Source organism: Candoia aspera, chromosome 2 (genome assembly GCF_035149785.1).
Source record: "Candoia aspera isolate rCanAsp1 chromosome 2, rCanAsp1.hap2, whole genome shotgun sequence".
Classification (NCBI taxonomy): domain Eukaryota; kingdom Metazoa; phylum Chordata; class Lepidosauria; order Squamata; family Boidae; genus Candoia; species Candoia aspera.
Genome location: NC_086154.1, coordinates 233,345,291 through 233,467,565, shown reverse-complemented (window position 1 = coordinate 233,467,565; position 122,275 = coordinate 233,345,291). Strand labels below are relative to the sequence as shown.

Genomic DNA, 122,275 nt, shown 5'->3' with positions numbered 1-122,275 from the left:
TAATCAGAGTCCAAACCTCTAATACTGTAATACAGTTTCTTGGATAACTGTATTGGGCTAGACATTTTGATTTCTTCCTAGTGAACTCTTCTGGTGTCATGAATAAGCTTTTGGGCTTCTGTCCTATTTACTGAATTCAACATTAAATATTAATGGAGCATACTATATTTAATATTGTTGTATGCTTTTAAACTGTTTTTATTGTTTCTGGATTTGGTAAGCTGCCCTGAGTCTACCAAAGTATAGACAAATAACAAATAAATACATTTAAATAAATAAATAATTTTGTACAGTATCATCCTGCTCACATCCTATTAATGACTAATATCATACTTATTTAATACAAAATGAATGAGGTTGAAGTGAAAGCAAATATTATTTACAGTGGTAAATGAAGAATAATGAAGCAGGAAGCCCCTTAGTTTTGGTCCCTCCAATTCATAATAATGGAGATATCTGTATAAATTATCAGATGGTTAAAGATTTGCTTTTTAATTGCCAAGTGATCCTTTGGCACATCAAGAGAAAACAGAAATGCATTTCAGTGACAGTGTCTAAAATTAAAACCCAGGCAACCGATTGAGGCAGAGAACAAAAAGGAGAATGCTGGTTTGTTGGTACCTTGATGGAGGTCTAGGGGTGAGACGGGCAAGCTGCTCTCCTACTTTGAGCAGTCCCTGTCCTGCTATGTATTTATTTTATTTATATTTCGAATTTCGTCACCGCCCATCTCATTCAAAGAGCGACTCTGGGCGGTTTGTATGTGGTGAGTCAGGCATTTTCTATTGTCTAGGGCAATGTTTCTCAACCTTGGCAACTTGAAGAGGTGTGGACTTCAACTCCCAAAATTCTGGGAGTTGAAGCTATACCTCTTCAAGTTGTCAAGGTTGAGAAACACTGGTTGAGGGCATCCTCCTTCTCCCATTCCTTTCCATCTTCATCAGTCTACTTTGCCATACCTATCATACCCACTGAAAAGGCCAGGGAACAATGCTCCCTTCTTTTGGAGTAATCTATCTATGTAGTGACAGATGCATGCCCTGAGTATGCTCTTTCCTAAATATTGTACAGAGCACTGAAAATAACTCATGTGGCTTGCAGGCTGTGAATTGAGAGTCCCTCTTTATTATCTGTCTGTCTGTCTATCTAATAATTTTTATGGAAGAAGAATTTTGTACAGAATTTAAAACTACAGAAACATAAAAAGAAAATTAGAAAAGAGAAAAAGATATGAAAAGATAGAAGAAGTGAAAAACAGAAAAAGTCAGAGAAAAATTAAAGAAAAAGAAAAATATTTAAAGCGACTTCTGATTTTCTTTCAGCAGTTACAAAGATGGTCAATACTCTTTCCACCCTCCCAAATTACTAGCATAGTTCCCATCTTCCCATAACAACCCTTTTTAGTCAGTAAATCTGCTCAGAGTCCCTCTTCGGGGGGAGATGGGTGGTAGTATAAATTTGAGAAATAGAAATAAATAAAAATCAAATCCCAAAATCACCAATTCATTTTTGTCCATTTTCAGCAAAAAGTCCATAGTTTCCAGTCTTTTAAAAAGTAGTTATTGTTCCCTCCCTAATCAAACAGGTCGATTTAGCCATTTCAGCAAGCTGTATCGTCTTCACTGCCCACTCCTCCAGTTGAGAGCCCCTCTTCTAGGAAGACACAGACTGGGTGTGTGATGTATTTTTTTAGTATCTTTTACTAACAGGATTCTTAAGCTAAAAGTTTAATGACAGGGTTCATCCATTGTGTATTATCTGATTTGGGCTTACTTGGTCTTGGATTCCCAGCCATTGTGATTTGTGTTGGAAGTTTTGGCAAATCCAGCATGCCTTATTAACATCTAAGTTGCCCCACAATGCACTTCAGAGGAAGCTGTTTGTTGCCACTTCCACTTTCTCTCTTTCCCCCTTCTTCACCCAGGGAAAGGCAGCATGGCTGCTGCTCTCTTCATCAGGGCCATGTGCTTGGGCCTTGATGAGGGATTCTGCCCCTTTCTTTCACATACCTCTTGGCAGTTGTAGGGCTGAGAGTTTAGGGCAAACTATGTAATCAGAAAGAAAAGAAGAACAAAGGAACTTCATCTTTTTCCACCAAGATGGATGTAGCAGAAGCAACAAAGAATAAAGTCAGTAAGCCTCTTTTTACTTCTTAACCTAACGTGTCTAAGCGTGTGATTCTTTATGCTTGGGAGGGCTGTGTTTCTCTGGCATGCTCACTGAAGCTATCTAAGATCATTTCCTTTTCCAGCTTCTAAACTGTATTAAGCTCTGCTCCATTTCAGTGGTGGGGACGCGGTGGCGCTGCGGGTTAAACCGCTGAGCTGCCGATCGGAAGGTCGGCAGTTCGAAACCGCGCGGCGGGGTGAGCTCCCGTTGCTCGTCCCAGCTCCTGCACACCAAGCAGTTCGAAAACATGCAAATGTGAGTAGATTAATTGGTACCGCTTCGGCGGGAAGGTAACGGCGTTCCGTGAGTCATGCCGGCCACATGACCACGGACGGGTCCTTAGGGACAACGCCGGCTCCAAGGCTTAGAAACGGAGATGAGCACTGCCCCCTAGAGTCGGACACGACTGGACTTTACGTCAAGGGAAACCTTTACCTTTACTTTAGCAGGCCACTGAATTGGCTTCAATTTGTAAATCATCAACATCCCCCGTTATTTTATTTAGAAAATTGGTATGGCTACCTGATTTGCAGACTGCAACTCTCGGCAGCTATGATAGGATTAAAACCAAGAACAAAGTCATCAAAATAAAAAACATTATCTCAACAAACAAAGTAATCTGATACCTTAAAAGGGTGGCAAAGCTGTACTGTATTTTCAAATAGCTTTCCTTTCTTTAAAAAGCTGCCTGCAGTCCTGTAAGATGTGTGGAGTCCTTGGTGCTCTCTGAGCCTTGTTGTTTTCTTGCAGACATTACATTGCCCAACTAGGCAACATCTTCAGTGCTAGAAGGGAGTGGGGTTTGCTCTCTATTTATAGTTTACCCTGACAGTGTTGGTGGGGGTGTTGTTCTCTCCTTGGTAGTTCCTTGATTAGGCTGTTGTTTACTGCTTGATGGTTTGTCTGAGTTGGTAGTCCCTTGATTGGGGTATTGTATTCTGCTTGACTGGTCTTCTGGTGTTAATCCTGGTGTTAATCTTTGCTTATCTGGGTGTTGATTGCTGGCGAGGAAGTGTTCTGGTCTCTTTGTTTCCTTTTTAGCTTTTTTATTGTCTCTTTTGAATGGTATGTAAGTGTTGTTTATGTGTCTGTTGATGGCTGCTTGGTCTGAGTGCCAGGCTTCCAGGAATTCTCTGGCATTTTTGGATTTGGCTTGGTTTAGGATGCTCACAGTTTCCCAGTTGAAACTATGGTTGAGTCTGTCCATGGGTTGTGAGATTAAGGAGTTTTCATTGTGTCTTCTGACTGCTAGTTGGTGTTCGTGGATGCGCTCTGCTAGTCTGTTAGCCTGTCTGTCCTACACAGTGGCTTGGCTGTAACAATCCTTACACTGTATGTTGTAGATAACTCCTGTTTTTTCTACTTGGGCTACTGAGTCTTTTGGTTTACAAAAGATGTTTTGGAGGGGTTTGTTGGTTTGTGTGCTGCAGTGATGCTGTGTGGTTGTAACAGTCTGTTGGTAGTTCCTGAGATGTTTTTGATGTATGGCAGTGTTATCCTTTTCATAGTTTGTGTTGATTGTGCTGTAGTGGGTTGAGTGGTCAGGCAGTTTTTGATAGAGTTGCGTGGGTATCTATTTTGCTGGAAGATGCTGTATAGGCGGTCTATTTCTTTTTTCTGGTGTTCTGGATTGCCACAGTGCATTTGTACCCACCTGAATAATGTTCTTACACAGCTCCTGTTGCAGGAGGTTGGGTTATTTTGGTAATGGAGCACTTACTTAGCATGGGTTGTTTTCTGGTAGACTTGTGTTTTGTTGTTATTTGCTGTTATTTGCTCTACTGATGATGTCCAAGAAGGGTAGTGTGTTGTTGTTCTCTTCTTCCCCTGTGAATTTTATTCCTTTGAAGATGTTGTTGATTGTTTCATGTGTCTTCTCTAGTTATTCCTTTTTTATTATGACACAGGTGTTGTCTACATACCAGATCCATACTTTTGGTTGTATGCATGGGAGTGCTATAGTTTCTGGATGCTGCATTACAGTCTCTGCTATGAGTCCTGGAGTGGTGATCCCATGGGTATTCCTTTGATTTGTTGGTATATTTGTTCATCAAACTGAAAATAGGTAGTGAGGCAGAGGTTGACAAGGTCCATGATTCTGGGTATTTTGATCTTGGTGTATCTGGCTAGGTTGGGTGTCTTGTGTAGAACTGCTGCCATGGATTCTTTCACTAGTGCTGGGTCTATGGATGTTGATAGATTATGCTGATCAGTGGTAGAAATGTAAGGTTCTGCACTTAGGAAAAACCAGCTATACAGGTACTAAAACGTAGTACTTGATTTGGTAGTAGTACTTATGAAAAGGATCTGAGTATCCTGATAGACCACAGATTAAGGAAGAGCCAGAAGATGCTGCACCTGTCAAAAGAGTCTTGGACTACATCAACAGAGGTATAATGTTATTGGAAGTGATAGTTCTGCTTTATGCTATAATACTGTACATCCAGTTCTGGTTGCCACAATATAAAAAGGATGCTGAGGAACTGGAAAGATTACAGGGAAAAGCAATAAAGATAATTAAGGGCTTAGAAGCTAAATCCTATGAAAAACAGTTAAATGTGTTTAACTTAAAGAACAGAAAGCTAAGGGGAGACAAGATGGCAGTCTTCTGATACTGCTACATACTGTATGTCTGAGGTAGTCTGAGGACTTCTGCCCTGGGCAGGGAATTAAATTACATCTCCAAGTTCTCTCCCAACCCTTTGATTCAATAAATACAACCCTACTCAACTTATTCCACTGAAAACGAAGTAAAAAACAGACACGATCACATAATGGAGCTGCTGATACAAGATTATCAGAATTTCTCTTACCCTCTTTCCCATAAGCACAAAGAAAATTATTGAAATTAATAATAAAGGTACTGAGGGGCAAATGATAAAAGGGTTGGCGCAAAACTGATGAGAATAAAAAAAAATGGGCACATTGGCAGGGACTGCAAATTAGGTATTAGCATTAGCCTGGTTAAACATGTTGCAGAGAGTAATTTCTACTCTGACGCAGATTAGGTAAAAAATCATCAATAAATGATACATATACAAGATAGAATCTCTTGACAACATTGTAAATGGAAATATCAAAGTAACACTTTACATGGGACCGTCTTTGAAAAAAATTCTGGGATAGACTACGAAAACTGATGTCAAATGTTTTCTGTCTTCTTCTTAAAAAAGAATATTACCACTTTTGTGTCAGTTTTACTGACCTTTCTTCCATATGAACCTGCTAATAATGAACCATCCTTTTATAAAGACCCACTGCATATGCCATGGATGAGAATTCAGGTCAGAGTGCTTTCTGAAATAGCACAATTATGGTATTTCCTCCAAGGAATCTGGACAGGCTTCAATATTCCATTGCATAATGATTCAAAACCATCAAGGAAAGAAGTGGCAATCAGATTACTAGCTGGAGTAAATAAAGACAATCTAATTAATAATGAGATGGTAACAGGATGTTCCAAAAAGCACTGGATAAGTCCTACTACCCTCTCCTATCTGATTGTTAGGTAAAAATTAGGTGTGTCTGCTTGTAGGAGAGGGTAGTGTCCTGACCTGAATTCTCATCCATGGCATATGCAGTGGGTCTTTATAAAAGGATGGTTCATGGTTCATTTTTTCAAAGACGGTCCCATGTAAAGTGTTACTTTGATATTTCCATTTACAATGTTGTCAAGAGATTCTATCTTGTATATGTATCATTTATTGATGATTTTTTACCTAATTTGCGTCAGAGTAGAAATTACTCTCTGCAACATGTTTAACCAGGCTAATGCTAATATCTAATTTTGGTTGGTTATCTTATAACCAGTGCAAAAAACCACAGATATATTGATATATTACTACTTATTTCCCATATTTTGAATGCTGGAATTTGAATCTTGTGCATGCAATTCTAAAAGAAGAATATTGAATACCAAATGTTTTTAGAAAATCAATTTTAATTTTTATTCTTTTATTTCATCATAGGAGTTGTGAAAGAAAGTCCATTTGCATTTGAGATAACAGGTGGAATATTAATTGCATCTTAAAAGATTGCAATATCTGAGTTAGCCAACTGAACAATTTTGCAATGTATCCTTGAGTTCTTATTGTTCAATTGTTCATACTCTTCATGACTGATAGACATCATTTTGCCAGGATTATCTGTCAGCAACTGGGTTTTTTAAAAAAATTCTTGTAAACACCTGCTTCTTTCATCAGCGATGGTACTAAGCTACTTAATAATACCTACTTGCAAAGATGTTTAGCAATCCCTAAATAAAAAGTCATACACAAGTCTCTGTCCATGAAACAAAGTCAGCTTATTACATCATTGCTGACCCATTTACACTGCTTTTGCACAGAATTAACACCTATCCAGCATCCTTGAGGGATCCATCCCATGGAATTGATATAGGCAAACAAAACTGCTACGCAGGGGGCCCACCACTCCAAGGAATATTTAAATACTCCTGATGGCAGCCTGTTTTTGCTAGGCACTTTGGTCCTGACAGTTTGATTATCTTTTCTACCTCTTTCTGAGCCTCGTGCTGATCTCAGTAAGTCATCCATTTCTTATTGTCTCTGACCAGTCTCTACCTGATCTACAAAAACTTGTCAGAACTGACTCACCCAAGAGCACTTCAGTTAGTACTCACTCACTCATGAGCAACTAGATCCCAAATTTTGATTTTGTTGTAATCAATAACAGTTGCAAATCTGTGCTTTTTCTTCTTTATTGTTATAATTATGCCTTCTGCACCTTCTCTTTGGAAGCTATCTTTGCTCTTCTTACAGATATGGCAAGGTCTCTCCTGGCATTTCTGATCAAACCAAGAGACCCTCTAGCTGTCTGCCTTTAAAGTATTTTACACAACAGGAGTTTGGGAATTTCAACCACCTTGTCTACTTGCTTCTGGTGCAATAACAACATTATTTCCAGAACTGCATACTTGGGCTGAGTAATTCATCCTGCATACCTCTCTGACCTTCTCTGGCATTATCGGACATTTTTGTCTCACCCTGGAACCTCCACAAGTATGTTTCCCATGATCCTTTAGGTTCAGGGAGTACATCCTGAAATAAATAACTGGGGTAAATGATTACTCTCTTAAATGTCTGTTAAAATAATACACTAGATTGCTGGCACCAGGCTAAGAGATGTAAACATATACTCTATCACAAATGCTACTCTGTGGCTTAGCAGGTGAACCTTTGATTTATACATTAGCTCCCCTGTAGCCTAACCACCCTACATTTGTATAGATATAAGAATAAATTCTAGTCTCCTTGAATTTAGAACCAGATCATGTGAATCATATCCAAATGGGAAAATAGCTTCCATAACAGTATTCATTGACTCCCCTCCATACAGGAAATTCTATGCTAGTCCCAGTTTGAGTATTTTGGTCTCTCCCCATTAATACAACTGGTCCTCACATGACCATTGCCACAGCCCTGTGGTCATGTGACCATGATTTGGGTGCTTGGCAATTGATTCGCATTTACAACCATCACAGCATTCCACAGTCATATGATCACCATTTTCGACCTTCCCAGCTGGCTTCTGGCAAGCAAAATCAGTGGGGAACCATATGATTCGCTTAACAACCATGTGGTTTGCTTAATGCTTATCTGCCTAGTCACCACCGCAAAAAAGATCATATAATCGGGTCAGATTCACTTAATGACTGCTTTGCTTAGCAACTGAAATTCCAGTCCCAATTGTGATCATTAAGTGAAGACTACCTGGATGTTTAAATTTAATACCTTAAGTGCTGTTATGTAAGAATAATACAGTTCCAACTTAAAACTTTCAACTTAGACCAACAATTTCAACTTAGAACAACCATGTCTTACTCTAGCTTTGGAAGACAGAGAGTCAATATTCATTTTATCTTTTTAAAGATATATTGTATGAATACTTAAAATAAAAACAGAACAAATTAGATGAATCAAGCCAGTAAAAGATATTTGATATATTACCAAGCTGTAAACTATCTCCTCTGGTTTAGGGTAGTTTATTACAAAAGTATATCAGTTTTCATAACTTAATCATTTATGTAAGTTATTATTTCTTCAAAGGTAATCTGTGTAGACTGAGAGGAAAGGTGTTCTGATCTGTGTGAGAAACCTGAGTCTGGATGTGGCCAGTTCCAGCTTCTGGGCTGTGAAAGATGTCTTCTCTGCAAAGCACTCTGAAAAATGGTTCTCAAGAAACAGACCTAACCACCTAGATAACACCCCTGGTTACTATACTGTTCCAATGAAAAATACACAGATGAGTCTATGAAATCATTAAGAGCCAAGCTTGTCTTGAAGGAGCTTTATTTTATATTTACTTGTGGATAATTATTGGGGCCACAAGCAGGCCTTAAGTGGGACCACAGCCAAGGAAGGACAAGACGAACACGGGTAGTTTCCCTTCTTTTCTCTCTTGAGAAAGTGAAAGGGACAAATCACTTTTGTTACAAGAGCTTAACTAAAAATTTGGTAAAGGCTTTTAAAATTAGTTTGAGAGTTACATGGAATTAGGCTGAGGACAGTATCCCACCCTGGGGATTGGTTAATCTTGTTCTGGACCTTGTTGTTAGTATCAGGCCAGGTAATTAGCTGGAATAATACAAAGCAGCAAATATGTTTCTATTTCAGTCTTGTGGCATGATAAATACTATAATTTCACTGGGCTTAAATGCAGCTGAGAAATAGTGCCTTAGCCACTTTGCATACTCCCTCATGGAATCAATTCATTTTGCAGGATGGAGAGAAATCACCAACCAGATTAATTAAAAATATGGAGAAGACAGAATTGAATGCTATGGTTTTATTTCCTATGAACATCTGGTTCATGTATTTGATCAGCTGCAGCATAGATGACCATACAACTGGGAAGTGGAAACTGTGATGGTATGGAAATGTCCTAAGCCAACCCGTACAATTCTTAGTTTTTATGCATCTCTTTCCCTCTGTAGATCATAAGTTCCGTAAGTACAAAGTGGTTACCTTTCATGCCCAAAGTGATGTCTTTGTGCCTGTAACAATTGAGTTATACCTCAACTATTTTCCTCATCTTTTTAAAGTTATGTGTAGGACTGCAATTACTGTTGTCCTCTACCCCTTTTACTAGAGCTCTTCTCGTTTTAAAAAACGGTTGGCACCTATAGAGACCTAACCAGTGCAATGTTTCAAGGCATAAAGACTGAGGGAAGAGGATTGGGGGGAGAGAGGAGCGGTATCTCTTCGAGGAGCGCCTTGCTTGCAGCGATAGAATCAGAGGAGACTTCTTTACAGAAAAAGAGTGACATCGACAGGAATAACTACGTCTGCCACAGAAAGGGAAAAGATAACGAGACTAAAGAAATATTAACTATACATCCAATTTAAAAAAAGGACAATGCCTCACGCCTGTGTGCATTTGCTGGGGGCTGAGCGCCGTCACCCTGAACTTAATGGAGCATATTTCTGTGACAAAAACCAGACTCCACCCCCGTCGATCTCAATGGCTTTCCTATCAAGGTAGGCCTGGTGGTACCATCTGGGGCAAATAGTTCTAACTCCGAGATCTTGGACCGAGTACTGAGTCTCTCCTGATCGCCAGTTCCTCTTTCTCTTCTGCCCAACCAGTTGGCAGTCATGACTACTTTACCTCCGGGCCGGCCAAGTCCTTCGGGCTTCCATTCCTGCCTTTACCCCGATTCGCGCGGAGGCGCCAACTCCCATAATGCACCGGGCTGTTGGCCGCCCTTCCCCGAGAGTGCCAAGAGTCGTCTCAGGGACTGGGCGCGGCTGTGGGAAGACCGGCTTTGTAAGAGCGGAGAAAAGACTTGGACTGACAGGAGGGTGAGGAACAGCTATGGCGGAAGGAGGCGAGGTCTCCGATGCCGATAGCGATGAGACGATTGTTGAGGGGTCCGTCGTCGAGAGCGACCTGGAAGAAAAAGAGCTTCGTGCCAAAAGGTGACAACGGCCCACGCGGGGGTATGGGCGACGTTTAAAAGCTACCTGCGAAAGCGCCGTGCGAGGATTTCACTCTTTACATTAACATCCCTCACTCGGTGCCGTTTATATTGCGGCTTCCATCATTTTCGGCAAGGCCTGAGGGAGATTTTGGTTGATGGGAATTGTATGTCAAATGTAGAGGCTTGGGCGGCTGCATTACTCTTTGAGGCCAGTTGTCAAATATTCTTAATATTTACAGTTCTAAACAAACCTGTGCACAGTACTGAGTGTGTCCCAGGAGGATTGCGAGTTCTGAAGTGTTTGTACCAATGTACAACTTGTAATAAGAACCTTTTTGAAGGATTGCGCTGTGTCTCCTATTTATTTATTCATTTCAATTCCGATGCTGTTGGTGTCCTAACAGGAATCACGCTGAGACGAGGAATAGGTCTCTAGTGTTTATTACTGCTACATAAGACAGAAAATCCTAACAAACTGAAGAAGCGTGGGAAAAACCCAGACAGATAAACCCCAAAAGTTAAGGCGGGTCTGATCTGTGTCTCTTTGAATGGCTGCTTAATTCCTCAGTACTACGCCTGCGTTTTCCCCCCTGGATAGAGGCCCCCTCCTGCTCGCCATCAGTACTCATGACAGTTGGACTCCAAAGCAACTGTGGATGGCTCACAATATAAAACACAGATACAAATAAAATAATAAAATAAAATAAAATTACAATAACAGAAATAACAAAATAGCAGTCTAGACAACTAACATCGAAACATAACAACATCAGACACCTGCAACAAGGGGTCCATCCACCCTACCTCAAGGCCTGGGAGAACAGCCAGATCTTTGAGGCATCCCAAAATGCGAATGAGGTGGGAGCCATCCATATCTCAAGGAGAACTTCATTCCGGAGGGTAGGTGCTGTGACAGAGAAGGTGCACTTCCTGGGTCCCAACAGATGACACTGTTTGATTGAGGTGACTTTTCCATATTCACAGCTTTCACAGGCATAGCCCATGTAATACCACACTCCTGTTCCTCTGTTACAGGGATAAAGACTCTAAGTGGCTAAGTTCAGATGCTTGAGTAGAGTATATTCTAGTGAATACAAATACTGAGAATGTTCATTATCAACATGAGATTGTGGCAATGGAAGGAGCAGGTCTAGAGCATTCATTTTTATCTCCTCTCCACTGTTTGAATATCTAAATCCCTAAATACTGTAGGGCTTTGGGAATTAAAAACAATGCTTCATGCTAAGTATTTTATCTGGACCATAAGGAAGGCTGAGCGAAGGAAGATCAATGCTTTTGAACTGTGGTGTTGGAGGAAAATTCTGAGAGTGCCTTGGACTGCAAGAGGATCAAACCAGTCTATCCTCCAGGAAATAAAGCCAGACTGCTCACTTGAGGGAATGATATTAAAGGCAAAACTGAAATACTTTGGCCACATAATGAGAAGACAGGACACCCTGGAGAAGATGCTGATGCTAGGAAGAGTGGAGGGCAAAAGGAAGAGGGGCCGACCAAGGGCAAGATGGATGGATGATATTCTAGAGGTGATGGACTTGTCCCTGGGGGAGCTGGGGGTGTTGACGACCGACAGGAAGCTCTGGCGTGGGCTGGTCCATGAAGTCACGAAGAGTCGGAAGCGACTAAACGAATAAACAACAAAAAGTATTTTATAGCAATTGTATTCCCACTAGCCCAGCTAATATATATCATATAAATATCATTTGGATCAGGGGAATCCATGGGGAGGTCGATGTAAAAATGACAGGCACAACTTGGTGGTTGAAGTCCTGCTCCTTTTTAAAGCGTGTTGCATGCATCATACAAACATAAAAAGGGGTGGCATTATTACCCAGTTAGACTGCCATTTTAACATTGTTAATCCCCTGTAGATGTTCCTGATTTGGATATTACCCGGATATGTGTAATTAACAGCATTAGGTAATTGCTAGGTAAATGCTCTATTAATTTCTTCAATCTTTTTTACAGAAAGGAGAAGATTACTTTGGTTAAGATAAAAATAGGTGAAAAAGTAACTGATCCCTATGAAAAGTATGAAATATTTCATTGATATATGTTTGAAACAAGACTTGTCAAGGTCGTACGTACTGACTGCTCTGGTTTTCATATTGTATCCATGCATCTTTTTTAATAAGATAGCTTGCAAAAGTCCTTTTGAATACTTAAAAAATTACAGAGGGAATGTTCATGTATGAGTTCATTAAGTAAAGGTTTTTTATCAGTCATAGTTTGGCTGGTCGAAGACATTTACTTCCTCAGACTGAATAAGATGAAGACTCTCTCTGCCCTCCACTCTGTGTTTAGAAACTAAGCAAGCAAACAGTTCAGTATGTCAAACATTGACAGTTGAATAGGACTGTATCTTCCATTACACTTTAGAGTATAGGCAGTTCTCCAACACCCTTAAGTTGCTTATTGCCTACTCAAAACACCTCCATTCAGCAGTAACAATTTCCCAGAAGTTGTATGTCTGATATTTATTAAAATATATGGCCTGGGCTGTTTTTCTACATGCTCATTTAGAGCATTTTGCACAACATGCTGAGCTTGATTAATGAGAGTGCGTGTTTGTTGTTTATTCGTTTAGTCGCTTCCGACTCTTCATGACTTCATGGATCAGCCCACACCAGAGCTTTCTGTTGGTTGTCACCACCCCCAGCTCCCCCAAGGATGAGCCTTTCTAGTCTGCTATATTACATTCCATCCTGTGTAGTTTTTTAATTGTGGCCCCACACATACCAGAAGCAAACTGTTTCTGGTTAGCACAAAACTACATTTGAAACCATGGCTAACTAACTGGAAATGGTGGCTTCCCTGAGTTCAGATGAAAAATGAAGTTTATATAAACCCTGGAACATGATTAAAAGGTCCTTCCTGTAAGAGAATGTCCTCTACAGAGTCCTTGTAATTGTTCCTTCTTAATGATGGCCCTTTCTGTGTAACAGCTTACCCCCAATTATCTGCACTGTCCCCTTCCTATTAGGCTTTAGAAGAGCTGTGAAGACCTGGTTGTTCAGGAAAGTATTTGGAGACAATGAGAATTAACCTACTCTGTGAAGGGAAATTGTGAGATGATGGCACTTGCTAACTGATTAATGTAGAGATGCACAACCTTCTTGTGACTAGGAGCCCCACATTTTTTTTAATGCCCTTGGATGGCTGTGAGAGGTATGACAGACAAAATAATGATGCTATTCATTGGAACAGAATCCATTTTTTTAGCTTCATTGGGAAAAATAAGTCTGATTTTTGGCAGAGGTATTCAGTCCTCCTTTCCTGCTCCCCAGTCTAGCCCAGGCTCCGGGATGTGAGATTGCTGAAGGCCTTGTTCTCTCATTGGTTCTTTGAATACTATGTCCACTTGAAATAAAACCTTGCTCCTCTATGATATATACTATACTGGATAATTTTTGTCCAGTCTCTCACCTTCTCTTCATGGGGAAGGTGGTTAAGAAGGTGGTGGCATTGCAGCTCCAGAGGATCCTGGAGGAAGTGGATTATCTAGACCCCTTTCAGTCAGGTTTCAGGCCTGGATATGGAACGGAAACAGCATTGGTCGCACTTATGGATGATCTCTGGCAGGAGCGGGATGGTGGCAGTGCATCCATCCTAGCTCTTCTTGACCTCTCAGCAGCCTTCGATATCATTGACCATGGTATCCTGTTGGGTCGGCTCAGGGAGTTGGGGGTGGGTGGCGTAATTTTACGCTGGTTCACCTCCTTTCTCCAGGGCTGGTCCCAGTCGGTGTTAGTAGGGGAGGAGCAGTCGGGCCCACGGCCCCTCCTCTGTGGGGTGCCACAGGGTTCAGTACTCTCTCCCCTTCTATTTAACATATACATGAAACCTCTGGGTGAGATCATCCGTCCCCATGGGATGAGGTATCATCAGTATGCCGATGATACTCAGTTATACATCTCCATCCCAGGGGGGAAGTAAGTGATGCTGTGGCTGCCCTTTCCAGGTGCCTGGGGGCTGTTGGGGTCTGGATGGGGAACAACAGGCTTCAGCTGAACCTTGGTAAGACGGAGTGGCTGTGGCTTATCGGCCCCTCAGCTCCTAGGAATTTGCCATCTTTAGTTCTGGATGGGGTTGCACTGCCCCAGACAGACTCGGTGTGTAACTTGGGGGTCCTCTTGGACTCACGACTCCTGCTCGAAGAGCAAGTGGAAGTCGTGGCCAAAAGGGCCTTTGCACAACTTTGTGTTATGCGCCAGTTACACCTCTTCCTGGAGCAAGAGGCCTTTGAATGGTCACTCATGCCCTGGTCATCTCCCATATAGATTACTGCAACACACTCTACATGGGGCTACCCTTGAAGAGTATCCGGAAGCTTCAGTTGGTCCAAAATGCAGCCATGCGAACAGTGATGAGTGCTCCAAGATCAGCACACGTAACACCTTCACTGCGCGAGTTGCATTGGTTGCCAGTTTGCTTCCGGGTCCAATTCAAGGTGTTGGTTATCACCTTTAAAGCCCTACATGGTATGGGTCCAGGTTACCTACAGGACCATCTCACCCCCACTACATCAGCCCATCCTACCTGATAGTGCAGAGAGGGCATGTTGCGGACCCCATCTGTAAGAGAATTCCATCTGGCGGGGTCCAGGAGGCGGACCTTCTCTGCAACAGCTCCCACCCTTTGGAACATCCTTCCCCCAGAAGTGAGGTTAGCCCCCTCCCTCCTGGACTTCAGAAAACAGCTGAAGACCTGGTTTTGTCGCCTTGCCTAGAATAGGGAGGGGAAGAGCCATTCTTGGGGCTGGTTGATTCCCTAGTTCTGCAGGGACCGGTTTTACTCCCATATGGTTTGAATTAGATCCGCCGTGGCTTGGACTTTATTGCATTTTATGCTGACTGATAATTGGTTGTATTTATGATTTTACTGAAATTTTAAATTGTTTTTATTGTGAACTGTCCAGGGTTCCCCATGTGGCGGAGATGGGCGGTGATAAAAATTTGATAAATAAATAATAAATAAATAAATATTGTCCTGCTATACATATTTTGAAAAATATGCTTTGTACAAAGTAGTTCTTAGATTGTCCAAGTAAGGACTGCAGTCAGTTGAGAACTGGTAAAAACTGGAGCTACCAAAGACAAGTTGTAGTTAGTAATAGCCTTTGCTGTCAGGCTTTATACCAGAGCTCAGTAGTAAATCACAGCTCTCTAGATATTTAGCTCCTTATTTATCATTTGATTTAACTTGGCATAAGTCTCTCAGACATGACTCAGCTTGATTAGAAAATTTACTGCACACAAGAATGATACCTTGAATATAAAAATTGCTTGCCTAGTGCAAGGAAAGAGTCAGAACCTCCTGCCTTTTTGAGTTAATAGATAGTTGGTCAGTCTCTTCTATCTTGAGATTCAACTGAGATACATTTACATAATAGTTCTCTCTAGCTTGGGAATCTCTGGTTTCTGCCTTGCCTTTCTCAGTCCTTATGCATGTGGTAGAAGCTAAAACTAAGATGTGTTCAATATTTTTAGATTCTCTTTAATGGATAAAGACGCATTAGCAAGAGAAACCAGCATTACTGCAGGAGTAGCTAATATATATGGAGGTAAGAGAGTTTTTTTCTCTTTTATATTTTAATCTATAATAAAAGGAAAAGAAAAAAATACAAAATTGAATAAAAATGCACAAAAGAAAATAAAATTAAAACAAATAACAGGAAGAAAGAGGGAAAGTAATACATATTAGAATAAATCAGTATACAATAGAGCTTAAATCTTAATTATTTTTAATATAATTTTTATTGAAAGTTTTAAAAACAAGAGTAAAAATTAATACAAACCAAAGGAAGAAGGAAAAAAGAAAAAGGAAGAAATAAAAAAGACAGCTAAAGTGCAAAAAAAGTTATAAGAAAAATAGAAAAGAAAGAAAAAAGACATAAAGAAGTAGCTTCCGATCTCTTCCTTCCTCTCCAAGCCCAGATGAGATTTCATCTCTGACTCTGGATGGGGTGGCACTCCCCCGGACTAAGTTGGTGTGCATTTTGGATGTTCTCCTAGTCTTGTGGCTAGGGGGCCTTTGCACAGATTCATCTGTTGTGCCAATTGTGCCCTTTCCTGGACCAGGGGTCCTTGCTCACAGTCATTCATGCCTTGGTCACTTCCTGTTTGGATTATTGCAAGGAGCTCTTCATGCGGCTGCCCTTGAAGACCACCTGGAAGCTACAACTAGTCCAGAATGCGACAGCGCACACAGTGATGGGTGCCCCTAGGTTTACCCATGTAACGCCTCTGTTGCGCAAGCTGCACTGGCTCCTGGTTTCCTACTGGGTGCAGTTCAAAGTGCTGGTTATTACCTTTAATCCCCTATATGGCATGGGGCCAGGTTATCTGCGGGGCTACCTTCTCCTAAGGACATCTACTCATCCTACCAGATCAGATAGGGTGAGCATGTTCCTAGTCTCTTCCCTTAAACATTGCCATCTTATGGGATGTAGGAAGCGTGCCTTTTCCTTTCTTTTTTTTTAAAATAATTTTAATTTAAGATTTCAAACAAGAAGATTAAAAACTAACACAAACAATAAAGTAAGAAGGTAAGAAAGAAAAGGAGAAAGGAAGGAAATCAAAGAAAAGCAGAAAGTGCAAGAAAAGAAAGAAAGTTAAGCAAAAATAGAAAACAAAAATATGTAAGGAAGTGACTTCCGATATTCTTCACAGCAATTATAAGTACAATATATTTCAACCTCTTTCTCTAACAATACATCATATTACTCTTCTTTCTATAATCTATCTTATCTAATCATCAAACCCATAGATCATAAGTTCATTTTTTTCCATTTTAAGAAAAAAGTCCATAAGGGGTTTCCAGTTAGCAGTACACCTAGATACTGTCTTTTCTCTAATCAAACAGGTCAATTTGGCCATCTGAGCAATTTCTATCATCTTTACCAACCATTCCTTTGTTGTAGGTATTGCCAAATCTTTCTATCTTTGTGTGTACAATAATCTTGCTGTGGTTATCATGTACAAAAACAAAGTTCCATGACTTTTTTCCAAGTGTTTCTCAATCAGCCCCAAGAGCAAAAGTTCTGGTTTCAAATGTACGGTATATTAATCTTTAAAACCCTCTGAATCAGTGTATGCATTTGAATCCAAAATTTAGCTTTTTTGCACATCTGCCAAGCATAATAAAATGCCCCTTCTTCTTGATCACATTCCCAACATAGATTTGAAGTACCTTTATACATTCTAGATAATTTTTCTGATGTCATATACCAACGGTACATTATTTTATAAAAGTTCTCTTTAAGATTATCATAGTGTAAATTTCAATCCTTTCAACCACATATTTTACCATTGTTCCATCTGTATATTATAACCAAAATTTTTAGCCCACTTTATCATACATTCTTTCACTTGTTCTTCTGTTTCAAATTTCAATAAAAGTTTATACATTTTAATGATCACATGTTCATCGTTTGCACACAATTCCATTTCAAAATCAGTCTTAGAATATTCAATGCCATAAATTCTTTTGTCTACTTTGAATCGTTCTGATAACTGTAAATAGGAAAACCATTGCAATGATGTCCCTCTGCCATCAGTTGTTCTCTTGATTTTATTTTGTATTCCCTGTGACAGAATTCTAGTGTCTCATGGTATGTTAACCATTTGTGTTTGCCTATTATTTCTCATCTATAAAATGCTTCTTGTGCTGAGAGCCACAAAGGTGTTTTTGGGCACAATCTAGATTTGTATCTATTCCATATTCTCAATATGGCATATCTAACATAGTGATTTTTAAAATCTAATTTAACTTTATTGTACCACAAATATCCATGCCACCCAAATCTGAAGTCATATCCTTCTAACTCTAAAAGTCTTTTCTCAGCAACATCCATTCTTTCATCCAGACCAAACAAGCAGCGAAATACAATTTCAAATCTGGTAAACCCAATCCTCCTCTTTCCTTTGCATGTTGTAACACTTAATATTTAACTCGTGGTTTTTTCTCTTGCCATAAAATTTAGATATGTCTTTTTGCCATTTAAATGGTAAATCTATTGTCAAAATAGGTATTGTCTGAAACAAAAACATCATTCTTGGCAAAACATACATTTTTATCACAGTAATTCTCCCCAACAGTGATACTTTTAATTTCTCCCATCTTAACATGTCCTCAATTTCAACCCATGTCTTAACATTTTGTTTTTGTTGTTTTGGTTATGTTTTTAATTGTTTTAACATTGCACTGGATTTTGTAAGCTACTCAGAATCTATTGGAGTGGACAGCCATAATAAATTGAATAAAATCAATCAATCACACTTGTAGATAACCTGTGGCAGGATTGGGATAAGGGTAATGCATATATCCTAGCCCTCCTCGAGGTTTTGATGGCCTTCAATACCATCAATTATAGTATCCTTGTGGACTGGCTCAGAGACTTGGAGGCACAGTGTTACAGTGGTTCTTTTCCTTATTCCAGAGTCAGTTCCAGTCAGCATTGAGAGAGGGGAGAGGTCCAGCCTTTAGCCCCTGCTTTGAAGGGTGCCTCAGGACTTTATTCTCTCCCCATTCCTATCTAACATCTATATGAGGCTGCTAGATGAAGTTGTCTGTTGGCATGGGGTTATTGTCAGGACGCTGATGGTACTTTGTTAGACACCTCAACTCTTGGTGACCCAAGCAATGCTACTGCAGATCTGTCTTAGTGTCTGGAGGTTATGGGGGTCTGGATGATGGAGAACAGGCTCAGACTCAACCTAGTGAGACCTTGTGGCTGTAGGATTTTGGAGCCACCTGGAGTTTTCCAAAGCCTTTTTTCAGTGTATATTTGAAAAACATAATTGTCTTGTTTTTAGGTTGTTAGAATTTTCTGTAGACTGCTTCATGTGAAAATGTTACTATACTTCTATTAATTATCTTTACTTCTAATCATAGAAAAGCTATCCCCAGAGATTCCGTTTAATTGCATCAACTTCCACACCCAGAGACAACTGGGGCTAATTAATCTGGTATGTACACGTTAGGATGTGTTGTGCTGATTATGATTTAAATGATATTTGAAAATCTTGAGATCAGGAATGATTTTTACTTAGTATTATGTAGGAACAACAAACAGTGATACAAAATGGATGCATTGTAGGATCTTGTCTGTGTCAGCACCTGCTCATTCAAGCATTCTCACACGCAGTCAAGAAACTGGAGTTCTTTGAACTGGTTTATTGAAGCGTAATAAACGGTACAGAAGGCAAGCTGCGATTAAAGACTTCCCGCCAAAAACCTACTTTAAACTACATTCCCTTAGCTAGTTCCCTTTCCCACGAAACGTGTCCCTCCCCCTCCCAACCAGATGGCATTTCTATTGTATCTCAACCTCCTGTCCTTGATGCGCTTATAGCCAAAACAACCCCTTACATTCCAATTTCACATACCCCCTTCCATCTCCTTCCCATCCTACAACCTGTGAGAATGACACAATGGGAGATGTCCTGATAAGGGTTTCTGTGAAACCTTTGATCAGGGAATCTGACAGTTTGGATAAAGATTTTTAGAAAATACCCTATATTAAATATAGAGCTAAAAGCACAGTAATTTAATGAGGTTTCTAGCTTCTTATCTTGCCTCCATTATTGTGATGAAAATGGTAACCTTACTGATGGAGGAAAAGAGGTTATTTCCATGTATTATGGCCTTACCTTTTTTTAGGAGCTGTAGAATGGGAAAGTGTATTGTTTAGGATGAATAGACCATCCCACAAAATGTCTTCAAAAGGATGGAACAAATCTGTAGTACAGAGGTTAACTATATATGTTTTTCATCATATATAAAAAAAATAAGCCTGCGATCTCTGAATGTCCTTGCTGAAAGGTTATGAAAGAGATGCTTAAATATATGCATATATGAATAAAAAGGTTGCAGTGCATCAAAATAATCTGCTTGTTTTATGAAGGAAATGAGTTTGCTGAATGTTAATCCATATTACAGCAATGTGTAAAATGTGGACTGTGTATACACAATTTAAACACCTAAGCACATGTGTGTAAGGATTATGGTTTCTAGGCATGGGTGCAGATCAAAGCATTTTACTGCTTTAAATATTTGCTGCAACAGAATAACTGGAATAAGTATAGGCCTATCCTTAATAGGAAGTATTTAGATTAGTGGATTTATTCCACTCAGGAATTTATTCCAAGGGAACAAAACTTTCAGAATCATGTTATTTTCCTGATTTTAATTACTATTCAATTATTATACAGTTGCCTGTTTTGCTAAAACAAGTAGGAAGCTATGTCTGGTAGTAGATTTGGTAAGTATGTATCTGTCAGGTAGACATACAGTATATATGATATTTGCTCATCATGAAGTGTATGCTAGTTCAGTTGGAAAACTTTTTACACCTTTGTGTGTAAGTGAATGTTTTTTATTGATAATAACCACCATGGCAGCCATTCTGTGAGAGTGCCCATATAGTAACATTCTCAAAAGTCCAGAAATGCTTATTGTCTCAGAAAGGTTGGGAACCCTGTCCTGGTGTATTTTAGCTTCAACACTTCCTTAGTTTAAAATATATTTATATATAATTTTAACAGGTAAAAATTAAATTAATTTTTAATTAGGATATATGCATTACCCTTATCCCAATCCTGCCACAGGTTATCTGCAAGCGTGATTGACTGATTGATTTTAATTAATTAATTTTATTTAGGAATAAAATATTCTAAAATATGCTATAACTGTTATATGTGCTACACTCGGAAGATATAAAGATCTTGTTTAATAAATGTAAATAGTATAGCTACATAGCTACACAGAATATCTACATAAAAATATTTACTACTTTTGTTGAAATTAGAAAAAAATGCAAACACAAGAGCACTGAAGATAGAATTATACGAGATATAAATTTGGATATGTGAATATTACAATGTGAGATAATATAATTTTTCACTGTTTGACTCTTTATAAGTGTGGCTTAGGTGAGAATAGATTTATGGAAATGCCTGGATCCTGGTTTTTTAGAAAATGTGCATAGAATTTCATGACTTATTTTAATACTGAGTTTTAGAGAAGGTTTAACTTGTATTGCAGATATTATATCCTATAAAATATGCAGATCAACAATTATTGCTTGTACTAAAGTTGAAAAATGAGGTAACTGACTACATGCCTGTTTGGAATAATTATCATTGATTTCAGTATGACTTACTGTTACATAAATGTACTTGGGATTGCAACCAATTTTGTTTTTTCTCTTCCAGCCATATCAAGAGATTAATGAAAAGGACGAATCTCAATCTCTGCTCCTGTAAGTACAGTATCTCTGATAAATACAAGTGATTTTGCAAGTGCTAAATTGCCACCTATATTGTCAATGGGTTGCAGCATCCAGCTGAGAAATAACACCATTGATCTCTCTCTCTTGCTCTCTCCCTCTCTGTATATAGGATTTATAGTATATTCTCAGTGCTGTAAGAATTTAATTTTTTGCTTACATATACCTTCATCCAATAGATTCTAATGTGACATGCAGGCTTTATATCATGGAGCACTAAAAGTTACAATAAACAATAATACAAACAATAATATGAGATACAGCTAATACATGTGTGTACACATGTCTGTACATTCTTATATCCAAATCTATCTGGAAATAGAATATCCAGGGACAATACCAGGTATGTTTTAAAGTGAATGTAGAAGGGTTGGAAGACAGAGAGGTTGGAACAGTTCCTGTGGCCCACAAAATATCCTATAGGCATGTTAATTTGCATTAACTTATCTCAGAGGAACTCTGCTTCCCTTTCCTTATTTTCTCATTACTCCTTCATTTACTGCTTCATCCTGCCTGCTAACAGTTGAATGCCTGAGATGAAAATGACACAAAATTGGTCAGTAGTTCAAGCTGCTCAGTCCTCAAAAGGAGGAAAACATAATAGTGAAAGCAGCAACCTAGAGGGAGGAGCAAAGTTCTATTTTTATTTATTTATTTTATTTTATTTATTTATCAAATTTTTATCACTGCTCATCTCCCCCCACAAGGAGGGACATGTATTTATTTATGTGCTTATTTATTTACTTATTTAGAGTTTATATCCCCCTCAAATTGCAACCAACTCTTAGTAGTTTACATACCTAAATATGTAAAACATAAACCAACAAAACCCATATCATCACCTGTGCCATCCACCAAGGAACAGCCAATCTAATTTCTAAGTTCCCCTGCAAAAGAGTCAGTTTTACCCATCAGACACCAAAAACTTGCTGGAGAAGCCAGGTCTTAATTCCTTATTGAAAGCTCAAAAGGGTGGGGCCAACCTGATCTCTAGGAGAATGCTATTCTAGAGAAGGGAGGTTGTGATTGAGAAGGCCTGACCCTGCAGATGGGACTATTTAGGGATAAAGAGCAGAGGAGCACTCTCTTTAAAGGACAAGAAAAAGTTGCTGGAAGTAGGTGGCTTTATTTGATTTGCTGGTATATTGTAGACATACAGTTGTAGAAAAAGAGAACTTATCATTCATCCATAGGGCTATGTGAACTTTCTTAATACTTCATCTATGTAGACTTCTATTAGGAAATATTTCAATGGATTTGAAGAAGTACTGTAGTACAGTCATTTGAGTGCATGGGTAACTGCAGAATTCCTATCTTGTTTGTTTACCTGGATAGAATTAAAAAGAGGAACTTTAAGTATTATCATTACATGCTATTTGGAAAGAAAAAATTCTACCTTTTTTAGAAGGTACACATATATATCCTGATTGCTGTCTCAGAGTGAAGTGGATTCTTGATTGCTGTCTATTCGTATACCTTCAGATTGCCCTCAAGGCTTATCTTAAATATTTGCCCTTTAAGACTCCCCCACCCCCAGACTCTGTTTTGTTCAGGACTTTCTTTTTAAAAGCCAAACTATTGTGATCTCCTGTTTCTCAAATAATCTGGAAAAATATAAAATTATACCCATCATATTTGTTGGAGGTATCAGCAAATCAGCATGCCTCATTAGCATGTGGATGAGTTCATTTTAGGATGCAAATTCTCCATGTGCTTCTGGAGGAAGCTATTTGTTGCCCCTCCCACATTCCTCACTTCTTCTTCACCATCTGGGAAGAAGCATGCAGCTCCAGCTCTTCCATCTTGGGCCATGCAATGGGCCTTGAATCAGGAGGTTCCCCCCTTTCTCCATGCAGCCTTCAGCAGCAATGAGGGCTGAGGGTCAATTAAGTTTAGGGAAAAGAAAGAAGAACAAGAATCATTTTTCTTCTGAATGGATGTAACTGGACCAAATAAATCAGTAAAACTCTTTTTACTTACTTTTGAACCTACTTTGTCTAAGTCTGTAATTCTTTATGCTTGGGTGGGCTAAGTGTGTAAGATCAATAACCTATATTTCTTTAACGTGCTCATTAAAGCTATTTTAGATAATAATCTTTTTCTGTGCACATCTTACACTGTGTTAAGCTCTGCTCCATTCAGTGGTCCTAGCTGTCCACTAATGGCGTCAATATTATCATATTGAAATATCTATTGTCCTAACAGTCAGGAATCACACTGAGACGAGGAGTAGGTCTCTAGTGTTTATTACTGCTACATAAGACAGAATCCTAACAAACTGAAGAAGCGTGGGAAAACCCAGACAGATAAACCCCAAGAGTTAAGGCGGATCTGATCTGTGTCTCTTTGAATGGCTGCTTAATTCCTCAGTACTACGCATGCGTTTTTTTTCCCCCCTGGATAGAGGCCCCCTCCTGCTCGCTATCAGTACTCATGACATCTATCCTATCCAGAGAGTACCCCCAAGCGCAATTGTTGTATGTGATTCCTTTGTTGTACTATCCACATTCAGTGCTGCTTTTGGATTATCTTTATTTGATGTATTTGATTGCTTGAATCAAGAATATAAGAAGAGATCTGTTGAATTAGGTCAGCAGCCCATCTTATCTAGCATTCTGTGTCATGCATTGCCTAACCAAACTTATCTGAGTGCTAACTGTGTAACTGTGTTTCACTATTGCTCTTCAGCAGCTGGTATCTAGCCTAGTTTTCTGTTTTTAATAAAATAAAAGTGAAACTAGAAGCTTCTGGGATGTTCATAAGCAGGTCAGGAAAGCAATAAGTGTTTCCTGATATTTTTTCCCCCAGTATCTCATACTTAGAGGCTGGCTGCCCTTGGTCATGAAATTTTAATTACTAGACATTGCTTAATTTTATAATGTTATGGAGAAAATGTATTGACATTAAGCAAGAAAATAAATGAAGTAATTCCTATAAATGCATAATTAGATCCATTGTGTATGTAATTAAGGGTAAAGTCTTGAGTCTTAAGACCTAAATCATCCCAAAACATACTTTACTTTAATCAGAATATTTTTTCTCTAGGACTGAGATAAACAATGCTGTCAATGCTACAAATATTTGCCAGCTTGATTGCCTATCAGCTGCAACTGTACATGGAGAATCTAAACTTTGTATTGGTATGTTTTTAGGTTTTTACAGTAAAGTTTAACTTGGATAAGTGTATGTATTATGTATACACAGAAAATATTTAAAAGTAGGAATGTGTATTTGCATTGGAACATCATACAACAAAATAAGGAACTGTGTTGTTCTGACAGTTCAACTTTTTAGAAATTGAGTTATAGATCGTGTTCTGTTATTCTGCTTTCAGAAGAATGAAAAGTTGTATTACATATTTAATTAGATTCAACTATGCATTATGAAGAAAGATCTTATGTTACAGTTGGTCTTGGACTTTCCAGGTTGAAGGTACAATGTGCTCATTCTGTGAAAAATATAAAAGCTATACATTAAGGTCAGTTGAGAGAGCCAGTTTGGTGTAGTGGTTAAGGCATCAGGCTAGAAACCGGGAGACTGTGAGTTCTAGTCCTGCCATAGGCACAAAGCCAGTGGGTGACCTTGGGCCAGTCACTTTCTCTCAGCCCTGTTAAGGAGTCAATGGCAACCCACTTCTGAAAAACCCGCCAAGAAAACTGCAGGGACTTGTTCAGGCAGTCTCTGAGAATCGGACACGATTGAACGGATTAAAAAAAAAAGCTATTTGAGAATTCTCATAGATCCTAAATCTTCCTTATTTAAGAGAGGAGTTTCTTATTTGGATAAGACTCATATTGAGGAATAAGATATAATAACCCGTTATATCTTCTTCCTCATTATGAGCCTTATCCAAATATATTGTCCATACAATCCTGATCCCTCTTCAAAATAGGTAGTGAACTGCCATGATCCTGAGGCTACTTATGTTTCCCCGTACCTGCTGCTTTCACCACATCTGATCACATTTGATCATATGTTTATCTCTGCATGGCTAAGAAGTTAAGGAGGAGAGTATATTAAATAGTCAAGTAGATAGAGACAGATTCCTGGTTCAAAGTGACCTCTACCCCTAACTTTTTAAGGTAGGAAAAACTGTATAGAGTTCCAGTTGTTGCATTTTCACAAATTAAGAAAGAAAGTGGTATATTACTTGTAAAGAGTTCCTGTAAGGAGTTGGCTTCCTGATAATACAAACAGCAAAAATAATGAAAAATATAGTAAAAATGACTGCTCTTCCCTGCTCTCCCCATAACAAATGAGAGAATATTACTTTGATTACCTTGTGTCAGATCCCTCTGATCAAAAGGTTCACAGAACCCCTTATCGGAGCAACTTCCCTTAGTTTCATATCACTGGGAACAAACTCTGTGTCGCCAGGTGGGAGGGGGTGCTGAACTGGAGTGCGAACTGTATTATTATGGCTAGGAATTTATGGTGTTCACACATCAAGGCCAGAGAGCGGAGATACACTAGAGACGCCACCTGGATTGGGAAGGGGGGTGACATACTTCAGTGGGAAGAGGGGAAAAAAGTAATTAAGTGAATGTAGTTTTAAATGTAGGTTTGCATGGGAATTCTCCATTCGCAGCTTTACTCTTGTGCTGGTCATTTCACTTCATTAAAACAGTAAAAGGAGCTTGGTCTCTAGACTGTTATTGTGTGAATGCTTGAATGTGGCAGTGCTTACATCTTGATTGAACCAACAATGGAATTTGAGATGGGAAAGGAATTGACTTATTAATTGAGAGGTTTTTGTTTGTTTATATTTATTTATTTATTAGATTTATATTACCACCCCTCTCCCCCAATGGGGGACTTTGTTTGTATCTTTATATATCTCTATATCTTTGTTTTGCCATTTAAAAGCTGCTAGCAGGTTTGTTACACCTGCAGAATCCAAACTCTGGCTATCATTATTCTTTTTCAGAGATGGATTGAGAATGGCATTTCTGAGCATGTCAGTCCCCAGCATGCATTGGGGAAGGGCATTGTCAACCAGAGCATTACTCCTGCCCTACCCTGCTGAAGTCTCTTCCTAATTATTGTATTTGGAGAGGTAGAAAATAATTTTAGTTGAATTAAGTATAAAATGACTAGAAGTACATCGGTAGTTTTACCAAGTAGATGAAGGTTATATTTTTTTCATATGGAACATTCATTGGCAGATAGTAAAAAATAATCTCATCTTCACCCTGGATTTGAAATAATTCAGGTAGCAAATGTAAATTTCAGGTTTTAAAGGATGTTTAAAATAATAAATATAATGATAAAATTTAAAATTTACTTACAGAAGTTTAAAGTTTGGTTGTTTGTTATTGTTCTAGGTTTAAATTCTAAAGTGGCTGGAGTTCTAGAGATGTCAGACAGAAATGTAGGTCTATTAATGATTTTCTGTTTGTGCATATGTAGTTACCATATGCATTTTACTATATCTAATGGAGGTGTTTTTGCTGGAAAGGTAACAATTCTTCATATTTAAGGGCCACTTAAAATGACGGCAGTACGTTAGTTGGAGAATGTCATTGCTGTTTATACACAAATCAGGAGCATCCTATGAGTCATATAATGACATAATACCTAGTAAGATAGAGGTTATTATGAAGTATTGCTTTAAGAAGTTTTGTATAATGCTAAAACTTGTGATACATTGGACCCATCAGGTAATCCAATCCATTCAAAATAAACTTATGTAATTTGCCACAGCCATTGCATTGCTCCTGTTATTCTGGACTAGCATAAAAAACTACAACTGACATCGTTGTCCAAAGTTTGTGCTGACACCAAATAATTAATACATCATACTTATGGATATAATACCAAATATTTACAAAGCTTTCTAAATAAATAACCCAGCTAGTACTATGATTTCAGCACAAAAAAAACCCTAATAAAATTCTCCAGTTAATAGATTTATAGTGTAAACTACAGCTGTTACTAATGCTTTTTAAAATCTAGGCATTGTAGCCAAATGTTACTCCTAAGAACTGTTTTAGGGTGATCTAAAAATAACAATTTTGGTTCCAAAGAATAAAAATTGTGAAAAAAAGAGGAAGGAAGTTCCAATGAAGCTATTTTTTTCAAATCCAAAGTATTTGAGAATACTTATTCAGCTTACTCACCAATATGTCCATTCTTTTACAAAATGAGCCTCTAAAAGATCTCAATAGATGTTAAAGAATTTTGCTATGAATTCTTCCAGGACTAAATTTGAGGTTTTCACCCCAAGGAATGCATTGCATAACAAATACTGGTGGTCAGAAAGAATTCATCCACCCTTCCCTCAAACTCCAGGGATGAAAGACAGTACTGTTTTTTTAATGTACCAGGCAGCAATTTTGTGTGTCCTATTGTCATTCTAGGAGGCATTGAAGAAAAAGGAGTAAGGCTCTCTGCAAACATTCACTGCTGCTGCCACATACCAGGGTTATTAAAAGTTAAAAGAAGCTGCCAATGATACATAAGCCACTTGATGTAGCCTCCTCTAACCCTTGGTCTGAAGATTTTTTTTTTCCAAATTTAAAAAAAGTGCTACTCAAAAATTGTTCTGCCAAAATGGGCAGTAAAGCAAACTGGATGTCTGAGGTGTCATACATTGCTATTTAAGAAATGCCCACATTTTTATTCCTAACTTAATTGTACATGCTCCCCATTTTTTTCAGAACTCTGGCATAGTCCAGTATATTATAGGGGCATTGGATGCTTTACCCTGTTCAGAATTATATGTTTAATTTAAAATATTGATATTAGAGGACTAGATGTGCTTACTGAGATGCATTATGAGCCATCACTCTCTTTAGGAATAATTATATTAAGTATGAAATGATTATTTTTGTATATATGGCTGATGAAATCTTAGATTTGTCTATAATTTCCCAGAGAAGTCATATAAGAATTATAAGTAGAAACCACTGAAAATTTTAGGTCATTGTGTTGTGGCAGCATAATTTTTTTTGTAAAAAAGCATCCGTAATTACCGTTACATTAACTTCTATTGAGAAATATGTGTATTGTTAAAAATGGTTGTAACATAAATGATGAAATACCAAAAAGAATAATTAAAGTTATGCTACAGGAGTATCTTTATAGAAACAGTGTTTTTTTTAATGTAAGCATGGCATTTTAATTTCATTTTCACAGACATTAAACAAGGATGATCCTCCAGAAAAAAGTCTTCTCTCAGATATGGATGCAGTAAAGTCATTTCCAAATGATGTGCCAAAATACACAGAAATGTCAGTGGCTTTCCAAAACGTTGGGATGATCAGTAGTAAGAATGATATGGCAAATAATGATCCATTTCATGAAGCAGTAGCATCTAATGAGATTATAAATAGTATCGTAGCTAAAATGTTTGGAGTGAAACTTGTAATAAAACCACTTGATGAATTTGAAACCACCCAAATGTCTGACATGTTAGAGTTTCAGGATGCTGCTTTTTCTATGGATACATCTGTAAATGAGGAGAGCAATACTTTGCCAGAAGAGCTTCTCACAGCACTGAACACCTTGACAGAATCTGTAGTGCCAGTGGAAAACAGAAGTGGCTATAGCACAGCAGAGAAGCAGCTAACCCTGGAACAGACAAATGATGATGCCACAGAAATAATAGATACAGATTTAAAATCTCAGCGTCATTTGCAATGCCATGAAGAACCAAAAGCTTTAATGATGGACAAGATGTCATACACTTCAGGCCAACATGTATGTAAATATATATATGTGTATATATATATATATATATATATAGAGAGAGAGAGAGAGAGAGAGAGATGGAGAGAGAGAGGGAGAAATATATATATATTGAAATATATATATACATTAAGCCATTAAGAGATTAGGAAACATTTTCTTTTCAGCTGTGTTCACAGGTTAATATTATTCTAAGGTCAGCAGTATATTTTAATTGACACCTCCATTGTTTTTTTTTCCAAAATGTATAATATCTTTTGTTATTTCAGAGTTACTGGCTAAAATATATATATAGAGAGAAGATTCATCAGAGAGGATTAGCACAGGCCGTTGTTTTTTTTTCAGCCCCCTCCCCGGGCTCTTCCAAAAGATTTCCTGGGGGTTGAGAATTTAGTCTGCATCTTCTTTCATATAAATTAAAAGGTTGAGGGGGGACTGAGTGAAGGGGGATGCATAAGCAATATGTTAAACTAACCTGCCAGATCAATTCACTTAAGTATGCTAAAGTTATGCCCTGGTTCTTCTTTATGGATTTGACCACATAGTTGGTCCCTATTGTTGTTGTTTATTTGTTCAGTCGCTTCCAACTCTTCATGACTTCATGGACCAGCCCACACCAGAGCTTCCTGTCAGTCGTCAACACCCCCAGCTCCCCCAGGGATGAGTCCATCACCTCTAGAATATCATCTATCCATTTTGCCCTTGGTTGGCCCCTCTTCCTTTTGCCCTCCACTCTCCCTAGCATCAGCATCTTCTCCAGGGTATCCTGTCTTCTCATTATGTGGCCAAAGTATTTCAGTTTGGCCTTTAATATCATTCCCTCAAGTGAGCAGTCTGGCTTTATTTCCTGGAGTATGGACTGGTTTGATCTTCTGGCAGTCCAAGGCACTCTCAGAATTTTCCTCCAACACCACAGTTGCAAAGCATCTATCTTCCTTCTCTCAGCCTTCCTTATGGTCCAGCTCTCGCAGCCATATGTTACTACAGGGAACACCATTGCTTTAATTATGCGGACCTTTGTTGTCAGTGTGATGTCTCTGCTCTTAACTATTTTATTGAGATTTGTCATTGCTCTTCTCCCAAGGATTAAGCGTCTTCTGATTTCCTGACTGCAGTCAGCATCTGCAGTAATCTTCGCACCTAGAAATACAAAGTCTTTCACTGCTTCTACGTTTTCTCCCTCTATTTGCCAGTTATCAATCAAGCTGGTTGCCATAATCTTGGTTTTTTTGAGGTTTAGCTGCAGGCCAGCTTTTGCACTTTCTTCTTTCACCTTCATCATAAGGCTCCTCAGTTCCTCTTCGCTTTCAGCCATCAAGGTGGTATCATCTGCATATCTGAGATTGTTAATGTTTCTTCCAGAGATTTTAACTCCAGCCTTGGATTCCTCAAGCCCAGCACATCGCATGATGTGTTCTGCGTACAAGTTGAATAGGTAGGGTGAGAGTATACAACCCTGCCATACTCCTTTCCCAATCTTAAACCAGTCCGTTGTTCTGTGGTCTGTTCTTACCGTTGCTACTTGGTCATTATACAGATTCCTCAGCAGGCAGACAAGATGACTTGGTATCCCCATACCGCTAAGAACTTGCCACAATTTGTTATGGTCCACACAGTCAAAGGCTTTAGAGTAGTCAATAAAACAGAAATAGAGGTTTTTCTGAAACTCCTTCGCTTCGTCTTCCGTATATTCTTGCCACCTTTTCTTGATCTCTTCTTCTTCTGTTAGGTCCTTGCCATCTTTGTTTTTGATCATACCCATTTTGGCCTGGAATTTACCTCCGATGTTTCTAATTTTCTGGAAGAGATCTCTTGTCCTTCCTATTCTATTGTCTTCTTCCACTTCCATGCATTGCTTGTTTAAAAATAATTCCTTATCTCTTCTGGCTAACCTCTGGAATTTTGCATTTAATTGGGCATATCTCCCCCTATCGCTGTTGCCTTTTGCTTTCCTTCTTTCTTGGGCTACTTCTAGTGTCTCAGCAGACAGCCATTTTGCTTTCTTGGTTTTCTCTTTCTTTGGGATGTATTTTGTTGCCACCTCCTGAGCAATGTTGCAAACTTCTGTCCATAGTTCTTCCGGGACCCTATCTACTAAGTCCAGTCCCTTAAATCTATTCTTCACCTCCACTGCATATTCCTTAGGAATATTAGTGAGCTCATATCTAGCTGATCTGTGGGTCTTCCCTAATCTCTTTAGTCTGATCCTAAATTGTGCAAGAAGAAGTTCGTGATCTGAACTACAATCAGCTCCACGTCTTGTTTTTACTGACTGCATGGATGTCCGCCACCTTTGGCTGCAAAGGATGTAGTCAATCTGATTTCGGTGTTGTCCATCTGGTGAAGTCCATGTATAAAGCCGTCTCTTAGGTTGCTGGAAGAGAGTGTTAGTTATGTAGAGTGAGTTGTCTTGGCAAAATTCTATCAGCCTATGTCCTGCTTCGTTTTGTTCTCCCAGGCCATGCTTACCTGTAATTCCAGGTGTCATCTGACTGCCCACCTTAGCATTCCAGTCTCCTGTGATGAGAACAACATCTCTTTTAGGCGTATTGTCCAGTAGGTGTTGCAGATCCTCATAGAACTGATCAGCTTCTTCAGCATCTGTGGTTGGGGCGTATATTTGGATCACTGTGATGTTAGATGGCTTGCCCTGAATTCGAATTGAGATCATTCTATCATTTTTTGGATTGTATCCAAGCACTGCTTTAGCCACTTTACTATTAATTATGAAGGCTACTCCATTTCTTCTGTGGTCCTCTTGTCCACAGTAGTAGATCTGGTGGTCATTTGATGTGAAGTGGCCCATTCCAGTCCATTTCAGTTCACTGACGCCCAGAATGTCTATCTTTAATCTTGACATCTCACCAATAACCACATCCAATTTGCCCTGGCTCATAGATCTTACATTCCAGGTTCCAATGGTGTGTTGATCCTTAGAACATCGGATTTGCTGTTCACCACTAGCACTGTTGGCCGCTAACTGTCCTTTCGGCTTTGAGCTAGCTAGTTGGTCCCTATACAGTATTTAAAACTTGGTAAGGTCGTATTTGAAACATCTGCTTACATGTACACTATAGAAGTTTAGTTTGAAATTTTTTTTTTAAAAAACTTTTCCATTGTATTAATTGATGTCCTGTTTCATTATACTTTCCCAATAAGTTTTGGTCTGAAGTCTGATGAGATCTCTGAAGTAGCATAACAACATAGTGAATTCTGCTGTATACCCTCTTGTTTTCCAAATCTAGAATACAGTTGGAACTGAAAAGGCTTTCTTTATAGGTCTAGAACTGTTCCATGTCAAAGTGTTGGTCATTGGTGATATATTCGTAAAACAAAAACAAAAACAGCAAATCCAAACTTCTTCATGTTTATAACAGGACATCGGGGCAAGTCTGGTTTAATAACTTTTTCCTTCACCTATCATTTTTCTGTGTGCAGGAAATTTAATGAAGGGGAGGAATCCCCCACTACTATTATATACTGTATAATGTCATGACTAATATATCTCCTTAAAAAAAACTGTTTGAAAAACAGCACAGAAGTGCAAAAATATTGGCCAAAGCTCAGTGGCTGGAAACTTGTTTTGCATAATTTCTCAGGTTCAATTCCTGGCATCTCTGGCTAAAGAACCTCATATAAAGAAAGACTGTTCTTGAAAACAGGTAAAGATACAGACACCTTCGAGTTGAGTTCAACTCCTGGTGACTTTATGAGCAGATCTCTGCATTTTTCTTGGCAACAGTATAAAAATAATTGCTGTGGCTTCCTTCAGGCATGAATTTTGTCTTCCCAATCTAGTACTGGACCCAGATATTCTCTAGTAGAGTCCTGTCTAATAAAAATTATCTAATACTGACCTGATATAGCTCCCAAGCCCAAACAAATTTGGTTGGGTGCTTCCAGCTGCTCAGGCACTCAGAACATGTATTCATAGCAGACAGTACTGAGTTAAATAAATAAACTGAAGTAAAAGACTGCTTAATGTGTGTACAATGTTCAGTATTTATGAAATGAATATTTGATTTTCTAAAGGATCTCAGTGACCATAGAAGAATTTTTTTAGGATGTGGCTCCCTCTTCCAGAAATTTGATTTGAGTCAAGCTGCTTTATTGAAGTGCAGTTTTTGTACCAATGACAGCAGAACTTCAGAAACAAATAATGGGTTTTTGGAAGGAAGGAAACATGATTTGTGGATCTGAGAATTACATGGCCAGATCTGATTTTCAGGATATGAAATTATTTGAGTGGGCCCACACCATCAGACTGGATATTTCAGTGAATTCTGGATTTTCACTTATAAAAATTAACAGGATCCTTCAGCAATAATTCAATTTCATTCCCAATATGTATTTACTTATTTTCTGCCCTCTGCTAATAGATATTCAGCATTGAGAGACCATTTGGGAATTAAGTCTTTGTTCAGATTTACCATCTCTTTGGAATCTCTTGCTTTCTTACATATATTCCAAGCCTATTGATTTTGTGTTTTATATGGATTTTGGATCCATTTAAGAGGCAAAATATATACATAGTATAAGTTAACTCCTTTTTAGAGTTTTTATAGTTGTTAAAAGCAGAATCCTGAAAATATGGCTATAAACTGGGAAGGGTGGCACTTCCTTTATTCTCAGACCTTATATTTTATAAACTTATTCGCTTTTCTACCCAATCTTTCTAACTTAAAGAAACTAAATGGAGAGATCTCAAATTCTGCTCAAAACCTAATAAAAACCATAACCTACTTTGCATTAACCAAGAGAATGTGTAAAGTGGATCAGAATTACATATATTGTAACTGTGGTTTTAAATCACTGACACACTTCGGGGTTTTATTTTTATTTTTTTTCCAACCCAATTGAATGTTGGAAAAAAATTATACAAGGGGCCTGCGACTCTGCCTGTTTGCCTGTTACCAGGATAATGCTCTGAAAACTGAACATGGTAGGAACAAATTTTCTGTCAGAGGAGAAGGTTAAAAGAAAAAATAAGTCTGAAAACGGGCCAGATCAGGCTAGTTGCTGTGGAGAAAATTTCAGGAAAAAATCCCCAATGCATCCCTATGGAGAGACAGTTCGTCAGGGCCTCAGAATGTTGTTGACTGTTGCATTCTAGGCTCCATCTTGGAGCTGTGACCCAGAATGAAGAAATGTAGCCTCCCCTGTGCTGCTCAGTGCACACGAACAAAAAAAGATGCAAAAGAGGGGAGAACAGGCACACACAGAGAGTTGCAACATGTTATTCTGTTACGCAGAAAAAATACAGATACCTCCTGTGACCACTGCTGGTAAAGTGGTTAGAAAGAATTCCAAAAGCCATGTTCTGCATGTTTTTTCTACCTTGGGTTTTGGGAAGAAAGATACCCTGTTTGACTTCATCTGCTAAACCATTGGTTCTCAACTTGCAATATATGTATCATAGATACTTAGACTCAGATGTGGTTGAGATGAATATAGAAATTTTAGTTACTGTTCATCTTTAAACATTAGTATTAATGATAAATATAACAGTAGCATGTCTTATGAAAAAGTGGTATTTTTGTTTCTATGATGGTTGGGGCCCAAGTTCTTCAACTGAGTAATGGTGAGGCTTAAAACATAAAAGGTTGAGAATTCCTTTGCTAAACTACCACTTGCAACATAACTTTAATGGAGATTTCCTCAAGCTTGGTTTTTGTCTAGAGAATGAGGAAGAATGGTAACAGCAACTGTTGTTACTGACATAGCTTACAAATGTGAAGTTAATAACTGGTTTTGTGCAGGCTTCTAGGCAAAGTTCTGCTCTGCAAAATTGTTTTAAAACTGGACAAACTAGTTGATTATGTTACTTTGCTTAAATGGGTCAAGAAAAGTGACATGTCCTTTTGTTGGGTTACCTTTTTAGCAACTAGGGATATGCAGCTCTTCAAATATGACCTGGGAAGGTGCTCTGGATTCTGCACAGGTGTGCTTGCTATACCTTCAGCAGCCTGAGCCCATAAAAAAGTGCAGCTTCTTTAAGATGGCACTGACAGTAACAGCAAATGTGCCCACACTGGATCTAAAATCCTTTTCCTTTGTGGATCCAAATACTGTAGCTACAAATCCCTATTAGTAATGTAGTCAGGATAAAGGAACATTGAGCCAATATAAGTTTGTTGACCTTCCATTTCACAAATAGCACCAAGTTAACAAATTTGCTTTTGTTCAGTGCTTTTGCAACTTATAGTTTTTATTTATTTATTTTCTATTCTGCCTTTATTATTTTTATAAATAACTCAAGGCGGTGAACATACCAAATATTCCTTCCTCCTATTTTTCCCCACAACAACAACCCTGTGAGGTGAGTTGGGCTGAGAGAGAGTGACTGGCCCAAAGTCACCCAGCCGACTTTCATGCCTAAGGCGGGACTAGAACTCTCAGTCTCCTGGTTTTTAGCCCATTGCCTTAACCACTAGACCAAACTGGCTCTTAGTTACATGGATTTGGTTCATGGATCAGTTTCTAGAGTAAATTCATTTAATAATCCTTTAAAATCAGCTGTAATGTCATATCCTGATTTATATGCATAAGACTAAGAACCTTGTTAATAACTGCAAAAAAGATAACTATAAGGTTAGCTTCTTTTGTAAACTTGTTTTCCTTAGTGATTTGTCATGGTTATTTAAAAATCCTTTATTTTCTAAAGCTATAGAAAAAAAGAACTTTAGGAAGAATCCTGGTTTTTTTTTAAAAAGGTTAAATAATCTGCAACCGAAATTCTAAGTGTTCAGAAAGGTAAAAAAATCCATTATAATAAATATTTATCATTCTAACATAAGTAGAGATATAAAGGAATTTTTTAAGCCCTTTCCTCCATTTTCCTGAATGAAGAAATAGAAAGATTGTTTAACTAGGAAAAAACCCAGCCCATATGCAGTATGAAGTTGTTTTCAGAATGTACATTATATAGAGAGGTATCAATATTTTATACTCTTATGGATATGCCTTTTGAAGCATTTTGCAATTGATTTTTCATAGATTGATTATGACCAGTGTATACATCCATTGTGCTGTTCAGACCCTCAAAAAACTGCTTGTCATGACAGACCACCTAAAAAAGGAGATTCAGTTTTAAAAGACATTCATTCATGTGAACAACTTTTGCAAGGAACTGCATGTGCAGTAAGGAAATCAGCCCACCAAAGAAAGAGCTTTGCTATAAATGATGTAGATAATACTTCTGACTGCCAGCAATTTCTAGAAGGAATGCATCAGAAGATGCACAGGTATAACAATCAGCTAAAAATTTTGAATAGAGTATGATGTATGTTTACTTTGGGGAAGGCAATTTTAATTTTAAATATCCAGTTTAGGGTATTTTAAAGTGTAAAATTCCAGTTTAAAATTTAGACAAGATTAAACCTTATCCTTAGCAATTCTAATTAATTTCCAGAGGGATTCCCATTTTATTCAGTTACAAAAAAATTAAAAAATTTATGGTACTTTCAAAATGCATTTTGTAATTTCAAACCATTTATTTGTCAGCAGATTTAATGATAAAGAGTATGAATCTTCACAACTGGACATTTGCACGTGCCATTGCTCATCTTCAGATGCAAATACCAAAATTGAGCAAGTGAGGAAAAGCCAGAGGATTGCCAAGAAAACCAGTATGTATTGTTTTTTGATGGTCTGTTTATAGCTAGAAGGCAATTTACTTTTTTTCTGAATATCTTACTGTGGCAAAGTGTATGAATTCATATTCCAACTTACAACCCTGTTCTAAAATGAATATTTTTAAAATTTTGCACTGTCTTGGAGGAAATGGTTTAAACTAAAAGTAGAATTTCATTAGAGCAAAGGAAGGTTTACTTTTCCATAAAGAGGTGCAGAAGCAACCAGCATAAATGCTTTCAGATTACAGTGTATTTTGATATATCATCTTCCATCAACTTCAGCAAAGGATCGTTACCTTGTCGTGGTGCTGGAGCTTGAGCACCTCAATGATGCCATGAGCTAAACCGTGAAGGGCCACCCAAGACGGGAAGGTCATGACAGAGAGGTCAGACTAAATGCGATCCCTGGGGAAGGTAATGGCAACCCACCTCAGTATTCTTGCCGTGAAAACTAAATGGATCAGTACAACCAGAGATATGTCGGTATACCATCGGAAGATGAGACCCCCAGGTCGGAAGATGGTCAAAATGCTACTGGGGAGGAACAGGATGAGCTCAACTAGCTCCAGACGTGATGACGCAGCTAGCTCAAAGCCGAAAGGACGGCTAGCGGCCGACGGTGCTGGTGGTGAATGGCGAATCCGATGTTCTAAGGATCAACACACCATCGGAACCTGGAATGTAAGATCGATGAGCCAGGGCAAATTGGATGTGGTTATTGGTGAGATGTCAAGATTAAAGATAGACATTCTGGGCGTCAGTGAACTGAAATGGACTGGAATGGGCCACTTCACATCAAATGACCACCAGATCTACTACTGCGGACAAGAGGACCACAGAAGAAATGGAGTAGCCTTCATAATTAATAGTAAAGTGGCTAAAGCAGTGCTTGGATACAACCCAAAAAATGATAGAATGATCTCAATTCGAATTCAGGGCAAGCCATCTAACATCACAGTGATCCAAATATACGCCCCAACCACAAATGCTGAAGAAGCTGAAGTAGAGCAGTTCTATGAGGATCTGCAGCACCTACTGGACAATACGCCTAAAAGAGATGTTGTTCTCATCACAGGAGACTGGAATGCTAAGGTGGGCAGTCAAATGACACCTCGAATTACAGGTAAGTATGGCCTGGGAGAACAAAACGAAGCAGGACACAGGCTGATAGAATTTTGCCAAGACAATTCACTCTGCATAACAAACACTCTCTTCCAGCAACCTAAGAGACGGCTTTATACATGGACTTCACCAGATGGACAACACCGAAATCAGATTGATTACATCCTTTGCAGCCAAAGGTGGTGGACATCTGTACAGTCGGTAAAAACAAGGCCTGGAGCTGACTGTAGTTCAGATCACGAACTTCTTCTTGCACAATTTAGGATCAGACTAAAGAGATTAGGGAAGACCCACAGATCAGCTAGATATGAGCTCACGGATATTCCTCAGGAATATGCAGTGGAGGTGAAGAATAGATTTAAGGGACTGGACTTAGTAGATAGGGTCCCGGAAGAACTCTGGACAGAAGTTGGCAGCATTGTTCAGGAGGCGGCAACAAAATACATCCCAAAGAAAGAGAAAACCAAGAAGGCAAAATGGCTGTCTGCTGAGACACTAGAAGTAGCCCAAGAAAGAAGGAAAGCAAAAGGCAACAGTGATAGGGGGAGATATGCCCAATTAAATGCAAAATTCCAGAGGTTAGCCAGAAGAGATAAGGAATTATTTTTAAACAAGCAATGCGCGGAAGTAGAAGAAGACAATAGAATAGGAAGGACAAGAGACCTCTTCCAGAAAATTAGAAACATTGGAGGTAAATTCCAGGCAAAAATGGGTATGATCAAAAACAAAGATGGCAAGGACCTAACAGAAGAAGAAGAGATCAAGAAAAGGTGGCAAGAATATACAGAAAACCTGTATAGGAAGGATAACAATATCGGGGATAGCTTTGACAGTGTGGTCGGTGAGCTAGAGCCAGACATCCTGAAGAGTGAGGTTGAGTGGGCCTTAAGAAGCATTGCTAATAACAAGGCAACAGGAGACGACGGCATTCCAGCTGAACTGTTCAAAATCTTGCAAGATGATGCTGTCAAGGTAATGCATGCTTTATGCCAGCAAATTTGGAAAACACAAGAATGGCCATCAGACTGGAAAAAATCAACTTATATCCCCATACCAAAAAAGGGAAACACTAAAGAATGTTCAAACTATCGAACAGTGGCACTCATTTCACATGCCAGTAAGGCAATGCTCAAGATCCTGCAAGGTAGACTTCAGCAGTTCATGGAGCGAGAATTGCCAGACGTACAAGCTGGGTTTAGAAAAGGCAGAGGAACTAGAGACCAAATTGCCAATATCCGCTGGATAATGGAAAAAGCCAGGGAGTTTCAGAAAAACATCTATTTCTGTTCTATTGACTATTCTAAAGCCTTTGACTGTGTGGACCATAACAAATTGTGGCAAGTTCTTAGTGGTATGGGGATACCAAGTCATCTTGTATGCCTCCTGAAGAATCTGTATAACGACCAAGTAGCAACAGTAAGAACAGACCACGGAACAACAGACTGGTTTAAGATTGGGAAAGGAGTACGGCAGGGCTGTATACTCTCACCCTACCTATTCAACTTGTATGCAGAACACATCATGCGACAAGCTGGCCTTGAGGAATCCAAGGCTGGAGTTAAAATCTCTGGAAGAAACATTAACAATCTCAGATATGCAGATGATACCACTTTGATGGCTGAAAGTGAAGAGGAACTGAGGAGCCTTATGATGAAGGTGAAAGAAGAAAGTGCAAAAGCTGGTTTGCAGCTAAACCTCAAAAAAACCAAGATTATGGCAACCAGCTTGATCGATAACTGGCAAATAGAGGGAGAAAATGTAGAAGCAGTGAAAGAGTTTGTATTCCTAGGTGCAAAGATTACTGCAGATGCTGACTGCAGTCAGGAAATCAGAAGACGCTTAATCCTTGGAAGAAGAGCAATGACAAATCTCGATAAAATAGTTAAGAGCAGAGACATCACACTGACAACAAAGGCCCGCATAGTTAAAGCAATGGTGTTCCCTGTAGTAACATATGGCTGCGAGAGCTGGACCATAAGGAAGGCTGAGCGAAGGAAGATCGATGCTTTTGAACTGTGGTGTTGGAGGAAAATTCTGAGAGTGCCTTGGACTGCCAGAAGATCAAACCAGTCCATCCTCCAGGAAATCAAGCCAGACTGCTCACTTGAGGGAATGATATTAAAGGCAAAACTGAAATACTTTGGCCACATAATGAGAAGACAGGACACCCTGGAGAAGATCCTGATGCTAGGGAGAGTGGAAGGCAAAAGGAAGAGGGGCCGACCAAGGGCAAGATGGATGGATGATATTCTAGAGGTGACGGACTCGTCCCTGGGGGAGCTGGGGGTGTTGACGACCGACAGGAAGCTCTGGCGTGGGCTGGTCCATGAAGTCACAAAGAGTCGGAAGCGACTAAACGAATAAACAACAACTTCCATCAAATCTGAATGGTAAATTCTCACGATCTGCTTTTAATCCCTGTTTATCCATGGGCACACAAGACCAGCCTAGATAATTTGTATGATTAGGTGAAAAGTCTACCAGTATTGGATTGGGATGGGGTGTACCCCCCTATAGACCTAGTTATGTCAGAAGCTTACCATAAGGATACAGTTATGCTGAGAGTGTTCTTGCCAGCACTAAGCTCCAGAATAGCCACAGGCATGGTAAATGTAACCTTGGACCCACTGCATCCCGTGTTCCTTCTTTTGCAAGGAGCTTCTAGCCCTATCTCCAGTTCACTCCTTTTAGAGAAATGGAAGAGAATTAAAAACACAGCCTTAACAAAAGTAACTGTTCATCTCAACCAACACATTCCTCTGGGCTCCTATAAGCTTCACTTAGCATATTATCAGATATATGAATAACATCAGTTGATGTTTTATTTTGATTTATTTATTTTATTTAGTCTTCTTTTAACCTTATAGTATATATTAATACCCTGTCCATGGCAATTTATCAGTGTGCAAGTAATCAAGCAATTTGTTTCTAATTCCCTTATAGATGGAAAGTCAGTAAGGGTCATTCCAGAAGTATTCTTAGTGCTATGTAATAAAGTTATTCCATAAGACCTTTTGGGGACAAAATATGAAGGAATGAAAAACATGGCAAGGTTCTAAATAGAAAACAATGTTGTTTGTTTCTCCTTTAAAATTTATTAAGGAGGCAAGGTAATGGCACAATAAAAGTTTTGTCTGGAAGTACCACAATCTCCACTAAATGGCATCAGTTGTGCTGCCTAACCATCTGTGCAATATGTTTATTATATTTCTTGTTACAGTATACATAAAAGATCATTAGAAACATGAGAACTGTTACATTTTTACATATTTCTAAAACAAAAATACATGCTGTTATGATTAATGCCATTTAAATAATTCATTTGTTTCATTTTCATTTTATTTCTCAGGAAAGCAGACCATTTTTAATTGTTCCAACGACTCCTCGTGTAATTATATTTCACTGTCCGTAATCAACAGAAGAGACACTTTTGGTCAGACATTGTTGCATAGAGCTGCTACAGAAGATGACCTAGATGGTATATGTGCAATGATAAAAGCTGGTGCAAATGTTAATGTCCAGGACTATGCAGGTAAGCACAATATCCAACATAAAATTTGTTTTATAAAAATGATAGAATTAATCTTAATTAATGAAGCAAGAATAATATGTTGTACTGCACAGTCTAAACAGGTTGATAAAGGACAGAAGATTTCATTTTGTTCAGTGAAACTTTGGTGTTCATCTTTCAAATTGGAATTATAGTTTCTGATGATGTAAACTTTCCTGCAGGGCTTTAAAAGTTAATATAAGTGAAGATAGAATATAGACAGACAGGCAAGCAGACTGTTCTCCACGTAATACATTCTGACATGCTTTGGAATAAGTGGGAGCATCATTCACAACTTGCTAAAATAAAACTTGCTTTTGTTCAAAATGAATGAAAAATTGGGTGGCTAAGTAGAACTTGGTCTTCATAACAATACTTAAATGAGTCTGATGTGATAATATTAAGCAGACATTTTTTAAATTGATGGGAATATTTAGATATCTGAATTGTAACAGAATGCAAATTAAAAGTCAATAGAAAATAATTATGTAATGTTTGTGTGGAACTTGTTCCATTTGGAGAAAATAATGTATTTTTCAATTCTATAGGTTGGACTCCATTACACAAGTCCAGTTTGGCTGGTTGTTTTGAAATATCAAATGAACTTTTAAAAGCAGGAGCTGATGTTAATTGTAAAGGATATGAGCAAGTTACACCATTACATGATGCTGTTAAAGAAGGTCACTACAAGGTATAATTTCTGTCCCTGAAAGCATTCCACAAAATGTTTTGCATGATGATCAGGCAAGTCACATTGTATGTTACCTTACTTATACTCACAGCAATTAAGAATTGTCACTCCAAATCTAGTGTTTTCCAGATAGGTTCGGCTTATATTAATTCCCAGTCAACATGTATTTCTCTCTGCCATAGGATTCAGCTACCAATTTGCAGGACCTTAAGAATACATCAGTGGGCTTCTCTGTTGCATCAAGTTGGAGTGCAGCACTCTGTGATGTCTCTGTGGCTGCTGCATTATGTTTTGTAAATGGGCTGTATTTCACTCTAAGTGATAGTTATGTCAGTGATCTTTTTCCTGTAAGATTAGAGGTTGTGTTGTAGAGTGACAGAAAGGGACATCTTCTGTCTGTAATTGTAGTATTCTAATTGAGGAAGAGATCATGTCTCGAGATATGAACTAGCTTGGGTCTTTGAAGTACATAGTTAAGCCATACTAGCCAGATTAGTAATGACTGCTTGATAAAGAAGCTTCATTTTCTTCAGTTTTGAGTTCTTCTTTGTACCATCTAGGGGAAAAATAAGGAAATAATTCAACCATCCTGAAACTCTGTCTTGATGCAGGAAGCCTAAGTTCTCCTATGCAGTGCATCTGCTCCAAGTCTTGCTACAAGTTCTGAGCAATGCAACTGCTACAAGTACTACTTTCTTATATTAGAGAGTCTATTCAGCAGGGGGCACCCTAACATTTCTAAAGTTACTGTATTCCTGAACATGGCGAATTTTTTTTTTTGCCTCCAGATACTTAACAAATTTTGCTGTAAGGATTGCCTATTCTAAAACACCATCAGACTCATAAACAGGATCATAAAGGTATCTGATTTATTAAAGAATAGTATGCAGAATCACAAAGAAAGCTGAGAATGGAAAAAGCGCACCAAATGCAAACTAAAAAACCCTTGGTACAAACGAAATCCCTCCCCCTGTAGAATCTTCCCAGGCTCACAATCCCAGGTGCTCCTAACGGCTTCTGATGGTCTGCTGGAAAAGTCCTTGAGCAGAGCACATAACCCAAACACATTCCATTGAAATGAACATAGATACAGAGCTTGGCACCAGGTTTCACAGCAGCTCCCTCCCAACAGAAATGCACGTCAGCACCATGGCATGTGAAACGTTACGATGTACAGTGCACATTGAAACAGTGAACATGACATTTGCTTTAATCTACTTCCAGTTACTTCGGAATTATTTAAAATATGTATTTAGACATATATTCCCTAAACACGATAGTATATTTCTTCTGAACATTTGTCATCCTTTCTTTTCATCATCTGACTTGTTGATTTATAGAGTAATTTTGTTCTAAAAATAATTAATTCTTCTCACTAATCACCAGTTTTGTTAATTCCTAAAGAAATTTATTGCTCCGTTCTTGCTTGGTCCTACATATTTGTATTCGACTTCTTACACATAGTATTAGTGATGAAAATCAACCTTTGGTTTTTAATTTTTTGCAAAAATGTTGTAGTGTAGTCAAAAGACAGTAGTTATATCTCCTCTTTTATAGAAGGAAGTGTTTTTCATTTGATGTGCCCTCTAGAATATATTTCAGGATTCAATTCTAAACACACTGACTTCACTTAATGAGATTTCTTCTAGCCAGACTTGGATAGATTTGTTAGTTTTCTTTTGGACAAGTCTTTTTAATGTAATGACAGTGGTAAAGATGCCATACTGACATTTACCAAGTCATAACGCTATAAAATAAAGCACAAATTAGATCTGTTAATTTATTGTGTTCTGTTTGCAAATTCAAAATTAGGCTAACTTTGTATTCATGGATTTCTTGGTATGATTTTTTTTCCTGTTTTGAGTATTATTCAGTATTCTTACCATGCAGCTGCTTCTGTCATCTTTTATTCATAGAACTGTAGGATTGGAAAAGGTGTTAACTGAATATAACTCAATTCTTCATTAATGAGGCTTACCATGCTATCACTATCGTTCACTTCAATGGGAACTGATTCATACATATGTTGAGCTTTAGATCCAAAACTAATGCAGGCTGAGGCTTATCCAATTTAGAAATGAACATTTTAAATGCTTTATTGGTTTCTTTTATGACAATTTTTAGGCTTTTATTTGTTGACAGTTCCATAAGTCAGTGGAGCAATTGTTTATTTATTTATTTATCAATTTTATATGGCCATCACATGAAGTTACAATTTATTTTAAAATGCTAATTAGAAGACAGCACACACAGTACTTGATGGTCTCAGGAGCATTAGCCAGAGACCTTCTAAATGTATAGTAATAATGCTGAATTCTGAGGCTAGCAGTGGTATACTTTATGATGCTGGGAACCAAAAAATGAAATATCTGATCAACTCAGTGCTCTTATTCCAGACTGGCTAGTGAATATGCACTGTAACATTTTCTGCAGAATCATCCTTGCTTAATTTACATCTACCAGTAAGAAATTGCAATGCACAAGAAAGCTTTGGCTTTTATCTGCTCAGCTGTCATAAAATTTTAAAGTGAGTCTTAAAGAGTGGCAATTCTGTATCATGAGAAATAGAAAGAGAAAGTATTGAAAACAAAATATCAGATTTATATTTACTTCTAGGTAGCAGAATTATTGCTTTGGTATGGAGCTGACCCACTGTTCAAGAATGAAAGAGGAAAGAATGCCTTAGAAGAAGCTACTGACAAATGTATGAGGAAACTAGTGGAAAGTTTTATAGCTCAGTCTGGTAAAAGATCAGCATCAGGTAGGAAAGAGCTATGATATTAAGTCTTTTCATACAGAACTGCAAAAGAGAAGTTTTGAAAAGTAAATATATGTATGAGTTTTGTTCTGCCATGATCCCATGTGTTTCAGATCAATTATAAGTTATTAATTGCCAGACTCAGAGGCAATTCATTTTCAGATTTTGACTCCTGGTATGTCTTCAGAGTCCTAAAGGAAAAATACAGACAAATATATTGCTTGACTGATTTTCACAATATTTATATCCTCCTGCAGCAATCCTGATGGAATTCAGACAGTAAATGATAGAAGCAGAAAAATTAAATACTTAAATTTAATTTTATTAAATAAAATAATTAAAAATAATTATTAATAATTAAAAAGGTATAAAAACTATAGAATCCAAAATTCTTCTGGTGGCCACTCACAACTGATCAACTAGGGTCAAAGGCACACTGGAATAACACCAATTTTAGATGCTTCTGGAAAGCAATAAAAGTTGAGTGAATCTTTGAGGAAATATATTCCAAAATACAGGGCAACCACCAAGAAGTCTTGTAATCTAGGCCATACTCCATGTACCTCTCGAGCAGAGAGACTCTCAATAGCCTCACTCTAAATGACAGGACCAGACAGGCAAATTAAATTCTGACAAAACATTGCATGATATATCCCAGTGTAGTGCCATAAACAACTTTAACTGATCAGCACTTTGAATTTGGTCTGAAACCTACTAGTAATCAGTGTAGCGACTGGGTATCCTTAAAAATTGATTAAATAAATAAATGAAATCAGCAATCTAGTTACCTCATTTTTTACCAGCTATAATTTCTACATCGTTTCCAAAGGCAGCCCTAAATAATAATAATAATAATAATAATAATAATAATAATAATAAATTAAACTTGTATGCTGCCTGACTCTCAATGACTCTGGGTGGTTCACAGCAATCAAACAAAGAAATTACAATAAAATCAATAAAACCTAAGGATAAAAGATGTCAAGCATGATGAAGCAAGGGGTCTCACTCTCCCTTGCCAAAGGCCTGGGTGCAGAGCTAGGTCTGGATGGTTCTTTTAAAAAACAACAGAGTGGGGGCTACTCAGATCTCGGGGAGAACATTCCAGAGGGGAGGCATTGCTACAAAGAAGGCATGCTTCTAGGGTCCTGATAGGTGACATCGTTCAATTGAAGGAACCCAGAGCATACCAACCTTGCAAGATTAAATCTGCCAGGCAGGTGTTATGGGAGGCAGGCAGTAACCAGGCCCTCTGTCATGTAGGGTTTTATAGGTAACAACTAGCACCTTGAACTGCACCCAGAAGCAAATTGGCAACCAGTGCAGTTCATGAAGCAGAGGTGTTACATGGGCATACTGAGGCATGCCCATTACTGCTTACACCACTGCATTCTGGACCAGTTGAAGCTTCTGGGTGGTCTTCAGAGCAGCCCTGTGTAAAGCATGTTGCAGTAGTCAAGCTGCAAGGTGACTAGAGCGTGAGTGACTGTCTGAAGGGCCCCTGATCTAGGAAAGGACGCAACTAACACACCAGATGGAGTTGTGCAACGGCCTTCCTGGCAACAGCTTACCCTGCTCTTCAAGCAGGAGCTGCGAGTCCAGGAAGATTCTCAGAGTGCTACCCCATGCAAGTTTGGATTGAATATTCCTAGATCTGGGTGGCCCAGACACCCACAGCTACTCAGTCTTTTAACATCTACATGAAGCTGTTGAGAGAGGTCATTCATCAACACAAATTGTGGTAACATTATTGTGCAGACAATACCTAGCTATACAGGTAGTCCTCAGGTTACATGCATTTGTTCAGCAACTGTTCAAAGTTACGATGGTACTGAAAAAATGGACTTATGATCAGTCCTCACAATTAACAACTGTTGCAGTGTCCCTGTGGTCATGTGATCAAAATTCAGGCACTTGGCAACCGGCCTGCATTTACGACCATCACAGTATCCTGTGGCCACGTTTTCCTGCTCTGCACAAACTGTCTCTGCTTCAACTCCACCCACCTGCCTATCTCCCCCCAATCTCTGCCCTTTTGGCCACCCTGCACAGCATAGTTGAGATGAAGAGGCCACTGTATTCTGATGCTGCCCCCCACGCCCAAGCTGACTTTCATTGTCTTCTTTGCCTCCCCTCCCCTCTTCAGGGCTCTCCGACACTGGCTGGCCTCAAGCCCCATGGCGCAGGGACTCTGTCGGCCATGCTGTGCAGGGCATCCCTGCCCCTTGCTGCTGCCTCCCCTTCTGGCAGCCTTGCTGCACAGGAAGCCCTTGGCCAAGCTTATAGCAGTGCAGCGCCACCTCCTAGAGCAGGCATGGCCCCTCGTCACTGTTCAGTGAATGCAGCAGTGGGCAGGAGGTCTTGCCCAATGAGTAGGGAGGTGCAGGGCTGTTCAACTGCTGCTCCTGGCACCACCTGACGCCCTCCTGGTGAAGTGCCAGCTTGGACATGGGATTGTGAGACTCAGACAGCCCTGTGCCCCACTACAAGGAGTTGCCAGCCATACCTGGCCACTCACGGGGAGGGACCATGGAAACGTCTCCACCTTGATGCCCGGTGGGAAGATCACCCCAGCTGGCAGTGGTGTGCAGCACAGAGGATTCATAGCCCTGGCCCTTTCCTGGCGGGGTTTAGAGTGGCATTTTCTGGACAGCTCCCTCCTTTGTGCAGGGCAGCAGTAGCAGAGGAACTTCTTGTGTGGGGCAGGAATCCACGGAGCATGCAGAGCCTCCCAGCCAGCAGCAGGCTCAGAGTGCTGAAGCAGGGTAGGCCCTCCAAGAGCCTGGCAGCTGAGGAAGTGAGGTGAAGAAGATGATGATGGTCAGCAGGTGGTGGTGGCAGGGGACGGCAGTGGGTAGGTGATGGTGGTGGAATGCAGCGGCCTCTTTATCTCGGCCATGCTGTGCAGGGCAGCCAAAAGGGCAGAGATGGGGAGAGGGAGATAGGCAGTTGGGGGGAGTTGAAGCGGAAGCAGTTTGTGCAGGGCAGGAGAAGCGTGAGGTCCTCGCCTAAAGACCACACAGTCCTCTCCTAACGACTGCAACTGGAACTGCCAACCCTAAGCAGTGCAGTCACGTGTTTTGCTTAATGACGTCTTCACTTAGCAACTGAAATTCCAGTCCCAATTAGAGTTGTAACCCGAGGATGACCTCTACATCTGGCTGAACAGGATATACAATAATGGACCTGACCCAGTGCCTAGGGGCTGTTAGGGTTTGGATGGGGAAAAGAGGCTCAGAGTGCACCTTAGAATGATGGAGTGACAGTGGGTTTGAAGGCCAACTGTATCTGCAGATATTCCATCTTTAGCTGGGGAGAGTCATATTCCCCTGAACAGTGCTAGCTTTGGGTTGTCCTGGACTCATGGCTACTGTTTGAAAAGCTGGTCGAGGCCACGGCCAGGAGGGCCTTTACACAATTACATCTTGTTCACCAGTTGTAGCCATTCCTGGATCAGGAAGTGTTGTGCACATTTGCTCATGCCCTTGTTACTTCAAGGCTGGTCTACTGAAGTTTGCTCGGAATAGGGCTGCCCTTGAAGACACATTTCCCACATACATTACACAAAGTAAAAACAAGCTTAGCTGAAAACTTCCTCATTCATATATTGATAAGAGCGTACAACTATAACAAATTAAGAGAAAAGGCAATCCAATATAATTCCATGTCCAAGAATCAAAATACGTTTAAGACATTAAATGCAACAATATTGAAAGAAATATTTCATGTTTCTGGTAGTGAAAGAAAGACCACTGTTTTCTTTGGGTAACAAAACAAGGAGAAATGACCAGGGGGGGGGAAACATTCAGTTAACTCCATTCATGCAAGTAGCTTTTCTTTCTCCAAAGCAATAGTTTGGAGTATTTCCCATATACTTCAGACTGAACTTGTGAAATGACAGAAGAGCATAGCATACTTATTAATTGGAAATATAGAAAGAGACTTTATTATTTATTTAAATTTATTGGCCACCCAACTCCAATGGACTCTGCCTCATCAGAATGCTGCCTCATCAGAAATGAAAGGTCATCAAAACCTTCAGCTAAAAAATACAAGTCAATATACTAATTCACATATATCATTAAAGCCTATTACAAGCTTTATCTTTTGTAATTGATTAATAAATTAGCCTAATTTGCATTAAACCTTTTATGCAAATATGTCAGTTTGTTATAGCAGGGAGAAGAACCATGTGGTATGAAACATGGTAATGGGTTTCCTTGTCTTAAAGTTGTCACTATAAATGACAACATTCAGACTGATAAAAATAGGTCTGTCTGGACAGATGGAGAAGTTATTAATCCTACTAATGGAAAAATAGATTACCAGAAAAATACATGCATTCTTCAACTGTATGGATATGACCACATACTGCCACAAAGACATAGTCTTAGACAATGAGCAGGCTCTGAATGAATGTTTACAACTGAAAAACATTATTTATTTAAAATAAAATGTATTACAGTAAAAAAGCACAACAATCTATTGGTACAATGAATTGCACATGTGAGAGATTCAGACTATACAATTCTTTCTGAACAATATACTTCAAATTCAGCCCAACATCCAGATAAAAATACCTCAAAAGCTGTTGGAATCTGTCATGAACAAACAGCTCAACTTAGCATGGAAATATCTTCAGCTTGTGCATTTTCTCAGGATATTAATAGAGGTGAAATTTCTGAAAGCCCTGACATTCACAGATCCAGTGAAAAGTCACGGTAAGACTTTTCGCTCCTGGTATGCCTGAGGATATAATGATAGGTCCAAGAAGAGAAGAAAATGTGAGAACATGTTGCTTTTAGAGACTAGAAAATGATAGTAAGTTGGAGAATAATAGTCTTCTGATTTTACCTGTGCTAGACAAGAACAACTTCAAGGTAATCCGTTTGTCAACACACACACAGACCCATGCACAGAGTATGTGTCCCAAACTTATACAAAGGGGCTTTGTTTATTTACTGTTTTGTTACTTCTTCTGTTCTTTTTGGGTTTGCTATAAACCACCTTGGAATTTTTTAGTTGAGGGCAATAATGGATATATTTGAAATAAATACATAAATTAAAATAGATACCTGATCTAACTGCAAAACAGGCTTTTTCAAAAAACGGACATTCCACCAGTTACCTGGTCAAAAGGCTAAGAATGCAGGAGAAAAAGAAATCCAGTTTCTATCCTTTCCCAATTCTCATCTCTGAATAGCTGCTAGGTACAGTTGTTGCTTATTTAAGATTTGTTCTATTTTAGGGTTCTTACTGATGGATTAGGAAGAAAAAATTGTACACATGGCAACTTCCGTATTCACAGTTCCTTATTTAGCTAGAGATGAATGCGGAAGAGTGCATCCACTTATGCTTGATTTTCGGACATGGCTGATCATATATGTAGAATTAATTATCATCATGCTAAGTGAAATTCACAGCTAATTTTTTTTCATAAGATCTTTGTGATAAAATAATGCATCAGTAAAATTATGAGTCTTTATATATATATATATATATTTTTTCCAAATCAGTCTTGACTTCTGGTAACTGCCTGGACAAGTTCCTGCAGTTTTCTTGGCAAGATTTCAGAAGTTGTTTGCTATTGCCTGCTTCCTAGGGCTGAGAGACAGTGACTGGCCCAAGGTCACCCAGTTGGCTTTGTGCCTAAGGTGGGATTAGAACTCACAGTCTCCTGGTGTCCTGCTTCTGGTTTCACTACTGACTCTCACACAGTTGCTATGGTAATTCACAGTTTACCCAAGGTCAAGAGATAATAACAGTCAAAGCATGCAAGCCAAACAGAGTCTCAGACACTTGCCTGAATGATTGGCTTTTACATAGGAGCATGCAGAAGAATAGTCCAAAATCAGTCCAAGGTTCCGAGAGCCAGGTCACGGTTGTCAGCCAGTCTAGAGGTCAGAGGTTCCAGGTTTCTTACATGAACAGCATTTATAGGAACACAAGAGCCAGAGATCAGACATTATGTCCAGCAAAGGGAACATGAGTAGGCTGCAGCCAGCTGTCACTAATCAAGAGATTTACTCCCTTGCTTGGCAAGGAGCCTCATAGCATGCCTCTGCTCTGCTTTCCTTTCTACTCACCAGGTGCAGGGACTGGGAGGCCTTACTTCGTCCTCCTCTGACTGCTCCAACTGTCCAGGTGATGCCTGTTTTTGATCAGCCTTGTGTGACTCTGGACTTGGTGACTTCTGAGGCTGACATTCCACAGGTTCAGCTGGAGCAGCTTCTTCAGATTCAGAATCTGAGTCTTGAGCCTGGATCATGACACCTGGCTTCTAGCTTGATGCCTTAACCACTACACCAAACTGGCTGTCTCTTTATATACTTACTAGGGGTTTTTTTTCTGTTTTCTCTGTGAAATGCTGAGAGGAATATTTAGGGGTGGTTGCAATAAAAGAAGTATTAAATCTATAAAGTTATTATTGCCCCAGAATTTGTTTTCATTATATTCCAATAGTGCACTGAATATTTCAGAACTATTTTTTTCTTTCAGGGAAGGCAACAGAAAAGTTAATTATTTTTTACAGAAGTATTTTTTAGTATTTAATCTTAGGATTGGTAAATATTTTAGAAATATACTAATTATGTTCATGTTACTATACCATATATAGTAGTTCTATAGATGTTGTTTCTTTGAGAAAAGCATAATAAAAAAGCATAACCGCCCAGAGTCCCCTTTTTGGGAGAGATGGGCAGTGATAGAAATTTGAAATATAAATAAATAAATAAATAAATAATTCTATCACTTTTTAATTTAATAAGCACTGAAAACAGAGAATCTGGGAAGATGTTACAATAAGGCAAAAGAAAAAGAAAGTTCAAATAATACATCAGATGTACCCTTCCAATCAGTTGAATTAGAAACTGTCCAAACCAAGTATAATGGGAATTGTCAAAATGCCCATTTGGGTTCCAGCGGTAATGTGAAGAATATTTCTTCAGGTCATACACAGGTCAGTCAAACTGAAGAACAACAAATACCACAAATCCTAGGTAAGCAGTTAACAAATACTGTACTTGAGGGCAGACAAACTGAAGTTCAAGCTAGAAAAAACATGGCTATTATTAATCTTTTTTGTTGTTGTTGTTTATTCGTTTAGTCGCTTCCGACTCTTCGTGACTTCATGGACCAGCCCACGCCAGAGCTTCCTGTCGGTCGTCAACATCCCCAGCTCCCCCAGGGACGAGTCCGTCACCTCTAGAATATCATCCATCCATCTTGCCCTTGGTCGGCCCCTCTTCCTTTTGCCTTCCACTCTCCCTAGCATCAGCATCTTCTCCAGGGTGTCCTGTCTTCTCATTATGTGGCCAAAGTATTTCAGTTTTGCCTTTAATATCATTCCCTCAAGTGAGCAGTCTGGCTTTATTTCCTGGAGGATGGACTGGTTTGATCTTCTTGCAGTCCAAGGCACTCTCAGAATTTTCCTCCAACACCACAGTTCAAAAGCATCGATCTTCCTTCGCTCAGCCTTCCTTATGGTCCAGCTCTCGCAGCCATATGTTACTACAGGGAACACCATTGCTTTAACTATGCGGGCCTTTGTTGTCAGTGTGATGTCTCTGCTCTTAACTATTTTATCGAGATTTGTCATTGCTCTTCTCCCAAGGATTAAGCGTCTTCTGATTTCCTGACTGCAGTCAGCATCTGCAGTAATCTTTGCACCTAGGAATACAAAGTCTTTCACTGCTTCTACATTTTCTCCCTCTATTTGCCAGTTATCAATCAAGCTGGTTGCCATAATCTTGGTTTTTTTGAGGTTTAGCTGCAAGCCAGCTTTTGCACTTTCTTCTTTCACCTTCATCATAAGGCTCCTCAGTTCCTCTTCACTTTCAGCCATCAAAGTGGTATCATCTGCATATCTGAGATTGTTAATGTTTCTTCCAGAGATTTTAACTCCAGCCTTGGATTCCTCAAGACCAGCTTGTCGCATGATGTGTTCTGCATACAAGTTGAATAGGTAGGGTGAGAGTATACAGCCCTGCCGTACTCCTTTCCCAATCTTAAACCAGTCCGTTGTTCCGTGGTCTGTTCTTACTGTTGCTACTTGGTCGTTATACAGATTCTTCAGGAGGCATACAAGATGACTTGGTATCCCCATACCACTAAGAACTTGCCACAATTTGTTATGGTCCACACAGTCAAAGGCTTTAGAATAGTCAATAAAACAGAAATAGATGTTTTTCTGAAACTCCCTGGCTTTTTCCATTATCCAGCGGATATTGGCAATTTGGTCTCTAGTTCCTCTGCCTTTTCTAAAGCCAGCCTGTACATCTGGCAATTCTCGCTCCATGAACTGCTGAAGTCTACCTTGCAGGATCTTGAGCATTACCTTACTGGCATGTGAAATGAGTGCCACTGTTCGATAGTTTGAACATTCTTTAGTGTTTCCCTTTTTTGGTATGGGGATATAAGTTGATTTTTTCCAGTCTGATGGCCATTCTTGTGTTTTCCAAATTTGCTGGCATATAGCATGCATTACCTTGACAGCATCATCTTGCAAGATTTTGAACAGTTCAGCTGGGATGCCATCTTCTCCTGCTGCCTTGTTATTAGCAATGCTTCTTAAGGCCCACTCAACCTCACTCTTCAGGATGTCTGGCTCTAGCTCACTGACCACACCGTCAAAGCTATCCCCGATATTGTTATCCTTCCTATACAGGTCTTCTGTATATTCTTGCCACCTTTTCTTGATCTCTTCTTCTTCTGTTAGGTCCTTGCCATCTTTGTTTTTGATCATACCCATTTTTGCCTGGAATTTACCTCCAATGTTTCTAATTTTCTGGAAGAGGTCTCTTGTCCTTCCTATTCTATTGTCTTCTTCCACTTCCGCGCATTGCTTGTTTAAAAATAATTCCTTATCTCTTCTGGCTAACCTCTGGAATTTTGCATTTAATTGGGCATATCTCCCCCTATCGCTGTTGCCTTTTGCTTTCCTTCTTTCTTGGGCTACTTCTAGTGTCTCAGCAGACAGCCATTTTGCCTTCTTGGTTTTCTCTTTCTTTGGGATGTATTTTGTTGCCGCCTCCTGAACAATGCTGCCAACTTCTGTCCAGAGTTCTTCCGGGACCCTATCTACTAAGTCCAGTCCCTTAAATCTATTCTTCACCTCCACTGCATATTCCTGAGGAATATCCGTGAGCTCATATCTAGCTGATCTGTGGGTCTTCCCTAATCTCTTTAGTCTGATCCTAAATTGTGCAAGAAGAAGTTCATGGTCTGAACTACAGTCAGCTCCAGGCCTAGTTTTTACCGACTGTACAGATGTCCGCCACCTTTGGCTGCAAAGGATGTAATCAATCTGATTTCGGTGTTGTCCATCTGGTGAAGTCCATGTGTAAAGCCGTCTCTTAGGTTGTTGGAAGAGAGTGTTTGTTATGCAGAGTGAATTGTCTTGGCAAAATTCTAGCAGCCTATGTCCTGCTTCGTTTTGTTCTCCCAGGCCATACTTACCTGTAATTCGAGGTGTCATTTGACTGCCCACCTTAGCATTCCAGTCTCCTGTGATGAAAATAACATCTCTTTTAGGCGTGTTGTCCAGTAGGTGCTGCAGATCCTCATAGAACTGCTCTACTTCAGCTTCTTCAGCATTTGTGGTTGGGGCGTATATTTGGATCACTGTGATGTTAGATGGCTTGCCCTGAATTCGAATTGAGATCATTCTGTCGTTTTTGGGGTTGTATCCAAGCACTGCTTTAGCCACTTTACTATTAATTATGAAGGCTACTCCATTTCTTCTGTGGTCCTCTTGTCCACAGTAGTAGATCTGGTGGTCATTTGATGTGAAGTGGCCCATTCCAGTCCATTTCAGTTCACTGACGCCCAGAATGTCTATCTTTAATCTTGACATCTCACCAATAACTACATCCAATTTGCCCTGGCTCATAGATCTTACATTCCAGGTTCCAATGGTGTGTTGATCCTTAGAACATCGGATTCGCCGTTCACCACCAGCACCGTCGGCCGCTAACCGTCCTTTCGGCTTTGAGCTAGCTGCGTCATCACGACTGGGGCTAGTTGAGCTCATCCTCTGTTCCTCCCCAGTAGCATTTTGACCATCTTCCGACCTGGGGGTCTCATCTTCCGATGGTATACCGACATATCTCTGGTTGTACTGATCCATTTAGTTTTCACGGCAAGAATACTGGGGTGGGTTGCCATTACCTTCCCCAGGGATCGCATTTAGTCTGACCTCTCTGTCATGACCTTCCCGTCTTGGGTGGCCCTTCACGGTTTAGCTCATGGCATCATTGAGGTGCTCAAGCTCCAGCACCACGACAAGGTAACGATCCTTTGCGGAGATTATTAATCTAGCTTGATTAATTTATCTAGCTTGAATTTCCACTTATTAATGATCCCAGTTTCCAAAAATTCAGCTTTCCCGGAGGACATTGTATTTTGTCAGAGGACTCAATTCATAGCTTGGGGATTATCCTTGAAGCAGTCATTTACAGTAAAGACCCAGATGGAGCGTCTTTTACCAACTTAGGCTGGAGCTCCAGCTGTGGTTCTTGGAGACTTGACTGCAATAATCTATGTTCAATTACTTACCATCTGCATTACTGTAATACACTGTACATCAGGCTGCATTAAAGACATATTGGAAGCTAAAGCTGATGCAAAATAATGCATCAAGAATTGTAAAGAGTTAGTTTAAACATATTACATCACTCCTGCCCTGCTTGGACTGGCTCCCAGTTCATTTCTGAGCCCAAGTGAAAATATTAATTCTGACCTATAAAAGTCTTCATGGTTTAGCACTTTGATAATTGATGGAACAACACGTCTCAGTTTTATGCCCAGCAAGGACCTATGGTCATTTTAGAGTCCATCTCCATGATACATCCTTATCTTACTATGAGAGGTGAAAGGCAGTAACTAGACAAGAGGGCTTTTTAAATGTGATGCTTTTTCAAGCACCATTTTGTTGACAGAAATACTTTTCTGTTCTCCACACATTTTAATTAATTAATAAAATGTGTGTAAGCTTGTAATATTAATCTAATTTTTCTTGGCTGTTGCTTTGTAGATGGTTTTTAGTTCTTTTTTAAAAATAGTTTTATGAAGCTGATGTGACGTCTTCAACTCTTTATTATTATTATATTTTGTGTTGGTCTTAGTGTTGTATTTTAAATATTAATATTTGACTAATTTGAATGGATGCTATTTAAATAATTTGCTTTTATAGCTGCAATATAAATTTAAATAATAAATAATGGCCATTTAAATGCAAAATCAGGAAATTAGTACTATGCTTGAACTTTGATAAACAGCAGGATCATAGCAGGAACATAATTAGGGAGTAACCTTTCAAATTCAGGTTCTCATCCCTTCATCACATTTTTTTTATTTTATATAAATATACTGTACATGTTTTATGTTTATGTCACATATACTTAAATATGGAATCTCACTGAACTTTGTTTTTTATGTGTTATTACAGATGTGATTTGTAGAAATCTTTATTATCTTAAATTTGTAGAGTAACATTACTTGTAGTTGCATAAAACTGAATTCTACAACATTATTTTTCATATAATAGTAAGCCTTTTTGAGTTTAGTGGGATGTACTCTCAGGTTACAGTTGAATGCAGGATTGCAGTTTCTTTCAACTAAAGTATTGGAAGGGGCCTTTAGGCTCCTTGTTCAGTGTCAGAGTCAAAATTAAAGCATTCCAGATTGACGGCTGCATAGCCTCCAGTTGAACAAATCCGATAAAGGGGAGCCCATTACCACGCTTGGTCACTGGTTCCACTGTCAAACTGTATTTACTGATAGGAAGTTTTTTCTAATATTCAATTAGAAAATACTTTCCTGAAACTTAAATCCATCCGTTTGTGTTATGGACTCTGGAATGAGAGAGAAGGGATCTTTATCTTCTTCTATGTGATTTTATTTCAGTGTGTGAAGAATACTATCACACATTCCTCAGTCAGCTTTTCCCTCTTCAGAGCTTACCTAATTTACTGAAAAATATCAGGATAAATTGGTGGAAAGCAGCATCCTGAGAAGTTAGAGGAAATGGCAGGCAATAACTTCATCAGTTTGTATTCTGATAGATGGGTGAATGGGTCATAGGCACCAAAAGACATTTTGTGAATGGGCAAGTTGCTCCATGGCCACCATTTCTCAGAGTCGTGTAAGATCTCCCAAAATTTTAAATGTGCCTACCAGTTCAAAAAGATTGGGTACGTCTCATATAGTACATCTATGAAAATACTTTGTATAACTGCTAGTAATTGTTTAATATTTCTGTTATTCCTTCAGATTCTTCACAATCTAGGAAAAAGTCAAAAACAACTTCTAGTCATCTGCAAAGTACTACAACACGTAGAACAAACAAGAGAAATGCTAAAGGAGAAACTCATTTGCATTTAGCTTCTAAAAAAGGAAATTTATCTTTAGTGAAATCTTTGATAGCATCTGGAGCATGTGTAAATCAAAAAGATAATGCAGGTCTGTTATTTTAACTCTCAGTTTAAACTTTTTCTACTGTATTGTAACCCAGAAATGATGTAACCTATTTCTAATTGCAGCTGCTTTTTCTTGCTATTATCTACTTAAACAATGTCTAGCAGAAGGATTAGTTAATTTGGGGCTCTGTTGTTATTTTATATATTTATTTATCTATTTATCAAATTTGTCACTGCCCATCTCAGACCGGAGGAACTCTGGGCAGTTTACAATATAAAACAATAAATATATAATAAATTTCAGTATAAAACACGCTATAAAACAATTTCACAGAGCTACCAAATATAATAAAATCCAGATGGCTGTGGTATCATTCAGTCATTGCGTAGGAGGGGCACTTCAAGGCACTAGCCAACCCCAAGTATGACTATTCTCCTCCCTGCCCCAAGCCCGGTGGCAGAGCCAGGTCTTCAAATTCCTCCGGAAGGCTAGGAGCGATGGGGCTAATCTCACTTCCGGGGGCAAGATGTTTCAAAGGGTGGGTGCTACTGTAGAGAAGGCCCACCTCCTGGACCCCGCCAGATGGAATTCTCTTATTCTCTTATTCTGATGGGGTCTGTATCATGCCCTCTCTGCATGATTGGATGGGACAGGCTGATGAAGTGGGGAAGAGGCGGTCCCTCAGGTAACCAGGTCCCATGCCATGTAGGGCTTTAAATAAATAAATAAGTCAGTTAATTTGGGGCTCTATTGTTATATTTATTTGTTCAATATATTTGGATGTACAGGTAATTCTTGGTTAACAACTGCCCTGTTTAGTGACTGTTTGAAGTTACGCTGGCACTGAAAAAGTGAGAATTATTTTAGATATTATATTTGTCTATACCTTTTTTGGGTATAGAATTATTATTAAAGATTTTTATTATAATAGTAAAAACTAATACAAACTAAACTTAAAGAAAAAAGAATGGTAAGAAATAATAAAAAGTGCAAGGAAAAAAGGAAGAAAAAAGACTAAAGAGAAAAGAATATGATAAATAAAAAGAAAAATATATGAAGAAGTGACTTCCAACCTTCATTACAACAAGTATAGACAAATATAGTAACTCTTCACCCCCTATAAAGTTACAAACATCTCTTCATCCCACATCCCATGCCTTATCTATAAGCAAATCCATAAAACATCAACTTTTCAATCCTGGTGTCAGCAAAAAGTCCATAAAGGGTTGACAGAACTTTGCAATAAATGTCTTATTTTAACCTTGATCAAATAAACCAACTTTATATTCCTTTCTTTTACTTCTAATGATCTTGATCCTTAGTTCATTCAAATATTGTCATAGAATTTGATTTCAATTCTTTTTTATCCCATCACACAGACTTCTTCAAGGGTTTAACAAGTCTCCTTTGTAGATCCAATAAGAAAACGTTTTCCAGGTCATTCTTTTGTTATGTCAGTTGTAATTCGCCTTTAATTTTTAAAACTTTAGCCAGTTTCTTTTGTATATCCAATAAAGCATCGTTTTTCAAATCATTTTCGTGGCCTGCCATTTATAGTTCCACTTTTGATACTTTCTCTGTCTTGTCAGAGAAAATTTGCTCCACATCTGTCATTCCTTCATTGACATCTTTTGGATGTAATCTATGCATAGAATCAGACATTACTGGCACTTTTGATATTGTAGCTACTAATTTCTGGCTCAGTTCTTCAAAGGTCTCCTATAATATTTCTAATGTTATGACATTTGGTGTCATTTTGTACATCCCAGTTAACTGACACCAAAAGTTGGCTTCTATTTTTTTCCCTTCTACTTAGAATCTTTAGTCCCTCTAGCGTCCAGTTTCTAAAATCATAAAGTTGCTTATCTTTGTTATGAATCAAGATAGCCAAAATAACTCTGGTTCCCACAAGAAGTTATTTATTTTTTATAGTTAGTTCCAAAATCTTATAGTAAAAGTCAATATTCAAAATTTAACTGGACCCTTAATCCATTTGTAACTTTCTTAGATCAAAAACTTATTTAGCTTTTTGCTGTTTATTTTAAATTCTAAGTTCTTAAGCTTGTAATTAATTTTTCTTTTGTTCAGAGCTAAACTCATCCAGTGACTTTTTAAACTTGTCATTCCAAAGGTCTCTAATAGCTTTAAGGTGGTTAATAGGCAATATCCAAAAGTGATTAGAAAGTGAGGCTTGTGAACTTAGTGTTCTTTAGAAGGCTTCACCTTGGTTGCGAGCAAGATGGCTAATCCCTTCATCTCCTGGTGTTCAAACCTGTGGAAGACCACTGTCCTGTGGTCTCCTTGCAAGAAGCAGCCATCATGTGGTTGCTCTCCTGTCTGTTCCTTATACGGAAAGGTTCTGAAGAACCAGTCTCCTCACCAGTTCTTTGGTCTTTGCAGCAGTTCTCAGCTCTGCTTTTGCGGAGATGTCTTCAGTTTGCCATGCCTCCCCTGGAAGTCCTGAAAAAGTGATTTTATGACCAGTCCTCAAACATACAGCTGTTGCAGTGTCCCCACGGTCAGGTGATCACCATTTGTGAGCTTCACAGCCAGCGTTCAAAAAGCAAAGTCTATGGAGAAACCAGCAGTGAAATCACAAGTTGCAGTCATGTTGTCCTGATCAGACTATGAGGCGGCCAGGCAAATCTAGTATCAAAAATACTCTTTATTAAACAACTATTTACAATAAATAAGTCCTTAGAATCAAGAAGTAACTGGTTTTGATCAAGACCAACTTGGCAGCAACAAAGAAACCAGCAAGGTTGCAGGAGATGGTAGCAAGGCAACAGAGCAGGACTCTTTGGCGAAGGCTGGAAGGCTGAGAGAAGCTGGAACTGATAATGAACCCGACCTTGTGATGATCCATCAGAAAATCTTCCGCTCGAAGGCTCAAATATAACTCACATTGTGTGATGAAAGTCGGAAAGTGTTTTAAAGTTCCATTGAATTTCTCCGGTGTGGCAACTGGACACATAATGAGGAGCCGCAGTGGCAGCAGGTTGCTGGTTCTGCAGTTGATTTAGTTGGACAGTCAGCAGGGTGACTTGCTGCACCAATTGCGCATTGTCCATGCTGGCTGCTGCTTCTGGCCGGAGACAATCTGTCCTGATCAGACTATGAGGTGGCCAGGCAGATCTAGTATCAAAAATACTCTTTATTAAACAACCATTTACAATAAATAAGTCCTTAGAATCAAGAAGTAACTGGTTTTGATCAAGACCAAAGTGGCAGCAACGAAGAAACTGGCAAGGTTGCAGGAGATGGTAGCAAAGCGGAGCAGGACTCTCTGATGAAAGCTGGAAGGCTGAGAAGCTGGAGCACGAGGTGCTGCTGGAACTGGAATCAGAGGAACTCAAACTGGAACACCACTTGACTAGGCTGACACCAGAACACTGGGCAAGGCTGGGCTGAGCCCTCTGGACAAGACTTGGTTCTGTCAACTGGACTGGACTGGACGCAATGACTTGGACTGGATTGGATACTAGGAACTGGAGACTCAGAACAAGTCTGAGGACTTGGAGCAAGTCTAGACTCAACTGGAGGCGCTGGAGTAGGCTGAATACTCTGGACTAGGAACTCGGAGCAAGTCTGAGGACTTGGAGCAAGACTAGATTCAGCTGGAAGCACTAGGCTGGGCTGGATACTCTGGACTACGGACTCGAAGCAAGGCTGTGGACTCGGAGCAAGGCTGAACTTGAGGCTGGAAGCTAGGCACAAAATAAGGCTGAACTGGACTAGGCAAGGAACTCGAGACAAGGCAGGACTGGACCACAGGTTCTAGACAAGGCTGCAACTCTGGTTCACAACCAGATAGGTGTGAAACTCCTGAACAACGTCGTGCAACTGAGCCACGACTAGACTGAGCTGGAGATCTGAGGCAAGACTGGAGATCTACAGCACAACGAAGCTGTACTGGAGGCTTTGGACTAAGCTGAGAGCTAGAGACGTTGCAGTACTGGAACGAAGACTTGGGGCAAGGCTCTGGACTTGAAGCATGACGAGACTGGACTGGAGACTCTGGACACGGCTGGAACCTCGAAGCGGGTCTGTAAGCGCTTCTGGAACACGCACAAGGTAGATGCGGAAGACCAAAGTTGGACGCGAGACTGAGATTGCTGGGTCCGGCGAGGAGAAGATCCTCAGTGGCAGCGGAAGCAGGATTCAAGTCCTCTTCGGTGGAAAACACTGGCACTGATTCCTCTTTGGAAACAGACACTGTTCCTGACACGGGTAAGGACTCTTCTGCAGAAGCTGTGGGCTTGAAGGATCAGTTGTGTCCGGCAGCTTGCTCTTCGCATGTCTGCCTTTTATGCTGATCCTTTGCACGCCTATGCCCTTCATCGGGCTGCCTTCTCCTTCGCACGCTTTTCTGCCCGTCACTGGCGCACGCTGATTGGAGGATTCAAATCCTCCAAAGACTGACCAATCAGTGTCTGTGGCTCTTCCTGCGCTGCTGACTCATCGCTGGGTTTCGCTTTCCCAGTTTCAGCCTGGTAAGTTTCTGTTTCCTCCTCTGACTCAGAGTTTTGTTTTCTGAGTCAGAGGCTAGCTGGAATCTCACACATGTGTTGTCTCTCTTAATGACCGTGTCGCTTAGCGATGTAGTTGCTGGTCCCAATTGTGGTTATTAGGTGACTACCTGTAGTCACTGTGCATATATGCAAAGTGGCTAATATCCAGAAAGTTACTTTGGTTGGGATTGTTTTTCTTGAGAACAGACTACAAATTTCCTTCAGATTTTCTTCCTGTTACAAATTGTATAATCTCAGAATAAGTTATGCAGTTCTTTGTGTTCAAACTAGTATATGATACAATTTTTAAAATATTATCTATGTAATGGTTACATATATGTGTGAGAAAAAGATATGATTGAAACATAAATTCAGTGCCATGCCTGAATTTGCTTTTACTAGGTTGGACACCAATTCATGAAGCTTCTAATAGGGGATTTATTGAGATTATTGCAGAACTACTAAAAGCCGGTGCTGATGTGAACAGTAAAAGCCTAGATGGTGTTTTGCCCATTCATGATGCTGTTTCAGGCAACCATTTTGAGGTAATATGGTGCTAACCAGGCTTTGTATTATGTACAGGCGTTGAAGTGGAAGAAATCTGTAGCAGATGGTGTGTATACATGATTCATAACCAAGTAAGCAAGGTCCTGGTTTCTAAGGCCTAGTAAAGTTAGCTTTGTATTATCAACCAGGCGTTGAAGTGGAAGAAATCTGTAGCAGATGGTGTGTATAAATGATTCATAACCAAGTAAGCAAGGTCCTGGTTTCCAAGGCCTGGTAAAGTTAGCTTTTTGGGTAGCCCTTAGTAGAGTAAAAAAGTAAGGTACTCTGAGATGGGATTCGACTTAATTTTGAGATTTGGATTCATTTACTTCTACAATATCAGTTCTATCTTTCATTCCAATTTAACTGTTACCATTGATATTCTTCCTCGGTGCTGTCATTACAAAATCTGTTTTGTTTTGTCTTAACTAAACACATTTTTCAGTCCACAACATTCATGCATAAATACATTGACTGGATTCACACAATGTGAAACCAAAACTCAAACAATGTATGAAATGAGCACAGTGGTTTGTAAACCATGCTTTATGGCATTGTGCGTTGTGTAAATCAATTTTTGGTTTATTCATTAAACAATAGTGAACAATCTACCCCTTTGCACAAAGTATGAACCTAAAGATTGAATGTTGGCTTCTCTATTTAGATGACATGCACATCAATGGTTAACTTAACTGTAATTTACTCAACCTAATTATCTGAGTTCTTACAATATATTAATGAGAACATTGCCGAAGTCTAGAGTGGTAAAAGTGCATAATAACATATAAACTCTATATGTTATGTACTCTGTAACCATAGCAGTTTCTCAGCCAACTAGGTCACAGAGGAAATTGTTAAGAAATGTGTTGCAGGCAGTACGGTTGCTGTTGCTCCATGGTGCAAACCCCAACGAAAGAAACAACAATGGGGAAAATGCCCTGGATGAAGCTACTTGTGACCAGATTAAAGAGCTTCTTAAGTCTTATGGTGCTACTGAAGTCAAAGAGACTGTTTTGATGAGTCATGATGCTGGTATGTTGTCTTCATACAAATTGCAAACTGTGGTATTCTTTACAATACTCTAAAGATGAGTTTTTAAAAGCTGTTTGTTTTCCAGAGCTCCAGATTTATTTTAATTGACTACTTATTGAATCCCTTTGAAATAAAGGAAGTAAGCCTTACCACACCATGTGCTACTGTACATACCTGTCAGTCATACAGTCGGAGCTGCAAACCAGTGCTAAAGAAATACAAACAGCAAAAAGTGCAGACTGCTATGCAACATTGGGCAAAAAACTTATTTTTTCCTCTGCCCTGCTTCCCCATTGGGTGAAATGTACATTCCAGCAGATTTCTTTTGTGCTTGATCTTTTATTGGAGGGACTGTCTGTTTGCCATGTCCTTGCCTCTTAGTTCACATTTCACACTCACTAAACCTGCAGTAATGAGCTCCTGAAAATGTTTGCAGTATGCAGTTGATGAGGACTAAACAAAGGACAAGCAGTTTGGGTCTATAGTGTGTTGGGAATGGCTGGCCAATTGAATGGGATATGGTATGGTAGCATATAATATGTTTCATGTTCATTTGGTTATCAGAAAGTTATATTTAGTGTTAAGACCAATTGTTAAGTTTCCCATACATACTCACATGTTGAATATTTTCCCAGGTACCTTATTCTAGAATCAACAACCTCTAATTTTCCTAGAAGTTCAGATGCTTAATCTGTTTTATCTTCTTTCATACTTTATGGTTCCATGTGGTGTTTATGTCACAAGATCAGCCCTCTGATGTCTCTTGAATTCTCACATCAGAAAAATAATGATTTGTGGTATAAAGCTGGAATTGACTGAAAGCCCAAATATATTATTTGGCTTAAGTAATTTCTATTTCTTTTGTTATTGTGATGATGGTTTCTAATTTAGGAAAAAGAGAGCTATGCACATCTAGGCTTAGGAGAAAACCTAATTGTTATGGTTGCCGTGAAAAGGAGAACCTGGTTTTACAGCCCAGTTTGGCTGGACAAAAACATAGCACAGTAAGTAAAATAGCTGGGTGGTTTACAGTGCAGTAGAATCATGTTACCTTGTTTATACTACCGGACCCTGAATTAAACACAAAGTTTGTGTGATGTTATGTTTCTATAGTGCCTTTCAACCTACCCCCCCCCCAAAAGAAGCTCACAAAGGTTAACAGTACAAAATTTAATTAGTCAATAAAATTATAATTTAAAAAACCTAAACTTGAACAAATCCTCCTCCCACTGCTAAAGCAAAATTTTGTGTTTTTTCTCCCAAATATTAAAAGAGCAGGAGCAGAGCTGCCATTTCCCAAGGGAGTTGCAGTCGTTTAAACAGCTGCTAAAGATAGCCACTACTGCAAAGCAACTCATTATAAGAGCAGGAGGAAAAGCTTGTTAGGTCCCAGTAATAGAGGCAGATATAGGAACACATATTTATCTGAGCAAGGCTTCAGATAAAACAGCAACCCCATGAGATCCAAAACTAAAAATTAAGTTTAGTAGTTTAATTTAGTCTTTATTATGGTCACTGACCAGAATTCTGCAGATTTACAAAGTAATTAAACAGTTTCTGTTCCAAGTAAAATAAAATACAAACATAAAATTGTAATTAGATCAGTAAGATGATCAAGGTGTGTCAAATTTTACAAACAACATAAAGTTTTGCCGTCTTTAAAGGAACAGAATCATACTGGTTTGACAGGAGTAGCTGTACATAAAAGAAATCAGGTTGTCTGGGTACTTCATCAAATAGGAAGTTATGAAATGGGTCTTTGTGTCCTTATAGAAAGACAGCATAACAAAACATGGGCTACTTTCTCACAAGGGCACAATTGTACCTCGTAAGGAACTTGTTTATATTTATTCTTGAGAACAGCTGTTGGGCAGGTATTAAAATGTGCTAATGTTACTGTTCCTCAGAGTTTGGGAACTATTATTTGGTTTAAATATTTTCCTGGCATGAAAAAAGGGGCTTGACTACTCAGAAACACATTCCTGGGTAAGACAGATTGGTCCAATTGGCCTTCCAAGGCTCAAGTGCATTGCCTGAGTGCAGTAAGTACTCAGTCATCAAAATGACCTCTTTTCAGAACCCATTGTGTTGTATCATATTGCATTTTTTGCAAGGATTATCTTTCCATGTTGATTCATAATTTGTAAATTTACTACTATCCCCACATCTTTACTGGTTGCTTCTATTCAGCTGGCTATAGTTAAACTATAGAAAATCATAAAGATTGCTCACAACAGTTCAAACTTCTCCCTGAAGCCAGCTTCCCAGGCACCAACTCTTTATAGGGGCTCCAAGTTGCAGATGGGAACAGTCCAGCATGTGAAAATGCTCTTCTAGATGTTATTTTACATTTATTTTGAGCACTGCATGAAACACTAAATTACAAGGTGCTTATCTTTGTACTTGTGGAAACAAATACTCAAAAGTTTGTTTGTTTATTTATATTTCAAATTTCTGTCACCGCCCATCTCCCCCAAAGGGGGACTATATTATGATTATAGTGCTTCACTCACTAATCCTTCTGTAAATATATGTAAAATAGTGTTTGTTGTTTTGATCACATTTTCTGTCTTCATTAAGCTATTATAATCAGAGTTTCTGTATGTTGAGTTTGCTCAGATTCCTGAAGGAGTTGCAGACAGGTGATACATTCTTGTCCCTGAGGACCAAAAACTTTCTTGCCTTCAAATCAGAAGTGTGTGTATATACTTTTAAAATTCAGTTGCAAACTGCCTTCCTTTAATAAAGTTAACAATGGCTTGCATTTGACAGCATGAATCGATCAGTAAAGCATTGCAGGACATAGAAGATGAACAGGATAGACTTTTGCTATTTGAACTGAAATGCCAAAGAGATGCAGGTAGGGATGAATTATGGTTAACTCATGAAAGATTTGTCTTGTATGAGAACTGATGATAGATTATAGTAGTTGCATTGTAGTAAATAAATGTTCTACCTTAGCAAAACAGCTGCTGGACCTCACATTATAGAGACTGATGTGGAAAATGATGTTAACGGTGGGGAACATTAGCAAGGTGTTGGGGGAAAAGGTGTTGGGAAGCAGTGTGCCACATGACCAATCCAGAATCCTCCATATTTGCCTGTGTGGCAGATGATGTTGACTGTGGAGGCTATGTTTTCTCCTATTATTCTTCTGTATTGTTAGCTCTATTCCTCTGAGCTTTCTAAGAACATAGGAACAAGATGTATAAATGCTTAGCACATGCTGCAAAACAATGCTTGGACATCAAAAGCAGATCAAACTGTTATATATTATAAAGCAACTGAATCGGACAACTTCTATATAAGACAGGAACGTACCCCATCTAGTTTCAGAATTTTGCTACTGTTCATCAGGAGTTCTTCAGAAATGAATTGGAGGATCATCCTAAAACATTGTGCCATCCAAAATAAAGGACAATACCATCTCACTCCAGTGCTCAAAGCACACTCAAACAAATTCTACTTTAGTAATAGCAATAGCCACCATCATTTATAACAGCCCACAATGGACAGGGGAACAAGTGGCAAATAATGAAACATGTATGATGACATCATCACACAAATATCATGACTTAATTACTTGCATCAAACATCAGGATGCAAGTGTGTAATGGTTGCATTCACATGATTGGCATCACTATGTATCTGTCATCAGTTTCCTGCAGATGCCACTTCCCAAGACACTTCCTTCCAAATTTTGAATCAGCTCAGATGTAAGAAGCACTAGCACTTAATAAGGTCAGGCTAAGTTTCGGTTAACTAGGAAACTAGCAGTGTTCATATGAATGAATGTATTGATCTAAAAGCAAAAGAAATAAAGGAAATCATGCCTTAAAGAGTTTTTTAAAAATTGAAAGCAATTCTTCAATAATGACTAATCTCTGTGTATATTTAATTGGACACAGTTTTTACTGTCTTAAAGGAATCGATTCCTTTATGTGTTTAGGACTGCAGCCAAAGAACCTGCATCAGGACTGTTTGTGAATAGATATGTATATGATTGCACTATTATCTAAAATATAATTATCTGGAAGTAATCCCAGTGAACACTTAGGGACTGGTTTCTGAAGAGGAACATGGAGAGAGATGGTGTCATATATGGCTGCAATCCTTAAACTTGAACTGGATGAGATGAGCAGCACTGAGATAACTTTTAGAAATAAAATGTACCAAAACATTGTAGAAAATAAATAATAGGGCTGTGCAGCATTTTGGATTCAGTTCCAAAAAGGTACTTCAGGGTATGTGGGGGAAGACATGTAGCACTTGCCTGCAACTGCTTAAAACAGTTGCATTTTTTTTCTTGGAAGTATATAGCTACTCTCTCAAGCTGCCATGTGATCATGGAACCATGGACTTGTAAGGGATCTTAGAGGTCATCTAATCCAAACACCTGTTTGCTCCAGGATCTGCCTCTCTGACCACCCAGGCTCCCTCTGATGACTGTCAGTGAAGAAGCTATCACTTCACAAGGCAACCTGTTCCAGTGTTTGACAGCTTTTTCCATCTCCATTATCTAACATGAATCTAATTCCCTGAAGTTTCAGCCTTTTGGTACTGGTCCTTCCATTTGGACCATATCTATATGCCAGGTCTTTAGATATTCGAAGTTTATTTGTTTGTTTATCCAATTTGTCCCTGCCCATCTCCTCCCATTGGGGGACTCTGGGCAGTTTACAATAATCAATTAAAACAACAATCATACAATAAATAAAATATACAGTATAAAATTACAGTAATAAATAAATAATATTCCAGGCAAAAATGGGTATGATCAAAAACAAAGATGGCAAGGACCTAACAGAAAAAGAAGAGATCAAGAAAAGGTGGCAAGAATATACAGAAGACCTGTATAGGAAGGATAACAATATCGGGGATAGCTTTGACGGTGTGGTCAGTGAGCTAGAGCCAGACATCCTGAAGAGTGAGGTTGAGTGGGCCTTAAGAAGCATTGCTAATAACAAGGCAGCAGGAGACGACTGCATCCCAGCTGAACTGTTCAAAATCTTGCAAGATGATGCTGTCAAGGTAATGCATGCTATATGCCAGCAAATTTAGAAAACACAAGAATGGCCATCAGATTGGAAAAAATCAACTTATATCCCCATACCAAAAAAGGGAAACACTAAAGAATGTTCAAACTATCGAACAGTGGCACTCATTTCACATGCCAGTAAGGTAATGCTCAAGATCCTGCAAGGTAGACTTCAGCAGTTCATGGAGCGAGAATTGCCAGATATACAAGCTGGGTTTAGAAAAGGCAGAGGAACTAGAGACCAAATTGCCAATATCCGCTGGATAATGGAAAAAGCCATGGAGTTTCAGAAAAACATCTATTTCTGTTTTATTGACTATTCTAAAGCCTTTGACTGTGTGGACCATAACAAATTGTGGCAAGTTCTTAGTGGTATGGGGATACCAAGTCATCTTGTCTGCCTCCTGAAGAATCTGTATAACGACCAAGTAGCAACAGTAAGAACAGACCACGGAACAACGGACTGGTTTAAGATTGGGAAAGGAGTACGGCAGGGCTGTATACTCTCACCCTACCTATTCAACTTGTATGCAGAACACATCATGCGACAAGCTGGCCTTGAGGAATCCAAGGCTGGAGTTAAAATCGCTGGAAGAAACATTAACAATCTCAGATATGCAGATGATACCACTTTGATGGCTGAAAGTGAAGAGGAACTGAGGAGCCTTATGATGAAGGTGAAAGAAGAAAGTGCAAAAGCTGGTTTGCAGCTAAACCTCAAAAAAACCAAGATTATGGCAACCAGCTTGATTGATAACTGGCAAATAGAGGGAGAAAATGTAGAAGCAGTGAAAGACTTTGTATTCCTAGGTGCAAAGATTACTGCAGATGCTGACTGCAGTCAGGAAATCAGAAGACGCTTAATCCTTGGAAGAAGAGCAATGACAAATCTCGATAAAATAGTTAAGAGCAGAGACATCACACTGACAACAAAGGCCCGCATAGTTAAAGCAATGGTGTTCCCTGTAGTAACATATGGCTGCGAGAGCTGGACCATAAGGAAGGCTGAGCGAAGGAAGATCAATGCTTTTGAACTGTGGTGTTGGAGGAAAATTCTGAGAGTGCCTTGGACTGCCAGAAGATCAAACCAGTCCATCCTCCAGGAAATAAAGCCAGACTGCTCACTTGAGGGAATGATATTAAAGGCCAAACTGAAATACTTTGGCCACATAATGAGAAGACAGGACACCCTGGAGAAGATGCTGATGAGAGTGTGGAGAGTGGAAGGCAAAAGGAAGAGGGGCCGACCAAGGGCAAGATGGATGGATGATATTCTAGAGGTGACGGACTCGTCCCTGGGGGAGCTGAGGGTGTTGACGACCGACAGGAAACACTGGCGTGGGCTGGTCCATGAAGTCACGAAGAGTCGGAAGCGACTAAACGAATAAACAACAACAACAATAAATAATATAAATAAGAGTAAAAAATAAAAAGTCCAAGTGGCTAAAGTGGCTAAAAAGTTGGTATCATATACCCTCTCTGTCTTCTCTTCTGCAAGTGAAAGAATGTTGATCTGGCCTTGGGAAGGGGGAAGGGAACAATGAACTGTTAAAGGAGGAGAAAAGACTATTCAGTCCTGAGAAAGCAGAAATCATGAGAAACTCAAAATAACCTCACATTGATTTTGCTTGGTGTAAGATATGGTGTAGAGAAACTCTGACAGGCTTTTAAGATTCAGTTATTCTTTTATTCTACCCTACAACAATAAAGAGCATTTCTTGAATTCATGCTGATTCTGTTTCTTAACTTTGCTTATCCTGAAGGGTTGGCATTAGGCTAAACATAGCCTGTTCCTTTAACCATTTCTCACAGGACTTGGTTTCTATTCTCTAAATCATCCTGGTAGTCCTTCTCTGAACTTGCTCCAGTCGTCAATGCCCTTTTTATATTGTGGTGCCCAAGGCTGGACACAATATGCCAAGTGGGGCCTAATCAAGACAATTATTTTCTGTGATCTGGACTCTCTGCTCCAATTCAAAATGGCATTTGTCTTGCTGGCAGCTCTATCACAATGTTGGCTTAGGTTCAATTTGTGATCTACTAGAACACTCAGATACTTTTCATATATGCTACTGCCAGGCTAGGTCTCTCTCATCCTATATTTTGTGTCTTTTATTCCCCCTCCCCCCAAGATACAGGTCTTTATATTTCTCCTTGTTAAATTCATCCTGTTTATTTTGATCCATGTTGAAGCTTGGCTAGATCTTTTTGAATCTCTTCTTTCTCTTCTAAAATGTTAGCCACTTTTCTTTGTTTTGTGTTATCTGCAGATTTCATAATGATCCCCTCAACATCTTCACCCAGATCATTAATTAATTATCAATATAAATTTTGAACAGTGGGGGGGCAGTTCTCTGTTGGGGTATGATCATTCATCTAGTTATGAATCCATCTAAAAGTTGTATCATCGAGTGTCATGCGCTGCCTACTACTGAGTAAAACACAGACACTGATTCAGGGAAGAGCAGGTTCAGGTTTATTTCAGCATAGTGCATAGCTGGAAAAAGCTGAGAGTGAAGGGAGTGTGCCGGTGCGGGGTTTAAATAGCCCGCGCCGGTCAGCACCCCCCCCACCTTGGGTTGTGTCATCCCCCCAAGTCCTGTATGCTTCATTGCCGGTAGGTGAGGGGTCACGGGGCCCCTGCTGGTGCCCCGGGCTTCGCTCATAATCGTTTTCTTCCTCCGGCCAGTGATTGCTGTCAGCTGGGCGATATCCATTGCGTTCCTGCTGACAGCTTCAGGTGTGCCTCGTGATCCGCCCTGTCTTTGTCGTTCCTTCTTCCCCCTTTGTGTTCTAATGGCTGGTTCATCCGGCCGGGGTCGTTCCCTTCTCCTCAGGGTCTGTGTCTGTTGTTGTGCGTGCTTTGCTTATCTTTAAATCCCTTCCTCTAGTTTCCGAGGTATTGTCATGTGTGCCGTTGTGCTGATGCATTCAGCTCAACGGTGCTCATGACATCGAGTTCATATTTTACCATTTTATTAATGAAGGTATCATGGACCTTTGTCAACTGCTTTGCTGCTCAAAATATACTGTGGCAGTAGTATTACCCTCATCTACTTTGGTTTTATTGACTTTAAAAATGAATTAAGATTAGTCTGGATGACTTACTGTATTTGTGAGAAGCCCATACTGGTTCTTGTTAATTGCTGTATTCCTATCCAAGTGATCACAAGTAGTAGTAATCTACTTGAGCACATTGCTCAGTATCAATGTCAAACTGACAGATTTATAATTTCTTCTTTTTCCTTTTTTGAAGCTACTGACATTTATTCTCCTCCAGTCTTCTGCAACCTTGCCAATTATCCTGATGTTTTCAAGATTACAATTCACAGTTTTACAGTCATCTCTATTAGTTCCTTTAGTGCCCTAGAATGTAATTCATCTGGTCTTGTATATAGGAATTCACTTAATTTAGCTACGTATTTTTTTTATCCTGTCCTTGTATATCCTAAGCTACAGCTCCTTCCGTCTGCTAGTGGCACAATGGACAGCTAGGCTCTGAATCTCTTCTAGGAGAAGACAGATATAAATATTTGTTTACAATGTTCTTCCTCCTCACCATCACCTATTACCAAATCATCACTTTCTCTTTGCAACAGACCTATTGCCTTTTTGCTTTTTCTTTGCTTCTGATAGGTCTTTTTTTGCTGTTTTGGATATTTCTCTTGAGCCTTAGCTCATTCTGCACTTTAGCCTAAGACAATCCCTTCAGTTTCCAGTAACTGCCTTGTATCTTTTTTTGTTTATATGCCCATTCTTCCATTTCCGATGTTGATGATGATGATGTGCCATCAAGTCATTGTCGACTCTTAGCAAACACATAGATAGATTTTCTCCATGATGGTCTGTCCCTAACCTGTACTTCAGCTCTTCCAATGATGCACTAATTGCTATTGTACTTGAGTCTATCCACCTTGCTGCTGGTCATCCTGTTCTTCTTTTTCCTTCTACCTTTCTGAGCAGTAGGGCCTTCTCCAGGGAGCTGGGTCTTCGTATAATATATCTAAAGTAGGATAAGTTGAGCCTAGTCATTTGTACCTCAAAGGAAATCTCTGGATTGAGTTGTTCGATGATCCATTTGCTTATTTTCTTGGCTGTCCATGCTATTCTCAGGAGTCTTCTCCAACACCAAAGTTCAAAAGCATCAATACTTTTCCTATCTTGCTTCTTCAAAGTCCAACTTTCACTTCCGTAGAGTGTCACAGGGATTACCATGGCTTGCACGATTCTGATCTTCATAGGTATAGACACACCATGGCATTTGAATATCTTTTCCAAGGCCTTCATGACTGCTCTACCAAGTGCTAGTCTGCAGCATATTTCTGGACTGCTTATTCCTTTACTGTTGGTGGTTGATCCTAAAAGGCAGAAGCTATCCACCACTTTGATATCTTCATTGCCAATTTTAAGGCTGGTTGTTCTTCCTGTTGTGATTAGTTTAGTTTTGTCTTTAATTTTATCTTCATTTTTTTCACTGTGCTCCTTGATTTTTATTATTTGGGCTTGCAGATCTTTTGCATTTTCAACTATCAGGGTAGTGTCATCAGTATAGCACAGGATATTGATGTTTCTTCCTCCAATTTTAAAACCATGCTCATCTTCTTTCAATCCAGCTTCCCTTAATATATATTCAGCATATAGGTTGAATAAATAAGGAGAGAGTATACAGCCTTTCACACTCCACTTTACTAAACTGGAGTCATTCTGTTTTACCATGTTATGTCTGTACTGTGGCTTCCTGACCTGTATATAAGTTTCTCATGAGGACAATGAGATGTACTTGGATTCCCATTTTTCTGAGTACTTTCCACAGCTTGATGTGATTGGCACAATTGAAGACCTTTCTATAATCAATGAAACACATAGTGACTTCTTTTTGATATTCTTTGGCTTTCTCAATTATCCACTATGCATCAGCAATAATGTCTTGTGTTCCTTGGCTTTTTCTAAAGCCAGCTTGAACATCTGGCATCTCTTTTTCCATGTAGGGCTCTAATCAGATGAGCCTAAGCATTATTTTTCTAGCATGTGAAATTAAGGATATTGTATGATAGTTTGCACATATTGTTAAGTCTCCTTTTTAGTATTGGAATATAGATTGACCTCTTCCAACTGTTGGCCACTGTGTTGGCTTGCTGGCATAGCTTGGTTAGACCCTTAACTGATTCTTCTTGTGTTGCTTGCCATATTTCTGTGGGTATTCCATTAGTTCCTGTAGCCTTCCGACTTGGTAATGACTTGGATAGAATTGTTACTGGTTCTTCTGTTGCTTGCCTATACCTGTCCGTTTTTATTTTCAACATTTTAGGAAGTTCTGAATGCATCCACTCTGCTCCTTCAGATGTCACCCATTTTTCCTTCTAGTTGGAATTGTTTGTAACTGTACCTTCACACTATCTGGCTTCATAGGATTTTCAAACTTTCTGGGACACTTTTCTCCAGGATTTCAAGCCATTGGATCTGAGGTAGCTTCCATTGAGTTAGCCAAATATTTCTGAAATCCAATATATCCTGGTCAAAGATGCAGTTGCTTTAAGGAGTTGTAGATATGTGCTACATTTGTGCTGCTGCGTGATCTGCAGTACCTCTTGGAACTGAATCCAAAGTGCTACACAACTCGAATAAATAACAGCAGTCTTATGCGTATTTGCTTAGAAATAAGCCTCACTGAAATCAATGTTTACTTCTTTTGCAAAAGAGAAAGGATTCTGTTTTACCATACTAAGCATGCAATTAAAATACATATAATTTAAACAATTATTGTTGATGTGTTTATATTTTTACTTTTTTTCAATATTGAATACAAAATTGCAAAGAATTATCAAGTTGTAAAGAAAATTATAGAATAAAATTGGCTACAGCCAATATGGTGTTTAGAATATTGGCTAGTTTTTCTGCAACATATTTTCAGTGTTGTAGCATTTTATTGCATCTGCAGCAAATGATAAAAATTCATGTCCATTCTTAAAATTTTGTAAATTTTGAATAGATCTGTACATCCAAGACATTTCTCAGATACAGAACTCTTTGAATACTATACTTGCCAGACAGAAATTTGAACGAGATGAGCTTGCTAAGAAATATAGGTAAGTGGAAGAAAAACTGAGTTGTATTATAGCTATTATAAAAAAGAAAACATCTGTAATTATAAAACAAGCAAAAAAAATCATTCATCTATAATAAATTAAGTAATTATATAATCCATCCTGCTACTAGAAAAAGTATCAAAGAGTTAATGCTGGACAGGCATCTAGATGCTAGTATTTTAGCTATTGTGATCATTACTTAATGACTTTTTTTAGAAATAAAAATATTTTGAATTTTTAAAAAACTATTGTATTTAAAAGTATGTTTACTTTCTTTCCATATATTGGTAAAGAGAAATTGTTATTCATGGTAGTACCATTTTTAAATTTTATTTCAGAGCTTCTGTGGAATCTTTTAAACAGGGAGTGCTGAGAGAAAAGTTAGTAAAGCTTGCAGCCCGACAAAAGAACCTTTTGCTTATGGCACGAAAACAGAAAGAATTAGCAGAAAAAATACAGAATTATAAAAATGCAAAAAAGGAGGCTTCACAGTTAGCAAACCAAGTCCCAGACACACTTGATTCTTATGAAAACAGCAATACAAACAGTGGTACTTCTGGTGAAACAGTGCCATGCCCTAACATAATTATGGGCCTTGAGAGCATCTGGGACAAGGAAAAAAATTCTTTAAATCAAGACCATGCAAACAGATTTCCAGATACATCAGGAGGAAATGGAGAACTTAATAGTCAGAAGAAAGGTAGCCCACAGGTTTTGGTATGTGAAAGCAATGTGAAGGAATATAATATTGCAGAAATAACAAATTCAGAGTCCTCTGATGCTATGGATTCAGCAACATTGCTTCCAAACTCTATGACAAGTTCTACTCAACAGTCAAAAGAAATTGATTGTATATCAGTGACACCACAAGAAAGCCAGAATATAAGTGTCACATCAAGATTGCTTAATAACTCAGCAACTGGAGGTGGGAATAAGAATAAGAATATCCATCAGCCATCTATTGAAAATCAAAATATTTGCATGAATAAGCCTTTGTCACAACATTCAAGTATAAACAATGCTTTCTCAATACAACCTATTGTAGAGTTAGAATCCACACGTAGCTTTGTTGGTACTCATCAGGATAACAGAGCCCCAAATAAAAAAATCTCACTTAATGTTAATTTAGAATCTCCAGGGACATTTTCTCATGTAATATCACAAAACAGGATCAGTCAGAATTCTTCCCAGTATTTGAACAATCAAGATTCTGAAGAACAGCTACGTTTCAAGACAAACAGGAAGAAAAAAAATCAATTATTAGATCTGCTTGAACTGGAAAAAATTAAGCCAGGAGATGATGTTCTAGAATTCACACTACAGGTAAATAATTAATTTGCAAAGTAATATAACTGCATATTAATACACAGTGTTTAAAATCTTAATACTAAATATTGCATTCTATCAAAACTCTACATAATTTTAAAAAAATTCTTTAATGATTAAAGTTTTCTCTCCATGTATGTGTGTGTGTATACACATTTACAGAAGAAAAACTATTCAGTATTACAGAAAAAATATAGATGAAAAGGTATATATTAATAAATAATGTAGCGTAATTCAACTCCAACCACAAAACCTAACTGAGCCTATCTGGAAAAGCCTTGTCACATTAATTGGTCATGCTCTATTAATTTCTTCGACAGATTTAGAAACTGTAATGTGGAATTTCAATTTCTGTTGCTCTTTGCCTTGGTGCTGAAAATAAATTGAGAGAAGCTATATTCTCTTTTGGCTGGCTTGTTTCTGGTTGGAGTGATAACATGAGATTTTACAGGTTGGATGGTTTTCATTTACCCAATTTTCAGTAACAAGAAACCATTGTCCCTAATATGTAAAAAAGGATAACTCCTTTGTAACAGTTACATGCTACAACAAAATATTATAAATGTTAGGGATAAAGTAAATTGAGTATTTAATGGAGAGTGTTCATATAATCTGTTCATGACAATGGAAAAGTACCCATTTGCTGGTCAAGATACACATTTTTCTCTAGGCCTTGAAAAATGTGAATCCTACAACAAGGTTTGATATGGTATGTAAGAACATTAGAATAGACCTAAAGGATTAGGCCAACACTGGTTTTGTTTTTCCCAACAGCCATGCAAATGCCTCTCCAGAGTTCATAAGCAGGAGATGAAGATTTACCCCCTCCCAACTTTCTGCTCCTTTAGCTGGTATTTGAAGCATGCTGCTCCTAGCTTGGAGATAGGACTGAGACTTCAAGACTGATAGTTTGGACTGACCTGTCCTCACGAATTTAAGGCCATCTAAATCAGCAGCCATCACCATGTCTTGTGATAATAAATCCCACAGGGTATTTATGCCCTATATAATGAATATATGTTTTCTATGCACACAGTCTCAGAAACATGACTTTTGTATACCAGTGGGCAGCCTACTGCCTCCAGCCCTCCAAAGGAAGTTCCCCATCATATTCTGTCCTGACAAATAACAGGATGTATGTGTGTGTATGTATGTGTGTGTATAGTTGGTGATATCTACTATTTCCTACCAAGCAACTAAGTACTTCAGAGGATCCTGGGGATTAAAGTGTACCTGTATTTACCTTTTTGTGTTAAATTCATGTAGCATTTTTTGGTAAAAACCTTGAAAGTGGTCTTATGTGTTCTAGTTTGACTTCCAGTGTGTTTGAATAAGACATTCTGGTTTAAATGAAGCAAGCAAAAATACTGTGGTATGATAAATTCTTCTGACTAGAGCCACTTTAGTAAACAAAACCATCTGACAAATCTAGATCAAAATCTACATGTTTTGATAATCTGGGCTATCCCTAGGATCTAAACTTACATTAAAAGTATACTATAATAACCACCTTGAAGAAACCTGACCAAGTATCACATTGGAAATTAGAGTTGATTTAGTATTTTGGTCTAGTCTTGGGAGTGGTCTTTTTTATCTGCCAGATTGGTGCCTTGGACAAATGTGATTCGACCACACCATGAACAACGATGTCTGATGACAACTGGGAGTTGCACCAATCATGGCAAAACTGCAGGAAGGAAGATTTAGATGGTATGGACATGTACGTGGCAAAGAAGACTTGGTGGCGAGAACAGCCATGTGTCTGGACCCTGGTGGCCGGCAACCCCATGGTAGACCCAGGAAATGGTGGATGGACCTCATTAAGGAGGACATGGAATGCATGAATGTCACCCCTGAAGGTGCCTTGGATCAAGTCAAATGGAGATGGATATGCCGACAAGCGGACCCTGCCATAGCGCGGGAATAACGCTAGGAAGAAGAAGATTGCTGGAATATGTGCTTATTATAGAAATTAAAGGAAAACTCTGAAAAAGAAACACATTCTCTATAGTTAACATTTGTTGTCAGAGCAGAAATAATGACTGAGTAGCCTTTGGACTTCATGGTTCTTTTGTGTTTAAAATTTGTGATGGCTTCAAGGATTAATTAAATATGGGATTAGGAGACAAGAGCAAGAGGGTGAAAGGACAATATAAAAAGTTAATTGTGCTTTTAGATGAATAGATTATTTTTGTAGTTTATTTATATACTGTATCTAGAGTATTTGGTTATCGTTTTATTTTTTCCAGTTGTCCAATGCATGTGCTTTAAACATGTAAAAAAATAAGTTCAAGCCCTGGTTAGGATTTTGGTGTTAAAGCTAGTTCACTGCTTCCAGGTATGATTCGCTACTTTTAATGCTGCTTGCCAGCCTTTTTGCCTCTCATGTTCTAAAATAGGAAGCACGGTACAGCACTTTTGTAATTAAACATTAAGAGCACAAACTGAAGTGTGGTGTTGTGTTTCAGAAACTGATATGCCATTCTGCTAGTATTGTGTTTCAGCATAATGTTAGAAAGCTTTGGGGCAAAACATAGATGCAATAATGACTCAACATACATTGCCACTAAAAAAATTCAGCCCTACCTTGGAAGGTTGCAATTCTCTCTCTCTCTCTCTTTTTTTTTTTTGCTGTTGTTGTTCTTTCCATTCATAGGCAAGGGAAAATACGGAAGCATTATTGTGACAGCAGCGTATAGCAGCTGTTACTTATTTCTACAGATGTCATTACAAAATGACAGAATGATTTAACTGTAGTGGAGAAACCATATCCCAAAGTTACCCAAGTTCTATTTTTATGCAAGCCACCAACAATCATTTTTGATTGCAGTGGCATAAAAATATGTTAAATAAATAATCAATTCTTCTGTCAGAGGGTAGGCTGCTATCTAGCCAGTGGAGCTAGCCAGAAATGATAACTAATCTAAAACCAAGGAAGCCAAATATGAGCAATTGTGGTAAACTACAGAATTTTTAATACAGATAAGAGAGGGGAGGGTTCATGAAACTATGGATTTCAGGTTTATTTTGCTTACAAGCATCTACAAGTAAGTCAGCTATAGACTTTGTGAGATTGCAAGAGTTTATAAAAGTTTATAATTACTGTATTATATTTATGCATACTTATTTATTTTTTATTAAAAACTGAAATATTTGCATATTTTCCCTCAAATTTAGGAGTTTATCATTCTTATTTTGTTTGTTTCTGTTTTCTTTTTCATTCAGGATTCCAAACATAAAGCTAGCCTTCTGGGAAATGGCAAAGTCCAAACCGGAAACAACTCAGTTTATCAAAATCCAGTTCAGTGGATTAAGGCAATATTAGGAAATGACATTTCTGTAAGCTGGAAATATGTATACAATAAGGTGGGTTGATGATGATGATGATAGTAATAATTTTCTGCTAGAGTTTTCCATTTCATTAGATTCTTTGATCAAGTGCTTTGCATTCTAATAAAATGAAAACTTCAGCATAGTAGGGTATCACAGTGATGTTAAAAATGTACTTCAGTCTGGAATGCTCATTTGTGACTGTTAAAACAGAATTCAAAGCAGCCATCAATAAACACATAGAAGTAAACCATATTTACACACCATTCAAAAGAGACCAGTTGCTTGGGTGAAGGCCAAGACTTGGTTGATAGCAGGAAGATTTGCAATCCAGAACTGGATCCTAGATGACAACAGAATGGCATAGACTGGCAAAGCATCTGCACTCTTCTAACTCAGGCATTAAAAGACTGATATATTGAGGTTTGAGGAAGAGAAGTGAGCTGGTTGGTATGTGAAAAGAAACTACTAGGACCTGATAGTGTACCACTAGTGTAATACAACTGCATCCCCAAAGGCCTCTGCATGACAAAAAACTAGCATCATCTTACTGTGATAAAAGCTCTATCCTTTGTGTACATGTATATTACATCATGATGCACATATAAAAGGAGCAGAACTTGTGTTATGATGCTTATTTAGTCATTTGTCCCTGCTTGCCCTTGCTGTGGAAACCAACATGCACTCAAAGAACTTGTGTAGCGCTGATTTGAGAAAAGAGGTTTTTTTAGCTGGGCCTTCAAAGTAAGGCTTGACAAATGGAAAAAAATTCTAAACCTATCATTAAGTTCAAGTGGGAAATGTATATTTTAGTATGTATAAAAAAAGCATATTCTATTATATAAACAACTCATTGTACAAATGGAAATTTTCAGATCATTAGCTAAAATCAGAAAAGAATTGCTGCAGATCTATTCTCAGTCACTCATGCCCTAGTCATCTCCTGAATGGGCTACTGTAATACTCCACATGGGGCTGCCCCTGAAGAGTATCCGGAAGCTTCAGCTGGTGCAAAATGCAGCAGCGTGGGCAGTTATGCATACTCTAAGATCTGTACACATTACCCCTCTGCTGCGCAAGCTGCATTGGTTGCCAGTTTGCTTCTGGGTCCAATTCAAGGTGCTGGTTATAACCTTTAAAGCCCTACATGGCATGGGGCCAGGATATTTGAGGGACTGCCTCTCCTCGGTTACATCTACCTGTCCCATCAGGTCTGGCAGGAGAGGCATGTTTTGGGTCCTGTAGGCCAGGGAGTTTCATTGGGCAGGATCTAGGAGAAAAGCCTTCTCTGCCATGGCCTCCATCCAGTGGAACATCATTGCCCCCACAAGGTGAGGCTGGCTCCAACCCTGTTGGCCTTCCAGAAGGCCTGTAAAACATGGTTCTGCCAACTAGCTTGGGAATCCTATGACAGAGTGGACTTTCCAGATGGTTGTATGACAGTTAATGAAAAATTCTTTGTATGTCTGGCCACCATTTTGCTTTTTACTTGTTTTTATTTTGTTTTATTTTAAAATTAAATTGGTTGTTTTAATTATTTTTTATTTATTTTAACTGTTTTATGATATACACCCCCAGAGTCACTATGTGAGATGGGCAGCTACACAAATGTGAATAAATAAATAAATGCACCATACGGTATCATCTACATTTGATGCTGGCTTTTTATTTTCTTATACTTGACTTGCAGAAAATGTACAGAGGATATCTATAATTTTGGAAATGTTGAATGTTTCTTGATTTGTCATAAAAGAAAAATAAACAACCTTCAATGACTAATTCTATGTGCAAAATTCTTGAAAAAGATGCCTTGTAACCCACAGAAGTGTGAGTGAACCACCTCTCTTCATATTTTTAAAGCAACCACAGTATTTCACAAGCTTGTATGCCTGCATTAGAACATGTTCTTAGCTGGGTGCAGCTTCTGAGGCAGTTACATGAGTGTTGCAAAAGATCCAGCTGTTTTAAGGATTCAAAGAGAGACACTTCATCCACACTCCTGCTCATTGTGAAGCACTTCTTTCAAGGGGCTTTTTTTTAGCTCAGTTAACTAATACATTGTCTGCTGTTTTCAGGTCACATACTGTGGAACACCATTATCAACAATTATTGCTGAACTTCAGGTTCCTAAAGAACCAGAATTACTATTGCAACAAAAAAATCTGCTTGGTATGTATTAGCTGAAGTAATATTTCCAGTATGATAAAAATACTAAAAAAAAAAAGGAAGGGGAAGTTAAGTTCTCTGACTTCTCCCATACACTATTTTCAATCTTTAATCACAAATTGTGGATTTAAAAGCATTATTTATTGGAGCTTTGTACAAGACTTTTGGGGTGTAGATGCAAAGCCACAGACAGGTGTCTTACTTCCAAATGTTATAGTTTAGAAAACTGAGAGTTGGGCTGGGAACTTCTGACCTTCCAGATACTATTGGAATCCAACTTGCATCAGGCCCAGCCAAGATGGCCAGAATGATGAAGCTGTAGTCCTACAACTGGAACACTATTTATTTCTCATACCTGTTACAAGATTGGAGCTTCCATAACTGTCAGTTAGTTACTTTAGCAATCCAACTGAATACCCTGGTTGTGCTGGATGTGCTGCTCTCCTCACCCTAACTTACCCCTTCCCAATCTTCTGCACCTGCCTTTTTATGTATTTGTTCTCTTATATACTGCTTCCCTCCCATCTTAATCCATTTAAAATAATAGGAACTCCAGTTTTGCATCAGTGGAGGTTCATCCTGAACAGACAGGTTTTCTGTTTTTTCAGTGCCCCTATTTGTTTGAATTGTACTAGAAACTGAAATCATGTCTATTGAGTTGGTCAGATAGCTGCCAGACAAGTACTGATCCTTTCCCTTTGTTACACATAGCCACCCCCTTTATTTATTTGTACTGTTTCTTCCTCTGATGCTTTCCTGTCATCACAGTTTGACCATGGGTTCTTTGGCAGCTGGTTGTGCTTTTACTGTTATGGAGGACAATTGGAACACAACGACTGAGACAGTGGGGGCTTTTATGATTCTTTTTACTATATACAACTATTATAGCAAGTAGGAACTTATATGTACAAAGTATCACTTTCTCCAAGCCTCTTTCTCAGGGCTATTCACTAATAACCACTGGCTCCATTGTTAAGCTACCAACTTCCCCACTTTCTCCTCCTCCCTGCCCCTACAGTTTCTCACTAAGAGAGAGAGAGGAAAGGAATTGGCTGTACTACTGTAGAGTGTGCTGCGTGCATCTCGCCTTCTTGGATCTCATCCGCTGATCCTGTGCATAGTAGTTGCATTATGTACTTCCCTCTGGGTATTCTGCCAAGCCCTTCCTGGTCTGGGGCTTCCCCAAATACTCCAGGCATCCATCTGCAGCCAGTCGGCCTTGGGTTTTTGGTGTAATCCGTCCTTCTGTCTGGGTTTTGCTTCTCTTCTACCAGGGGAAGCCTCCTTGCAACTTCTTCACCCTCTTCTCCCTCCTGGGGCCAGGAAATTGCAACTGCACAAAGTCTTCCACACACCTACTAGGCTGTTTCTCTCCAGTAAAACCCCTAACACAGTCTCTCCAACAGCACGTTCTGCAATAGTTGCTGAAACATAGCAATGCATCTCTGTTTCTCTCCTCTCTCTCACTCTCTTTCACAGGTAGACCACAGCATGTCGCCCAGCAACTGAGGTAGTGGGTTTTCCCCTCTAGGGCTTTTAGTCCCCAACACCTACACTATATACAAGGCTTGACTAATGGGAAGGCTGCCTACATCTGCCCCACAACAGTCCTGGCTAGCAGGATTGTTCATGCTCACAAGTCCTTGTGACAGCACAGCTGTACTCCAAGGCCATAACTGAGCTGCTTCTCCCCTTGTTGTTCTCTGCTTCTGCTGATTCACACCAGCACAGCAGTAGCGAAGCCAGGCCACTAACATCCATACGCCCTACCCTTCTACTCGCTTTTCCAGCTATAGACCTGTCTTTGGCCACACTGAAATAAAATGCGAGCTGTTTGCATCTATCTCTGATTCATCACTGGGGGTTTATGAGGAGTTACTTAGATGTGGATCTCTAATCTCTGCTGTTCCTCAATTGCCTGTTTTGATTTTGTATGCCTATAGATAGAAAAATTATCTCTTTTTTTTTTTACAAGAACTTTGTTAAAATTTCAGAAAACAGTTAAAATACAAAGTACAGAAAAGCTTGAATAAAGAACTAAAAGAAAAAAAACTAAAAAGTGCAAGAATAGCAAGAAAAAATAAGGAGAAAGTGACTCCTGTCCTTCAGCAACACAGATATAAATGCTTATTGTAATGACTTAATCTTTTACTCTTAATTAAAACCTTACTTAACATTATTTCTATAGAAAAATAACAATTTAATTGTCAAAACCCAGAATCAAAACATCATTTTTTTCAGTTACAAGCAAGTAGTCCAAAAGCAGTTTCAAAGTAGAAACAAATCTAGTCACAGTATTTTTTCTTATCAATGCTGTCAGTTTTGCCATCTGCACCAACTCAGTTTCACCATCCAGTCCTCCATTGTGCAAATTTGTGCATCTTTCCATCTTTGTGCGTCCAAAAGTCTTGTTGCTGTTATCATATACAAGAACAAAATTCCATATTTTCTTTTGCCTTGTTGGTCCATCGAGCCCAAAAGAAACAATTGAGGTAGAAAAGTGATCTCTATTTGTCTAGTACCCTTTCTCTTAGTGTGGACATCCTTTTGCCTACTCTACTCATGAACAAGGGCAAAGCTGTCTCTTATTTCCTGTATTCATTATGAACAAAGGATCAGAATTAACACTCAGTTTTGTGACTTGCTAGAATGGGGCATGTAACCAACACAGAGATAGGAGATCTGGTCACAGTGAAATAACATTAGAAACCAAGATGTGTCAGGATCTACACTGGAATCCCTTTTATATGTGAGGCAAGGCAACCAGTGATGGTAATTTTTAACTACAGGAGAAATAAGGGCTGGGTATTTTTGGTGACCAAGAGCACTCTGTTGCAGGCTCTGGTGGTTGCTGTCATGTAGTCAGTCTCCAAACCTGCACATGTTTTAGCTATTGTTTCTTTGATCCTGTGTGCTTGTTTTAAGATACAAAAAGAGAAAATGAAATAAATTGTTCTTTTTTGTCTACCAGTCCTTTAGAGAAAGGAAGGATCAGGGCAGTCCTGCCTTACTTTGGCACTTTGCTGGCTCCCTAATTTCCTAAACTGATCTTTGCAACAAACAGAATCTTAATCCCTTCTAGTGCATTTCACAATGCCTTCAAAAAGCTCCCTGGGTTGATTTTTCCTCATTCTGTAAGTACCTTATATAAGTATAAGCTATAAGTAGCTTTCCTAGCAACTTCGCCTAAGTAAAACTGATAGTATCAGAACTATGAAACAAAAGCATACAGAAGCACAGTTGTCCATGTTGGAAGTCCTGGCAAATCCAGCATGCCTCATTAGCATGTGAATTAGCCTGTAAATTGAGTTGTCCTACAATGCAACTCTGAGGAAGCTGTTTGTTGCCACTCCTACTTCCTCTTTCTCTCTTCCTTCTTCTTATACCCAGGGAGAAGCAAGCATGCTGCTCTGCTCCCCATTCATCAAGGCCATGTGCTCAGGCCTTGAAGGATTCTGCCCCTTTCTTCCATGCAGCTCTTGGCAGCTGTAGGGCTGAGAGTTTAGGGCAAACTAAGTATTTAGAAAAAAAGAACAAAGGATTTTAATCTTTTCCACCAAGATGGATGTAACAGAAGCAACAATAAAGTCAGTAAGAATTATTTTACTTATCTTAACCTAATCTGTCTAAGCGTGTGATTCTTTAGGCTTGGGAGGGCTGAGTGTGTAAGATCCATAACCTGTGTTTCTCTGACATACTCATTGAAGCTATCTAAGATAATTTTCTTTTTCTCTGCCAGCTTCTTAGCTGTGTTATAGGCTCTGCTCCATTTCAGTGGTTCTAGCAGGCCACTAAACTGGCTTCAGTCCAAACAAATAGTTATAAATGCAGCCAGGAGGGAAAATCCAATTTTTTGACAGCAAATTGAATTAGGCAAATAAGCCAAAGCGTGCTCCAGGTGAAGCGACTGTGTAGATAACTGTGTTATTGTAACTGTGAAGCAACCCAAGTAGATCCTTTCCAATCAATCTGGAACAAAGGGTTGGTGCTTCAGACCAAGGAAAATATAGTAATGGATGGAAAGGAAGTCAGAATAAACTGACCAGCCAAGACAGCTGAAAAATTATTCAAAACAAGTTATCTGGACTGGCAGTTGGATTGGAATAAAGGGTTTGTACCTCATGTAAATATTCTTTGATTGGCCTTTACATCCAGGAAGAAATTCTACAGGACATAGTAGTAGTTCCCACAAAGCCACTTCATTCCAGAAGTGGACCAGTATTTTTCAAACTTGGCAACTTTAAGATGTGTGAACTTCAATTCCCAGAATTCTCCAGCCAGCTCTTAGCACAATTTGTATTTATATCAAAGGATGCTTCCAGAGAAGTTGCCTAGAATAAAATAACACCAATACTGTTTCTTCTTAATTTATTCTTTATGACAATAAAAAATACAGAAGCATTGGGAAACAAAGGAGTATTACAAACAGGAGATGATAGTTGGATGTCCCATAAAATTAAGGGAATGAGGCAGGAAACATTCAACTGGGTTGTTAAAGAGTTCTCTGCTTATTGTTATCCCATTTAGTATCTTCGCATTGTTAAGTGAATTCTACTTTGGTTTCCTGCCTTACAAAATCCTATCTAGCTATCATTACAAGAAATGCATCATCAGATAAGAATGGAGTATTTTCTGTTTTCCAAACTAAATATAAGAAATTCCTTTGGTCTTTATATGTTTTCTGTAATCCATCCTTACTTTACTTTTCCTCGCCTATTCTAGTTCGACTGCAATTCTTTTAAAAATGCAGCACCAAGAACTACGTATTATACTTTTTTTTTCCCCTGTTCAATCATGTCCAATTCTCAGAGACTGCCTGGACAAGTCCCTGCAGTTTTCTTGGCAACATTTTTCACAAGTGGTTTGCCATTGCCTCCTTCCTAGGTCTGAGAGAAAGAGGCTTTGTGCCTAAGGCAGGACTAGAACTCACAATCTCCTGGTGTCCTGCTTCTGGTTTCACTACTGATGCAATCACATGATCGTTATTTGCAAACATCTCTGCCAGCTTCCCCAGAAAGTCAATAAGGAAGCCAGCAGGGAAGGTCGCAAGATGCTGGGGTAAGTCTTCTCCACTCGCACACCCTCCTACAGCCCCTCTATGCTTGCACCACACCAGCCACTCACACGTTCTCCCTGACCTTTGCCGCATCTCTCACACACCCCCTTGCACCCTCGACTCAACCAGCGTCTCTCGGTACCTTCCCTGACCCGTGCCATGCTTCTCACGCACCCCTGCGCATCCTCCCTGACCTGCACCACACCTCTTGCGTGTCCTCCCTGACCCACGCCTCAACCTTGCACATCCAACCTGACTGGCACCGCACCTCTTGTGCTCTCCCTCACAACCTTGCACACTGTCCCTGACCCTCCTGCATATCCTTTTGCTCCCTCCCCCACCCAGCAGCAGCCACTTACCTGCCTGTGAGCCTGGGACTTGCAACTTATTGCCAACTTCCCCACTGACTTTGGTTGTGGGAAGCTGGCAGGAAGTTGCCTTGCCTAATGACCATGGGATTCAGTTAACTACCACAACCGGGAGTGCAGGGATTGCGGTCACTAAGTGATGTGGTCATGCTTTACGACCGCATCGCTGAACAACAGAAATTCCTGTCCCAATTGCTGTCGTAAGTTGAAGACTACCTGTATAGTACTGCAATGCCAGCTATATCCCATCCTGGATTTGTTCATTTGATGGACAGTGTTTTGGCCTACATGTTGCATTTATCTTTGTGGAATTTTGTCCCATTTTCTATCAAAATCATTTTGTAGTCTATTCATACTTCCAGACAAGTTGCCTAGTATAAAATAACAGCAATACTGTTCCTTCTTAAGTCACTTTGTGTCATGAGTGCCGTTGAGCTAAAGTCATCAGCGCAATGGCACACATGACAATGGCAAGGAAATAGGTGAAGGGGTACAAGATAAGTAGCCATCAACCCACAATGACTAACGGCCAACAAACAATAACTAAACGGATCACGGAGCACACCCAAGCCATCAGCGCCAATACAACGGGGATCGCCCAGCTGAAAGCAATCAGCAGAGGAATGGAAAACCTGATGATGGGCGATCCCGGAAACCCTCACCCACCGGCAGGGCAACGTATTGGACAAAGGGGGGTGACGTGACCGCGAGCGAGGGGGCGCTGACCGGCGCGGGGTATTTAAACCCCGCACCGGCGCGCTCCTGTCACTCTCAGCTTTTTTCTACCAACGCTGTACCTGCCCTGCAAATAAATCAGAGCCTGATCCACGAACCAGTGTCTGAGTGTTATTCAGAGGCAGGCAGCGCATGACACTTTGCTGTGATATTTGTGTCATCTGCTTATTATATTTGTGGATGACACAAAGTTGGATTCCTTTTTTATTTAACACATGTCTAAAGATAATAGAAAAATATTGGCCCTAACACTGCAGCATTTCGCTTGAAGCCCACTTCCAGTTTGACAAGATGTCATTGATAAACTGATTTTTCACTGAGCTTTGAATATACCTGACAGTATCATCACTTGGTTTCCATTTAGATAGATAGATAGATAGATAGATAGATAGATAGATAGATAGATAGATAGATAGATAGATAGATATAGATAGATAAAAAAACATGTTGGGAGATTTCATCTGATGTCCAAAATCCACAGTAGGTAAGAGATTTCATGAGGCAAGATATTTAAAAGGAGCAGCATATGGGAAAGTAGCAAGAAAACTCAAATGTTATCCAGGAAGCTGGATAAGGATTCCTTCAGAAAAATAGAAATCCTGTCCTAATAAGGAGAACAAAAAGGACACAAACTCTGGCAGAAAAGTATAGATTGATAATAAGGATTGCAAAAGAAAAGAAAAAAAAGAGTGTGGCAAGAAACATAAGGCAAGATAATAAGAATTTTAAATATTTTTAAAACAAAACCAGCCAGGAAAATGAGACAACAAAGCAATGAAGGGGATATGAAGGCTGCAGAAAAAATAACTGAATGAATTATTTGCATCTGCCTTTACTACAGAAGGTATAGGAAGTTACTTCAGTCTGTACTGATGTTCTCAAAAAGGGAATTTTTTTTCTAAAAATTCGAATGCAAAATTTCTGACCTAGGAAAAATATCTAATATATCACTCAAATAAGACTCAGTGCCAAAGAACTGGAAGGTAGCTAGTGTGACACCAATTTTTAAAAAGGGACTCAGGGCAGATCTGAGAAATTATAGGCCAGCTAGCTTGATGTCTGAGCAAGGCAAATTGGTAGAAGCATTAATAAAAGAAACAGAACTCCCCAGACACATAGGGAAACAAGTCTTCCTGAAGGAAAACCAGCATGGAGTCCACAAAGTAAATCCTGTTTCACCAACATTTTATAATTATTTGAGGTATGTGGATGGAGGTGACCCTATCAACGCTGTACACTTAAACATTCAAAAAGCCTTGACAAAAATTTTCCTGGAGGAATAAACTTAGCTGTGTGATAAGAGTATCTGGCCTTTTCTGGATGGTTAACTGCTTGAAAAAATAAAAGCATCTTTTTCTACATCATACCTGTAGAGAACAAACAATCTTGGAACTGCTGTCTTTTCAGATGTGTGCAGAATATGTTTTATTAATTAAACAGCAAACAGCTGCATAATTTACTGGTGTAGGCTTTCACGGCTGTTATCTGTTGGATAGTGTTGGGTTTCAGGGTTTAGTGACTGTGGTCTAGACATTTCCTGATGTTTTGCCAGCAACTGTGGCTAGCATCTTCAGAGGCAAGGTGGTCTGAAGATACTAGCCACAGTTGCCAGCAAAAAGTCAGAAAATCTGTTGTCTAGGCCATGGTCACTAAACCCCAAAGCCCAACATGGCCCAGCTGCATAATTGCTCTTCTAGATAGTCTCTGTTCCTTCATGCTTATGATCTATGTTTGAAAAATATACCAGATTTCTATTATAATGTGCATAGATGAGGACCAAAGCAGAGATGGTAGAGTATATACATTCCCAAACAAACTATGTTTTTTTAATGTCTGAAACATAACACAACTTCTGTTCAATAATTTTTTTATTTTAGTAGTGTAGAACTTTAATAAACTGTTGGCATCAAAGCAATAAATTTAATTTGCCATTTCCCTTTATTTGTACTGTTATTTTTCTTTTCTGCAAAGCATCCATCCTCTATTTAGCACAGCGGGCCTTTGCTTCTAAGCAGTTGTTGCATTTAAATGTTTTCAATCTAGTCTAAACAATTAGACACAGATTTTTCTCTATTTTCCTTTCACTTTATTAGCTGTGTTATATAATTAAATTGTACATGAGGCATATATTATATAAATGTACATGCATATCATATAAATAAAACTAGAAAGCAAAGCTAAAAAAGTACAGTAAGTATCCTTATATAAAGTAGCAAATTGCATTCTTTTAGAGAATATTCATTCTTCCCAGCAATAATCCTTCAAACTAAAGCTTATTGCTGTTTAAATAATAAATATAGGGGTGCGCATTTGTTGATCAGAATTTAGATCTTAAAATGGGAAATGCATCTGAATAGCAATGTGTTTCATTAAGAGTCTTCTTTGGGGCATGCATTTTAAATTAGGAAATCCAGCTACTTTTTATAGGATTTTCCAGCTCCTATAAAAGGCTTCACTGTGGGTAGGTTCCCATGTTCTTTTTGGGGGCTCACATCCACGCAAACTTAACCTGAAAAGAGTAACTGCACATGTCAGATTTCCAGATACTGTATTAATTTTGAAGAAATTTGAAAGAACCAGAGATTATCTTCTTAAGTGGTTCCAAATATATCTTCCTGCCTCTTTTCTCTCTCCCTCTCAGCTCAACAGGAGGTATGCAGTATATGTTCACATGCACTTTTTAAAAATCAGTTTCTTTAAGAACAACACATTTCTTCTAATTCACTATTTCCCTTTACTGAATGCTATCATAAGATCAAAATCCCTGTGTTTTTTATAATGAAAGGACCTGTCCTATCATATTCTTGTGATTGTTACCCATCTGTTAAGACAGATCAGCATGTAAAGGAAATTATCTGTAGGAAGCAGTTGTTCAAACATTTTGTGCTTTATGTCTTATGATTACTTCATGTGCTCATTTCCCCTCTTCAGAGTAATTGTTATGTTGAACTTAGATAACTTTTTATAAATTGCACACAGATTGCCTACATACACAGGAAAATATCCCTCGTATTCTGAGTGAATGGAAAAAAATCCTTATCAGAAATAAAATTCAACAGTAGAAACAATTGCTGAGGGAGGTGATTACCTCCTCTTTGTCACAGGTTGGACAGCCATCTCACCAGAGAATTATTTACATTCAGTTCCTGGATTGAGGAAGGCATTGGATTGAGCAGTGCCCTAATAGCCCTTTCCAGATCTGTGATTCTGTATGTACAGATGCAGCAGAGAACTAGTCTCTCAGGGTTTCAGAGAGGGGAACATAGAGACAAATATGAGAAGGGAAAGGACAATGAATATCATGGCTGACATGAAATGTCCTCTCCCCAAAAACCTCCTACGGGAATCTGTTTTGGAACTTTTTGCCTTAATGTGTTACTACTACTAAGAGAAAAAAAGACTTGGTGAGGTGGTTGTGATGGTGCCCTTGGACCTGGGGGAGGGAAGGCAAGAGTTTTTGATGATGGTTTTTTTGGAGGGGGGCAGGCAGTAACATGGTGATGATGGGCATGGGGAGATGTTGCTCTCATCATCAGAACTTTGGAGCCTTGGCTTCCAGGAGGAGATAATGGCTGACTGATGCATCCTCAGAAAGCAGGGATGACACTGAGGTGGAGAACCACAACCGAGCAGCAAGCGCGGAGCATTAGAGCTTCTCCGGATAAGGAGAAGGCGAAGAGGTTGCCCATGTGTGCTTCAGAAGGCAGCACCCTGTGAGGAAGCCTGCAGAAACCCTGCAAGCAACTCACAAGTAAGAGCACCAGAAGCCAAGGAAGAAAGGTCATGCTTGCAGCCTCAGTGGAACCTGTAATGGACACTGGGTCTGACCTAACTCCATTTTCTAAAATATATTGTATTATGTTTATTTAAAAGCCACAGAGATCTTCAGAGCAGCAGGGCAATTAGACCTCCTGGTGAGTGTTCCTATGACTGAGGGTATGAATAAAGGGAAATGGAAAGAAATAAGTACAAGGATTTAAAAATAATCTACAGCAAAAGGCTTGCTAAGAGTTTGGACTACAGGTAGTGCTCATTTAATGACCACAGTAGAGACTGAGAAGTTGGTTGTTAAGTGGTGCGGTTGTTAAGTGAGTCACCACATGACCTGATTTTACGATTTTACCATGGTTGTTAAGAGAAACATGGGTCGTTAAGCAAATCACCACAGTTGTTAAGTGAATCCAGCTTCCCCAATGGATGTTTTTTGCCAGAAACTGGCAAAAATGGTCGCAAATCATGATCATGTGACCACAGGAAGCTGCTGCTGGTCATAAATGTGAGCTGGCTGCCAAGTGCCCAAATTGCAATCACGTGACTGGGGGTGGTGCGATAGTTTGCAATAGTTGTAAGTGCGAGTACAGGTTGTAAAGCACTTTTTCCAAGGCTGTCATAACTTAGAACTGTTGTTAAATGAACGGCTGTTAAGCAAAAACTACCTGTATGAAAATTTAAAATGGATGAAGGGTTTGGCTGAATTTGGATTTTGCTTATTTTAAAGTATTTTTGAATTAATTAAACAAATTAAATAAATAAATGGCACATATTTTCATGGGAAAGGACTGTTTCCTTAGTCACCTCCCAATTCAAATGTTGCAACACGCTTTACATGAGGCTGCCCTTGAAGAGCATTTGGAAACTTCATCTGGTCCAAAATGCAGCAGCACATGCAGTATTGGATGTACTATCATACACCCATGTAACATCATTGCTACATGAGTTGCACTGGCTCTCAGTGGGCTTCCAGGTGCAATTCAAGGTGCTGGTTGTCACCTTTAAAGCCCTATGTGGCATGGGGCCAGGTTACTTGTGGGACTGCCTATCCCAGATGGTTTCTGCCTGTCCCACTAGATCTGGCAGAGCGGGCATGCTCCATGTCACCGTGTGGGCCCCAGGAAGCATGCCTTCTCTGTCACGGCAATTGTCTTGTGGAACAGCTTCCTGCTGAGTTATGGACCACCCTGACCCTATTAGTCTTTGGAAGGCTGTGAAAACCTAGCTCTTCCCCCAGGACCTGGGGCTGGGATGTTGACAGGGTTCTGGCATGAGCATGGCTTTGTTTGATACATTAATAATGCAATGTTTATGGACCTCAACCCAGTTTCTTTTGAAATGGATTTTTATAGTTTGGTTACGTTTATTTCTGTTCACTGCATAGATTTAGTTGAGGTAGACAGGCAGCTATTGTACATAAATTTGTTAAATAAATAAAATAAAATAAAATGCAGATAAAATATGGGCTTCTTAACAAAGCACGTTGTCTGGATGCTCTGTGACTGTCATGTTCACTGTTTCAATGTAGTTTATACATCGTAACGTTTCACATGCCATGGCGCTGACGCACGCTTCTGTTTGGGAGGGAGCTGCTGTGAGACCTTGTACCAAGCTCTGTATGTGAAATCAGGACAATGGAATGTGTTTGGGTTATGTTATCTGTTCAAGGCCTTTTCCCGCAGACCATCAGAAACTGTTAGGACCACCTGGGATTGTGAACTTGAGAAGATTCTATGGGGGGAGGGATTTCGTTTGCACCGAGGGGTTTTGGTTTGAATTTGGCATGCTTTCATCATTCTCAGCTTTCTTTGCGATCCTGTATACTATTCTTCAATAAATCAGATATCTTTGAAACCCTGCTTATGAGTCTGATGTACATTAGAATAGGCAATCCTTACGGTGACATTACCATAATGAGGATTGCACATTAGATATTGGTTGTGTTAACATGATACATTGAACCACATACTAGTCAAATCGCATTTTACTATCTTGTGTGATTATTTTATAGTTCAGTGTGTCATGATAACCCAGAAATTGAGTTGAATAAACCATGGGTTAGTTAATATGGGTAAGCATACTGAACAAGCGTCATAATTAAAAGGTCTGTCTGTAAGGAGCCACTAATGCAAAATGGGATTTGAATAAAAATGTGTGTATCTGTTCATTAAGTATTTTGAATTAGCACTATGACACAGACTAATCTATATTACAGAACTACTCAATATTTACTAAGATTTTAAATGAGGCTTCATAAAACATTTGCATGTATTTCAATAAAATGACCATATCTCAATACATAAAGTATAACTTAATCCCTTCACCTTGAGTATGATGGACTTTGTTAGCCTAATAGGGACAAACGAACAGGGTTAATAGAGGTGTTGTTGCAACTTATGGAATCTATAGAGACTGTAGAAGTGACTTTACAAATTTGTCTCATCTTGCTCACTACAGGAAAGAGATTTCTTACGTGCATTTTTATTTAAGGCTTGACAGATTAATTTAGTGTGTTTCATGTTTTTAACAGACTCTTCCTGTCAAGCTAATTCCTCAAAAACATCCAGCTTTCTGCAGTTCAACAAAATAATGTTAATAACAGATGAAGAATTTCTGCCATGCCGTGCAGGAGAAGAATGCTGGGACTTCTATGTCAACTGTGAAAATTTTGGATTTTAAAGAAAATTTTGGATATTTCCTAGAATATCTGTAGCACTGCAAATGTGCATTCCTTGTATTAAACAAAACATTAAAGCTGTTAAATGGAGATATTTGTGAACTCCAGCATGTAAAGAGGTCAAGGAAGTGCTGCAAACTATTTCACAGTAGTCTTTCAACAGCTTGCTGTGAGGGATGCTAAAATAGTGGTACTGAAGTGATTGATTATTGGCTTAGGCAACACGATAATATCAGATATCACCACAGGGCTGAAGGAAAATCTGTAGGAAGGACGGAAGTTATGTTTTGTGCTAACAGTGTTGGAAACAACTCTAATTCAAATGTCAAAATTGTCATGAAATTAAAAAGCTACATTAGAATGAGGAGTAAGATATTTTAAACAAGGCTTATTGTGTCCCATTTGTCCTTTCAGCCCTGTTATGTTGCAATTATGTTTTTCCTTTGTTACAAGAAGTCTACTCAAGTTTTATGTGCAGGAATGCCTGTGAAATGTATGAAGGATTTATTTCATTGTTTACTTGATTAATTGTTTACCCTGTTAAAAAATTCTCAAAACAATAAATGAGTAACATGTCAGCTATCAGGCTTTGTAGTAGCATTTTGGATTAGATTTCCTCTTATAAACGAACATAACATCAAGATCAAGAGTGTTAAGTATGAAATAGGAAAGTAACTTTTGAGTATTAGAAATGGGAGAGACCATTTGTAAATCCCTATCATCTGTATTTGGTCTTACTAAAATGTAAACTCTAGTTTTATTATCTTTCTTTGAAAACAAAAATTACGAAACTTTGCGCAAAATGTAAAAGCACAGAATTGCCTAGTATAGTTTATAGTATGTATGTATGTATGTATGTATGTATGTATTTACTATCCCGCCTATTATTTTTATAAATAACTCAAGGCAGCAAACGTACCTAATACTCCTTCCTCCTATTTTCCCCACAACAACAGTTTAGCCAGCTGCTGTTTTTCTTAGGGGTAAAATTCAAGGGCAAAGTCCAAAATACATATGGCTGTTTGTTCACCTTCTGCTATAATTCTAGAAACAAGAGTAGAAAGATAGAATACATGAAAAAGTACAGTTTTCTAAAAGCAATGGAAATAGATATGTATTCATGATTGAAACAAAAAAAATATACCATGTTTATTAAAAACAGATAAGTAACAAATAGAATTCAGTTTGTTATACTTTCAATTTGAGCAAAGGTTGAGATAGCCAGAAGGAATTAGCACAGCAAAAAGATCCCGATGAATGTCCTGGACGCTCAGCTCCTGTTAAAGTAACAGTTGGGATGTGGGGCCTTCTTGGACCAGAATGCCCAGCAATAGTAACTCATGTTTTGATCCCGAATCAGTTGGAATGCTGCAATCTCCTCTACAGGGGACTGTATTTGGTGATATTTTGGAAGTTACAGCTGGTGCAGAATGCGGCAGCTAGATTACTGGCAAGAGTACCCCGATTCTTAAGTTGCCATTTGTTACTGGTATGCTTCTACACCCAATTCAGTGCTACTTATAATTTTTAAAGCCCTTTTATAACATTGCACCAGGATGTATCAAGCAATGCCTTGCCAGGAGAGAATCTGCCTGTCCAGTCCAGTTCCTAGAGATGGCCTCTTGAGGGTTTCTCCTTGTGAGGTTCATGGGGTGACGAACAGGCTACAGGCCTTCTCAGTAGCGGCCTCCACTTTTTGGAACACTCTTCCCCTGGAAGTATAAATGGCCCAAACCTTGCTCACATTTTACAAACAAATTAAAACATTTTGTTCCAGCATGTTTTTGGCCTTTACTTGTTCTTGGTGCCTTGTTACGTTTTATTTTTTTCTTTCATTTTTGTATTGTATGATTCATCTTGTTACCCATCCAGAGTCCATTAGAGTTTGGACAGGATATAAATATTGGAAACAACATAAATATGATATTCATTTATTTTGAGAAAAGTGCTTTGAGTTGAATGGCATTTACTCTCAAGTAAGTACATTTTCATTTTGTAGACTTGATGGATCTCACTGGAGAATAATGGTGTCTTCTGCAGTCCTACTTTGTTATAAGCACTATTTAGATTTGTGCCCATATAAATATCACTATTTAGTAACAGTTTTAGGACTAGGTAGTATACAGTATTTTGCTGCAGAAAAACAATAATGGAAACTTCATTTTTTAAAATACATTCAGTTTAAAGAAAAATTTATTACCATATTTACATTTAGAAAAAGAATGAACGTTGATAAGTTTTGAGCAGACTTATTCCAACACTCAAGCTATGCAACACATGAAAATAAGACTTTTTTTAGTCATTTAAATGTTTTTCCCAGTAAAAGCTGAGTTAAACGTGGGTGTGACATTCTGGAAAAATAATTTAAGGTGTGGCAGGCAGGTGCTCTGAAGCTTTTCAGGACTGAATCTGAAGTTTTACACAGCCTTATTATTCCTCCTTTTCACGATAGATCACCTAAGGACATGTTTGAAAGAGAAGCAGATACTGGACTGATTTTTTTTATGAATACCTGATGTAACACTGATCCTTCTTTTGGAAACATCCTATGGAATACATTCATTTGAGCCTTTGGGACATAATAAAAATATCAGTTTCAGTATTTGGTGAAATCATTTAGTATTTTTGAAACATATAAATTAAGAGCCTTTGCGGATGATTTAGTTATTACTTTACAAAACCCATTAATATCAATTGATTACTTATTAAAGACACTACAAGAATATGGAGAATTAGCTGGTTTTAAAATAAATAATCAAAAAATGAAGATGATAAATTTAAATATGCCACAAAATAATCAGAATGTATTAGAAATTAAATCAGGATTTAATAGTGTCAAAAAAGTTAGATATCTAGGGATAGAAATTTCAGCCAAGACTAGTGATTTATTCCAAAATAATTATGTTAAAATATGGAAGGAAATTAAACAAGATTTATTGAGGTGGGAAAAATTAAAAAATTCACTTATGGGATGAATCTCTGCAATTAAGATGAATATTCTGCCGAAGATGCTATTTTTATTTCGAACTATTCCAATATTTATAACTGATAAAAATTTTAAATTATAGCAAAAAGATCTTTTAAAATTTATTTGGCAAGGGAAAAGACCAAGAATTAAATTTAAATTACTGCAAGAAGATAAGGAAAGAGGAGGCTTGGGTCTTCCCGATTTCAGGCTATATTATGAGGCATGTGGTCTATTATGGTTAAAAGAATGGATCACCCTACAAGATTATAAATTACTAAATTTAGAAGGTCATGATTTAAAATTTGGATGGCACGGCTTCTTATGGTATAACAAATTGAAAGTAAATAAAACATTTAACAATCATTGTATTAGACCGTCTATTCTTAAAATTTGGGGAAAATATAAATCTATTTTAACATCGACAATATCACTATGGATTTCCCCACAAGAAGCTTTTGTAAGGTGAGAAACAATAGGAAACCATAAGTGGCTAAAATATTCGGATTTAATAAAATTTGAAGGGACCAAATTTACAATGAAAAAAAGAGAAGAACTGGAAAATGAAGGATATTCATGTCAATGGTTTACATATATTCAATTAAAAGAACAATTTAAAATAGATGCCAAAAGTTACAAATTTACAAAAAAAACTATCTTGGTGGGATGAACAAATCTATGCCAATAATGATCACATGATCTCTAAAATATATAAAATGTTATTACAAATGAGAATACTAAATGTACAAATTAAGCAATGTATGAATAAATGGGAGAAAAATTTTGGATACAATATTGAATACGATGTTTGGGAAAGAATGTGGACTAAGGGATTAAAATTTACATTAAATTATAATTTTAAAGAAAATTTTTATAAAATGATGTACATGTGGTATACTACCCCTGAAAAATTATCGAAAATGTTTCGAAATACATCAAATGTTTGTTGGAAATGTAAACAAGAAATTGGAACTTTATACCATATGTGGTGGACCTGTAAAAAAGCAAAAAAAATTTGGTCATCTATACATAATATAATTTGTAAAATGTTGGCAGTTAATATTGATAAATTACCAGAACTCTATTTATTGGGCTTTATGAACAAAGATTTGGAAAAAAAACTATGGAAAACTTCTACTGTATTTGATTACTTCAGCCCGAATTCTCTATGCTTCAAAGTGGAAAGAAGAATTAATCCCATCTGTGGAAGAATGGATACCTAAATCCCTAAACTTGGCACAAATGGCAAAACTAATGGACCAACTAAATGATAAAAATATGGAAGATTTTCAAAAGGACTGAACACCTTTTTTCAAATATGTGGAATGGACTCAAAAAGTTAATATGAATATATAGTATGTAAATAGCAAATTACTTTAATTGTTTAATCTCTTAGAATTAATGAAGGCAATTTAGAAAATTAAGGAAAAAAAATAACACGCTAGGATACTAAGCTGTACCGTCTAGAAAGTTGGAAACCCTAATCTTTCTATTTATTTATTTATTTTTCATTTTACCCCCCCTTAAGCAGGCTCTGCAGGAAATGGTGGAGTTCTTGCACAAGAGGAAATACCAGTCATACATTATTTCTAATGTGAGGCAGGGCTGGGAGACAAGGCAAGTTCTGACGGACGGTTAGAGTGGTGGGTTTAGCCATCTGTCAGAACCTGATTTCTGGGGTGGATAGATCAAGAGATCAGGAGACTCAGAACTGTGGGTGAATAGTAGGTCATCACTGATACTAACATCAGTGTTAGTCTGATCCCGAAGAAGGCATTTTATAGCCTGATGTCACAACTGAGAACATCTTTTGTACTTCTCAAAAACTGTCTCTCTTTTGTCTATGTTCAGAAAACCTGGGTTAAAGATTCTCTGAACCTGCATAAACACACTTTTCCATATTTAGGCTTAAAGCAACAACTTGCTATTGTTGTTTCTGCTGTTGTTTCTGATATAACATTTTTGAACCGGCTCCCTCAAACCCCACAAAAACAGTTTTCCCCATCTTTGCCTGAGACTTGCATTCTTTTCCTTTTTTTAAGTTTTAAGTTTAGCAAAAATAAGAACTCTCTAAACACTGCATACACTATTTACAGATAGGAATCACATAACAATAACACATGATTGCAACATAGAGAAAAAAGGATACCACAAGTTCCACTTTTTACAATTTATAGTATTTGCCTGTGAAGTCTTGCCTTTTATAGAAATAAACAGAAACTTCAACTCTGCAAAATGTGTTTTTGCAATGCTGGAAATTTTACACTGAGCAACTGATGAAACTGTAAACAACCAAATGCAAATAATAGCTTCCCATGGAACAAGCTAAAGTTGGTGTGAAAGAGATTAAAAACCCTTTATTTAACTTCTTTAAAAGTGCCTACCCCTTACTAACAATGCCTGATGTCATTTTTAAAAGTTCCACGCTGCCCTGTTGTAATTTAGTTAGAAGTCACAGAATCATAGACTTTAATGGGATCTTGGAGATCTTCTAGTCCAAACCACTGCCAAGGACAGGAATCCTCAGATCATCCTAGATCAGTGTTTCTGAACCTTGGCAACTTTAAGATGTGTGGTTGGCTGGCTGAGGAATTCTGGGAGTTGAAGTCCACACATCTTAAAGTTGCCATGGTTGAGAAACACTGTCCTAGATAAATGGCTGTCCAATCTTTTCTTGAAAATCTCCAGTGATGGAGCAACCACAACTGCAGGAGTAGGCTGTTCCACTTTTTAATAGCTCTCACGGTTAGGAAATTACTCCTTATTTTGAGTTTGGATCTCTCTCTGTAAAGTTTCCACCCACTGCTTCTTGTTGGGCACTACAGATAATAAATCCACACCCTTTTTCTTGTGACAGCCCTTTAAATATTGGAAGACTGCTATCATGTCTCCCCTTAGTCTTATCCTCTTTCAGTTAAACATACCCAGTTCTTTTAACTATTCTTCACAAGATTTAGCCTCCAAGCCCCTCACCATCTTTGTTGCTTTTCTCTTTAGTTCCTCAGCATCCTATCACTGTGACCAAAACCAGACACAACTTTCCAGTTTTAGTCTGACCAGTGAAGCTTAGAGCAGAAATATCATTTCCCAGGATCTCAACATTATGCTTCTGTTGATGCAACTTTTGCATTGTTTCTTTCAGCAGCTGCAGCACATTGCTGGATCATCCTTCTCCCAAGTACTACCACTGAGCCATGTAACACCTATCTTGCACTTGTACATATAAGTTTTCTTAACTAATTACAGAACCTACAGTATATTTTTCACATTGAACTGCATTTTTTGGGGAAAGGCCCAGTGTTCAAGTTTATCAAGATCCTTTTGAACTTGAGCCTTTCTTCTGAGGTGTTAAAAATCCTCCAGCTTTGGGTTGTCTGCAAATTTGCTGACCATCCCTTCTGTTCCCTTGCCTACATCATTTATAAAAATGTTGAAGAGCACTATAGTGGTATGTGGGAATGACCTTGGAAGACAGAGGGGAGCTGGAGCCAGGGGAATGGTCAGGTAAGAGACAGCTTAGCCCACAGCAGGAATGTGGGCAGGGCTAGTGGCTCAGAAGGGACCTTCCCTAGTTTCTTGGGCTTTAAAGGTGATGGGGGAGAAATGTACTTTCAGACTTGCAAGATTCTGCTAATGTAACTTTACAATAAAGTAGAATTAGTTCATCTGGGTGTACTTCCTGTCTGGACTACCTCACAAGGATGACAAGCACTGGGCCCAGGACAGAATCTGGAGGTTCTTCACTGCATACCTCTCTCCATGTAGACATGGATACAGTAAAGACACATGTTAGTTATCAAGATTCTTGTGGAATCTGGGAACTGTGGTAGATGGAGACCATCCATCTTACAGTGTTCCATTTTATCAAGAAGGTGGCTATGGTCAACTTAATCACATGCCTTATTGAAGTCTAGATACACTGCATCCACAGCATTCGTTTGCTCTACTAATCTAGTCTCTTTGTCAAAAAAAAAAGTAGTAAGCTTAGTCTGGCACAACCTATTTTTAACAAATCCATGCTGGCTTCTAGTAATCAGCTTGTTCCTTTCTAAACATTTGCAAACCCACTGCTTGATATTTTCTAGAATTTTCCCAGGTATTGATGTCAAACAAGCTTATTGGTCTATACGTTCCTTGCTTCACATTTTCCCCCTTTTTTGAAGAGTGGAACAACAGTAGATTTTCTCTAAATTTTGGCACCTCCCCTGTACAAGTTCTCAAAGATTATATTTAGTGGTTTTGAAATCACGTCCATTGATTCTTTAGCACCTTAGGATGTAATCCATCAAGTTCCAATAACTTGAATTCATTAAAAATAGTAGGCGTTACTCTCTCCACTTTGGATTTCTGTTCCCCCATGGCGCACCTTCTGGCAGGTTAGACTACTTTTTCCTTTTGTGGAAAGACAGATGCAAGATAGAAATTAAGCAGTTCAACCTTCTCCCTGTGATCTGTCAGTTCACACCTTGTTTGCCAACCAAGGGACTGACTGTCCTCTTATTCTGCCCATACTCAAAGAAGCCTTTTTCTTTTTTTCCTTTTTATGTTAATTGCAAAACTCAGGTCATTCTGAGCCTTAGTCTTCCTGACCTCATCCTTATAGATTTGGGCCATTTCCTGAGATTGGGCTTTTGTCATATGCCCCGCTTTCCATTAAACTTGTCCTTTTTGTTTGTCAGGTCATCAGATTGCCCTTTATGCATCCACATTGGTTGCATCATTTGTCTCAACTTTTTCTTTCTATTTGGTATTAAGTATCTTATTTTTTGGAAATTCTCAATCCTCCTGAACTGGTTTTCTTCCAGAACTTCCATCTATGGAATCCTTCCTACTTTTTCCCTTAGCTTATTGAAATCAGCTTTCTAGAGCACTAACCTGACTACCTTCAGTTCTGCTTCCCTGCAATATGGTGAATTCTAGGAGCACATGATCACTATTTCCCAAGGTTCCTGAAACTTCCATTTTCTCCACCATGTCTTCCCTGTTAGTAGGTATTAAGCCCAGTATAAGGGGTTCCCTAATTCCCTCCTCCACCTATTGGACAATAAAGTTGTCTGCAATGCACACCAAGAACTTGTTGGATCTCCCACATGCTGCCGAGTTCAACCCTCAGTTGATTTCAGACTAATGAAAACCCCCATTACTTTAGTGGTGTGTATCCTGAACCTTCCCTGGCTACCTGATTTGCAAAGATTTCATCTATCTTCCACTTAGTTGGGTGGCCTGTAATACGTGCCTGCAACAGTATCATTATTGTTTCTTTTTCTCTTAATATTCACTCATGTGCATTTGGCAGGGTTTTTATCCTTGGTATCATGAATTTCCACACAGGTGTTTTAATTCTTTATGTATAATACAACCCATTCCTCTTTTGTTGAGTCTGGTTTTTTTTAACAAATTATATCCTTCCATTATTGTATTACAATCTTGAGTTCCATCCCACCAGGTTTCTATAATACCATCAGGGTTATATTTGTCCTCCCTACCCCACTTCTCCCTGTTTGTTCCCCAAACTCTTAAGTGTGGGCATCTGAGCCCTTTAGTACTGCCTGTCATGTTCATCGTTTCAATGTGTTTGTACATTGTAACGGTTCGCATGCCAGAGTGTTGACGTGCATTCCTGGCTGGGAGGGTGCTGCTGATAAACCTTGTACTGAAAGCTGTATCTCTCTGTACCAGGCAGGAATGTGTTTGGGTTATCTTTTTAATGTCAAGGTCTTTTTGCCCGTTGGTCAGCAGAGCTCGTTAGGAGCACCTGGGAATGTGGGGTGGTGATGATTGAAGGGGGGGTGGGTGGGACGCTGTTTGAAACGGGGCTATTTAGTTTGACTTTAGGCGCGCTTTTCTCATTCTCAGCTTTCTTTCTGTTTGCACTCTATTCTAAATAAAATCAGAACTTGAACTTGGGTTTTGAGTCTGAGCACTGTATTTGGGTATAGGCATTCATTACATAAAGCTGAGAATCATTTAAAGTAATACCTCGCTAGTCTCTACCAAGAAATTTTCTTGCGAAAGAAGAAGTTAGCGATGGCGGAATCGAGACAAGAGTCCACGGGGTTTGGGGAGGCGACCAGACAGCTCCTTGAGTCGGCATTCCCAAGCAGGGACCCGAGCCCGCTCCCATCCCACCTCGCACCCTATCCAAGAGAGTCCAGCTCCAGCCCGGAGTTGGGGGAATCGTTAGAAGGGGGGGAAACAGAACAGCCCGTAACGACTGGTACCCCTCCCCCGGAGATGATGTGGGATACAATGGGAGACCCCAGGCCAGGGACGTCTCACACCTCATGGAGGCTTCGGTACCCCCTGACTCCCGACAGGGAGTCTACCACAGTGACAGCAAGCCGACAGCCTGAGGCACCGAGGTTGGATGAGTCAATCACGCCTGAGAGAATAAGAGTCATCGAATCAAAGATCGAGTCCATTGAATACATGCTGAGGTCCATCTCGTCAGCTGTAGGGGCCTCAGTGAGAGGAATGGGGAGTCCAGGTGCCAATCCACCCCCCATCGTTCCCCTCCCCAGCTGCAAGTACCCAGAGGGCGCGGACGGCCGCGAGATTCATCCTCGCCACAGCGTGGTCCCACACCTGCATCAGGGGGAACGCCAGTTCATCCAGCGGTGGCAGCTGCGCCAGCTGGGGGGGGTCGCCAAGGACTTTCCCATTAAATTTGATGGTGATCCTACAAAGTTGTCCTTCCTTACCAACGCTACGAACTATATGGAGCAATACGAGCATTGCTTCACTTCTGAGAAGGCAAAAATCATGGCAGTGGCCACGAAGCTTAAAGGCAGAGCTGCTGATTGGTATGTACAGTTAACGGAGGTGAAAGCCCCAGTGCTTGGTGCTTTTGACATGTTTTTGGCCGCTCTGAGACGGTACTTTGAAGATCCCCTTGCTAAGGCTAGGGCTAAGGAGGCTCTCAAGGAGCTCGTTCAGGGGCAGAAGTTAGTTGCTGACTATGCCCTGGAATTCAAAGTTTTGGTGGGTAAAGTACCTGAATGGTCTGAGGCTACCTTAGTGGACAGATTTAAGGATGGACTCAATCGAGAAGTGTTGAAGTGGGCGCTGGGCAGAGATCATCCGGACTCACTTCATGATTGGATCTGTCTTGCCGGTAAGGCTGAACATGCCCAGCATACCTATATGCAAGCCAGAAAGGGTGACAAAGCTCCCTCAGGTGGAAAGGGCCCAAGACAGGGATCCGCCACGGCATGGGATGATGAGAAGCAGTGGCGTTTTGCCCATGGGCAATGTATCAAATGTGGCAAGACCGGTCACCGGGCAGCAGAGTGCCAGAAGGGCAAAACTGCAGACCACCCATCAAAAGCTCCGCAGAAGGCGCCTAACCCTCCCCACCGGCTGACAGGGGCCAAAGCATCAGCAGAGGAGGAGGAAGATGTCTACATCAAGGGAGATGCTCTTACTGCCCTCGAGTAGCTGGCGGGAAACGACTTCCACCTGTCTTAAACAGCGCCGCTGGACAGGTGGTGGAGAATGGGCATGACGACAACATGGTGAGTGCTGACTGCCCCATCCTAGCTGTAAAGATCAAGTTGGGCTCCTGCTCCAGAACCGTTGAAGTCTGGGCTTTAATCAACTCGGGGTGTTCCAGATGTTTGATCCACCCCAACCTAGTGGCCACATTGGAGCTCCCTTGTTTTCCCCTTTCACAGCCGTTGGTTTTTCAACAGTTGGATGGTTCCACGGTGGGGGGGGGGGCAGCCACCCAGTTCACTGGGGATGTAACACTGCAGATGGGTAGTCACATTGAAGTCCTGAAATTCATTGTGACACTGGTGGGTAACCCGCTTGTGGTGCTGGGTATCCCCTGGCTGACTAACTGCAACCCATACATCAACTGGAAAACCCGTACCATTACGTTTGACGATGGGTTTTACCAGGCTCCTGTGCCGGGGAAATCCAACACTGTGGGGGTGGTGCGGGCTGAAATTGTCAATCCCCAGCCTTCCAGTCTGCCCGTTGAGGGTCTGCCTGCCCGATACCAGGACTTTGCAGATGTCTTCGGGGAAGTAGAAGCAGACCAATTACCCCCCCACCGCAAGACTGACTGTGCCATTGAACTTCTTCCGGACATTCCCTTGCCCAAACCAAAGATCTATGCGATGACCCAGAAGGAACTGGCCGCCTTACGAGAATTCATTGACAAAAACCTTGCAAGAGGTTTCATCGAACCGGCTAACTCACCGGTTAGGGCTCCTGTTTTGTTCCGCAAAAAGAAAGATGGCACCCTTAGACTTTGCACGGACTATCGCGGGTTAAATTCAGTCTCAATTTCCAACAAATACCCTCTGCCTCTCGTAAAAGACATGTTGGCACACTTTTGTACTGGTAAAGTCTTTTCCAAACTGGACCTACGCGAAGCATACTATCGCATTCGCATTAGGGAGGGGGATGAGTGGAAAACAGCTTTTAACTGTCCATTGGGCTCGTTTCAATATAAAGTTCTCCCTTTTGGTTTGGCAGGCACCCCAGGTGTTTTCATGCAACTAATCAATGAGGTGTTACATGATCATTTGTTTAAGGGGGTCTTGGTTTATTTGGATGATGTGCTCATCTATACCAAGACAGAAGGGGAACACGAACGACTTGTCAAACAGGTCCTGACCAAGCTCAGGAAAGCTAAGCTTTATGCAAAGCTTTCCAAGAGTGAATTCCATAAGACACAGCTGGATTATTTGGGGTACAGGGTATCTGATAAAGGTATCGAAATGGATCCTGCTAAAGTTCAGGCCGTTCTCAACTGGGAATGCCCTCGAACTCGGCGGCAACTTCAAAGTTTTCTGGGCTTCGCCAATTTTTACCAGTCCTTTGTCCAGGGGTTCGCGGAAATTGTGCTACCCCTCACTGATTTGTTGCGCACCAAGGGGCTTGGGGAGACACGCAAGGTGAGAAATCCAGGGGCCGTGCTCAATTGGACTCCTGCCTGTCAGACTGCATTTGATAAATTGAAATCTCTGTTTACGGCTGAGCCCATTTTGTCTCACCCAGACCATGAGCGACCCTTTGTGGTTCAGGTTGATGCATCTGATTTTTCTATGGGGCAATTTTGTTGCAAAAGGATTCCGCTGGGCTTTTGAAGCTATGCGCCTATCTCTCCCATAAATTCTCGGAAACGGAGAGGCGCTGGCATGTTTGGGAAAAGGAGGCTTTTGCTGTAAAGGCTGCATTGGAAACCTGGCGCCACATTTTGGAGGGGGCCACTTGCCCTTTCGAGATTTGGACGGATCACCGCAACCTGGAGGCACTCCGCACGCCCCGGCGCCTCAGCCCAAAACAAATTCACTGGGCTCAGTTTTTTAGTCGCTTTGATTTCCAGCTCAAATTTATCCCGGGTAAGAAAAATTTTTTGGCTGACGCTCTCTCCTGTTTGCCACAAGACGCGGAGCCAGTCTCTGATGTCATTGGTTCAGCACACTGAACCTCAATTGGGATTGGTGGCGGTCACCCGGAGCAGGGCTCGGGGACAGCCTCTTTCCCCCTTGCAAGCGCTTCCGGCACAGAGACCTGCAGGGCGGCGGCAGTCACAGCTGCCTGGTTGGTTGCGGGCTGATTTCATTTCCGCCTTCTAGTCTGATTCTTGGCTCCTTGCAAATTCTGACAAGGTTTCTTTTGAGCACGACTTAGCTTGGGTGGGTGACCACTTGTACGTCCCTGAATCTCAAAGGGCTGCTGTGCTGGCTCATTCCCATGACAGCAAGCAGGCTGGTCATTTTTGGTTTCTCAAGTCCCTCCATTTGATCCAGCGGCAATTTTGGTGGCCTTCCTTGCGGAGGGATGTGAAAGATTATGTGGCTTCTTGCCCTGTCTGTGCCATGTCGAAACGACAGTCTGGTAAGTCCCAGGGACTCCTTCAACCTGTGGCTGACCCCTCCCTGCCTTGGGATGAGATTTCTATGGATTTTATTGTGGATTTGCCCCCCAGTCAGAAGAAAACTGTCATTTGGGTGGTTAAGGATTATTTTTCCAAGCAAGCCCACTTTGTTCCATGTGCGCCCGTTCCCTCTGCGCAGCAGCTTGCCAAGCTCTTCCTGGTGCACGTCTACCACCCACATGGATGCCCCTCCCATTTGGTGACCGACAGGGGTACACAATTTACCTCAAAGTTCTGGCGGGCATTTTTGAAGCTTATTGGCACTGAGCAGGCACTGTCAACCTCTTCGCATCCCCAGATGGATGGATCTACTGAGATCCTTAATGCCACCCTTGAGCAATTTCTCAGATCTTATATAAATTACCATCAGGACAACTGGGTTGATTTGCTCCCTTTCGCAGAGGTTGCTTACAACAATGCTGTGCACCAAAGCACTGGTCAAACCCCCTTTTGGGTTGTCTCGGGGCAGGATTTTGTTCCCATCCCTGAATTTCCCCAGCTTCCTGCCCCTGCTGTGTCTGTGTGTGATTGGGGTACTCGGCTCGCTGATTCTTGGCCGGTCCTTAAATGTGCTCTGACTGATGCTCAGGCTTCTTACAAACTCCATGCTGACAAGCACCGGGCAGGCAGCCGGCTTTTCGGGTGGGGGACCTGGTCTATCTTTCTACCAAATTCATCAAGTCTCCAGATTATTAATCCTGTCACTGTATGTTTGGATCTGCCCCATAATTTGAAGCGTTTGCACCCTGTTTTTCATTGCAGTTTGCTAAAGCCTGCCCATGACTCCTCTCGTTGGCATCCACGCCTTTCCCCCCCTGCACCTGTCATGATTGATGGACAGCAGCACTTCGAGGTCAAGGAGATTCTCAACTCTTGCAAGCTTCGCGGCACTCTGCAGTACTTAGTCCGCTGGAAGCACTTTCCCCATCCTGAGTGGGTTTCTGCTCGGTACGTAGTTGCTCCTGATTTAGTTTCCAGTTTTCATACTGCCTACCCTGCCAAGCCTTCTGCTTGATTTTTTTTTGGGGGGCGGTATGTCATGTTCATAATTTCAATGTGTTTGTACATCGTAACGGTTCGCATGCCAGAGTGTTGACGTGCGTTCCTGGCTGGGAGGGTGCTGCTGATAAACCTTGTACTGAAAGCTGTATCTCTCTGTACCAGGCAGGAATGTGTTTGGGTTATCTTTTTAATGTCAAGGTCTTTTTGCCCGTTGGTCAGCAGAGCTCGTTAGGAGCACCTGGGAATGTGGGGTGGTGATGATTGAAGGGGGGGTGGGTGGGACGCTGTTTGAAACGGGGCTATTTAGTTTGACTTTAGGCGCGCTTTTCTCATTCTCAGCTTTCTTTCTGTTTGCACTCTATTCTAAATAAAATCAGAACTTGAACTTGGATTTTGAGTCTGAGCACTTTATTTGGGTATAGGCATTCATTACACTGCCCTCCTTAGGTTTGCCTGCTGGTTTTCCTGGTGTTGCTGTGTGGTTTACTACCTTCAGGCTTATGCTTTGAGTGTGGTTCTGGGTATTGATCTTCCTCTCCAGATTTAGTTTAAATCTGCAGGAAGACCTGGCCAAGATTTTTTCCCAAACACAGGCTTACAAGTCTTGTGAGGTGCAGCCCATCTTTTATCAAAAGCCCTTCCTGTAGTTACTGTAGATCATGGTCCAGGAATCCAAGTTTTCTCAATGACACCATTTCTTGAGCCAGCAGTTCAAATCCAGTATCTTCTGTTCCTTTCTTGGGCCATAGCCTTCAGTTGGAAGCATGAACAAAAACACCACTTGTGCTCCAAACCCTTTTGCCTTTCTGCCTAGCTCCTCATAGTCCTTCAATATTCTTTCCAGGTTCTTTCTGGAAGTATCATTTGTTCTAATATGAAACAGAAGAAAAGGATAGTGGTCAGTAGATCTGCTTAGTCAAGTCAGCCTCTCTGTCACATCATAGATCTTTATATCTGGGCAACAATGCACTTCCTCTCAGCAGCAAGTCATCTACCATCACCACATATCTTTTCCTCTTTGGGACAGCTGTTGGATTCCTCACCACTGAGGAAGCCCAGGCTTCTCTCCTTCCTGTTCCTGCAGTGCTGGGCAAAAGCTCTTCTCCAGAAATGTCTGAGTTACCCTCCAGGGGAGGTCCTGAAATTGATTGTGCAGCTCCAATGATGGACTGTCCCTTGGTTCTCTCAGTCCTCTGAGTTATGTGCTACCAGCCCAGAAGCTCATCAACTTCTTTGATGAGTCTCAGTATTGCCAGATATACCTTCAGACCCTCCAGCAATGCAATGTGTGGGCACTTGGTGTTGGAATCCTTCTCAGGCAAGAACACAAGCATGGCACATACCTTGGAGGTCACCATAGACCTCGCCTCCTTGTCCATGCCTGTGTGTTTCCAGAAGATTGTGCAATTCCAAACAGTTGCTTCTTTTGTATATTCCCTTCTCCAGGCTCTCCAGGAAATAAAAGGAGGGGGAATTAATTGATTAGTTAACTTTCAGCACCTAGCAGTGTACAATCTGCTAGCTTGAGCTGATAAGAAGTCCAGCTTCTTTGCTGCTCACCATGACCTTCTGCTCACTTCCAGAAAACCTTAGAACTATGCAAATTATTTTGATAAGTTGAATGTGACATCCATTAACCTCCAAGGAGTTATTCTCAGGTGGCTGAATATAGAAAGGCAGTCTCTCTGGGCCACTGGTAATTCTCCAACTCCCCAGGGGTATGTTAAAATGTCAGAACTGTTATAAAACTGAAGTTTTTCACTTCATTTTTATTCTTTCCAATGCAAATGTAACGTTGGAAAGAGATTCTGTGAAGGAACTTGGGACTCTCCCAAGTCTGCAGGCAGCCTTCTGAAAACTGAACAGAGTAGCCAGAAAAACTGACGAAATATGGAGTTGAAAAAATGGTCTGGATCCAGCCGAGGCCGCGCAGAAAAGAAAATTCAGAAAAATCCCCTAATGAATCCTTATGGGCGAGGCAACTGGGCAGTTGCTCAGAAAAGCGGATGACGTCTCCATTCTAAGCCCCCTTCCCCTTCTGTCCAGGTCATGTGATCTGGGCACCACGACAGTACTTTTAAGCGGCTCGAAGTATTCCAGCAGTTGGGCTCTCCAGGTTTTCCGTAACTTGTTTAGGGACAAAAAGGCGCGATGGGGTTGAGGCTGAGAACGAGCTCGCTCTCCAGTACCTGGATATATTTAGGTCACCTCGATGGCGAGCGGGGCGCTTCCCTGGAGGTGCTTTGGCACCCAGGCTGCAAGGTTCCGGCTGTAACGCGGGGCAGGGTGGGGCTGAGCTCTTGCCGAAGAAGCGAACCCGACCGGAAAGGTCTGCGGGGTTGGGCGAGAGGGCCGCCAGTGCGGGAGATGGGCTTTCTCTCTGCCTCCGAGAAGAGGCGAAGGTGGCAGACCAGATCCTGCGGCTGGCAGGTGCGCCTGCGGGCAAAGCCCCGCGCGCTGCTCCCAGGCTGCTGGTGGGGCGGCCCGGGACGGTCTGGGAAAAGGTGCCGCTGCCGCTGCTTTGGTTTCTGAACTGAGGCGGCGGCTGCGCTCCTCCCTTTTTGGTGTGGAGGAGCTACCGCCGCACCTCCTTCGCTCACGTCACGGGAGCTTCACTTGCAGCTGCAACTGTTTCTTCGCGCTTTCTCAGAGGCACCGACGCGGGCGGAGAGGCAGGAGGGGAAACGCGCCACCCGCGCCCCGGCCACGTGCGCGCGCGGCCAGGCCAGGCGGGCACCTCTGCTCCCCCGCTCGGTCGGACGGCAGCGAAGCAGGACCCCGCGTCGCCCCGCGCAGCGGCGCTCTCCCAGGAGGAGTTCACTTTTCAAAGCGGCGAGTAACTTTCTGCCTGCCTGTCTTCTCCCCGCGGGAACTGAGAAAAACGAGAGTAGCCCTTAACTTTAGAAACCGAGGCTGGTCAGCCTCGAATGTCTGCTTGCGAATATTTTCCTCTGGACGGTAAAGTAAATACCTTCCACCCTGTTCTCCCCCACCTCAGTTTGGAAATGGCTTGGTTTTGCTCTCCAGCACCTGGTTTCGGAAACTGTCAGGCGGCTCTTGGGTGCTTCCTGTGATTGCAGAGGATGTGACTGTTTTCCGAGTTTAATTTTGGCACGGCTTTTGCATCACTGTGTCTTGCACAATGCAAGGTACTTTACTAAGTTGGCTGAAAGGGTTTCACTTCTGGGATGGTGGCCCTAAGAGGCTGGCTGATAGAATAGCGCGCTGAAGAAACACTTGCCCCTTTCCCTTTCTTCTATTGTACGTTGTGCTTGGAGAGTAACTTTACTGGACGATTGTCTGTACCCATTTTTACAGCAGGCTAAGTTACCAGCTACTGTGGGTAAGCCAGCGTCTTAGCATAGACTGTAACCAGATCTTCACCTTCAGCAGTCCTCTGCTTTATTAATTTTAGCTTAGCATGGTATGTAAATACAGCCCTTATGGTACCTCAGCCACGATACAAGTTCAGCTTGTTGCATGAACACGCCCTTTTTTCTCACGCAGTCGTTGAAGTCGTCTCTTATAACTACCTTGGAGGGCAGGTTAAGGACATTTCCTTATTGGATTCTTCTGAGTATATTAAGTTTTGTTTACAGAAAGAATCACTAAAGGAAGTTATCCAGGATGCAATCATATCCAGGCTGCTGCCAAAGGCACCAAACCTGGACTGCAAAAATCTAGATAACTACTAGAGGGCAGTAAAGAGTTGAGAGTTTTCTGTATCTCTGCTTCTAGGGATTGCCTCGAGTTTTGCTGCATAGATCATCTACATACAAAGTATGGGGACAGTTTTTGTGTGTAATGCTAGGACAATATATGTGTCCAATTATCTAAAATAATGCATTTATTATTACTAATTATATGAATACTAATGAAATATTAATGATTTGCCCTGTTCTGGACTCCATGCTTTGGAATAGGGTCAGAAAAGGGTGATGAGGATGATTAAAGGGCTAGAAACTAAGTCTTATGCTGAGAGAGTGAAGGAGCTGTGCACATTTAGCCTTCAATAGATTGATAGGGTGAGAGCTGGTTTGGTGTACTGGGTAAGGCACCAGGCTGGAAACTGGGAGATGGTGAGTTCTACTCCTGCCTTAGGCATGAAGCCAGCTGGGGGACCTTGGGCAAACCACTTCTGAAAAACCTTGCCAAGAAAGCTGCAGGGACTTGTCCAGGCAGCCTCTGAGAATTGGACACGATTGAATGGATAAAAAAAAAAAAGTTTGATAGGAGAATATGATGGTGCTCTACAAATCCTGAAATGATGTCTCATTGAAGAAGATCAGGATCTCCTCTCTGCAGGATATGGAATAATGGATTTAAGTTACAGGAAAGCATTTGTATGTACTTTATACTTTGTAGAGTATAAAAGGGTGGGTCTTGAGGTATACAGTATATGATCTGAACAATGATATTAAGAAATCTATGCAATATTTTATTTCAGGTATCCTAGCTGCTATTAAACATTACTAAGTTTGTCTTTGGAAGCTGAGCTTTTTTCTGGATGGAGAAATGAACTACCCAATTTAGAGAAAATTGGGTGCTTTGTGAAAAAAAGTAAAAGGATAGAATTAACTAATAGAATTTCAGTGCTAGAGCCACATATGCTGAGAACCCAGTCAGGGGCTCTTCAGATGTCTTGAATATATCTGGGCAGCCTTAGAATTAAGGTCCAATATATCTGGATGATATCAAATTTAGAAAGGCTGCTGTAATGATATGCACGCTACAGCCGTACAGTGTTTCAGAAATAATTTGGAAAAGATACTTGGAAACTTGTGTGAGGATGAGCGTAGGATCTTCCTGAAACTTTTGAAGACCAGTGCAATTTTTCCTAGAATTGCTTGGCTGCCCTTTGCACCTGCTATGGGATTCTGTGCTCTTGTGCTCCAGGGGATTTCTCAGAGAGGAAATGTGACACATTGGGCTTGTTTGCAGGTAGTCCTTGTTTAGTGACAAAAATTGGGACCGGCAACTTGGTTGTTAAGCAAAGTTGTCGCTAAGTGAAACCGCAACTATGCTTATGATCTTACTTCACCTTTATTTTGCTTTACAGACGTATGAAGGTTGGTTGGTTGGTTGGTTGGTTGATTGATTGATTGATTGATTGATTATTTAAATTTATATCACCGCCCATATCCCCCAACATTATAAATGCAAGGATTGGTCATAAAGTTACTTTTTTCTTTTTTCTCACTGACATAACTGCAAATGGTTACTAAACAAGGCAGTCGCTAAACAAGGACTACCTGTATTATGAATATAAATTTGATTTTGAGAACAGTTAGATAAAGCTAAAAATTAGCTAGACATTGTAGGAGGAGAGCTGTAGTCTTCTGTTGCAAAAATTGGAAGGAGTCTGATAGTGCCTTTTCTGATGAACACATTTTATTAAAAGGCATAAGCTTTTGTGAGCTGTAGCTCACTTCATCAGATATGTACTGTGACTTGACTGATGTGGGATTTAAATTGGGATGAGTTGGGGAGGGCAAAGGTAGGAAGACAGGTTGGTTATGCAGGTTACATGTGAGACAGATTACAAGTATCTTATCAATTAACATTGTGTTTGCTGAGACTTTCTAAGATTGGCTGAAACTTTTGATGTATATGAGGTCAACAATTTCTTACTCAACTTAAAACCCCATTTTTCCAAAATAGTCAATAGATAACCTACATAATTTTTAGATTTTCAAAGGAGATACTAGGAAGACAAATATTTGGAAGATGAGATCAAGCAACTAAAATTACGCATTAGTGCAGAATGGTACATGAATAAACTGCTTTCACTTTGAGACTGTCTAATTCTGAAAAATGGGAACCTCCATATAAATGTGTGGCCTGGGATGTATTAAAAGGGAAACCACAGCATGATCCTATCTGACATTAGATCAAAGTTCATTTAGAGCTGTAAATCTAAATTGCTGGCTTGGCCTGGTTTATAATAAGAATATTATTACTAGCATAGCTTTCAATAAAATCTATAAGAAGCAATCAGTTCAAAATAACCAAAGCAACTAGATAATACGAATCTTTACACAATAAAATTATAAAAAACATTACAACCTAATAAAGTACAACCAAATTAGTCACCAAACCCAATTAAACAAGAAATCCATGTTTCACTAAAATTACTAAGAAAACAATGCAATGATATAAAGTATCCATAAACAATAAAATATCAGTTTCTTACCTGCTTAGTTAAAGATAAGACTTTACAGAATCACCCTGGCCATGGTGAGCTTCTTTGGCTGAAATAAATATGTTCTTAAATATGTTGAAATAAATTGTTGTCAGAAAAGTATTTGGGAGCTGATGCCATAGCCTAGAGGATGAACAAACACAGCATGTTTCATAATCCCTTCATGCAAACTTCAAGGCAGAATGGTAAGTATTTGCATGATGGCCAAATCCAGGTTCCTGGTTTATAGCTATAAAAAGTGAGAATTTATGCCTGTTTCTGTCTTATGTGATTGATTTGTTTAGGAGTAATATAGGGGAGTCAAGGATCAGATGTAATACATTTCACAAAAAAGAAGGGGGAGCAGATGGCTGTCTGCCCCAGCATGCTGATCATTCATTGAGCTGGATAAGACAGGACAATTCTGGTTTAATGTTATTATTTAACCACTGCCTGAATATATATATATATATATTGTGATAAGCCATAATGTGGTTTGTTTGATTTTGGCTTAGTGTGATGTGTGAACCCTTTCATTTGTATTTGCAGACTGTAGTTATGGCTTGGTACGATGTGAAACAGGCCAATTGTGACTTACTCAGTGAACAAAGATTAAGCAAACCATGATTCTTGTGTGAACTATCAGGGTAGTGTCATCAGCATAGCACAGGTTATTGATGTTTCTTTCTCTAATTTTAAAACTATGCTCATCTACTTTCAATCCAGCTTCTCTTAATATATATTCAGCATAATGGTTGAATAAATAAGGGAAGAGTATACAGAATCTCTTTTTTCATGTAGGGCTCTAGTTTGCACTGGATGATCCTAAGCATTATTTTTCTAGCGTATGAAACTAAGGATATTGTACAACAGTTTGCACAGTTTCCTTTTTTTTTGTATTGAAATGTAGATTGACCTCTTCCAATGTTTTGGGCACTGATTTATTCTCCAAATTTGCTGGCATAGCTTGGTTAGAACCTTTACTGAATCTTCTGTTGCTTGCCATATTTCTGTGAGTATTCCATCAGTTCCTGTACCTTCTGCCTTGGTAATGGCTTGAATGCTGATCTAACTTCATCTCCAAGTACTCGAGGTTCTTCTTAGTAGGGAATATCTTCTGTATCTTGGATGTTGACACCTCTACTGTACAGTATTTCAGTATAGTCCTTCCATCTTTGTTTGATCTCCTTTGAATCAGTTACTGTCTGTCCATTGGCATCCTTAGCATACCAATTTAAGGTTAGACCCTCCTTTTGGGTTCAGAGATCATTTGAAAGGCTTTCTTTGTTTTTTCATGTCTGTTTCCATCTTCAGTGTCTTTACAGATGTTGTAGTACTTCTTCTTGTCTCTTCTAACAGCTCTCCGAAACTCTTTGTTAAATTCCTTCCTGAGATTTTTGTCTGTCTTGGCTTTGGCTTCTCTTCTCTTCTTTGCAATTTCCATGGTTTGTTCTGACATCTAATTTGCTTTCTTCTGTTTTTTTGGCAGGGTCTTTTCACATTCATCCTTAACAGTTTCTTTAAATTCATTCTGCAGTTCCTTTGATTCTCTATCAATGAGGTTCAGGATTTCAAAGCGATTCCTGATGTTCTCCCTGAAAAAGTTGGGTATATGCTCAAGATCATATCATGGAAACTGGTTGGCTTTCTTCTTCTTTGGCTTAACTTGGAACTTGCACATGAGCAGTTCATGATCTGTTCCACAGTCAGCACCTGGCCATGTCTTTGATGCTATAATTGAGCTCTACCACCTCCTTTTACAATAAAATTGTCAATCACAAATGGTATACTATATACATAATTTTACATTTAATTATTTTTCCAACATGGATTTTCATATTCAAATTTCCTAATAAATTGGGCCTATAAGAAAAGGACAAAAGTTTCTTTTAAGTATAATATGGTATTTAAGGATTTAAGACTGATTAATAATAATAAACATTATTAATCCATTAATTATTCCTTGGCTTATAAAGCTGCAACACTTAATTGTAACTGATCACTTTAAAAAGATGCACAGATATTTGTTAGAACACTTTTCTTACTGTTCTTGGTGCGCATGAAATTGCAAATTATAGCGTCATTCTAAGAAGACCTTTCTGATGATGGACTTGAAATCAAGATGGAGTATTAGCTAGATACTGACCAAATACTTGCAGTATTAATTATTTTATTAACTGCCACTCAACTTAATTAAAAAGATATTTGATTCTCTCCCACTTCCCCTTTTTTCTTTTCAAATGCCTGTAGGAGCACACAGAACTCTTTTACTGGCTCGTCTAGTTCAAGACTTTCTAGTCAGCTAACCCTACACATCATGCTAAAACATGGTTTGTCTTAATTAGAGTTAGTTGAGCAAGCCATAGCAGCCTTTCTCACACATAAATAAATTAATAAAATAATAAAATTCACAACATGCCAGGCTACAGTGTACTTAGCTAGTTTGTAGCTTGATGTGTTGTTCAAACCTAGCCAAAGTATTGACCCATTCAGGTCCATTTGCATCTATTGAGTTAAAGTGCTATTCATCTATCTCTGAGCTGGCACAAAACAGTGCCAGCATAAAATTTGCTGTCTCCATTGTCAGTCCCAATTCTGCATTTTTTGCATCTGTTCCAAGTCACTGCTGAATGGCATTGCCCTGATCTGTGAATAGGTCACTAATTATATTCAGTGTGTTTGGTTTTCTCTGTTGGCTTTGCTGTCCCTGTCAACAGATCTCCAGCCAACAGGAAAAGTATCCACCAATGAGGAATGCAGCATTATGGTGTAGGTCCAACTTAGGGAATCTATCTGGCTTCTTCAGGCAGATTTATCTGCTCTTCCTTCTATAGCTAACCTGGCATAGTTATTTGTGGGATATTTGAAGGACCACCTTCTCCCTGTTGGATGTCCTGGCAAATCCAGCATGCCTCATTAGTATATGGATGGTTGCTCTAGGATGCAAACTCTCTGTGCTATTGAGGAAGCTGTTCGTTGCCACTCCCACTTCCCCTCTCTCTCTTCCTCCTTCTTCCACCTGTCTCCATCTTGGGCCTAAAGTCATGTGCCTAGCCCTTTCTTCCATGCATCTCTTGGCAGCTATAGGGCTAAGAGATCACTAAGTATAGGTAAAAAACCGAACAAGGAACATCATTTTTCCACCAGAGATGGATGTAACAGAACCAAGAATAAAAGTCAGTAAGTCTCTTTTTATTTTACTTTTAAAACCTACTCTAAGTGTGTGATTCTTTATGCTTGGGAGGGCTAAGTGTGTAAGATCAATAACCTGTATTTCTCTGACATGCTCATTCAAGCTATTTAAGATAATATTCTTTTTCTATATGCAGCTTCTCAGCTATGTTAAGCTCTGCTCCATTAGGTGGTTCTAGCAGGCCACTAATGGCTTCATTCCCAAGGAGATCTGCCCATGCTACATGCTCCAGAGGGAGGACACACTTAAGGTCCCATCTCTGAAACAATGTCACCTGGTGGGACTCAGGAGGTGTGCCTTCTTGGTGGCAGCCCCTGCTTTTTGGAATTATCTGATTCCTCCGCCTAACCCCAATGTACAACTGGCCCGATCTTGCTGGCCTTTTGAAAGCCAGTAAAGGCCTCGCTCTCTATTTTAAATAATGCAATGCTACATTTGAAATATCATTTTTCAAATAATAGCATAGCAGTGAGTGAAAATGGTGATGATGAAGGAAATTCTGCTCTAAAATGAGTCAGATACAACTATGCTCAGAAAAGGGCGACACTATCTTAAGCAGCAAGACTATGCAGTAATCTGGATTCAAAAAGAAAAACGTGATTCAGAGCACGTGTGGGTGCACACTTCGTACCTGTTGGTACCTCCTTAAACCAAACATGTATTTTCTCAGGATTATGCTGCGACTGTATGATTCTGAGAAAAAGCCCAGTTTTTAAGGGATTGCCAACAGGTGTGATGTGTGTCCCCACATCCACCCTGAATCATCTTTTCATATCCAGATCACTGCATAGCCCTCTTAAATAGAGCAATCCAGCCTTTCCGAACTTTATGCCTACCAGTGGTTGTGGACTATAATTTCCATTAATCCCAACAACCTAATCTAATGACAAGCTGAGATTCAAAGTAAATATACATTTGAGCTGACGCCCAGAGTCTAGATCAGTGTTTTTCAACTTGGCAACTTTAAGATGTTTGGACGTCAACTCCCAGAATTCCTAGAATTTAAGATGTCCACACATCTTAAAGTTGCTAAGGTTGAGAAATACTGGTCTAGATATTTGGTTTTTAAAAGGCACAAAGTGTACATAATATATGCCAAATTTTAAATAAGTAGCATTTTTATAACTTAGTTCAGAGAAAATAGAAGTTATAATTGACAGAAACCTCAGTGGTGTGCTCTTCTAGTCAAAATTAATAAACACTTGGAACATTAAGACATTACAAATCTGTTTATTTGCATCTGCACTTTAAACATGTTCATTCATGTTTTATTAAATTTACTAGGACATATTGCCTAGTAAATGTGATTTGGGTTGTGGCTTCTTTGGTATAGTTCTAAACTTCATAATCCTTCTATTTATATGAATTAGTCAGAATTACTGTTTGTTCAATAACAGATTATATTTTTACATGCATAAATGTCCGTAAGCTGTATAATAGACTTGCTTAACTGTAGAATTGTTCTTCACGTACACAGGGAACAGATTTAACATAGGGTGAATACGATGTGGGGCAGCTCTGGGTCTTCCTCTTAAGAAAGATTAAGGAAGTCAGCAGAAAGCATGTACTATACTTAAATATTGTTGCATTAATATTTCATTTGGTTGCAGAAATGTGGACCAGACAAAACAAAAAGAAGTGACATTTATACCATGGAGGGGATTTAAGAAAATAAAATACTTACAAAAATAATAGGAAAAAATGTAATAATAGCAGTTATCAGAAATCAAATAATTTGGGTGGCTTATGTTAGAATTCAAGTGTTTAACATAAATCCATAAATATAAACCAGAAAAAAGACAGCAACAAAGAATTTTGTGCCGAATCTTTGATAATGACAAAGGTAATGAAAATTGAAAGAGGGAGTTACTCTTGTTGACTATTATTGTCAGTAAGTCTTTGTCTTAGTTATTGTTCTTATCTATGTATTGTCAGCAAGTTTCTCCTGAAGAAAAATTAAAAGATTGAGTCTTGAAATCTATTGTCTATGTAATTGTGTATTCTTAGTGTTAATAGATTAAACTTTGATGACTTAAGGCTTGCTTGCATTGTTCAATTCAGAGGACACTTATATTACAAAGACCAGATAAAGTTGTAAATGATCAGTTCTGTGTGACAAGAATTGTGGGAGCATCCCTTGAATGAAATGACTGGCAAATGCTGCAAAGGGTTTAGCATTATAGCAACTGCGTTAAGTTCTGAACAGCAACATTCAACTTCTAGAACAACTATAGGAAAATGTTAGTTCCTGCTGTAACAGCCTCAATTTTGAAATGTAAATACTTCATAACTGCAAGTAAACTTGTCTTCCCATGCTACAAATTCACCCCAGAACTACCATAGTTTGTTTACTCACTTTTTCTGAGTTTTCTATATGATGTTTTATTCAAACTGTTGTTCTTTGCTTTTCAAATGGTCAGGGGTTTCCTCAGGGTAGGGTAAAAAGAAAAAGTCAAGATGGAGGCCACAATAGTGCAACCAAAGTTTTTCCTATTTTTATGTGCATCACAGTGTACATGAAATACAGGTGGAGCTTCAACTGCACTATCACAGCTGCTATTTTAAACTGCTGTTACAGATATTGCGTGTATATTTGTAATCAGTCTTTTAAGTTGCATAAACAACATTACTGCCTGTATTTTAATTAAAGTGTGGACATACATTGTTTAAACCAGTGTTTTTCAACCTTGGAAGCTTGGGGTGGCTGGGGAATTCTGGGAGTTGAAATCCACACATCTTCTAGCTGCCAAGGCTGAGAAACACAGGTTTAAACAAAGTAATATTATAATGTAAATTTTAAAACTGCATGGGAGGTAGTGTACATACACATTTATAGGATATGTTTGGATGACATGTGAAGTCATAGGTAAGCCTTATCCATGAGAGCATCCACTTGTGCTGGCTTGCTTCTCTCTCAAGTGTGGTCTTCAAGGTACTGCTGAGCACTACTAAGCAAGAACATCCCCATGGCTTGTTTTCTAGCCCTGTTGTTGAGGGGTGTGTATGTACAGTATGTGGAGCCTATTGTGTCTTCTAAATGCAGTCAGAAAGAAAATAGGTTTTCTTTTTGGTCAGCATCATTTTAACATTGCATTAAGTTTTTTCAGTGTTAAAAATATTAAGTAATTATTCAGCTGTACTTAAAAATATGCTGAAACACGTTTATCCAAATTTAAAAATTGATTAAAGGAATTGGTTGATGTGCTATGCTGTCCCAAATGTGGAAAGTCAGTTGTAATTCTGCTTATGACTAACAGTGCAAATTCACTAATTGGATAGAAGAGACTATTATGGAAGTACCCTCAATGGTGATGATTTAACAACAAGATTATTTATTGAGGTTAATTTGTTATTGTTTGAGGATGAGATAAATGTTTTGGTTTAAAATATGAATTCACAGAATAACATGAATCAGTATAGAGATACCACAGAAAAATATTTTTCTCATAGAGTTTGCTGTAATATTCAACTATATCTTTAGCGACTGAGCAGGCACAAATAGTATTCCTGATCATTTTAATGGGTGGACACTTAGTATATGCAAAGGGATACATAGAGATAGGTCTCCATTGTCATGGTAGCAGTACAGTGTAGAAAATACTTGGCATGTATGCATGTGTATATCAGAAGCATGACAGAAACAAGGAACCATCCACTTATTACTAATTACTTTTTCTGATAGTCATAATTTTTATCTCCAAGCATGTTTTCTCCATTAACTGAAACAAGATTTATTTGCTGGCCATAGGGTATATGCAATAAAGAGTGAAATAAAAAATAAATTTATTTATTTATTTATCATATTTCTCCACCACCCATCTTGCATCATGACAACTCTGGGCAGTTTACAAGTGGATTAAAGAATAAAAGGTTCATTATACAATGTAAAATACATAAATATAAAAATATAAAATATAAAATCCAATAAATACAAGGAAGTTGAAATGAATTATGCTCAGTAGCTTTCTAAATAAATCCCAATTATTCAAACAGTTGTCTTAAAATGCCTGTTTTTTAATTCTGGGGTTTATGTTACAATGTGCTACTTAATATAAGACTATGAAGTATTATGTTATACTATATAAATTAACAAATTTAAGTTTATGCTACCTCTCACATCACATACATACAGAAACACACAGATAGATAATAGATAGACAGACAGACAGACAGACAGAGATAGACTTAAAATGCTTCTTGCTTACTACAGAAGAGTTTAGAGAGGAAAGAAGAATAGAATTGTTTATAAGAATAAATGTTTTCAAATATCTTAACCTCTTTTTCCTTTTTCCTTCACAGAGAGAAATGCTGCTCCTTCTTCATATAAATATGGCTGCATATTTGATAGAACATTGTTAATCAGAGATACCTGACAATAGTATAATATTGGCACAAGTAACAGAAAGATGTAAAAAAAAAACTATGTTGATGTGATCAACTAGGTCAGATGGTGACTGCACAGTTTCTACAATACATTAAACAAGGGGAAAGAAAAGGTAAATAAACTCCAAAAGAAAGTCTAAAAATGTGTACTGAATCTGAAGCTTGCTGAACCATACTTTGCATTTCAAATTTTACTTTTTTTTAGTGTGTTAATGTACTACTATGGCAGAGATCTTGTAATATTTTATAGTAATATTTTATATTAATCATGTTATAGTAGTGTATGGCACTTATTAGTAAACCAGTGACTACTGAGAAGTGTATTATATAAGGTAGATTTTTTTTTCTTTTTCTTTCTTTCTTAGTTCGGGATTTAAAAAAAAAATCCTTATCCTTTTTTGGGGGGTTCTATTATTTTTTTTTTAAGTTTAAAGATTGTTTTATTAATTTTGTGGGTTATTTTAGTGTATTTAGGTGTTTTGTCAATTTTTTTTTGTAATTTTTAAATAAGATTAAATAATTTAAAAAATTTACACTTCATAGCTTGGATACTCAACTGCCTAATAAAGAAGTAAAACACACTATTTTTGTCTTTGGGGTAGAACTTTTGGACATTTTTTCCCCGAATTAACACAGCTTGATGTAGAGAGAGTAATTTCCTTCAATTAAAAAGCTGAAGTTCGTAATTTTATACTGCTTATCCTATATCACAGATTGTCAGCCTTGGGAGGTAGACCAGG

At 39.3% G+C, this 122,275-nt stretch overlaps 2 protein-coding genes and 1 long non-coding RNA gene across 3 annotated transcripts in view; all 3 read left to right on the top strand.

Moving 5' to 3' along the window:
- Window positions 1–9,907: 9,907 nt before the first annotated feature.
- On the top strand, window positions 9,908–94,423 carry ANKRD31 (ankyrin repeat domain 31). The gene is made up of 22 exons (XM_063293149.1): window positions 9,908–10,106; window positions 15,616–15,689; window positions 19,022–19,095; window positions 21,343–21,389; window positions 24,462–24,556; window positions 26,741–26,787; window positions 28,554–29,117; window positions 36,102–36,349; window positions 36,612–36,733; window positions 41,211–41,393; window positions 41,960–42,102; window positions 44,719–44,863; window positions 57,131–57,319; window positions 62,191–62,333; window positions 63,207–63,366; window positions 64,258–64,370; window positions 66,139–66,226; window positions 74,394–74,490; window positions 74,829–75,813; window positions 79,042–79,182; window positions 81,222–81,315; window positions 93,773–94,423. Exons 1-22 carry the CDS (start codon window positions 10,003–10,005, stop codon window positions 93,919–93,921), a joined length of 4,005 nt encoding a protein of 1,334 aa, XP_063149219.1. The 5' UTR covers window positions 9,908–10,002; the 3' UTR covers window positions 93,922–94,423.
- A 60-nt stretch (window positions 94,424–94,483) lies between these two features.
- LOC134492584 (uncharacterized) lies at window positions 94,484–95,098 on the top strand. Its single transcript, XR_010067473.1, has 2 exons — window positions 94,484–94,764; window positions 94,881–95,098. It is a non-coding gene; the product is annotated as an uncharacterized LOC134492584 (long non-coding RNA).
- A 26,301-nt stretch (window positions 95,099–121,399) lies between these two features.
- Window positions 121,400–122,275, top strand: part of GCNT4 (glucosaminyl (N-acetyl) transferase 4) — an 11,270-nt gene continuing 10,394 nt past the window's right edge. The window contains exon 1 of the mRNA XM_063295524.1: window positions 121,400–121,648. The gene's annotated coding sequence lies outside the window, so the exon portion shown is untranslated. The remainder of the gene's footprint in view (window positions 121,649–122,275) is intronic.

Bases quoted from the DNA above. Each gene is read 5' to 3' on its own strand.
- ANKRD31 (XM_063293149.1), top strand. From the start codon at position 10,003: ATGGCGGAAGGAGGCGAGGTCTCCGATGCCGATAGCGATGAGACGATT. The intron at 29,118-36,101 runs GTATGTAAATAT...GATTTTTCATAG, and splicing joins CATACACTTCAGGCCAACAT to ATTGATTATGACCAGTGTAT. The intron at 36,350-36,611 runs GTATAACAATCA...ATTTGTCAGCAG, and splicing joins ATGCATCAGAAGATGCACAG to ATTTAATGATAAAGAGTATG.